We start from the raw sequence: 144,179 nt of genomic DNA on the forward strand, positions 1-144,179 counted from the left end.
CGCGATGAAGAGTGGCCCACACTTGCCGCAAATGGAGAAAGCCCTTGCACAGAAATGAAGACCCAACACAGCCATAAATAAATAAATAAATAAATAAAAATTAAAAAAAAAAAAAAGACCTCACTGAGGCTAGAGTAGCAAAAAAATTGATAAGCAAAAGTCCTTTCAAACATTTTGTTAGTGTTGTGAAATCTCTTATCTCTTAACAGTAAGTTCAATATCTGGGTCCATTGATTATGAATGGATTTAATTTCTCGAAGGAGAATAAGGACTTACACTTGCAATTGGTTGTCTTAAAATATAGCCGAGGGAATTCCCTGGCGGTCCAATGGGTAGGACTTAGTGCTTCCACTGCTGTGGGCCCGGGTTCAATCCCTGATCAGGTAACTAAGATCTCACAAGCCGCACAGCGCAGCCAGAAAAAAAAATTACACACACACACACACACACACACACACACACAGCTGACAATATACTTTCCTATCACATACAAGAAACTCCAGCCAATATACAGATAAGAAGGTATACACACCCCACACCTACACCCACACCCACGTGATGCTTTAAAACAGGAATAGCCTTACCATGGAGAGATTAGAGTTTGAATATAAAAGTACACCGAAGCCCATCACCAAAAACTGAAATTCAACATTTAATAATGCTTCCCTTTGGTTTCATTAATGCAAGTGCCATAGAAGGGATAATATAATACATTTATCAATTATTATGAAGTATTAAAATTTTCCTAACATATTGGTTTTTTTAATTTTAAAGTAATTCATGCTTATGGTAACATATCAAATAATACAGAGGTATGTGAAGAAAATTTAACAGTTCCTTCCAAACTCATTGCTCAAAAATGTACTGAGTACCTATTAGTGGGCCAAGCAAGTTCTAGGCTATGTGGCTACAGCAATAAACAAAACAAAGTCCCTGTCCTCATACACTTAGAGTCTAATGTGAGCTACAAACAAACAAGCAGTAAATAATGCCAGGTAGCAATAACTGCTGTGGAGAAATATAAGGTTAGGTAAGGGATCCAGGAAGGCCTCTCTTAAGAAGTGACTTGAGCAAAGACTTGAATGAAGTGGAGGTTAAGCCAAGTAAATATAAGGTGTTCCAAACTAAAGGAATGAAAAGTGCAGTTCTATCAGGGGAGTATGGTTGGCATGTTGCAGGAATAACACAGAGGCTGGCGTGCATAAAGCAGATGAATCTAGGAGTTACTTGTCTTTTTATCCATTTGTAGACTCTTTGTACTTACAAAAAGTAAATGTGTGGTTATGTTACCGACTAGATACAGTTAAATTCATTTGTTTCATTTACTTTCAATTTGTAGGGATTTAAATTTTTTTTTGTTTATTTATTTATTTATTTTTAATTGATTGATTGATTGCTATGTTGGGTCCCCGCCTCTGCGCTAGGGCTCTCTCCAGTTGCGGCAAGCGGGGGCCCCTCCTCATCGCGGTGCACGGGCCTCTCACCATCGTGGCCTCTCTCGTTGCGGAGCACAGGCTCCAGACGCGCAGGCTCAGCAGTTGTGACTCACGGGCCCAGCTGCTCCGCGGCATGTGGGATCCTCCCAGACCAGGGCGCGAACCCGCGTCCCCTGCATTTGCAGGCAGACCCTCAACCACTGTGCCACCAGGGAAGCCCCTAAATTTTTTTTTACTTTTATAAATGGTTTGCATGGTTCCAAATTCAAATCCAGAAAGCAAAGCATATTCAAAGAGGTTTAGCTTCTATTGTTGTTCTCTCTAATCTATTCCTTCCACCATAGGTAACCATCGATGAACCTTCTATTTTTTAAACACAGGAAATGCATTTGTAATTCTCTCCCTTTCTTAGATGCATTCACATCCCTCCCCACCTGTGGGGGAAATGGTAGCAAATTATTAAAACATGGAATACGTGATAAATTTGAGTGTCATCCTTGCACAGGTGCCATGTTAGTCTTCTCTGTATCATTATAATTTTGGTATATGCACTGCTGAAGCAAGCAATAAGTTAGATTTTACATGGATAAGAGTTCAGAAGCTGGACACTGCCTGGAAAGAGATGGCTTCAGTAGAGGCCACCATGGAAAGCCTAACATAGCCAGGAGACACCAAGAAGGTACGAGGTGCCAGCAGAGAGAGTAAGTTGCCGAAGGATGGACCAAAGGCATTGAGAAAAGAAGTGAAAGGTTAACCACAGACAGACCTTGCCTACCTCACAACCCAGCCCAGGGCCTATTCTGCTTCAGCTGATGTCCCATTCCTGCCAATATTCTATTGTATTATAGAACAGGTCAATAAAGTGCTTTATTGTTTTGTTTTTTTAATGAATTCTTTAGGCACCTGAGAATATAAATACAGAATCCTTCTTAGGCACAGAAAAAATGTTTGTTTGAACAAATTCATGCCATAAAGCAAAAAAATGTTCCTCAAGTTCTCTAAGTTTGAATTTCGCAATATGAGCAAAAAAAAGAAATTCTAGAGGTCATTCTAATTTATTCCAACAGCCTAAAATTTTTTTTTTAATTAATTAATTTATTTATTTTTGGCTGCGTTGTGTCTTCATTGTTGCGCGCGGGCTTCTTCTAGTTGCGGCGAGTGGGGGCTACTCTTTGTTGTGGTGCGCGGGCTTCTCATTGCAGTGGCTTCTCCTGTTGTGGAGCACAGGCTCTAGGCGCATGTGCTTCAGTAGTGGCACGCGGGCTTCAGTAGTTGTGGCTTGCGGGCTCTAGAGAACAGGCTCAGTAGTTGTGGCGCACAGGCTTAGTTGCTCCGCGGCATGTGGGACTTTCCCGGACCAGGGCTCGAACCCGTGTCCCCTGCATTGGCAGGCGGATTCTTAACCACTGCACCACCCGGGAAGTCCCAGCCTAAAATTTTAGTTGAAAGAGAAGAATAATAAAGTTTCTGCAAATTACTTAAAACATACTAAGTACCCTGTCTATTACTGAGCAAACTTTATTGAGTGACTACTATGTTTAATACTCTACATTAGGTGCTGTGGAAGACATAAATAAGACCTAATCCCTGCCCTTGAGAATCTTACCATCTGTGCTAGTTAGTAACTTATGACTTCTCCACTAGAAATCCATCCTTCTATGCCTTGTTTCTATTCTACAACTGGACCCAGTAGGCATTTCTGCTATGACAACTGGCAAAATGTTAGGCTTGGCCAATAGAGGGCACTGGAAAGACACTGTGAGGCCAGACAAGGAGGAAGGACTTTCCTTTCTTCTTCAGGTGGATTGGCTTGCAGCAGAGGCCTGGTTGTGTTCATCTCGGCAATCCTCATGGTTCACTTGTGGCCCGTGCCTTCAGCAAGTTTCTTTACCACAAGTGAACTGCAAGTTCCTGTGACAGCCATGTCCTCTCCTCTAAATTTCTAAGTTTTTCATTACTATTCACTCTTCCTCAGCCAAAGGTAGTAGCTATTCCTATAGTTCCTATGATTTATCTCTAGGCTTTCTATCCTGTGCCATTGATCTATATTTCTGTTTTTGTGCCAGTACCATACTGTCTTGATTACTGTAGCTTTGTAGTATAGTCTGAAGTCTGGGAGCCTGATTCCTCCAGCTCTGTTTTTCTTTCTCAAGATTGCTTTGGCTATTCACGGTCTTTTGTGTTTCCATACAAATTGTGAAATTTTTTGTTCTAATTCTGTGAAAAATGCCATTGGTAGTTTGATAGGGATTGCATTGAATCTGTAGATTGCTTTGGGTAGTATAGTCATTTTCACAATGTTGATTCTTCCAGTCCAAGAACATGGTATATCTCTCCATCTGTTTGTATCATCTTTAATTTCTTACATCAGTGTCTTACAGTTTTCTGCATACAGGTCTTTTGTCTCCTTAGGTAGATTTATTCCTAGATATTTTATTCTTTTTGTTGCAGTGATAAATGGGAGTGTTTCCTTAATTTCTCTTTCAGATTTTTCATCATTAGTGTATAGGAATGCAAGAGATTTCTGTGCATTAATTTTGTATCCTGCTACTTTACCAAATTCATTGATTAGCTCTAGTAGTTTTCTGGTAGCATCTTTAGGATTCTCTATGTATAGTATCATGTCATCTGCAAACAGTGACAGTTTTTCTTCTTCTTTTCTGATCTGGATTCCTTTTATTTCTTTTTCTTCTCTGATTGCTGTAGCTAAAACTTCCAAAACTATGTTGAATATTAGTGGTGAGAGTGGACAACCTTGTCTTATTCCTGATCTTAGAGGAAATGCTTTCAGTTTTTCACCATTGAGAACGATGTTGGCTGTGGGTTTGTCATATATGGCCTTTATTATGTTGAGGTAAGTTCCCTCTATGCCTACTTTCCGGAGGGTTTTTATCATAAATGGGTGTTGAATTTTGTCGAAAGCTTTTTCTGCATCTATTGAGATGGTCGTATGGTTTTTCTCCTTCAGTTTGTTAATATGGTGTATCACATTGATTGACTTGTGTATATTGAAGAATCCTTGCATTCCTGGGATAAACCCCACTTGATCATGGTGTATGATCCTTTTAATGTGCTGTTGGATTCTGTTTGCTAGTACTTTGTTGAGGATTTTTGCATCTATGTTCATCAGTGATATTGGCCTGTAGTTTTCTTTTTTTGTGACATCTTTGTCTGGCTTTGGTATGGGACATTCCATCTTATCTTCTCAGACTGGGATTTATATCATTGGCCTCCTTGGTTCTCAGGCCTTCAGATTCCAATTGAATTATACCACCAGCTTTCCTGAGTCTCCAGCTTGGAGACATCAGCTCATGGGACTTCTCAGCTTCTATAACCACATAAGCCCATTCCTCATGGTCATCCGTTCAGTCTGTCTGTCTCTCTCTCTATATATAAACAAAAGTGCTCTGTACTACTCAGGGTTCTCCACAGAAACAGAACCTGTAGGATCCTACTAAGTGAGGCCAGTTTTTTTTCCAGCTGGTTCTGTTTCTCTGGAGAACTCTGACTAATACAGAGTATTATTGTTTATTCTCCTTTAAGCATCACAGGACATCTTACCACATACTTCAGGCAAGAACTGAGTACTTGAGAAAATATACTAATAATTTCTCTTTGAACTGCACGTATGAATTATCTCTATTTTATGGGCTAAAGATTGAACCTGGGGACTTCCCTGGTGGTCCAGTGGTTAAGAATCTGCCTTCCAATGCAGGGGATATGGGTTTAATCCCTGGTCCGGGAAGATCCCACATGCTACGGGGCAACTAAGCCCACGCGCCTCAACTAGAGAGCCAGCGCGCTGCAACTGGAGAGAAGCCTGCGTGCTGCAACGAAGATCCCGCGTGCTGCAACTAAGACCCGACACAGCCAAAAATAAAACTTTAATTAATTTTTAAAAAGAGATTGAAACTAAAATGATAAGCTCGCATGTGATTTTGAAGCATTTGCCTGTGAAGTTAGATCAGTGACAAAGTCTTATTCATTCTTCAAATTTTAGTTCTGAGGGCTTCTCCCCAGGATTACTGCTAGATGATATTGCACCTTTGTGCCAACTAGGAAAAGAAGTGATCCTCTGGGTCCATGTCGTACCAGGGCTCTAGGCCAAGTGGGTGGGATTTCAGCCCCCAGCCATCCCATCAGCTGGGCATACTAGATATTTAATCTTTTATGTTGACTTGTATCACCTCTGATAGCCACTTGTTAGAACTATTAAGTCAGATTTACAGAATTCAAGGACTTAACAGAAGTCCAGAAAGAGCCATTTTTCTGAGACGTTTCTGTATTCATCTGAAGTCCAAAGTTACCGAAAACAAGTGTTAAAGTTGGGTCAGTTTTGAAAATACTCAGACTTTATTTAGTCCCTGGCCCTACATGAAAAAACATTGACAACCCTTAATTCTCCCAACCATGGGGCTGGAAGAAAAACCGACCTGCCTCACTTTACCAAGAGGCAATTTTGTGCCCAAGTCACGAAGCTCTTAGATCTATTCATTTGCTTATTCCTTTGTCCCAGTAGGTCAGGCCCACTTTCACCCAAAAGATTATTCCAGACTCTGGAACCCTTTTCCAGATTCCTTTAAAGAAATGCATTTTCACTTTGCTGGTAACCCTAATTGCTTCTGCCAAGCAGAGAATGACCCGTTCCCCCCCACACAGAGTCCCATTTCACAGAGGAGAATGACCAGGAAGGGAGCTCCTCTATGAAAGAGACCTAGCAACTGATAAAAGGCCAAATCTCATTAAGCATCAACTGAAAGACAAAGTCCCACTATCCTCCGACGAGCCTAGATCAAAGGCGAAACAACTTGTTCGGTTCTCTCTGCCTGGGCTGGTCTTTATTTCTTCTTTTTGTCTCTCCGCCACCCTCTGCTCGTCAGTCCGTCTCCGGGCGGCTGTAGCTGCCTTTCCCGACTGGTTACCAATAAAGTTGTTACAAAGTGACCTTGAGCGTCTTCCCAGCTGCACCCGATTCCCCGCCTTCTGCATCCGGGTGCCGCGGCGCGGATAAGAGCCGGACCGCGCCTGCGCGCCCAGCCCCATTCCTTCGACCTTTGCTGAGTCGGCCGCTGCCACCTCCTGGGAAGGTAAGCGGAGGGCGCGGGAGCCGGACCTGGCTGAGGTGGAGCCGCGCCCAGGAGGGACCCATTCATTCTGCTGTCGCCTCGCTTGGCGCGGGGCCCGAGCTGACCGCGTGCACGGGAACCCGCGGGACCTGGGTGGAAGGACGGGCCCTCGGAGGACACTTGACCTTAAGCCTCTTTGCCTCCGCAGAGAGGAAGCGGGAGAGGAGCCCTAGTCGCCTGTCACCCAAGTCCTCCAGCCGCGCCGCCCCGAAGAGTGCAAGATGTTCGCCTGCGCCAAGCTCGCCTGCACCCCAGCTCTGGTGCGTAGCCCAGGCTGGGCCGGGGGCTCGAGGCCCCGACCACTTGGCCCGGGCGTCCACGTTGTTGAACGGGTCACCTCGGGGCAGGACACACCGCCCTCTCGGGACAGCTCTCCCTAGCCCCTTAACCTCTGTGTCCTTTTCTCCCTTTCCTCCTCTTCCTGGGGCTTCTCACTCGCCTCCTCCCCTCCACTCGGGGGGTGGAGAGCCGCCGAGGCCTACCTGTCAGGCCCAGCTCGGTGTAGGTCAAACCCTCCTTGCCCCTCGTTCCGGAGCGGCCCCCCACCCCACCTCCTCCGACACCCCGTTGGATCGCGGCCACGCGAGGGTTGGGGGGCAGTGGAGGGTGGAGGGGGCCTCCGAGGCCTAGCGTCGCGGCTGCACTCTCACTTGCTGATCTGTAGGTCAGTCTCGCTGCTGCAGAGGGAGGGACTTGCCTCACCCTGTGTGGGCGGAGGCGGCTGGTGCAAGACCCGAAAATCTCTCCTCCTGCTTCTGGGATGTTATTTCCAAAACCATTTTGGACACTTTTGGTGAAGTGAAGATCTCGGGGGTTTGTCTTAGAGAATCAGGTCTTGGTTGTGAAGGGATTTTCTGTGACCTTAATTTAGTGGACACTCAAGGGCGGAGAAGGTTGACTGGAACGTGCCCTTATGGTCAGAGTATTTCAACAGTTGTTCTTCCACTGATGTGGAGTTGCTTAAACTGCTTTTTAATTCTATGATTAATGGACATATAGGAATATCCTAGAAATAGCGGGAGCTCATGTTAACTAATGGGCTATTTAAAATGACACGCTGTTTATAGTGCTGTTGTACCTACTTGTTGATCCACTTAAACTTACCAAAGAATGTGGGGTCTTTATTGCTGGTTTTCTGATCTGAATTGTGGCGCTACAATAATTGAAATTTTAAAAGCAATACTTATTCTTTTTAACTAATTGTTCTCAGAAGTTTTGTTCAGAATATCACAAATACGTTATGAAGTAAGCTTTAAAATTGCATTAACAACTTTATTAAAATAGCTTCGTGCCTTGAAAAATGACCAAACAGACAAGATAAGAATCAATAGAGAAAAGTCATAATTTTTCTTACTCATTTTTGCAGCTTGCCTTTTTAGAATTCATGGTGCAAAAGGGTCCTTGAAGTCTTATCTGTATTTTTACTTAATACATGGAATCTTTTTTCATTAACAGATCCGAGCTGGATCCAGAGTTGCATACAGACCAATTTCTGCATCAGTGTTATCTCGACCGGAGGCTAGGACTGGAGAGGTAAATGTAGTAATAATAGAAATTAAGTAACACTACCAGATAAGCCTTATGGTTTCGATTAAAGTGAAGGGGAAAAACCTCATTAATGAGTGGTTTGAGGCAGTCCTTTCCACCCTTTCATCCAAAAAATTTGCAGAGAATGAGCCAATGAAAGAAACTTCTGTATCCAAAACTTACCCACCTGAATTGGCTAAGAAATATAGTCAATATATATATACTTAAGTATATGGTTTTGAGTTGCCTGTATTTAAGATTATGATAGCAACAGTTACTGAACAGCCTACTCTATTAAAAAGCACATGCAGGGCTTCCCTGGTGGCGCAGTGGTTAAGAATCCGCCTGCCAATGCAGGGGACACGGGTTCGAGCCCTGATCCCACATGCCGCGGAGCAACTAAGCCCATGCGCCACAACTACTGAGCCTGCACTCTAGAGCCCACAAGCCATAACTACTGACCCCACGTGCCACAACTACTGAAGCCCGCGCACCTAGAGCCCGTGCTCTGCAACAAGAGAAGCCACTGCAATGAGAAGCCCGCTCACTGCAACGAAGAGTAGCCCCTGCTACTCTTCCCTGCTAGTTTCTCGCCGCAACTAGAGAAAGGCTGCGTGCAGCAACGAAGACCCAATGCAGCCAAAAATAAATTAATTAATTAATTAAAAATAAAAAGCATATGCACGTACACTGTTTCTTAATTTTCAAAAACCTTATGTGGTGTAGATGTTGCTGTTCCTATTCTGCAAGATGGGAATTATTCTAAGCCCCAGATTTTTCTGTTGTGCCACACCACCTCCTATTCAAACTCAGCTACAAAAATAGAGAAGTGGTTATCATTTTGACAGTATGGTAATTAAAATAGCTAACTATGATTGCTGATTTGACCTTTGCCTTTATTTCCTGTTCTCTAGAGCTCTGCGGTATTTAATGGGGCCCAGAATGGTGTGTCTCAGTTAATCCAAAGGGAGTTCCAGACCAGTGCAGTCAGCAGAGACATTGATACTGCGGCCAAATTTATAGGTGCAGGTGCTGCAACAGTAGGAGTGGCCGGTTCTGGTGCTGGTATTGGCACAGTCTTCGGCAGCCTCATCATTGGTTACGCCAGGTAATTCCTGTTGCCGAATAAACTAGTTTAAAAACATGCTTGAAATAATTGGAAACTTAGAAAACTAGTGAAATAATCATAGCTACTTTGTATTAAGTGCTTGTCTGTGTCTTGCATTATATTTTGAGGTCTTTGCATGCAATTATCTCACTGCTCCCAACACGCCTTGGAGAAACACTCGTTTACCTGTGAAGGACTAGGGACACAGAGGTTATACTGCTTGCCCAAAGTCAAAGCCAGTGTCAGAAAATAAATTTTAACTCACTTTGACTTCAGAGTCTGCACTCTTTAATTTTTAAGTTGTAGTGGGAATATAATTAAGAGAGCTCATGCTTTAAAAATATCAGCTTCCATTTTATTATTTAAGACCTTATTTTTAAACTATCAAATCTTAAAAAGTATAGAACATACTTTCACGGGGATGAGAAGAATGTCAGAATCCCTCAAAATGGATGAAGACTATTTATATTGATATAAGACTATTTATATTGATATAAGACTATTTATATTGATATAGAGAGACAGCGCCTCCCTCTCCCCATATGATTAGGAATGAGGAGAAAGGAATGTCAAAGGCAGAACCAAAAGAGATCTAGGCAAAACACTGTTCCGGTACTTTCCAATTTACAAAGATCCTCACGCTAGTAATCTGGTTCTTGAACATTTACCAACCATGTTAAAATTCAAATAATATTTCAAAGTAACAATGATATGTGTTGTCTCTTTTAGAAACCCTTCGCTGAAACAGCAGCTGTTCTCATATGCTATCCTGGGATTTGCCTTGTCTGAAGCTATGGGTCTCTTTTGTTTGATGGTTGCTTTCTTGATTTTGTTTGCCATGTAACAGAAATTACTGCTTGAAATGTTGGCATTCATGTTAATTACGGATGTAATTCTGTGTATCTTACTGTGACTCCAAAAACTGTAGCATTGGTGTCATGAAAATGTACGTTATTTCCAAAGTCATTTCATTAAAGATGAAAACTTTAATTTTTGCTGTGATTTGTACTTACCTAAATTTAAATTTAGATCATCACAAAGAAGAACATGTATTCAGGCAGAGGCTGTACAAGTCAGAGGAAACTACTGCAGTTGCCCTGGTGATGGAAAAGATCCTAATGTAATTTTTATGAGAATTCTTTTATACAGTGTTCTGAACATTGTAAATTATAGGGCTTTTGTTTATTCATGTAAAGGGGGAATGTTTGAGTGCTTTGAGCTTCTATGAAATATGATTAATTAAATCAAGAGATTAATTACTCAAGATGGTTTTGTGTTTTTAAGGGCTAATGTGAATTACAATACTTGGAAGCAGAATCACCTTCCAGGACTAACCTGGCTGGTCTTACACAGCTGGATCAAAAAATAAATCATGTTGGGTTTTTAGGAATTGAAGCCTTATTAAATGGGTGTTGGGCTTAGGGAGGTGATTTTTACTTTTCAGTAGGTCTCACGTTAAGCAGTTGTGTGTCTATAGTGAATCTTATCTGTCTTCTAAGAAGAAACTCAATCTAACTAGCAGCTAGTTTCTTGCTTAAACAAGGCTCTCATTAAAAACCAAATATCAAAAAGTAAACTGAATTTAAATTTAAAACCAAAAGTTGCTAAAGCAGTGCTTATCTTTGATACCAACAAATGTTTATAATAGCAGTCTTGGGAATGACAATTGGTTCAATAGTATTCTGTTTATAATACTACGTGTTGCTTATTGGTCAAATTTTGCCTATTAAAATGAAGAAAGGGGTGCTACTATAGAAAGACTGAGCTTTACCCCTAGCAAATATATTGTACCATTACATCATTTGTCATCACAGTTTCAGGGTTTCTATAAAAGGTTAGGATGACTGTTGGAAAGCTTCATTTTACTCCTTTAATCCCTTCTGCCTAATTTGATTTCAGTTGAGAAAGAGCCATCAGCTACAAGTGTTTGTCAAAGTGCAGTGGGAAGACCCATCTCCATCAGAATCACCTAGGATGTCTAAAGTACAAATCCCTAGGCTCCAGACCTACTGAATTAGAGTCTTTGGCCTTGAAACTCAGCCATCTGCATTTTTAAAAAGGTTTCTCAGGTAATTTTTGTGCACATTATTTGAGAATCACTAACTTATCTGTATCCTTCCCACTCTCTATAAAAGTGTCAAAAACACTGAAGAGCTAGAGCTACTACCACTTTCTGGTTGGTTAATCACCTAGTCTGTGTTACATAATGTCCTGGAACCTTCACTATTTTCTTAAATAGTACTACTCAGTATTTGAATTTAGCAATGTAAAGAAGTACTACATGTATTATACGACCCAGCAATTCCACAGCTTGGTATATACCCAAAAGAATTACAGGCATTCAAACAAAAACTATATACAGATGTTCATAGCAGCACTATTCACAATAGCCAAAAGGTAAAGACAACCAAATTGATGTTTGGATAAACTGATGATAAAATGTGGTATATCCATATAATGGAATATTATTCAGCCATAGAAAAGAAATGAGGCACTGATGAGCATTACAACATGAGTGAACCTTGAAAACATGCTAAGTGAAAGAAGCCAAGCACAAAAGGCTGAATATTTACATGAAATATTCAGAATACGCAAATCCGTAGAAACAGGGGAATTCCTTGGTGGTCCAGTGGTTAGGACTGCGTGCTCTCACCGCCGAGGACCCAGGTTCAATCGCTGGTTGGGAAACTAAAATCCCACAAGCTGCGCAGTGCCACCGAAAAAAGAAAAAAAGTCCATAGAGACAGCAGATTAGTGGTTACTAAAGGCTAGTGGGAGTAGAGATTGGGAAGTAACTGCTTAATAGGTGTGGGAGTTCTTTTTGGGGTAACCGGTGTTCTGGTGATGGTTGTACAACATTGTGAATGTACTGAATGCCACTGAATTGTACACTTTAAAATGGTTAAAAGAAAATACATATCTTACTACAGTTTACAAAGAAGTACTGTACAATTAACACAAAGTCCATAGTGTAAAATCATATGAAATTTTTTAAGTCCTAGGGAAATACTTAGATTAACCAGTCCTCTGTTACAAGTTCATTTTAGGCCAAACAAAAAACCTGCTTAGTGCTGGTTTGGTGTTTAAAGAGGCCTGAAATGTTGATTCTGGAACAGGTTTCTTATAAGACGTGCCCTTAGCTGAGGAAATCCCCTGAGAATGAAAAGGAAATTGTGCTGTGGCTGCCTGGCTTCCAAGTTACTGAGGAAAAAAAATTCTTTAGAAAATCAATATAACTTAGAAGTATAACCACAGGCAATTTTACCTTACTTGGAGTAACAAGTTTCTGACATTGAAAGTACATCACTAGAATACATCTATTTGACAGCAGAAATGTTTATTGTATGCCATTTTTGCAGCAAGTACTACCAGCCTTATAAGCAAATATTAATGGTGTATGCTTTTCACTAACTTCTTAGTTCCTGAACAGAGGCCAATAAAGATGTTTTCGCATTGAAGACCAAATGAGTTTTCCATTTTGCTAAGTTTGGCCTGTTTAAAAACTCCAAGAGACAAGAGCACCCAAGAGTGGTAGAGTGCTAATTCATCCGTATTTATTTTAGAATACCTAAAGGTATTTCAGATTTCCAGGCATACTTCTTATTTGGTAACATGTTACCTTTCTTCATTGCAGGAATGTGGTATTTTAATGCCTTTGGGATTAAACCAAAATACAGATTTGAGTATGAAGTGTATTTTTGAACTAAAGAAAAACTTGTCGTCTAGCCCCAAACACTAGACATGTATGGAAATAACTAAAACTCAGAATGCTGAGTTCCAGAAGAGTGGCAGTAAGTACTAAGATGTTCAGGGGAGTAGAAAGAGTTTTCTAACGATGGAATCACATGAAGAAGAGTTATTTTTCTACAAATTAATATAAACCTTGAACTGGTGGAATGAAGAAAGGCCAGAATAAGAGGGTGTCTTAGCTAGTGAATAGCATGTGGTAAGGTTCATGAGAAACAGAGCTGCCTGGGTATGGTAGGGAAATAGTGTAAGATAAGGCTGCAAAGGTAAACTGGGGCCAAATTATGTAATTTGTTAGATGTAAAAGTGTGGGTTTTATTCATTTGACCACAGCCAGCCATTGAAGGTCTAGAGCCAAGAAAGTTTAATACAAGAACAGTGTAGGATAGACCGGAGCCAGTAATGGTCAGTGGTTGCTATAGTAGCTTTGCTGAGAGGCAACGAGGGTCCAGTCTAGGATGGTGGCAGTGAGTATTTTTTTTAAAAGAGTCTACAAAAGTTGTATCCGTTGGATTTGATGGGAACCAGTTGGAGGAGGAGAGGGTATGTGCATCAAATAAGTGCCATTCCCTATCCTAGGGACTTCATATACTATGTCATTTAACTTTCATGACAACCATGCAAAATTGGGATTGGTTTCCAAGATGCAGAGAAAAAAAGCTCAGAGGAGTTAAACAGTTCCCCAAATTACGTAGCCTTTAAGTGGCAAAGTCAGGATCCAAATTCAGGTCATCTTTGATTCCAAAGCCCATGCTTTGATTTTTAGTATGATTATCTTAGGAATGACAAGGAAAAAGTTGATTTGGGCGAAGTTAGTATGTTGTTTTGTTAGAGAATTTTAATACAAGATTGAAGCATACTCCTGAAGAGAGACTTGTGGGCTTGAAAAGGGGAAAGGCATGGTATATGATATGGAGTACATGTGAATAAAAGAAGTGCAGAGCAGGAGTAAGGACAGTGACCACTTGTGCCCAAGGGAAGTCATGGCTCAGAAAAGACCTGAGAAGACCTTATGCTTACACATCAGGTTGATTCTTGGCACAGAGACAGCCTACAACAATAAATAAAAATAATAAAAAGTTCAAATCTTGGGGAAGGAGGAGAATCTGATTTCCAGGAATCCCACATTATTAGATTCAAATGTCCAGTTTTCAACAAAAAATATCACAAAATATTCAAAGAAACAGGAAAGTGTGGTTCATTAAAAGGAAAAAAAGATCAACAGAATCTGCCCCTGAAGAAGACCTGATGGCAGATCTACTAGGCAAAGACTTTTAAACAACTGTCTTAAAGATCAAAGAACTAAAGGAAGATGTGGAGAAAGTCAAAAAAAGAAAAGTGAACTTTCTGATTTCAAAACTTACAAAAGCTACAGTAATCAAAACGGTGGTGCTGGCATAAAGATAGACATAATAGACCAATGGAATAGAATAGAGAGCCCAGAAATAAACCCTTGCATATATGGCCAAATAATTTTTTTACTCTTTTTTTTTTTTAGTATAGTATAGTTGATTTACAATATTGTGTTAGTTTCAGGTGTACGGCAAAGTGATTCAATTATTTTTTTCAGATTATATTCCATTATAGGTTATTACAAGGTATTGAATATAATTCCACATGCTATAGAGTAAATCCTTGTTGCTTATCTGTTTTATGTTCAGTAATTTGTATCTGTTAATCCCGTACTCCTAATATGTCCCTTCTTCCCTCCCTCTCCCCTTTGGTAACCATAAGTTTGTTTTCTATGTGAGTCTGTTTCTGTTTTGTATGTAGATTCATTTGTATTGTTTTTTAGATTCCACATATAAGTGATATCATATAGTACTTGTCTTTCTCTGTCTGACTTCACTACGTATAATATTGTCTAGGTCCATCAATGTTGCTACAAAAGGCAATATTTCATGCTTTTTTATGTCTGAGTAATATTTTTTTGTAAAATAATTTTTGACAAAAATGCTAAGACCATTCAATGGAGAAAGGACAGTCTTTTCAGCAAATGATACTGGGAAAACTGGCTATCCACATGCAAAAGAAAAAAGCTGGACCCTTATTTAACACTGTATACAAAAATTAACTCCAAGTGGATTAAAGACTTAAATGTAAGACCTAAAATTATAAAACTCTTGGAAGAAAACAGGGCAAAGTTTGCAGGACATTGGATTTGGCAATGATTTCTTGGATATGACACCAAAGGCACAGGCAACAAAAGAAAAAAATAGATAAATTGGACATCATGAAAATTTTTTAAAATTTGTGCAATAAAAAAACCATCAACAGAGTAAAAAGGCAATCCACAGAATGGGAGAGAATATTTGTAAATCATATATCTGATAAGGGATTAATATCCAGACATATAGAGTACTCCTAAAACTCAACAACAACAAAAAAAACCCAATTTAAAAATGACCGAAGGACTTGAATAGACGTTTCTCCAAAAAAGATAGTCAAATGGCTAACAAGCACATGAAAAGATGCTCAACATCACTAATCATTAGGGAAATGCAAATCAAAACTACAGTGAGATACCATGAAGCACCCACTAGAATAGCTACTATCAAAGAAAAATGGAAAATAACAAATGTTGGCATTGATATGGAGAAAATGGAACCCTTGTGCACAGTAAGTAGGAATGTAATATGGTATGGCTGCTGTAGAAAACAGTATGGTGTTCCTCAAAAAATTAGAAATAAAATTACCATATGACCCAGCAATTGCACTTCTGGGTATATACTCAAAAGAATCGAAAGCAAGGTCTTGAAGAGATATTTGTACACCCATAGTCATAGCAACGTTATTCACAATAGCTAAAATGGCAACCCAAGTGTCATCAATGGATGAATGGATAAACAAAATGTGGTATATACATACAGTGGAATATTTTTCAGCCTTAAAAAGAAGGAAATTCTGACACATGCTACACTGTGGATGAACCCTGAGGACATTATGCTAAGTGAAGTAAGCCTGTCACAAAAAGACAAACACTGTATGATTTCATTTATATGAGGTACTTAAGAGTAGTCAAAATCATGGAGACAAAAGGTAGAATTGTGGTTGCTAGGGCCTGAGGTGGGGGAAATGAGGGGGGCAGGCGGCTATAGTTTAATGGGTATAGAGTTTTCGTTTACTAGATGAGAAGAGTTATGGAGATGGATGGTGGTGATGGTTGCACAACATTATGAATGTATTTATTATAATATGACTGAAATGTACACTTAAAATGGTTAAGATGGTAAATTTTGTGTGTATTTTATCAAAATTTTTTTAAAAGAGGGAGGGATCAAGGGCTCAGAGGTTGCAATAAGGTTGAAGATCCATTTCAGTAAGCGCCAAAAACCAGACAAGAAATTTTTTAAATTTCAGAGTTCAGATCTTAGAAGTAAGGTAGGTCCAAGGAATGACCAAATTTTGTGGTCAAGTTGTTAAGCGGCTAAAGTTGGGTAGAAATTAATGTCCTTGAAGTTAAGTTTAAGGAAAGATTGTAGAGAAATAGGAAATAACAATAACCAAATAAACTATCTCATGCTTCTACTGCAAGTTTTAAATTCTGTTTGATAATTTTAGCCAATATGGTTTGTTTTGCATGTTAAGTAAGGGAAAGTTTGTATTGTTGCAGTACTATCCTCTGCAAAGCCTTTTAAAATATGTGATTTCTACACATGAAATTATAAATGAGTTGTTGAATTCTCCACATGCTGAGCATATATAAATTGCATAATTTCATGCTATCGCTCTACTGCTAATACTATGGACTTAAAGACTCTAACACATAGTCCATCAATTAGTTGCCCAATCCTTTACATTATTAGGGGCAAAAATTACTTTTTTTCAGATCTAATACCATTCTCCTCTGCCTCAACAAACATAGCAACATTATGCCTTAGCTTGCTTTGCTAGTTGACAAGTAGTAGTGAAAATTTGTCATAGTATAGGATTTATAAGAAACAATAGCATCTTTTAAATAGTTTTTTAAAAAGTATTGGTAGATGGCATGCATTTATTTATACTTCTCTCTTTCCTCCACCTATCCCTATCCTACACTTCCCTCACACACACACTCACACACACACACACGCAAGCTTACTCGTGCATTCTCCTATAGGTTTTCTGGTGATGTGTATATATAATTTACTAGAGCATTGCTACTCAAAGTGATGTCCATGGATCAGCACCATTGGCATCACCTGGGAGCTTGTTAGAACTATAGGTTCTGTAGCCTCGCATCAGATCTTTTGAATCAGAATCTGAATTTTAACAAGGAACCCAGATGATCTGTATATACATAAAACTCAAAGTTTACAGTGCTTCTCAAAGAAGTACTACCAGAATACTATGATTTCCAGCACGTCATGACTCAGACTCCTTATCTTTAAAAAAGCTGTCAACTCGTTCATTGGAAGACTTGTTTCCTCCTCCCTATTGCAATGTACTGCTAATCTGTGATTCTTAAAGTGTGGTCTGAGAATTCTGAGGGCCCCAAGAGCCTTTCAGGGAGTTCACGAGGTCCCCCCTTTTCCATTTACATAGCTCTGTGAGGCTAGATTTTCATCATACACTTCAACCAAAACAACATGTTGCAGCAGATCAAATGCAGAAGCAGATACAATAATGCAACTATCTTCTACTAAGGCATGACATAATGATTTGCAAAAACAAAAACAATGTCATTCTTCTATTTTTGTTTTAGAAAATATAATTATTTTTCCCCGAAGTGTTACTTATGTTAAGATGTTGTTATGAGGTGTAGGGTCCCAAAGTCAAAAAGTTTGAGAACCAGTGGTCTAAATCTGTCAGTGAGAAAACAGGCTGCAATACACATCTCACTTACAAATCTATAGAAATGTCAATTTTGTAAATTGAGGGTAACCTGTCTCCCTAGGTCATATCCTTTCGGCTATCAATCTGTTTATAATCTCTAAAAATTGGCACAGGTTCCTGGCAAGAATCTGTACTTCTTTCTCCCAAATGATGTAAGTACTCTGTCTCCTCTTATATGTTTTGTAACTTAGAGCTTCTTTCTCAAAGGAGCTTAAATTTTGAAGAGAGGAATTGACCTAAGATCAACAGGGACTTGTAAATCCAAGGGCTCCTGATTGTTCCGCCTGGTAGCATGAGCTAGCATCCTACAACTGATCTTGGCAGAAACTCCTAAGAGGACTCGTGGTTGTTGTCAGTGGCTGCTTTTTTAAAAAATCATTTAGTCAGCACTTCCCAGCCCTGGAAATTCCAGGATCTGCTCCTCTTATAGAAGAGTCCCAGGATTTGCTTCCTCAAAGCATAGGCTGCATAGGTTGGCTGAGTCTCTCAGATGCTGGACCGCTCAGTATTATTCCCTTAAGACTTGTATCTAAAGGGCAGTTCAAAGCATTTACCTACTTCTCTAGAGATATCTAAAATGTCTGTAGCTCTGAAGTCCTCTAAAGTTGTATCAAAGGAGTACGCTTATAATACTGCATGTTATCACACTCCTGCTCTATTTTCTCCATAGCACTTACCACTATTTAAATTATCTTAGTATTTATATATGTATTGTGTCATGCCCTCCTCCCACCATGAGGATCTCCTTAGAGGACTTTGTCTTTATTGTTGTAGTCACAGGGCCAGGAACAGTGCCTGGCATGTTCATGCTCAATAAATACTGACACTATGAATAATGAACTATAGAGACAGAGCATTTGGTTGACAGTTAACCTATGAGGCTGTGTCTAAGGTTAGAAGGTAACTGGAAAGAGCTAGGTATTAGTCTAAGGGCCCAGGAGGGTCCATATGACTAGACATTCCTTGGTTTCTGGCAGATAAGGAATTCACGGCTTTGGTATTATTTGGGCCTTAGGTTGACAAATAAACTAGTTGTGGGGAGTCATGAAGGGTAGACACAAATGACAGATAAAAGTCTATTCTGGGAGTGGTTCTATCTACTTTTACTGATAATTTAATAGTGTGTGGAAAGCCGACTAGAATGATGACAAGCCCTCTTTATAAGGAGTGGGATGAGAGAGAGATAAGAGAAGGCATTGAGATGAGGGACAAAAACAAGGCCCTTAAATTCCATTCTCTCTCTTTGGGCTGGTGTCATTGAAGCTGGCGTAAGCTTACTGGTGTAATTTGAAGATAAATACAGCCCTCTAGTTTTTCCCCACAATGCCACACACAGTTAACTATAAATTCTTTTGAGAAACCAAAGATTGGGGGTAGGAGGTGGACAGTGGTCTTCCTTGCACTTGAAATGTTCAGAATGGAAATTTCCATAGTGAGGACGGGTACTGAGAAGTAACTTATTACAGGTCATTTCATCAATATGCAAGAAAACCCTGGCTGTCATAGGGAGGGAGAGAAGATCTGCCATGAAACAGAAGCTACCAAAAAGTCAACTAAAATGTCTGCGGCCATGCTGTCCTCATCTCAGATATCAGGTGGGTGGATAATCATGTCCTGCTTCCTCCACCCCCTTCACACCACACAGACACACATACACACACCCTTCCTGATCCCACTGGGAAAATCCCAGCTGTACTGAGCTGCATCTTGAGGATACCTGTGAAAATATAATCCAAGGAAGACATAAGGGAGGCCCTGGACTATGCTATGTTTTGTTTAGCTACAGACAAACAGAAACTATGTCTTATAAATTAAATCTTCCCTTTGCACTCTCTTTTCCTATATATATATATATTTAGCAGAGTTTTAGTAGCATCCTTATGAGCAATAACAGATTGATCGACAACCACATAATACTTCTAAACAAGGTGGAAATACCCCATTCTGTGGCATTGGGAAGGCTTTGAGAGCATTTAGAGGCCACCACTGTTTCTTGTGGTATTTAGTAATGGACATTTTTTTTGACAGAAATGAGGTTTTTTAAAAATTTATTTATTTTTGGCTGCGTTGGGTCTTCGTTGCTGCACGCGGGCTTTCTCTCTAGTTGCGGCGAGCCAGGGCTTCTCTTCGACGCGGTGCGTGGGCTTCTCTTTGTTGCAAAGCATGGGCTTCAGTAGCTGTGGCACGCAGGCTCAGTAGTTGTGGCGTATGGGCTTAGTTGCTCTGCAGCATGTGGGATCTTCCCGGACCAGGGCTCAAACCCATGTCCCCTGCATTGGCAGGCGGATTCCCAACCACTGCGCCATGAGGGAAGTCCTGAGTTTTCTTAAAATAGCTTGTCTTTGTATCTAAGGAATACCAGTTTTATTCAGAATTCATGATGGGTTCTTAAAGGTGGTTCACCAGATCCTCACTAATTTTCTTAGGAGTAAGTTGGGTAGATACATGTGTGGAACAATAAGACAGGCAAAGAAGCAGTCCAGAATTTTCCTGCATTTGTAAAAAGAAGATTGTAGAGAACTTTAGGGCTGTTGGGGACATGGAGGAATGAGGAAGTGAGAAAAAAATTGAAAAGCAAAGCCTTTTATGAGGATATGCATAAACAGTGAGCTTATAATTACGTTCACAGGATCAGAACTGAAAATATTGACTACATTCATTTTGTCTACACTGAATGTTTTCTCCATTTGTAGAAGAAAAGCTATAGTGAAGGAACTGTTGTGGAACTAGAAGTATGTAGATAAAGTGAGTCACTTTGCTATGCCAGCCTGCCTACATGTATATATAACAGATCTGCATCCATTTCACCTATTTTTCCCTCTGACCTCCTTTATATTTTTTCATCCTTGGTATACTTTCTCTTTAGAAAATTAGCAAAACTATATTCTCACAACCGATCAGAGCACCATTTGTATTACTAAATGATTGTTCTCTTGTCTAAAAGGACTCCCAAAAGACTTTTTTAAAAATAACATGTTCTAGCTCATTATGTAGATAATTATCTGCTTGTCAATGGACTGGAGAAGTAGGGATGAGGAGGAGAAATTTAAAACCAAACCTACTGCCAATTGAAAATGAATCAAACTGGAGAAGAGAATTTCAATTTTTTGATATAAGTGAATGGAAAATAATTGTTTTAAAAAGTCTATCTGGGGCTTCCCTGGTGGCGCAGTGGTTAAGAATCCGCCTGCCAACGCAGGGGACATGGGTTCGAGCCCTGGTCCCGGAAGATCCCACATGCCACGGAGCAGCTGGGCCCGTGAGCCACAATTACTGAGCCTGCGCGTCTGGAGCATGTGCTCCGCAACAAGAGAGGCCGCGATAGTGAGAGGCCCGTGCACTGCGATGAAGAGTGGCCCCCACTTGCCACAACTGGAGAAAGCCCTCGCACAGAAACGAAGACCGAACACAGCCATAAATAAATATAAATAAATTAAAAAAAAAAAAAAAAAGTCTATCTACTTTGAAATGCCATAACATTTATAACTCACTTGCTCACATTAGACATTTTGGGGGACGGAGAGAAGTGTCATTTTAGTGAATATATTCTAGACCTAACAATTTGTGATCTGTCAGTCGCACATTTTGTCCATCACCACATTCATCATCAGTAATCTGAACTGCTGAGGTTTTAATAATCAGTGCTACACTACACTAACACTACTACAATGTTACTAATGTAGAGATGGTACTTTCATTTTAACTTGAGACATAAACAGCGTCAATAATTTGGCTTCTTTCAGGTCTCTTGAGTAATGAAATTAGTTTTAAAAGAGGGGTGAGTTGGCTCACATACATGTATAGAGGCCAGAAACCTGCTAAAAGGTCCAGTGCCATTACAATGTCACTTTTACGCCAGACACCATTATTGAACTGCAGGTTCATTAACTCTCAAATACTATGCCCCACAATCTTCCAACAATTTCAGTTTCATTTGAGTTTGGAGATAATGTTTGAGTGCATTTAATGTTCATATGTAAACTTAATACATAATTTTGCTATAGACTAGAAATCATCACTTAATAAGTGAAAAACAAGGCACTGAAAAAAACGTGCTTTCTAAAAAAATAATTAATGCAAATTTCCGCAGGGTCCCCATCATACTTTTCAAGGGTGCTAGGGTGTATTTATTGAAAAATCAATATCCCTACCTTTAACATTTGAAACATTTAAGTTGTAAAGAGAATCATAGAGCAACATTAAGAAATATTTTCAGCACTTCTCTTTGTTTGTAGGAATGTATCTGTGTCAACTGAAGAGCAATAGTCTTTTTTGTCCTTTATGTTAATCAAATGATTACCTCCCTCCCCCTTCTTTTTAAACAGCTACTTTCAAAGCTTGACAGATATTTCCTAGGCATTGCATCGGCCTATTAAGCAGTAGGATAGCATTATGGAAAGAGTGCTATTTCTACGCCGTATTAATTTGGTGTCCTTTGGTCCTCTCTTAAGTGATAATACGGAGTTGTTGATGTTTTAAAGGTTTGGAATTATCTCTACTAAAATTGATATATTTTTATCTATAACTACTAAGTAAAGGAAAATTGATAAAATAGGATACACCATAATATGGAGGATTTTTCTCTTGCACTATTTTAAGTTAGGGAGATATAGTGGAAGGCACTGTATTTTCTTTTAGTAAGTTACTTAGAACATAATTATATGCTAACATCATACACTGTACTGGGCGCTAAGAGCCTGAGGAATCAGTTCCAGCTACAGCTTAGTAAAATTCGAACAAACGCCATTCATGGTAAAGGCTTTTTCATTTATTTCGGAACTGACATCTTGCTTCCCCGTTTCAGGCGCGTAGGGGGCTTAGGGGGTAATTTCCAGCAAACTCCGCGTCTTCTAAACCGAAGCTCTCCTTCTCAGGCTTCAGTGCAGCCGGAAGGTGGGTTTCGGTGCGCGCCTCCCTGCGCTTTACCCTCCTTCCTACCAAGGGCCGGGAAGTGACAGCAACGGAAATACCAGGTTACCGGAGCTGGGCTCAGAGGATTCCTCCTGCTTTCTCTCCCGCCACCCGCAGCCTTCCCAGAGTTCACCTTTCCTCCCTGCCCACCATCAACCTCCTCACGCGACCTCAACATCCACCTGCTCCAGCGCCCTACACTCGCGCCCACCTCCAGCCGGCTGCCAATCACAGCCTTCCGCAGCTCCCGGGTACAGAGACTCCACTCTTCTAACTCTCTGGTCCCGCCCCCTCCAGAACTGCTTCCCGCCCTTCGGGTTCTGTATCCAATAACCAGCGCCCGAGTATTCTTTGGTTCCCGCCCGCTTCCTTAAGCCTGACTGAACCACCTGATCCGGAGGCGCTCTGTCTGAAGGAAGGCAAGAAGGGGCGTGTGCGTGGAGGGGAGGGGCGCGAGAAGAAAGGAGGGATGCCGGGAGTGGGGCGGAGAGAAGGGTTGTCAGTCCGATCTCGCGAGAGAGGACGGAAGCCTGTGGGAGCCCGTGGCCTTTAAAGTGCGGTTCAGTCCTTTCCTCCAGGGGTGGTTTGTAAACACCGCTGAGCTCGGGTCTCCCCAGCGACCGAAAGAAGCATGAACTAGTGACCTGGAAAGGTGAGTAGTGATGAGGAGAGGGCCGCAGGACTGAAGACTGTAGGGATACGGAGAAAGAAGGCACTAACATGGCGACGTCGCTCACCATAGTCCCCACCCCCCGCTTCCCATCACCTCGGGCGCTCCTGCCCGTGCCTAGCCCTGGGGGCGGCTGTGGCTGTGCCGCAGCTTTAGCGGCCCGCGCGGCGTCGGCTTACGGAGCCCGGCCGGCCAGGCCGGACCGTTAGGTAACTGGCATTTGTTGTTCCGGCCCCTCCCCGCTCGCGCGCTTTCCTGAAGAGGAGGAAAGAGGAATAACGGCTCCTCTTAGACCCCTCCCCCTGATATATCGTCCCCTTGTCTGGTCAGTTCGGAGATCCCTGGGGCACACGTCGGATTTGCCGAGGGGGCAGGGAGAGCCCCCTTCAGTCCTTGGGTTGAACAGGAAGAGGGCCGGCTCTGGTCTCCCCACTCAGTGGTTGGAGACTGTATGTGATGGTGGCGAGGGAGAGGATCAGGAGGCGCGGCTGAAAACAGGGTCAGGGTCTCTGGCCGCGGTGGGAGCTGATGGAACAAATGGTATGCAGAACCTGGGAGCTGGAAGTCTCGGCCTTTTCTGTCCTTTCTGCCCCTTCACACTCCCGCCACCCCCCTCTTTTTCCAGATGGGGCGGGGCTGAGGTGCGGGTGCAGATAGATTCTGGTATTTCCCCCCCCCCCTTTTTTTTTTTTTAACCTTTCTGGGTGGACTGCAAACGTTCTGTAGGGAAATCACCTGTGCTTTTTTTTTTAATTGATGTCCTGGGGACCAGGGCCGAGAGTGTGTTTTCTGTGTTCGCTGGTTGAACTGACGCTAGAAGGAGGCAGAGGACGGAAGAGATGGGGACTATTTTTGTGTCTTTAGGTAGTATAAAATTGTCTTTGCTTAATGAAGAGTTTTAAAACTGGTCAGGCCAAGAGCAAAACTACTGTGAATATGATGGAGTAAAAGGGGTTACTCCTGATGGACCTTAGGCCTATTGACTAATCCGTAAATTATTATGTGAAAGTTAGAATTTCTTAGGAATTTAAAATTTTGGAGACAGTAACAGTAAATAAATTTAATGTATATATTTGAAATCAGAACAAAAACTGTTCCTCTGAGCACGTTTTTTGTCCTATCTGAAGAAATTTATAACCACTGTCAGTAATAGTCTTTCTAGGCATAATCTGAAAGACTATATCCTTGGTCTGTTGTACCAAAACTGTGAAGGTGAGAAACTTGTTAAAAAGTCACCCCAGTAGGGTTAAGTGCCCTGAACGACAAGTGCAATAGCAATGATATTTTGTAATTAAATTTGTTACAGTGACTTGAAAAATCCACTGTAAAAACTGTTTTCAAAACTGCAGGAACAAAGTGTGTTCAAAAATAGAGATGCCCTTCTTCAGATCAAGAAACAAAAAAGTTAATGGAACTTTAAGGTCATTGATAATTGAATCCTAATCTTTGTAAAATAGTTTGTAAGAATATTCCAAATTTACAGTGCTGTGTATGCTGCTTTCCTAAGACATGTTTAATCTTGTTCTGAGAGGATGCTACTGCCATTAAGTTTTTAATTATTTAAACTATAATATTGTGGTAATTTAGAACATAGGTGTTTGTTTTTTATTTGTTTGTTTGTTTATTTATTTATTTATTTTTGGCTGCGTTGGGTCTTCGTTGCTGCACGCGGGCTTTCTCTAGTTGCTGCGAGCCGGGGCTACTCTTCGTTGCGGGGCGCGGGCTTCTCATTGCGGTGGCTTCTCTTGTTGCGGAGCGTGGGCTCTAGGCGCGCGGGCTTCAGTAGTTGTGGCACGTGGGCTCAGTAGTTGTGGCACATGGGCTTAGTTGCTCCGCGGCGTGTGGGATCTTCTCAGACCAGGGCTTGAACCCGTGTCCCCTGCATTGGCAGGCAGATTCTTAACCACTGCGCCACCAGGGAAGTCCCTAAAATTGCCTCAATTTTAAATGTCCAACAGGAAAATAACTTTAAGTTTCTGCCTGTTTTAACATTGAATTAAGCGTCTCTGTGCATAGATCTTTTATTTTGAATTGTTTCTGTAGATACCAATCTCAAATGAGATTCTAGGTCAAAGGATATAAATGTTTCTACAGTTGCCAAATTTTTGCCTCCCCAAAGAGTTGAGCAAGTTTACACTGTCATCAGAATGTTACTGCATCAACTTTGTCATAATTTTACCAACTTTGGAGTTGCGCTTATTAAAAAAAGTAGGATTACTTAGCTAGGAATTATTAATGTGAGTAAGTGACATTATTTAGAAGTTTTATTTAGTTGACTATATCAGTCTGTAGTTATTTGTCTGCCAGTGATCTGTGTGCTGGGACAGATATTGTATATTTCATATTTTCTGTCATTTCCCTGATTTTATTTCTCTTAAAGATTACTGAAACTTTTGACATCCTAGTAACAATAATCCTTAAATTTTCTGCAGTTTTACATAGTTTACACATTGGATGTCTTATGCTAGTTTGTTTTAATGTAAGAGCTTCTTTCTGAACTATACGTTTGTGAATTATTAAACTTAATAATGACATTCCATATAGGTAACCCTTCAAATAAAGAATATGTATGTTACAGCCAAATTGACTGTGTTTTTGTTTCCTCAGTATTATGTTCTGGCTCATTGTAAGTATATAAGCAATGTTTTAGGGTAGTTACTAATCAGGTTGTCATGAGTCTACCACTTATTATCTGTGTCACCTTGGGCAAGTAATATAACTTCTCTGTGCCTCAGTTTCCTTATCTTTAAAGATAATACTTAACTCATAGCCTTGTTGTGAACATTCAAATATTTAATGTATATACAATGCTTGAAACAGTGTCAGGAACTTAATGAGTACTCAGTATATGGTATGGTAATTATAATTGTTAAAGTTCATTCAAAAATAATAATAATCCATCACAACCCCAACAGGCATGCATGTGGTGTGGCTTGAAGGCAGTACAGCAGCCATCTATTTGGTAGCTTTGGCAATAATGTTGAGTTTTCCCTAGGAACTTACAGTTTGTGGTGGAACTTATAATACTACCTTAGAATTTTCATAAATCCATGTGAGACAATAGCTTGTATTTTTTGTTCCATATACATCCCTTCTTCCCAAGTGGGACTTTTTCTATATAAAACTCATGCAGTATAGCATATCCACATTTTGAGATGATAAAGTCATGATACTATGATTTGCAGGCAATCCAGTTGTCATTTTCTTCTGCTCCACCAATCCCACTATAAACATTTCTGTGAGACCTTTCATTTCTTCCTCTCTATAGTGGAAGAGATGATTAAATTACAACATCATACTTCTAATGTTTGTTCTTTTGATTTCTTTACTAATTATTTAATATAAGTACAGCATCATTTCTCAATCATGGTGTTGAGAGTCACTAGTATCTTTTATCATTGTAAGATAGGTTTTAATGATTGTTGAAGTGTGGATGTTGGATTGAGGGTTACTTCTGAGGTAATATCTCTTTCATTAACCTGAATTTTGATGTACTTTGCATGGTGTGGGGGGAGGTAAGCTTACTAGTGTTGTAATGGGAATTGTACATAATCTGTATCTTATTTGTGCCCTCTTCATAATGCGAAATTATTATTGATGTACTCCTAAGAGGTGATTATGAATTATTGTTATTCTTGGTGAGCTGTGAGTTTCTATTTCTATTTATTCTTTTTACTTTTACAAAGATAAGTTTTTAGTGAGGAAAAGCAATGATCAATAGGTACATTTTATACATCTACCTTGAGCAAAAATAATGCTATGGACATTATTTTGTATAACTGATATGATTACCAAATCTAAAATGATGTTATTAGTAAAAACTTTCATTAACACTGTTCATATTCATAACCATTAATCTGTAAATTCTTTGTATTTATATATTTCTAATGTTGTTCTGTTGTAATTTTAAACTATAAAACAAGAAGTTGCTTACCTTAATTCACCTAGGAGTTAAAGGTCTGGGAATAATCAAGACTCACTTGAAAAAATGAAGTTTGACTTAAAAATTGGACTACTGATATTATTAAATAATATTTTGAGATACTGGGCTGATTTCACTATTCACATACAGTCATCCCTTGGCATCTGTGGGGTTCGGTTCCAGGATCCTCTGCAGATACCAAAATCTGTTGATGCTCAAGTCCCTTATATAAAATGGCATTGTATTTGCATATAAACTAAGTACATCCTCCCGTATTCTTTAAACCGTCTCTACATTACTTATGATACCTAATACAATGTAAATGCTATGTAAATAGTTGCCAGTCAGGAGGCAAATACAAGATTTGCTTTTTGGAACTTTCTGGAATTTCTTCCCCCCAAATATTTTTGATCTGAGGTTTGTTGAATCCGGAGGGCCAACTGCACTCATAATGTACTTTCATGAATACAGTATTGAGAAAAGTCTGTGGTGCTCTTCATGTATCCCATCAACTTTGAGGAATTTCATCAAAACTTTGGTATATTCTTGGGAGTTGTGATATGTATGAAGAACATCTGTCATGTCTCCTGTGAGTGGGGAACAATTAAAAACTGCTGCTTTCCTCATGAAAGCTGAACTTATATTTTTCTCACTTCCTTACATTGATGAAGTAAAACATTATGTACCAAATAACCTTATGGGATAACATCAAATTCATGGGTTAAAGATTAATGTAAAAATCTTCTGTCTAAAAGTTAAACTATGTAGTTCTCAGCTTCTGGCTTTAACAGTAAAGACGGTAGTAAGATTTAGATTAAGTATTAGGAAAATGTACATTTAAAGTCAAAATACAGTAAAACTTCTAATAAACTGAACAGATAGTATATGAGTGCCATGCACTGTACTTGATATATTTTACATATACAGTATTATTTTCAATTATTATTTTTGACAGTCCTGAAACTAGTATATTTTTTCTTCCTGGAGAGGATAGTAGTGAAATCATACCATTTAAATTTTTCCTAATTTAGAAACTCAAAGGGGAATGAATTCCTACTAGCTGATAGCTACAGGTTTTCAACTTCTTAGGTTTAAGTTCGTTATTATGACCATATTGCTGTTCCTAGTGAGAGCTCTAGGATCATTTCTTGGCATTTTGTGGCACTTACCAAGATATGAGAAGGAAATTAGAGCACAGAGAAAACTCTGAATCTGTGTGGTTCCTTGGGCTACAAGCCTATCCTCCTGAGTACATTAGCATTTTTGCTTACTTTATTTTCTATTCCTGTTTCACAAATCACTGCATACTTTGCATCATAAAACAACCCAAATTTATCTCATAGTTTTTGTTTGTCAGAAGTCCAGGTGGGCTCAGCTGGGCCCACTACATAGGGTCTTACAAAGCCAAAATCAGTATGTTAGCAGAGCTGCATTCTTTCTTTTTGGAGTCTCTGAGGAAGAATCCACTTCCCAGTTCATTTGGATTGTTGACTACATGCAGTTTTAAGACTGAGGTCCCTCTTTCCTTGCTGTCAGCCAGGGCTAGTCTTCACTCATAGAAGTTGAAATGATTTCAGTGCTGCCCCCTCCAGTAATGGCAGGTAAAGTCTCTCTCATGCTTATCTCTGACTTCTGCTACTGCCAAAATCTCTCTGACAGAGAAAGTTCTTCACTGTTACTGGCTCATGTGATTAGATTGGGCCATCTGGATAACCCAGGATAATCTCCCTATTTTAGAATCTGATGATTTTTACATCTGCAAAGTCCATTTTGCTATGTAACATAACCTATTCGTAAGTTCCAGGGATTGGGGTGTGGACATCTTTGGGGGGCCATTCTGCCTAGTACACTCATATATATACTCTTGAAAAGGAATTTGATAAACTGTGTACTCTTGCACATTTCTAAGTTGATTCCTAAAATATTTCTTCATGAGTTTAGATAGTTGAAAGAAGTATAATTTCTGGCTTTTCAAGATATTGACACCATTCTTCTATAAGTACAGTTGATCCTTGAACAACATGGGTTTGAACTGCGTGGATCCACTTATATGTGGATTATTTTCAGTAGTAAGTACAGTTATCCCACAGAGCCATTTGTCTTTTGAATTGCTGCTCCATTCATAGTCCCAAATTTACATTTGTCTAGCTAAATACCCTGTTCTGGTCCCTTTTCCTTTAAGGAACAGTCTGTATATAAAACAATTTTGTTGCCGATTTTGAAATGAGAGTCCTTATAGCTTTTGGTATTTGCATCAAAAGTTTTAAACATATTAAGGCTGTTTTGGCCAACCTTATTCAAGGTAAAGTGCAACCCTTCTTTTCAACAGTCTGTTCAATAAGGAAATCTCCAAGTTCATACTTGGCCCTCATGCATGGGAGCTCAGCCCTCAGGTAAGGGAAGGTCAACTTTCCCTTTAACATCTCGTTCCTGGGATCGCTGCCTTTTCCTAATGCAATTGGCAACTGAACTTTCTGCCAAGTTCTTGCCCAATCTCACCTTAGGCACTCCATTACTTACCTAACGGTCCCATGTAATCATTCCTAAGTTTTGTGGACTGCCTAGTGAGTTTATCTTCCTAAACTACAACTATTTAGGTTGTTGCTTTACTCTTGTATTGTTATTCTGATCTTCAGATAGTTTTCCTTCTTACTCTGTCACCTACGGATTGGTCTTGCATATTTAGAGAAGTCCTTATTAACATTGGTCTTGCTTCTTGGCCACTGGCAGGAGTTTCTGCCTTTGAAAGCTCCCTTCAGTGGACTGATAAGACATCTCTACAAGGTATCCAACAATCTTACCTTTTAGAATGAGCTGCATATGATGACAGAAACAATTAATTGTCCACCAATATTCATTCTCTTCTTTTTCCTTATTGTAGATGCTCCAGTTTTTTTTTTCTAAGCATATGGTGAAATAAAGAATGTATTTCTCAGCTTCCTGGCTAGCTATGGCCATGTGATTTAAGTTCTGGCCAGAATAGAAGTTTCCTGTAAGATTTCTGAAAAGTGTCCTTAAAGGGAGGCTATCTCTCATCTCCCCATTTTCCTTCCTGCCATTTGATGTGATGGCTAGACCTTGAGCAGTTATTTTAAACCGTGAAGAGGACGCCACATGTTGAGGATGGCAGAACAACAAAACAGAAGGAGCCTGGGTTCCCAGTGATCATGGTTCTCGACTGCCTGTGTTCTTGTGAGAGAAATAAACTTCTGACTCATTTAAGCCATTGTTATTTTGAGTTTTCTCACTCACAGCTGAACCTAATCCTAACTGATACAGGCATAAAAAAGTCATTTCCAAATAAGAAGCACATAAACAGTTGTGTGAAACACACTGACACAAGAAGAACCATTAACCTCCACTCTTAAGAATTTTGACGCTCAAGATTCAGCACTGCCGTTTTGCGGATCAGCTGTGACTACCTCTTCCTTCTGTTATATTAAAAAGTTTTACTTTTCTCTTTTCACCAAGATTCCATTGCCATGCTTCCATCCTTGAAACTGTTACACATCTGATAGGTGGCAGTGTGCCAGGAATTATGGGAGGCCACATGGTAAACATCTTCCTGGAGCATTAAAGATTTTGCAGGGAACCTTAATTTTTATACTAAAAAATAATGGAATGGAAGGCAAAATACACATGCATTTTAAAATATAAAATAAACATTTACAAATTTTTGTAGTGGAGTTATTTATTTATTTATTTAAATTTATTTATTTTTGGCTGTGTTGGGTCTTCGTTGCTGCGTGCGGGCTTTCTCTGGTTGTGTTCATTGTGGTGCGTGGGCTTCTCGCTGTGGCTTCTCTCGTTGCAGAGCACGGGCTCTAGGCGCACAGGTTTCAGTAGTTGTGGCAGGCGGGCTCAGTAGTTGTGGCGCCCGGGCTTAGTTGCTCCACCGCATGTGGGATCTTACCGGACCAGGGATCGAACCCGTGTCCCCTGCATTGGCTGGCGGATTCTTAACCACTGTGCCACCAGGGAAGTCCCTGGAGTTATTTAGATTTTGCAGAGTAATGAGTTTGCTCTTTTCTGCCTCTCCTTTGCCCTAGGGATACTTAGATGGAAACTTGAGAAGCACTGCTTACATGATTAGAGTTGAGGGATTCCTGGCAGAAGAGTAAATAAAGCTCATGGCCCACCAGCTAGAAAGGTAAGAAATTTTAAGCTTTTACTGCAAAAGTGGTCTTTTATTTTGTGATTGTCTCTCAAATATTATTAAGTTCAAGAGGTGTTTCCAGACGTTAGTCCTCAGAATGCTAGTTGTCCTACCATGTTGATAGTGTTTAGTAAAAAAAATTCCTAAGGTTCAGCAAATTTGGAAATATCCTTTTGGAGCTACAGTGCATATCAGCATATAAAAGCACACTGAAGACTTTACATAAAAATACATAATTTTGTTTAACCCAGAGGGTCCTAAACTTGTCTGACTAGGGAGCCCTCTGTAGCAAAGAGTTCCAATATTAAAGTCCCAACTCTCCTAGGATTTTGTAAGGATAGTAACAGGAGTTAATCCTTGAGATATTTTCTATATTTCAAAAATATTTTGGACAGAAAGTCCTACCCTCTTGCATGTGCTCGATAAATATTTATTGGCTGAATAAGTAAATGAGACATCCGAATTTCAGGGTAGGGGGATAGTGGATGGAGGAAGATCAGAGGTGAGTGGTATTAACTAAGAAAGGAACAGATGAGTGGGAAGTAAGAGCACGCTAGGCTGAGAGAGGGAGCTGATTAAAAGTCTGCCTAACTAGAGCCAAGAGATCAAGGTATCATAAGACTGGGGTGGGTGGCAGAGGTGAGTCCACGCAAGGGTCTGCAGACAGTGTTAAGGATTAGAGGCCTTATCATAAGAACATTTTTTTCCGTAACTTGTCCTTTCCTCTCATTTTGACTGGCACTGCTTGAGTATAAACCATCATTCTCTTTCCTGAATCTAGTAGTAACGTGTACTGGTTTTCTTATGCATAGTGTTACTCTCACCAGTCCATCCTCCACACTTCCATTTGAGATGTTGCAGAAATGCCCCTTTGATTATCTAATTCACCTATTTAAAATCTTTCCATTTTTTACAGCAGGATTAAGCAAACTTTTTCTTTAAAGAGGCAGATAGTAAGATTTTTAGGCTTTATGGGGGTCACATAATAGTCTCTGTTGCTTCTTCTTCCCTACCCACTTACATTTAAAAAACGGAAAAACTTTATTAGCTCAACATTTTGGTGCAGGGCCATAGTTTATAACCTCAGGGTGTGGGTGGGATGGGGGAGTGAGGTTGGACTCCAAACTCCTTACTGGGGTATTAAAGGCCCTTTGAGATTTGCTTCCCTCTCGCCTCACCTCTCTTCCCTTCAATCATATATATCCCATGCTTTAGCCATCAGAAGTTCTTAGAGATCCTTCAGTGTACTCTGCTTTACTGTGCTTCTACATGCTGTCTCCTCTGCCCAAAATATCATCTCTTATTTCTTTGAGAAGACTAAGCCCAGGCATTACTTCCTTCAGTACCCCCTCTCTTCAGGGTTGGCTAGGTACTAGTCTTAGTTAGGGGGTAGAAAATCAGATAAATTCAACCTTAAAAAAAAAAAAAAAAAAAAGCTATACTCAGGATACAGAAGATTCTCACATGACCCAGTCACAGAAAGCATAGTCAGGCATTGCAGAAACGTCTTTCCTTCATCTTGGCTACATGGTTTTTCATCCCTGTTTTTCTGTGCCTACTCCATTCGGGCTTTCATTAATTTTTTTTAATTAATTAATGTGTTTACTTTTGGCTGCATTGGTTCTTCATTGCTGGGAGCGAGCTTTCTCTAGTTGTGTCGAGCAGGGGCTACTCTTCGTTGCGATGCGTGGGCTTCTCATTGCGGTGGCTTCTCTTGTTGCGGAGCATGGGCTCTAGGTTTGCGGGCTTCAGTTGTGGCTCACGGGCTCTAGAGTGCAGGCTCAGTAGATGTGGTGCACGGGCTTAGTTGCTCCGCAGCAGTCAGATCTTCCTGGACCAGGGATCGAACCCGTGTCCCCTGCATTGGCAGGCAGATTTTTAACCACTGCGCCACCAGCGAAGTCCCTCATTAATTTCTTATCAGTATGAACATGGCAGAAAATGTCTACCAGTCCTGAGTATGATTTTGAATGTCTAGTGTATACCTCTGGCTGATTTATTATTATTATTTTTTCTTTTTACACGTTTCCTGAAGAGGTAATCTGATTGGCTTGACTGTTCAGGTGTCTCCTCTGGTTCACCTGAAACAGGTATGTCAGGCCATGGAAATACAGGATTGCCCTTTGCTGGCAGTCTGGCTCTAAGAGGGGATTATGGGTGTGGAGGAGAGATGACCAGCTCCAGTATACCCTTTATTCCCCTATGTTCCCACAGTGCTTGTGTATATCTATTATTATATATATATCACTGAATTAGTATTACTATTTTCACTTATTTGTTTTCCTTACTAATCTGATTTTGAGGTCAGGGACCATCTTTCTTATTCTTAATGTAGTATCGGGTACAAAATAGTCAAATATCTTCCAAATAAATTACATAAAATAAATGATTTGTATTAGAAATGTTTGGGAAATCTGTACATTGTGTGTAACATTTAGTAATATCCATATTTTAGAAATCTGCTTTGAAACTTGAGTACACGCTTTAAATGTAAAAGGTTACATACAGCATTTGTAGTTCTATAAGTAACTAGAAGATCAGTCAAATTCACATTTTAGACTCTAGTGATTTCTGAAATTAGTCACCAGAAATTGTTTCATTTCCCCCCACCCCTATTTTCAAAGATTCATTTACTCACACTATTTTCTTTTTTTTGGTGGATGGGGGGATTAAAATACCAGCTGTAATATATTGTTAAATGAAAAAGCAGAATTCATAACAGCATGTATAGTATGCCACAATTTGTATAAAAATTTGATATACACGTATATAATATACTTGTAAATACATGGATTATGTCTGGAAAAATACATAGTAACTGGTAAGAGTGGTTATCTTTGGAAATTGGGACTGAGGTCAGGGGTGGGAAAAAAGGAAGGAGACTTACGTTATACTGTATATCCTTTTGTACTGTTTGATTTTTACCAGGGGCGTGTGTTTTTGTCCAAAAATGATTTATATGTTAAAAATTTTAAAAGAATAAAAATAGATACCAGCTTTATTGCTGATAGGTCTGGACTGGAGAACATGTTTTGGACCTAAGCCTGAAATGAACTTTTACCTCAAGTGTAAAGACAGTGGATGCCCCACCCCAGAGGGTTAGGGAGGTCTACAGATTAAGATGTTTACCCAGCCATGTAGTGAAGGACTGTAGTAGTCTTTCCCATATCTTTCTGTGAGAAATGAACTCAGGAGCCAAGAGGGCCCTAAGTTACATATCCATAATAACCCTTTTCTCAAGTTCACCAAGTTATTTCTCCTCCTATTTGGGAGACTGAATGAGTGGATAGTGGAGACGGGTAGAAATTTTCTTCCAAATATTTTTGAGAGTCACAAGTCCTTTGTTTCTTGGTCAGGAACATGGAGAGAGGCAGAGGATAGATCCTATCATACCTTTGGCATTTTTGTCCACGTTGTCAACACCCAAGACAGACAGGGCTTGGCTGTCCCCTTCCGGGGAGACCACCAGTATCTTAGGAATGTCCTGCTCCCACTTGACTCACACTATTTTCTGTGAAGTGAATTGGTTTCCTTCTTACTTGTTTTTGATGAGATGTAAGAAAAGCAGAAATTTTTATCAGCTGCATCATTTGAATGATATAATTCAAAATGGCATGGGAATAGTGATACTACAGCCTAAAGGATTGTCTATTTTGCTTAATAGGTTTAACTCACATTTCAGATTTTAAACAAGGGAGTTACCTATAGGACAAATAATTGTCTAACACTACCCTTTGAGTCTTTATTCAGATACAGAAATTGTTCTACTAAGTTTGCTCTTAACTTTTCAGTACAGAACATAGTTTTTCTGTTCTTTGACATCTCTCTCTCTCTTTTTTTTTTTTTTTTGGCCGCGTGGTGAGTTATACAGGATCCTAGTTCCCCGACCAGGGATTGAACCCATGCCCCCTGCGTTGGGAGCACAGAGTCTTAACCACTGGACCACCAGGGAAGTCCCTGTTCTTTGACATCTCATAACATGAAGGTTATAAACCGGAAGCAAGCAGAGAATTGTTAGAGAATCTGTGTATTTTAGTATTTTTCTCATAACTACTGCTAAAAACTACATGATACTTATTATATAATGGTTATATAGTGAATTATTACAGTGCATGTTATTTATATATAATTTAAACTCCTGTAAGTTTTTTTTTAAATTAATTAATTTTATTTTTTGGCTGCATTGGGTCTTCATTGCTGCGCACAGGCTTTCTCTAGTTGTGGCGAGCGGGGGCTACTCTTTGTTGCGGTGCACGGACTTCTCACTATGGTGGCTTCTCTTGTTGCGGAGCACGGGCTCTAGGCACGCGGGCTCCAGTAGTTGTGGCACACAAGCTCAGTAGTTGTGGCTCGCGGGCTCTAGAGTGCAGGCTCAGTAGTTGTGGTGCACGGGCTTAGTTGCTCTGTGGCATGTGGGATCTTCCCAGACCAGGGCTCGAACCTGTGTCCCCTGTATTGGCAGGCGGATTCTTAACCACTGCGCCACCAGGGAAGTCCCTCCTTCTGTAAGTTTTTCCTTTTTTATTTTTAAGCTTTTTAGTCCAGAACCTTTTAAGAGTAAGTTGCTAGCATGATGTCCCATTCGCCCAAATACTTTACTTTCTACAATAAGACACTCTCCTCCAAAACCATAATACAACCATGAAAATCAAGAAATTAACTTTGAAATATTGCTATCATCTAATCTGTAGATTACATTTAAGTTTTGCCAGTTATTCCAATAATGTCTGTCCTTTATAGCAAAAGGATTCAGTCTAGAATCTCATGTTGCAGTTAGTTATCATGTCTCATTGGTCTTTTTCAGTCTGAAGCAGTTCCTTGATCTTTCCTTGACTTGATGACTTGGACACTTTTGAAGATTATGGCCCAGTTATTTGAGGAGTTTACCTCAATTTGGTGTTGTGTAATATTTCTTCATGATTAGACTCAGGTTATGTATCTTTGGCATGACTATTATGAAAGTGATGCTGTATCCTCCTTATTGCAACCGAAGGGTTGCAATGATATTGATATTGAGTTTCCTTATGTTGAGTGTTGTTAACTTGGATCACTTGAGTAAAGTGATATTTGCCAGGCTTTTGTACTGTATATTACTCTTTTGCCTTTAGTAATTAAAATGTATTTTATAGGGAGATACTTTGAGAGGATGTAAACATCTTGTCTTATCAAATTTTCATTTCTACATTGGTATGTATCTTTTATATCAGATTAATGGAATCCTATTTTATTCACAGTATGATCTATTACTATCATTTATTTTGAATCTCAAATTGTCTGAGATTTGGCCACTTTCTGGCTAAATCCATAAGTCCTTCTTTACTTTCTTGCACAAGGTATTCACGTCCCATCATGTATTATTCCTGCTTTAGCCTCGGAATCAGCTAATTCTTCAAGGATCCCAGGTTCCTTTTGGTGGAGAATAGTATTTTGACATCAAGGTCTGGAGGGCTTATTGCTATTGGGGTATCAGTGCTCCCAGGCCCTCTCAGTGACACAGCTAGGGAAGTATGTGAATATATATGCATATATATACACATATTACCATCTATATTTCTATATCTGTATATTTATATTGAAAGTCATGAGTACACATGAATATTTCCAAATCTTATCCAGTACCAGGGTTCATTCTGTGTAATTACCTTCACCTGTAGTGTGAATTTACCTTCATCTACTATATCCTTGATAAATTCACTTATTCAATTAATACCTGCATGTATTTGTAATGAATTGCCTGTTGCCACCAGACCCACTCCTCCTCCTCAAGTAGACATCCTCCTGCTTGGGCCCTGATATCCTATTCTGGGCTGGTGCCATTCCTATTCTTTATTTCATGTGGATGTTACACAAAGATTTGTCCTCAAAGATATTCACTGATGATAAAAATCCAGTAGTAGAGAATTAGTTATAAATATGTCATATCTGTATGGTGGAATACTATATAGCCATTAAAAATGACATCTAATATTTGATGATGTGGCAGAATTTAGATAATTGTGTTTTAAAGGAAGTTGTAATGCTCTTTTTACAATTAAAAAATTTTTATTTATCGTTATACATTAATAAGACTGAATATGTACTCTGGAATGTTAGACAGTAGTTATCTCTGAATGATAGTACTTTGGGTGACTTTTTTTTTCTTCTGTATTTTTCTGGGAGCAAATTTAAAGTTCCTTACAACATCTTGATTCAGTAAGCATAATTTAGTTCATATTATCCAGAAATAACAATGAACTCTTTCTGAACCCCAATTAAACTTGAGCTTTAAAGGTTTTTTAGAATTATGTAAGATTGATCATTTATGTGGGATACCTAGTGGTGGATATTTCTATGGCTGTGTTATAACAAACAATTTAAAATATACCTTTAACCAAGTTTGGAGTTCTAAAATAAAATGCCTATAGCAATGAAATAGAGAAAATATGAGGAACATACATGTGTTTATATGTGGAATTGTCTTAGAAACTGGAAAGAGGAGTCTGAGCTGGATGCTTGATTAGCTAGCATAAGCTCCTTCACTATCCTGGAAGCTTCTTGAGAGCAGGATCTATCTTAGTTCACCACTGCATCCCTAGCATGTAGCATAGTGCAGAGCACAAAGTAGATACTCAAATATTTGTTGGTTGAAAGACAAAAGGGGGAACTTTGGCACTAAATCATTAGGGTAGGGAAGATGAAGGAGTGTTAGAAGAAGAGTTAAGAGAGAGATTAGAGAAACCAAAGAAACTGGCTTCTTTTAAATCTTGCCTAGAACCCTCCTGTGTATTCTTCGTGACAGTGATTTTCCTACCAGTATAGGTTGTGGATGCTTGCCAGAGAGTGGTGTGGTATAGTAACAGTTCACTATCTGCAGTCTGTCTTTTCTGACAATTTATAGTTGAACAAAGCCTCCTTCCCATGCTTTCCTAGGAGCATATTTCCGCCCTTGATGTAAAAGGGAGATAAACCTCGATTTAGAGGCTTGAGATTCAGTTAGATTAACAAAGAGATAGCATTTTTAAGCCTCCCAGAAGAACTCTCATCATTTATGTGTCAAGGTGCTTTGACTTATATTTACAGACCTCAGCTAGGTATTAGGAAATAGTATAAGGAATGGGAATTTTTATTGGTTGGCTAGGAAATAGTCTAGTTCCTAGACTGTAGGAAAGGAACTATAGAATATAGAAGTTCCCTACTGCAGGTAAGGAACACCTTTTGTAGAAGAATGGGACAATAGTAGTCATGGGGGTGTGGAAAAGATCAGAGAGGAGGATACGAAGGGTTAATTCCCTCAAAGCTTTTCTAGAACTATCGGATTGGTCCCTGCACTACCTGTATATTTTTAATATTTTAACTGTTATTCTTACCAAATTGAATTGAAATTATATTTCTGTATTCTTTCTTCTGCTTGACTGAAAGTTTCTCAAAGTGGAGGGACTGTTTGTTTTGTTTCGGTTTTTTTTGGACTGTTTGTTTTTTCACCTTTGTGTCTTGGCATGAGTTTGGTGTTTAAATGTTTCTTGAACTTAACTGAGTTTAAATATTGCTTTGATTTTTCAAAGCAATATGAACTGCATTTATTAGTTTTAGAAGTTTTTTGAGTTAGATAAAGTAAATTTATCTGACTTTTTCATATCATATGGCTGTTTATTCATTCCTTAATATTTAATGAGTAAATGCTACTGTAAGCTAGGCACTGTTTCAGGTAGTTAACCCAAGGATAAGTTCCTTGTCTTCATTGAGTTCACATTCTATTGGTAATGACTGAAGCATAACTTTTATAGGTTTCCTTTGGATTATTCTGGTGTTTTTTCCCCTCTTCTCACAGGCAGCATGGTAAAGTTGAATGTGAATGATGAAATGTAACCTTACCAGATAGATACAAGTTTTGCCTGGGACCAGGAAAAGAACTTTCTTCTTCCTGTCTCCTATATCAGACCATCTTTGACTCCAGGACTCAGAACTGTAGCTATTTACACATTTCCCCACAGGAATTACCCAATTTTCTTGAGCAGGACATTCTTGACACCACATTTATAAGCAAAATTATGTAAAATAAAAATTTTCTCTGTGTACCATTGGCTTATTTGGATAAGCATATAGTTAACTCTGTTTGCCACTACATGGGGTTTCAGTGAATGTAACGGAGGATTAGCAGAGTTTAAAGATGAGCCACTGACCCTGGGTAGTTTAAGTATGTTGTACTTGTCCTTAAGCTAATGTCAAATAAGTAAGCTACAAAGTTAGGGAAGAGGGAGCTCCTTATATAGATCAGCTATCAGTATAGATCAACTATGTTGTACTTGTCTTTAAGCTAATGTCAAATAAGTAAGCTACAAAGTTAGGGAAGAGGGAGCTTCTTATAAAGATCAACTATCATTACATTATGGGACAAAATAGTGATGAATTAGGCTGAGAACCAGACCATCACTGACTACATTTTTTAAAACTTAAAGCTTTCTGAATAGATATTTTGAAATACTAGATCTCGTCTTTTCATCAGACGTCAAAAGTCAGGATTTTCACTCTTTTAATTACTGCTTTTCAACCACAGTCCTAAGGGCTAAGTTAAATGTTTCTCTTTTAGCCTCTTTATGGTGGAGTTGGATATATTAATACCTATGTTTAAGGCATTTATATGGGTGTTCATATTTTAGGAGCAGTGCTCTATTATAAAGATTCTTAATAGTGAGTGGGTTTTTGGATGACAGTAGTGTTACAAAGAGTGTAATTATTTGAGTGCTTTTATTGTTTTACTATGTTTCAAGAAATGTTTCAAAACTATATTTAACAGTGTGAAACCACTTCATTTTTCAGTATCCTTGCCATGAAAAAGAGGACGTGATAAGTTGTACAACTTATGAAATTCAAGTTACATGTGAATTCTGCCAGGTGTGTATGCAATATTTGGTATTTTGCGCTTTTTTCATATTTTAGATTATAAAAATTCTCATAGGTTATTTCTAGATAAATATTTCAAGTGTTTTTCATAAATAAGAAAATACTTATCTAGTATGTAGTTTACCTACTACTTCTATTGTATTTTAAAATTATCAAATAGAGCATCAAAATACACTTAACTATGACAAGCATAAACATATTTTAGGGTTTTGATTTCTCCTAAAATGAGTTCCAAATAATACTAGTCCCATGAGATGTTCTATGAAGAAGGTTCAAATAGAAAATGGATGTGGCAAAAATGCTGTATTCTAGGTGCTCTTCTGGTCATTTCTCTTGAACATATAAAGTCTGAAAAGTCCTGCCCCCAAAAAACAGTATTCTAGCATTTCCCAAATTTGGCCATAATAGTGATTGTCATCTCTGTTCCTGAAGGGAAACTTATTTCCGAAAGGTTAACAAACTAGTGTTGAAAAAGAAACAATGTTACAGAATTTTCAGTTGTCAAATATAGTTGTTACATGTAATTTCTATGAAGAAAGCAAAAACAAAAACCTACAAGTTAAGGGAAGGAATAATTGGAAACTTTAAGTCTATATCAAAAAGTAGGAAAATAATCGTGACTCAAAAATGTCTTTTTGTAGTTGTTTGGTTCAAATCAGGATCCAAGAAAGTCCCCATATTGCATTTTGTTTAGTATGTTTATTAGACCTCTTTTAATCTAAGACAGTTCCCCTCTACCTCCTCTTTTCTTTAGTTCCCCATGACATTTATTTCTTGAAGAAACCAGGTCTTTTGTCCTGTAGAATTTGGCTAATTCCAGCTTGCTGATATTGTTTGACATGTTTTTCTTTTTTTCTTTTTTTTTTTTTTTTTAGGTTAGAAGAGTCTTTTTAAATTTTATTTATTTTTTATACAGCAGGTTCTTATTAGTTATCTGTTTTATACATATTAGTGTATACATGTCAATCCCAGTCTCCCAGTTCATCCCACCCCCACCCCCACTTTCCCCCCTTGGTGTCCATATGTTTGTTCTCTACATCTGTGTCTCTGTTTTTGCCTTGCAAACTGGTTCATCTGTACCATTTTTTCTAGATTCTACATATATGCGTTAATATACAATATTTGTTTTTCTCTTTCTGACTTACTTCACTCTGTATGACAGTCTCTAGGTCTGTCCACGTCTCTACAAATGACCCAGTTTTGTTACTTTTTATGGCTAAGTAATACTCCACTGTATATATGTACCACATCTTCTTTATCCATTTGTCTGTCAGTGGGCATTTAGGTTGCTTCCATGACCTGGCTATTGTAAATAGTGCTGCAGTGAACATTGGGGTGCATGTGTCTTTTTGAATTGCGGTTTTCTCTGGTTATATGCCCAGTAGTGGGATTGCTGGGTCACATGGTAATTCTATTTTTAGTTTTTTAAGGAATCTCCATACTGTTCTCCATAGTGGCTGTATCAATTTACATTCCCACCAGCAGTGCAAGAGGGTTCCCTTTTCTCCACACCCTCTCCAGCATTTGTTGTTTGTAGATTTCCTGGTGATGCCCATTCTAACTGGTGTGAGGTGATAACCTCATTGTAGTTTTGATTTGCATTTCTCTAATAATTAGTGATGTTGAGCAGCTTTTCATGTGCCTCTTGGCTATCTGTATGTCTTCTTTGGAGAGATGTCTATTTAGGTCTTCTGCCCATTTTTGGATTGGGTTGTTTGTTTTTTTAATATTGAGCTGCATGAGCTGTTTATATATTTTGGAGATTAATCCTTTGTCCATTGATTCGTTTGCAAATATTTTTCCCATTCTGAGTGTTGTCTTTTCGTTTCGTTTATAGTTTCCTTTGCTGTGCAGAAGCTTCTAAGTTTCATTAGGTCCCATTTGTTTATTTTTGTTGTTATTTCCATTACTCTAGGAGGTGGGTCAAAAAAGATCTTGCTGTGATTTATGTCAAAGAGTGTTCTTCCTATGTTTTCCTCTAAGAGTTTTATAGTGTCCGGTCTTACATTTAGGTCTTGAATCCATTTTGAGTTTATTTTGGTGTTTGGTGTTAGGGAGTGTTCTAATTTCATTCTTTTACATGTAGCTGTCCAGTTTTCCCAGCACCACTTATTGAAGAGACTGTCTTTTCTCTATTGTATATCCTTACCTCCTTTGTCGTAGATTAGTTGATCATAGGTGCATGGGTTTATCTCTGGGCTTTCTATCCTATTCCATTGATGTATATTTCTGTTTTTGTGCCAGTACCATATTGTCTTCATTACTGTAGCTTTGTGGTATAGTCTGAAGTCAGGGAGCCTGATTCCTTCAGCTCCATTTTTTTCCCTCAAGACTGCTTTGGCTATTCGGGGTCTTTTGTGTCTGCACACAAATTTTAAGATTTTTTGTTCTAATTCTGTAAAAAAATGCCACTGGTAATTTGATAGGGATTGCATTGAATCTGTAGATTGCTTTGGGTAGTATACTCATTTTCACAATGTTGATTCTTCCAATCCAAGAACATGGTATATCTCTCCATCTGTTGGTATCATCTTTAATTTCTTTCATCAGTGTCTTATAGTTTTCTGCATACAGGTCTTTTGTCTCCCTAGGTAGGTTTATTCCTAGGTATTTTATTCTGTTTGTTGCAATGGTAAATGGGAGTGTTTCCTTAATTTCTCTTTCAGAATTTTCATCATTAGTGTATAGGAACGCAAGAGATTTCTGTGCATTAATTTTGTATCCTGCAACTTTACCAAATTTGTTGATTAGCTCTAGTAGTTTTCTGGTGGCATCTTTAGGATTCTCTATGTATAGTATCATGTCATCTTCAAACAGTGACAGTTTTACTTCTTCTTTTCCAATTTGTATTCCTTTTATTTATTTTTCTTCTCTGATTGCTGTGGCTAGGACTTCCAAAGCTATGTTGAATAATAGTGGCGAGAGTGGACATTGTTGTCTTGTTCCTGACCTTAGAGGAAATGCTTTCAGTTTTTCACCATTGAGAATGATGTTTGCTGTGGGTTTGTCATATATGGCCTTTATTATGTTGAGGTAGGTTCCCTCTATGCCCACTTTCTGGAGAGTTTTTATCATAAATGGGTGTTGAATTTTGTCAAAAGCTTTTTCTGCATCTATTGAGATGATCATATGGTTTTTCTTCTTCAATTTGTTAATATGGTATATCACACACATTGATTGATTTGCATATATTGAAGAATCCTTGCATCCCTGGGATAAATCCCACTTGATCGTGGTGTATGATCCTTTTAATGTGTTGTTGGATTCTGTTTCCTAGTATTTTATTGAGGATTTTTGCATCTATATTCATCAGTGATATTGGTCTGTAATTTTCTTTTTTTGTAGTATCTCTGTTTGGTTTTGGTATCAGGGTGATGGTGGCCTCTTAGAATGAGTTGAGAGTGTTCCTTCCTTGCAAGTTTTTGGAAGAGTTTGAGAAGGATGAGTGTTAGCTCTTCTCCAAATGTTTGATAGAATTCACCTGTGAAGCCATCTGGTCCTGGACTTTTGTTTGTTGGAAGATTTTAAATCACAGTTTCAATTTTATTACTTGTGATTGGTCTGTTCATATTTTCTATTTCCTCCTGGTTCAGTCTTGGAAGGTTATACCTTTCTAAGAATTTGTCCATTTCTTCCAGGTTGTCCATTTTACTGGCATAGAGTTGCTTGTAGTAGTCTCTTATGGTGCTTTGTATTTCTGTGGTGTCCATTGTAAGTTCTCCTCTTTCATTTCTAATTTTATTGATTTGAGTCCTCTCCCTCTTTTTTCTTGATGAGTCTGGCTAAAGGTTTATCAATTTTGTTTATCTTCTCAAAGAACCAGCTTTTAGTTTTATTGATCTTTGCTATTGTTTTCTTTGTTTCTATTTCATTTATTTCTGATCTGATCTTTGTGATTTCCTTCCTTCTGCTAACTTTGGGGTATTTTTGTTCTTTCTCTAGTTCCTTTAGGTGTAAGGTTAGATTGTTTGAGATTTTTCTTGTTTCTTGAGGTAGGATTATATTGCTATAAACTTCCCTCTTACAACTGCTTTTGTTGCATCCCATAGGTTTTGGATCGTCGTGTTTTCATTGTCATTTGTCTCTAGGTATTTTTTGATTTCCTCTTTGATTTCTTCAGTGATCTCTTGGTTATTTAGTAACGTTTAGCCTCCATGTGTTTGTGTTTTTTACGTTGTTTTCCCTGTAACTGATTTCTAATTTCATAGCGTTGTGGTCAGAAAAGATGCTTGATATGGTTTCAATTGTCTTAAATTTACTGAGGCTTGATTTGTGACCCAAGATGTGATCTATCCTGGAGAATGTTCCGTGTGCACTTGAGAAGAACGTGTAATCTGCTGTTTTTGGATGGAATGTCCTGTAGATGTCATTTAAATCTATCTGGTCTATTGTGTCATTTAAAGCTTGTGTTTCCTTATCAATTTTCTGTCTGGATGATCTGTCCATTAATGTAAGTGAAGTGTTAAAGCCCACCACTATTGTGTTACTGTCAATTTCCTCTTTTGTAGCTGTTAGCAGTTGCCTTATGTATTGAGGTGCTCCTATGTTGGGTGCATATATATTTATAATTGTTATATCTTCTTCTTAGATTGATCCCTTGATCATTATGTAGTGTCCTTCCTTGTCTCTTACAACATTCTTTATTTTAAAGTCTATTTTATCTGGCATGAGTATTGCTATTCCAGCTTTCTTTTGATTTCCATTTGTATGGAGTATCTTTTTCCATCCCCTCACTTTCAGTCTGTATGTGTCCCTAGGTCTGAAGTGGGTCTCTTGTAGACAGCATACATATGGGTCTTATGTTTGTATCCATTCAGTGAGCCTGTGTCTTCTGCTTGGGGCATTTAATACATTCACGTTTAAGGTAATTATCGGTATGTATGTTCCTATTACCATTTTCTTAATTGTTATGGGTTTTTTTCCTAGGCCCTTTTCTTTTGTGTTTCCCTCTTAGAGAAGTTCCTTTAACATTTGTTGTGGAGCTGGTTTGGTGGTGCTGAATTCTGTTAGCTTTTGCTTGTCTGTAAAGCTTTTGATTTCTCTGTCGAAGCTGAATGAGATCCTGCCGGGTAGAGTAATCTTGGTTGTAGGTTCTTCCCTTTCATCACTTTAAATATATCTTGCCACTCCCTTCTGCCTTGTAGAGTTTCTGCTGAAAAATCAGCTGTTAACCTTGTGGGAGTTCCCTTGTATGTTATTTGTCGTTTTTCCCTTGTTGCTTTCCATAATTTTTCTTTGTCTTTAATTTTTGTCAATTTGATTACTATGTGTCTCGGCATGTTTCTCCTTGGGTTTATCCTGCCTGGACTCTCTGCGCTTCCTGGACTTGGGTGGCTGTTTCCTTTCCCACGTTAGGGAAGTTTTTGACTATAATCTCTTCAGATATTTTCTCGGATCCTTTCTCTCTCTCTTTTCCTTCTGGGACCCCTATAATGTGAATGTTGGTGCGTTTAATGTTGTTCTAGAGGTCTCTTAGGCTGTCTTCATTTCTTTTCATTCTTTTTTCTTTATTCTGTTCCTCAGCAGTGAATTCCACCATTCTGTCTTCCAGGTCACTTATCCGTTCTTCTGCCTCAGTTATTCTGCTATTGATTCCTTCTAGTGTAGTTTTCATTTCACTTATTGTATTGTTCATCTCTGTTTGTTTGTTCTTTAATTCTTCTAGGTCTTTGTTCAACATTTCTTGCACCTTCTTGATCTTTTCCTCCATTCTTTTTCCGAGTTCCTGGATCATCTTCACTATCATTATTCTGATTTCTTTTTCTGGGAGGTTGCCTATCTCCACTTCATTTAATTGTTTTTCTGGGTTTTTATCTTGTTCCTTCATCTGGTACATAGTCCTCTGCCTTTTCATTTTGTCTGTCTCTCTGTGAATGTGGTTTTCGATCCACAGGCTGCAGAATTGTAGTTCTTCTTGCTTCTGCTGTCTCCCCTTTCGACATGTTTTTCTATCTCCTACATTTCCTGTAGTTGGATCTAGAGAGGCTTGATTAGATTCAGGCTTGACTTTTTTTCCCCCCAAGAATCCTTTGTGTGCTTTCTATTGCATATCAGGGGGCACATAATGTTTGTCTCACTTTTAGTGATGTTAATTTAAGACTGACCTGTGAGTTCAGATGCTGTCAACCTGACCCAGCCATTATAAAGTTCTTGTCACCTTTGTTCCTGATTGTTTTATCAGACATTGATGATAGTTACCTAGTCCATTATTTCATTGGGGTTTAAAGTGGTTATCTTATAATTATTTCATTCTTTCTGCACTTATGCTACTGAACAGGAAAGATTTAGCCTGATAGATCAGGGTTCCTAATATTTTTTTCTGTAGTGTAAAATCTGCACGTTACATGTCTCTATTCATAATAAGAAAATGGAAGGTGGGGTTAAAATGTCAGTAAAAGTGTTTTACTTCACATTCAGATAGAAGGTAATAAGCTTAGTGAAAATCAAATAATATTACATTTTAAGTTGTTCTTTATTTAAAAATCTGTGCTGTGAAACATTTAGCCATTTCTTAATGTTTTATTATAGGCAATACAAGGACCTGTGGAATATGAGTGATGACAAACCCTTTCTATGTACTGCCCCTGGATGTGGCCAGGTAATATATAAATTGTTTTGTATATTCATGTTTAGTAAAACACTTATGACAGTATATGTTGTCATTAAAAGGAGTCTTTTACAATGTTTTGTACAATTTTGGAGTTAGAATGAAAATAACCCAGAAAAATTTGGGGAAGAAATTTTCCTCAATAGCACATCTGAGTTTTAAAGAATACAATCTAATATGGAAAAAAAAAAATTAAGTCTTGAAAGGGAAAGATGGAAAACCTGGAGAAAATCCAGGACTTAAAAGTATATTCATTTGACCATTATTGGTTGAAAATCATTGTGAGTTGCCTAATTGGAAATCAGATATACATTATCTTTTATGAAAATTAGTTTACTTGCTGAACTCTTGTGAAAATAACTAATGTTTACCTCTGAGCATATCACTAATATATTAATGTTCTTAAGTATAACATCTTTAATATAGAGCATGTGTGGAAGCATTTTTAGAAAATAATATTTTAGTGTTGTTAACAGAAAATAATATTTCAGTGTTTTTTAATAGGCCATTAAATTATTAATCTATTACTGTTATAATAATCTTAAAATAACTATAGACACTAAGGAATGAAAGAATAAATTTAATGTGTAGTAAAATTACAGAGTACTTAAATATACAGACTATAAATCATAAATAAGTATTAAAGTGTTTCTTTGGTTCTCATTGTTTTCTTTAGCTGATATTTTAAATGGAGGTATAATTTATATACAATAAACTGCACATACTTATAGTGTACAGTTTGATACATTTTAACATATGTATGTACCCATAAAACCATCACCACAATTAAGATAGTGAACATATTCATCATCCCCAAAAGTTTCCTCATGTTTATTTGTTATACCTCCCTCCCATCCCTGTCAACCATTTATCTGCCTTCTGTCACTATAGGTTAGCTTGTATTTTCCAGAATTTTATATAAATGGAATCATACAGTATGTACTTTTGACTGGATTCTTTCCTTCCACATAGTTAATTTACAATTTCTCCATGCTATGTGATTAGTAGTTAATTCCTTTTCATTGAGGAACAGTATTTCCTTATTTCACCATTAGTTTATTTATTCACTTGTTTATGGACATTTGTCTTATTTCCAGTTTTTAGTTGTTACAAATAAAGCTGTTGTGAATATTTATGTATAAGTCTTTGAATGAATGCATGCTTTCTTTTCTCTTGGGTGAGTACCTAGGAGAGTAGTGGTGGGATCATATGTAATATATAATAGGAAATTGCCAAACTGCTTTCCAAAACAGAGGTATCACTTTGCATTTCCACCAACAGTCTATGAGAGGTCCTGTTGTATCATATCTTTGCCAACATTTGGTGTCAGTCTTTTAATTTTAGCCATTTTCATTGTGTGTATACTGATATATAAAGTGTTACTTTGCATTTCTTTGTTGACTGATGAAAAAATGAGCACTTTTTCATGTGCTTATTGGCCATTCGTGTACTTTACTTTTTGTGAAAAAATATCTTTTCAAATCTTCTACTTGTTTTTAAAAATTAGGTTGCCTGTCTTTTAATTATTGAGTTGTATGAGTTCTTTAAATATCCTGGGTACCAGTCTATCATCAAATATTTCTCCAGGTCTGTGGTTTCCAACTTGATTTTCATAAGAGTATCTTTTGATGAACAGATGTTTCTAATTTTAATGAAGTCTAATGTATTAATTTTTTCTCTTCTTTGGTTGTTGGTTTTTGTGACTTATCTAAGAAACTTTTGCTTAACCTTAAGTCACAAAGATATTCTCCATTGCTTTCCTCTGAAAGCTTGGTTTTTCATTTCGGTCTCTTTTGCATCTTGAATTAATTTTTGTGTATAGTGTGAGGTAGGAGTTGAAGCTCACTTTTTTTTCCATATGGTTTCTCAGATATTCCAGTGTCGTTTGTTGAAAAGATTTTCCTTTCTCCATTAAATTGCTTCCTCCCCTTTATTGAAAATCAAATGATTTGTGTAAGTGTGGATCTATTTCTTAGCTTTCTATTCCGTTCCTTTCATCAATCTGTCAACTTTTATGCCAGTACCATACTGTCTTGATTGCTCTAGCTTTACAGTAAGCCTTCCAGTCAGTTAGGGTAAGTTCTCCAATTTAGTTCTCCTTTTTCAGGATTGTTTTGGATAGTCTTTTAATTTTAATCATTCTGGTGAGGGTATAGTGGTATCTGAAGATTTTAATTTACATGGTGTCCAATGATGTTGAGCAGGGTAAAGGTAGGAGTTACCAGGGTTGGTGATATTTTAGATAGGTTGGTCAGGGAATGCCTCTGTAATAAGGTGACATTTGAATAAAGATGTGGGAGCAAACCCTGCACATACCTGGGGGAAGAGATTTCCAGACTGAAGGAACAGCAAATATAAAGGCTGGTAGGGAAGAAATGGATTTGGTGTGTTTAAAAACAGAAAGATGACTGTTGTGGCTGGAGCATATAGTGATTAATGAGAATAAGGGTAGGAGATAAGGTCAGAAATGTAGGGGAATAAAAAGAGTCCATAACCTGTAGGGCTTTTGTTGACTATGATAAGGTATTTGGATTTTATTCACAGAGCAGTGAAAAGCCATTGCTGAGCTAATAATGAAAGTAGAGACTGGCAGCAGTCAGAGAGATAGTGGTGGCTTTGACTAGGTGGTAATAATGGACAAATAGAGAAATAGACTGATTTGACATATATTTTGGAGATATATTTTGTATACATTTTTCTATAAATTCAGGAAAGCTAAAAATTGCAATTTCTAAAATCCTTTTCAGCTAGAATTCTGGGTATGATTTTAGGTTCCACCAACCAGATTTACTCATTCTGGTAAATTACATTTACTTCTTGGATTTGGGACCGAGTTGAATGGAAAGGTGGTATTACTCAAGTCCTCCATTTTGCTGGAATGGATTGGACAGACACAGCATGATTCTTTAATCCCTGGATTACAGCTAATACAGTATGTTTTTAGAGCCAGCCTTTGGACCATGACCAGTTTTGCCGTGTTGTTCTAGGAATCATTCGTGGAAACTCAGTCTCAAACCAGTCCCTAATTCCTTGTCCTATCCTTTTCTGCTTAAAATAGTTGGAATTGTTACTTTGTGATTGAGTCTTTAGTAATATACATGCCATTTTAAATAAAAAGAATTACATTTAAATTTACTTAAGAGAGCTTCCAAATGAAGCCAACAAAAGATCAGGGAGGATTTGACTTCAGGATGAACCCAAGAAGTCGAATTAGTACCATCTAACCTTCTCCGTTTTTGGTGCCTCTGTGCCGAAACTATCCCTTCCATCTTCTGCCTCCACCCCAACTCCCAAGGCTAGGCTGTCGTTTCTCCCTGTCTGGGAGATAGAACCAGGGAAAGAATGACTCAGTAAAATTAGGGGAAATAAGGCAAATGGAAATGAGATAGTCTTCAGGTCAAGAAGATATTTTAAAATTGCTGAGAAAAATTACACAATCTGTTCAAGCATATCCAGACTGTTTATAGACACTATTAATGCTTTGCTTCCTTACCTGATGGGATGAGGCAAATGGAACATTACACAGCACATCCCCAGGGTAAAGTAAGAGTTTATTCACCTCAACACCAGATCCAGAAAGTCTGGGAACCTTTTAATATTCATTGTTTAAGTTCTCACAGCAGACTGCCTTGCACATGCCCAGTCTGTTTCTATGGCACAAATGGCCAAGAGACGGAGAGGTAGACTACCTCTTAGCCCGCCAAGAAGAGACCCTTCGTAGGGCTAAGGTCTTCTTAGAAGGCCTTATGAACACTATGAACATAACAAGGGTGTTCCAGCACTTTATCAGGCCCAAAAGTCGCCCATTGTTCTTCCTCATAATATATATCAGCAACATTTCCATCTAATGATCCTGCCTATAAATCAATCTATGATTATTTTGACATTTTCTACCATAAGAATGTTTATACTTTTGGCAAAGCAGCAACCATTTTACTTCAGTGATATTAAAAGTACTCCTGCACTCTCATTCATTGCTGGTAAAAGTGCAAGATGGCACACCCCCTAGAGGGAGTTTGGCAATATCTAGCAAAATTACACATGCATTTACCCTTTGACCCAACAGTCCTACTTCTGGGACTCTATCCCAAAGATGCACTGTCAAAACTATGAAAAGACATATGCCCAAGGTTATTAGATATATGTTCAATATATTTTGTTACCTGTCAGTCTCTGGACAGTAGTATTCCAGGAGAATAGAAGCAAAAGCTATAAAGCTTCTTGAAGCTTCAGTTTGGAAGTGACAGGTCACCACTTCTGCAGCATTCTGTTGATCAGTGCAAGTCACCAGACCAGCCCAGACTCAAGGGGTGGGGAAATAGATACCCTCCTCTGGATGGGAGAACCAGCCTTACCACGTTGCAAAGGAAGGAGGGTACATATCATAATGGAAGGAATTTGTGGCCATATTTTACAATCTGTCACAGACAAATACTGTAATACTTACAGGTAAAATAATTTCTGGGGTTGGCCTCAAAAAAATCCATTGGGTGAATGGTGAGTAGAGATGAAATGAGATGGATCATAGGTTGATAATTGCTAAAGCTGGGTGAATGTGCAAAGAGGTTTATTACACTATTTCTTTTTAATTTACTAAAATGCAACAGAAGAAAAAGAAACCTATTGCTGAATGTAAGAACATATGTATATATGTGTATCAGAGATTGTTTAAAAGACCTAATATTTTTTAAAAATATGAAAAACATTAAGAAGTTAGAATTGTTTTTTAGACTCCGTGTTATGAAAGGAGTTAACATTCATTTTTCCTCCTACTTCTTTCCTCTCCCTTGATGTCTGATAATAATTTTTCCATTGTCAGGGTTTGTAATACATTTTGTCTGATAATCTATAATCCCCATATTTCTTTAGTTTTACTTCTGTATTTAAATAGTATAGATAGAGAGGAAGGGTGAGAACTAAGCTTCAAGGCATTCCAGTGTTCAGAAGTCAGAAAGAGGGGGAGGCTGTAGCAGAGGAGACTGAGAAGCAAGCAGACAGTGAAGAAAATTGTGTTCTGGAAGTCAAGTAGAAGAAGTATTTCAAAGTGTAGGGGAACAATGTAGTCATATAGTTGATAGGGTAGGGTGAGAATTCAGTATTTATAATCGGATTTAGAAAAATGGGGATTATTAGACACCTTGATAAGAGTAGCTTCAGTGAAGCAGCAGTGACAACAGTGAGATTGGAGTTAGCCTGACGAGTAAATGTGGAGAACCAGAAGTGGAGACATTATAAGATACCTTTTTCTTGGTATTTAGCTTAAAGGGAACAGTAAAATACTGCTGGAGGAGAATTGAAGATGGAGTTTTTTTGTTTGTTTTGAATTTTAAGGTGGGACTATCACAGCATATTTGACACTGCAGAGAGAGAGGGACTGTTGCAGGAATGGGGTCCTTAAGAGAGGATGGGATCCGGTGTTCAAGTGGAGAGACTGGCCTTAGAAAGGACCATAGACAATTTATCCATAGTAACTGAAAGTGAAAAGGCGGGAAGAGGTGTGGAAGGTTTGAATAGAGAAAAGGAAGCATATCAAAACTTAGACATACAAACATTTCTTCGACATGGTCACCATAAAAAACTACATTTCTGTTCATTCCATTACACAAAAGAAATCACCTTTAGAAGCTCTGGCACATTGTTTTAAAGAGACTTGTATTACTTAGCATGCTGGCTGAAACAAAGACTCAACCTTAATAGATTGAGCAGTTTGTTCTTTATGTAATAACCGGGAAGTAGGGGTCCCAGGGCTGGCTGGTTCTGTAGCCCTCAACATGCTACTTCCATTTCTAGCTCCAAGATGGCTGTTCCAGCTCCTGACATCAAGTCCATATTCCAGCAATAAGGGAGGGAGAAGGGGAAGCAAAACACAGCATGTATACACCCATCATTTCAGGAGCGTTAACTGGAAGTAATGCATATAATTTTCACTCATTCTTTTGGTCCCAGCCCAATCATATGGCCACCTAACTGCAAAGAAAGCTAGAAAATGTGGTCTTTGTCCTGGGCAGCCAAGTGCTCACCTAAAATGCAGAAGTTCTTTTATTGAAGGAAAAAGGGTAATAGATATTGAGGGACAGCTGGCGGTCCTTGTCTTAGTTTTCAGAGATGATTTTGAATTTGGTAACCTAACAAAAAGTCATTTGGGGCCTGAGTCTGGTTAAGCTGGGTAATACTGAAATTACCAAAGTCTTAAGTTTAGTTAATAGTAATATATCAATGTTGGTTTCTTAGTTTTGATAAACGTACCACAGTAATGTAAGATGAGAACATTGGGGAAACAAACTGAGTAATGAGTGTGTTGCAACTTTTCTGTAAACTTAAAGGTTTTCCAAAATAAAAAGTTTATTCAAAACAATAACAACAAAAAAGCTCTACCTGAGAAACACGAAAAAGTTGCTTATGAACCACAGAATAGAGCTTTCAGATATTTATCAAGTGTATATATACCATGTATATTTATTTGTGCTCCAACTTGTTTCAAAAAGGATTTGAGGAATTAAAGTTTCATATAATAGTTGTCATAGTAATAAAAACAGTTATAACAGTAGTAACATTTTTTAACTTAGCCTGTCACTGTGCTAAGAAGCTTATGTGGGTTATGTCATTTAATCCTGCAACAGCCCTATAAAATGGGTGCTAGTGGCCTCATTTTACAAGTGAGCAGTCGAACTTAAATATATTACTGAATGTCTCTGTCACAGAACCTGCAAATATGGAAGATAAGTTTGAACCCAAGCCTACTCTTGTGTTAACATTTATAGCGAAACATCCCTAAATAGAATGTTCAGGCTTCAAGGTATATTTGAATACAGGTCTTTGTATATGTATTTTTTTTTCAATTAACATTAAAGGTTTTAATTTTCTCATAATTACAAAAGCATCACTGATAATGTTGACAAAAGGAAAAAATAAAATCCAGAGAGGACTTCTGTTAACATTTGGTATATTTCCTATAGCCTTCCCCCCTTTTATTTATTCAAACAAAATTGGGATCATACTGCACATATAGTTTTGTATTCTGTTTGTATGCAGATGACATTATATGTATCGTGGGCATTTTGTGTGTTAATTGAAAACATGGGTTTGAGATCCTGTGTAGTATTCTATTGCCAGAATGTGTCCCATAATCTATTTACCCATTCTTCTTTTATGACCTAAAAATTAATTATTATGGCCTTAAAAAATCACAACATTGTGATGAGTATTCTTCTGTATTACCCTTTATATGCATCTCTAATTAATTCCTCAAAATACATTTTTAGAAATCAATTTATTGGGTGAAAATGTATACACATTTTTAAGGTTCTTCATACATTTTGCCATATTGTTTTTAAAAGCTAAAACAATTTATTTTCGCTAGTAATTTATCTAAGCACCATTCTCATCATGAACACTCCAATCCTAGGTATTATTAACTATTTTTTTGCCTATATTTGTTCCCTAAGATACTTAAAATAGTCTAATCTCTATGTTATAATAATACCTTGTAACTGTTACTGGCCAAAATGATAATCCGGCTACGGTCAGCATCATCCATTTGTTAAATCTTGCTTAGAACAGAAATGGTATAGTCTCTCTCTAGATTCAAATAGTATTTCCTAGGAAATCAGAAATTCTAATAAGAATTGATTTTAGAAACACCAATTTGATGGTATTACAAATTATTTTTTGTCACTAGTAGGTGATAACATTATTCCAAATTTGAATTTCAGCTTTAAAAAACTAAATGGGCTTAAATTTTCAAGTAGGTTTTTTAAATTTTCAATACATTTTGTTGATAATGTCATTTCAGAAAGAGACTTATAGAATTCAATGCAGAGGATTTTAACTTTTGACTCTTTCTATTACAATTCTTTTTATATGCTCAGTCACTATTAGGTATTTCACAAAAAGAGTCCTGTTCACTTCATTTGTTTTAACAGGATGTTCCATTGAATTCAGTAAAAGAGACAAAGTTGAGATAATTTAGTGAAAGATTCATTTAACATTGAAACTCATATTTTATTGATAGTATCTTTGCTTTTGGTGATTTATTGAAAATTCTTTCTTTGGTAGAATGTTAATACATTATAAGCTGTTTTACAAAGGAGATAATCATTTTATTTAATCTAAAGTTTCAGTGAAGGTGTGGGAGTGGGAGTGTGTGTGTGTGTGTGTGTGTGTGTTTAATTAGTAACTTCCTGATGTTGAATAAAATAATTCAGCTAGTGAAAGAGGTAGTAAAATGGGCTATTGGCCTGATGGCTTTATAACTTAGTACTTATTTAATCTATTTTAAATAGGAATAATAATCTATGTCATGGATATGAATGCATGTATTAAATGCAGAATGACTGATTTCTTAGGAAGTTAATTCTGGTAAGAGTGTTCAAGCCTTGGAAACACAGATTTCTCAGATACCAGAGCTTAAATTAATTTATTATGGAAGCAACTATTTCACCTCCCTCCTATCTGTCAGGTTACCCATCCTTTTTAACCTTTTAAGAGAGATGATTGGCCTATATCCTACCTTTCTTGACTGCCTTTCCCATTGTTTATTCAGCTATATGCTCAAAGTCTTCTTGTTTAACAAAACACTGCACATCAATAACATTTTGCATTGGAGTTGTGCTCTCAATTGCCTGGAAGAAAGAAATTGTATGAATTCAATATGTTATCACTAGCAGTATCATTATAATTTTTCTACGAAGCTTAGTTTTAGAATAAAATTCTTAATTTGTCTGGGAAAGCAGTTCAAAGAGATTCTGCAAAAATGTTAGCTTGTAATAGCTACTTTATAAGTGTTTGTTGAAGAAAGAATGTGTTTTACATATATATATATATATCTGTTCCTGGTGACTGCCTTTTGACACTGTCTTTTTAAGTTTCTTGTTAGAAATAAATAAGTTTTCTCAGATGATAGCCAAGGTTAAACTCACCTGTATCAAGTGTCAATTTCAGTGTATTTTACCCGTGTATATAAATAATATCATTATATGATCAACAATTCCTTTATAAATAGCATTCAGGTAAATTTGATCTGTACATTCTCCATGAGACTTTGTAAATTCATATTCCTCGCATTTCTCCTCTTCCTATTCATATGATCCTAAATGTTTTTTAGGATCCTTTTAGCTGTTTCTTTTCACTTAGAATCAATCTTGGTGCTGTTTTCGCATGTTTTGTATAAAGCATAATGTTATTTATTCTATATGTAGTTGCTGTTTGATTTGGATATTTGTGTTCAAACCAGTATCTAAACAGAGGATACTGTTAGGATAAAAAATTCTTAGCACATAACTATCTGTTAATTATGCTGACTGCTGTTTTAAAATCTAAGACCTCTACCAAAATGCATTCATTTGCAAATGTTTAATGATTGCCCTCAATGGAGAAGCCACGTTGTTAGGTTCTTTGGAACGTAAAGTGAATCTTGCTTTAAGATACCTGTAAACATTCAAGCAAAAAAAAAAAAAGATACTTTTAAGACATTCAAAACTGTAATGCAAAGTAAAAAGCAATGAAGTAACTAACACAAGTAAATGCTATAGCTATGTTCATTCTCCAAGAGCTTTGTTATTCGGTCTATCAAAGGATGACTATTTATTATTTCTCCAATTTTTTTTTTTAATAAATTTGTTTATTTATTTTTGGCTGTGTTGGGTCTTCGTTGCTGCGTGCGGGCTTCTTATTGCAGTGGCTTCTCCTGATGCGGAGCACGGGCTCTAGGTGCGTGGGCTTCAGTAGTTGTGGCTCGCGGACTGAGTAGTTGTGGCTCACAGGCTCTGGAGCACAGGCTCAGCAGTTGTGACGCATGGGCTTAGTTGCTCCGCGGCATGTGGGATCTTCCTGGACCAGGGCTCAAATCTGTGTCCGCTGCGTTGGCAGGCGGATTCTTAACCACTGCGCCACCAGGGAAGCCCTTATTTCTCCAATTTGGAAAGGATTCTTACAATGATGAAGCAATGGGAAAATAGCACTTGAGTGGGGAGGAGCTGGATTATGATCCCAGTGCCTATAGTTCGTACTCAATAAATGTTTGAAGAGTAAATGAATGTCAAGGGATAGAGGTACTGTTTGCATCTGGACACTCACCTACAATGGGAATACAAGCAGGTTTTGAAGAGGGGTCATATAATAATAATTTTCCACTGGTGTACAGTAACTTAAAGACTTAGTGGTAAGCATACTTACATGAGAGCACTATACAGCCAAATTAAATTAAAGGCTTAATTCATCTTAAGGAGCAGTCTGTGGTTTGGTGGGTTTTTTGTTTTTCCTTTAGACTGGGCTTGAAGATTCAATCCTTTAATTGTAAGGAGTTCTTTCTTTCAGTTGGCATTTATTGACTACTTACTATATGCTAAATTTGGGGGAGCTCAAATAGTAGGAGCTCAGCCTACTTAAAAGGAAATACAAAAATATCAATATAATATTGATAGGTGCTATAACCAGGCACTGTGCAGAGCAAGATGGGATATAAATGAGAGGGATTAACTTTTACAGTGGGCTTGTGGCCTGGCCTAAGTATGATATAGGTCATACTTTTAATATTTAGAATAAAAACCATAATGGAAAGAAATATTTCATTCTTTTACGTTGTTTTAAGGTTACCCTAAAGCTATTATCATTTGTTGCATGAAAGGATGTAGTGAGTTGGATAGTGGGGTGGTGAGACCAAAGAGAAGGAATCCATTTTTGGTGGTTCAGAGGAACCAAGTTCAAATATATATAATTTTACATCCCATTTGTAAGGATATAGACTAGAGAGTGAGTTTAGATCTCTTAATTTGGCATTTTATAATTACTGCTCTGAAATAACAAAAAGTAAGTGCTCTCTATTTTCAGTTATAAATGTTGCTAAAGATAAGCATCTTCATAAAGACTGATGTCCAGACACAGTCAGGAGGTATTTAAACAATGCATTTATTATATTGTAATCATAAATGTCACCTTTGGCATGCAGGACGTATCCAAGTTAAGTGTAGTTTTAAAAGTAATTTTGCTTCATTTTTTTAATATAAGAATGTGATAAAAAAATGAAAAATCACTTTATTCTAAGTTAAAATTTTAATTTAATTTTATTTTACTTTTTAAAAATTTATTTATTTATTTACTTTTGGCTGTGTTGGTCTTCCTTGGTGCGTGCAGGCTTTCTCTAGTTGCGGCCAGTGGGGGCTACTCTTCGTTGCGGTGCACGGGCTTCTCATTGCGGAGCATGGGCTCTAGGTGCATGGGCTTCAGTAGTTGCAGTGCGTGGGCTCAGTAGTTGCAGTGCGCAGGCTTCAGTAGTTGTGGATCTTGGGCTCTAGAGCGCAGGCTCAGTAGTTGTGGCGCACGGGCTTAGGCTTAGTTGCTCCGCGGCATGTGGGATCTTCCCGGACCAGGGCTAGAACCCGTTTCCCCTGCATTGGCAGGCCGAATCTTAACCACTGCGCCACCAGGGAAGTCCTTAATTTTATTTTAAAAGTAATTGCTTCATTATTGTACTGGCCACTATTTCTTTGCTGGATTATAATCGAGGCATTCTTTTTTTTATGTGATAACATAAAGAACCTGATTTACCTCTTAATTTGTCCAGGAATAATATTTTTATAAGAAAGTTTTCGTTTTAAAAGTGGTAAGTAACCTGAAATCTAAGTAAAATACAATGCTTTCTTCAAAAGTCATTATACCATGGAGTATATATTTCTACTATGATATGGCAAAAATTAATAGTGGTCTATTTTTAGTGTCCAAATGAAATTTATATAAAGTTTCTTTGCCTCAGGTTTTGTTTTTAAATGCTCTAAAATGAGTTATGTGACCTAGTATTATATGAGAATTGCTTGTTCTTGGGTAATGTGTTTCTCTATGATTGTTTGAGATCTAGTATGTTTATCTATACTAACAGTAGGTTCTTTATAGTTAACAAACTGCTATTTCTTTTTTAATGGTGGTTTTACATGTTGTGGAAATGAATTTCCTTATCATTTAACTTATTTGATCAAATTGAAAATCTTAACTATATTTTAAAACTTTTTGCCACAGCGTTTTACCAACGAGGATCATTTGGCTGTCCATAAACATAAACATGAGATGACACTGAAATTTGGTCCAGCACGTAATGACAGTGTCATTGTGGCTGGTTAGTATATGCTTTTATTAATAGCTTATATACATATTTCACCTGGAATGTGCACAATTTTTTGTGTATTCTCTGTAAATAATATAGTCTGGTGATATTCCAATGACTTCATTTACAATAAATGTTGGCAACATGTATTTTACCCATTACATTTTTATGTTTCCTTCTGACCATTCATTTCACTCTTTTTGTGTGGTTTTCAAATGTAGATTTTAATGTCATTTTTTGTGGAAGTTAATTAGAAACCTGGGAGCATTCATACCATTTCTAAAATTTACATTTAACTGATAGTTGAACTGTGATGTTTAGTCAATGTTTCTTTTAGCTGTTTACACCTGCTTTACAATGATATGCGAAGCTAGAAGATGATCAAGCTCCTCCTGTTGGAGAAAGAGCAATTAGCAGACTTGTTCATTAGGATTTTGTTTATGTTTCTTTTTGGACTAAACATCTGTGTTAGTAGAATACTCTCAATAAAGGGGGCTTAAATTCAGTCAGTGCTTTTATTTTTGTATGTTGCTCCTATGAACATGCAGTATCACCTAAGCAGATGATTATCTTACAGTATGCAAAAAGAGAAACCCAATTCATGCATTGGTTTATTGTCCTTCCATGCTATATCAGCTACCCCTTTTTTGGTATTTGAATATATATATATGTACATATCTCTGTATATGTACACACACATAACATTTAATTTCATTGCATTTTGTATATTTTATAAGTAGTGTGGTAAGAAAACAATTTTATATAAAATTTACTTATATAAATTTCAGTCCTTTTTGTGTCATAAGCACAGATTCACATAAATATTCAAATTAACTTAATTTTTTTCTCTTGTAAAGCTTAGGTTATACTATTTGTAAGTCTAGAATTATATACCTGTATACTGAATATTATTAATACTTTTAAATTATTACCCAACATAGAGATCAAATTGTCATATGCAATGCTTTGGAGAACTAATGAGGAAAAAAGACGGTTCTTGTCATTTGGTATCAAGATTTTTGTATTGAAAAAACTGGAGGTAAAAATGTTGATAATTTACCAAAAAACAATTTGTTTAGGAAAAATGTAGGGTAACATTCAACATATCTTCATTTCTGTAAGTAAAAGGAAGCAGACAAAACATTATACATCACATACTAAGAGAGAGAACCAAAAACACAAACAAAATAACAACAGCCTGAAGGTTCACTCTCCTAGGCACGAAGGTCTTTGCTTCTCTGGAATTTCTTGCCTTAGAGCCATATCTCTCTCTGTAACATTTAACTCAAAAATATTTTGAGATTGGTTTCTAGAACTTACTTTCCTATCTGTTTACATTTAATGCAATAGAAAAGTAGAACACATTCAAACATAGCACTTGACCATTTTTTTACTAATATATATTGAGATGAGAAGTTTAGCATTACCGTATACATATAATGCATGATGTGTGTGGTATATATTTGATGATCAATAGCCATAAGCCATGTGCATGTTTAAACAATTGTGCCTGTGTTGACTTATCTCTTTTCAAGCCTGATCATTATAGTAATCACTGATAAAAGTGATTTTTCCATATGTATTTTATTTTTAAGACTTCTCTCCCTTTAATACAAAATAGCCTTCTCTTGGGCTTAGATAGACAAACCCTTTGGGCATGAACAGAAGAGTCAAATTTATGTTGTTTACTAATTCAGTCATGATGGACCTAGGTTGATACAAGTATGCTGGGCCCTTACTATAATACCATTTTGAAGTCTTTTTGCGGGTAGAGGTTATATATGTTGCAGACTAACTATTAGGTAAAATGAAGACAAAATAAAAGTCCTTCAGTAATTTTGATAATACTAATAGTGTCTGAGGTAGGCCTACATTATATCTAATGTGTATGACAAGTAGGTCATTTTAGTGTTAAATCTATTTATATGTAGTAAACATATTAATACTCTGGGAATATGTTGGGGCGAGGGTGAAGATAAAACAGTAAGTAATGCCCACTCTGGGGACCCAATAGTTAACAGAAATATATGAATTTTAATTTCACAGAAGGTTTTATGAGTATTTTATCTTAAACCAGGAGTCATCCTTATACTTTTATTTAGTTTAAGCTTGATCCCTGATATAACCTATAAAATTGATGCCCTAAAATATATAAAATGTGAATAGAATTTGAATGTGCTACCAACTCTAATCAATCTGAGTAAATAGCCTTGAAAATAATAAGACTAAACAGGCAAAATTCATAAATTTGCTCTTTTTCAGTTCAACGTGGACCTTAAGTGGCATTTGTTCTGTAACTAATACATGCTCACGTGTACATTCAGTACATGTTTTAATGCACCTAGTGTGAGTACATATTCAAATGTAGTTAAAATGTTTCAAGTTTTGAGAAAGCAGAGTTTGACTAATTCTCTGCTGTCTAGGAATTAAGCTAGAACATTAGACATATAACTCTTACATAGCCCCTCATACCAAGCTTGAAAAATGCTTTAAAATAGAAAATTAGCTTTAAAAAGGAGGGTTTTAGTTTTCGTTTGTGGGGGGCTCTTGTTTTAACCTTCTATTTCTTGTAGTATTTTGATCTACCTACTAAAGACTGTTTTATCTTAAGCTTGCTTTCATAATAGATTATGAACACTAGTGGAAGGGCCAAGATATACATGCTGTTGTCCTAGTTTTCCCCAAATTGCATGTATTTTATGCATTTGTAAGTTTTAATAGTGTAAATTTTTTTTAAATTTTGTGTTAGATAACGACAGTAGTTGATCTCTGAGTAGCGGATGTTTATGTCACTCTACTCAGAGAGAACGTGTGGACTAAGGAACAAGACGTACTTCTTTTCATACTTTTATGGATCATAGAGTTGGAGGAAATACCTTAAACTGCAACAAAAACTTAACCAGATTTTGTTTGCTTTAAAGGAAGAGGTCTTTCCAAAGAGAATTAACAGCTGACTGAACCAGCCCTGCTAATTTGTTAATTTACTAGCTATATTTTAGGGTCCTGTATGATATTTAAATCTATGTGTTTACTTCTTGACATTTATTTCAGATCAGACCCCAACACCAACAAGATTCTTGAAAAACTGTGAAGAAGTGGGTTTGTTTAATGAGTTGGCAAGTCCATTTGAGAATGAATTCAAGAAAGCCTCAGAAGACGACGTTAAAAAAGTATGTTGTTAACCATGAAATTAAAACAGTGCTTCTGACAGAACAGTAATCATAGTTTTCACTCCCTGCTTTCTTATTTTAGATATACTGATTGGCTATTTTTAAACTCCTAACATTTTCTTTAATGTTTGTGTTTTAGATGCCTCTAGATTTATCTCCTCTTGCAACACCCATCGTAAGAAGCAAAATTGAGGAGCCCTCTGTTGTAGAAACAACTCACCAGGATAGTCCTTTACCTCACCCAGAGTCTACTACCAGTGATGAGAAGGTTAGAAATTTGTATTTATGGTAGAAACACAAACTAAGTGGAAAAAAGTCAGCATTCTAAGTAAAGTCTAATATTTGATCTACATAAAATGTTAACGTAATAAATTATACATAAATCAGTGTCAGGTTGTAATAGTCTTATTATATGTGAAAGCCTGTGAATACTCAGAAATTTCAGGGAAAGAAGACTCTACCTTTATAGATAATTCGTTTTTTATTACACACAGAAAAATTATTGGGGAGAATAGAATAGCCATGGCAGAGGAGCTAGAAGTAAGGCAGAAAAAGTAACTATTTACCTAGGAATAAATGCTTTGACTTAGGTGTTTTGTGTTTTTTTCATTTCCTTGTTATAAAAGTACATTCTCATTATAAAAAGTTTAAGAATATAGAAAAATACAAGAAAGAAAAATAAAAACTACCTTTTAGCCCATAATTGAGTGATAAGAATTACTAGTATTTTGAAACATTTTTCCTAGATATATGCATGCATTTATACATAAAATATACATATATAAGTGAATAGTTATAGGATACAAAGAGGAATCTTAGTTTATTTTTTATCTTTTGGCTGCTTTGGGTCTCCCTTGCTGCGTGCGGGCTTTCTCTAGTTGTGGTGAGCAGGGGCTACTCTTCATTGCGGTGCACAGGCTTCTCATTGCACAGGCTCTAGGCGCGCATGCTTCAGTAGTTACGGTGTGTGGGCTCAGTAGTTGTGGTGTGTGGGCTCAGTAGTTTTGGTGCGCGGGCTTCAGTAGTTGTGGCTCTCAGACTCTAGAGCGTAGGCTCAGTAGTTGTGGTGCATGGGCTTAGTTGCTCTGCAGCATGAGGGATCTTCCCGGATCAGGGATTGAACCTGTGTCTCCTGCATTGGCAGGTGGATTCTTAACCATTGTGCCACCAGGGAAGTCCCAGTTTACTTTTTTATATCATGCTTTAGACATTCAGCATTAATGTACATTTTCCCATGTCATTAGAAAATTTTCCAAAGTCATAATTTTTAATGGTTGCACTTTATTTTATCATTACCTTAATGTATTTACTTATCTTGTTCTTGTTGGACATAAAGGTAGTTTCCACATTATCACAGTTATAAGAAATGCTGTTAAATTTTTGATATAAATATCTTTTTTCCTAGAGAGTATTTCAGTCCCTTCACACTCAGCAGTTTTTTCCTGTTGATTGCTGCTTTAGCCTCTTTTAGGGGTATTTCTTCTTCCTGCATTCCTCAGTCATTAGTTCCCCCTGGGCATGGCATAGTCATTCCAAGTTGTAAAATGTAAGTTCTGGGCCCCCTTCTCTTTTCTTTCTCAGTTTTTTTCTTAAGTGCTCTCATCCAGACTCGTAACTTTAAAAACCGTCTACGTGGTTTTCAAATTTATATCAACCCAGATATTTCCCAGATTTCCGTATTCATATCCAACTCCATCTTGACATTTCCTTTTCTGTGTCTAACAGACATCTTAAACATAGTATATCTAAATTAGAGCCCTGTGATTTTTTCCCCCAGTTTTCCCTGTCTCTGTAAAACAGGGAAAACTTCTTTCCATCCATCTAGTTGCTCAGGCCAAGAATAAAGAATACTTAATTCCCTCTTTTCCTTCACACTGAAACCAGTAACAAATCTTACTAGACCTACTTCCTGAATATATCCTTAATTTATCTCTTTTATCTTCAGTGTCACCACTTTAGTCCAATCCATCATCATCTTTTACTTGGATTGTTAACAATTACCTTCTAATAATTGTTAACAATTATTATTTGTTAATATACAAATTATATTAATAATGTTAATATAATTTTTAACAATTACCTGGACTTTCTACTTCCATCTCCAACCTATTTTCCATAGGCTGTTTTATTTTTAATACATTATGTCACTTCCCTGCTTAAAATCCTTCAATGGTTTGCCATTGCATTTAAGGTAACACACTCCTTCCATAAGCCCTCATTGATCTGGACTTACCTACCCATCCAGCCTCACCTCATGCCATTCTCTGGTGTGTTCATCAGGTATTCTAAGCTTTTTCCTACCTCAAAGACATTGCTCTTGGTATTGCTTCTTTTTCCCTAGAATGCTCTCCTCCTTATCTTTTCAGTACCTGTTCAAATGCTGTTTTGCAAAGAAGCTCACCTTACCTCACTATGCTATCAAAGGAGCCAACTCCAACCTTCCCTCAGTTAATCTTTCATGATTTCTTATGTTTTGCTGTTAGTCTGTAACACATTACAGTCTGAAATTTTCTTGTTTGTTTTACTTGTTTATTGTCTCTCTTCCCACTAGTCCTTGAGGGCATGTTGTAAATTCTCAAACTTGTCAAATAAATGAAGTCCCAGTAGTGCTAGTTTATTTTTCTTCCTGTGTAGCTTAATAAGGTTTTGATAATAAATGGCAGTATAAAGGCCAATTCAAAGAACACAGTAGACCCAATTTTTACAGTAACTAGTTACAGAGTCCTGGATAATCTCTATTTTCTAATCTGTAAAATTGGGGAAAAGACCATCTATAAGGGTCTGTGTTTTCCTTTACTTTGGAAAGATGTTACTCCAATAGTTATTTATTTTTACATTCAAGGTATCAATATTACTCGGCCTTTTGATACTGAGAAATTATTGATAATGTAGAGATAGTTACCTGAAATTAGCAAATATTTGTATTACTTTAAAAAATTTTTAACATTTTTGGGCCCTTACTATAATATCAGTTTGTAAGTATTCTATTATTGAATTTGTATCAACTATAAAACAGTCTCCTGGACCTATTTCTTCTTTATATAGTATAATGATGGAGTAGGACTAGGCAATCCCTTCTGGATTTTAAGTTCTGTGCTTCCATGAGAATGGAATTGTATTTCCATTTTTTAACTTAAATTCTCATGGAGTTATATAGCCAAGTTGCCCAGCCTAACTTATTTCTAGATTGATGGTAAAACAAATTGTACTGAAAAAACCACTCAAGATGTTTTTAAATTAAAATATGAACATTGCATCTGAAACTCTACAGTGGCTTCTACAATTTTCTTTTAATTAACTTTAAATATTAATATACTTTGGGGGTATATTAAGTATTATGTTTGTGGTTGTTTTTAAAAATGTGTTATATTCTGTTGACTTGCATTTTTAAATTACATTCTTTCTCTATCTCATTATTAAATAGGAAGTACCATTGACACAAACTGCACAGCCCACATCAGCTATCGTTCGTCCAGCATCATTACAGGTTCCCAATGTGCTGCTTACAAGTTCTGACTCAAGTGTAATTATTCAGCAGGCAGTACCTTCACCAACCTCAAGTACTGTAATCACACAGGCACCGTCCTCCAACAGGCCAATCGTGTAAGTGATTTGGGCCAATCATTGAATTATATGAATTGTTAAGTTTTTCTTGTTATGATTTGTCCTAAGATATTTAATTTTTCTAATTGTGGCCTTAGCTTGTGTGTGTGTGTGTGTGTGTGTGTGTGTGTGTGTGTGTGTGTTCATAGTATTTTGCATGCTTTGATTTTTGGAAAAAATGCTTGGGTAGTCTTTTTTTAATAAATATAAATAGTATCTAATAAATTAGAAAATAAATATCTAAAACTTAATTTGAAAAACAAATCAACATAGAATGTGATTTTAAGATGGTCTCTTATTTTCATGCTATTTCACACATAATCTTAAAACACATAAGATTATTTTTATCACCAGGTAACATTTCTTTCAGTTCTTACAGGTAGTTGATAAGAATTTTTCTCAACTAACATGTTGGAGATTGTCCTAAGTAAATTCATAACTTTTTCCATTTTTTTCCTCTTTTTTTCTACACTGCTTACATACATTGTGCATTTAAGATGCAATTAAAAACAATTAAATTTTACGATATGCTTTGCAGTGATTGGAAGATGTTTGTTTTGTTTTTAATTACTTGAGTGGTATATATATACCATGTATAATTTTTTGTGGGTATTTTATTCATGTTATGAGAAAGATGGTATCAAGTTTCCATCTGTCACATAGGCATTTTCTTGGGCTGGAGCTGCAGTTCTTTTTTCTTTTTTTTCCAGTTTTATTGAGATATACAGTGGACCCTTGAACAATACCAGTTTGAACTGCGTGAGTCCAGTTACACACAGATTTTTTCAACAAATACATACTACCACACTACACAATCCACAGTTGGTTGAATCTGCAGATACAGAGGCCGACCATAAACTACACTGGGATTTTCGGCTGTGCATAGTGTCAGTGCATCTAACCCTCTTGTTGTTCAAGGGTTAACTGCAATTGACCTACAGCACTGTATACATTTAAGGTGTACAGCATAATGATCTGACTTACATACATCATGAAATGATCACCACAATAAGTTTAGTGAACATCCATCATCTTGTACAGATACAAAATAAAAGAAAAAAATATTTTTTCCTTGTGATGAGAACTCTTAGGATTTACTCTGGTAATAGCTTTCATATGTAACATACAACAGTGTTAACTATATTAATCATGTTGTACATTACATCCCTAGTACTTATTGATCTTATAACTGTAAGTTTGTACCTTTTGACCACCTTTGTTACTGTACAAAGATATGACATTATTAATGACTGTATTCCTCACACTGTGAATTTCATCCCTGTGACTCCTTTATTTTGTAACTGGAAGTTTGCACCTCTTAATTTCTCTCATCCCTCCAACACCCTTCCCTCTGGAAACCACCTGTCTATTTTCCATTTCTGTTTTGTTATGTTTGTTCGTCTGTTTTGTTTTTTAGATTCCACATATAAGTGAAATCATTCAGTGTTTATCTTTCTCTGGAAAATTTATTTTTAAATGATATAATAATAGGAGTAAAAATACTCTTGTATTTTTAGAGATTATTGGTAGGGATTTCTTTTCTCTAATTGCCCTTCTTTTGTTTTCCTTAGTCCTGTACCAGGCCCATTTCCTCTTCTGTTACATCTTCCTAATGGACAAACCATGCCTGTTGCTATTCCTGCATCAATTACAAGTTCGAATGTGCATGTTCCAGCTGCAGTCCCAGTAAGTTTGAAATTTAGACTATTTAAATTTTTTCTTTATAGTAAAACCGATCTTTGTAATCAGAAAATACAGCCCAAGGGGGGCTGCTTGATTAGTTTATGAAACTGAATTCAACAAAATACTTAGTGGTGAGCAATATTTACTCACTGACATTTATTGTGATAGCGTTTACCTTTCAAGGCAAACATAATTGGATAGAAAACATTTTTCCATCCTCAAAATCTTGTTTTCCTTTTATTTTTAGTATTAAGAACTTTATTCCATATTCAACCCATTTCAATTTGCTAGATTTGTAGAATTCAAATATTAACATAGATTTCTATTCTTTATAAGAAGACATTTATACTGGAACACTTATCAGGTAACTCCATGTTATTTTGATTATTATAGAAATTGTTTATAAAGCACTCTCTGTGAAATATTATGGTCAGGTTGGGTTTACAAAATTCCTTTGCTGTCCCAAGCATGTGAAAATCTAAATGGTCTAGTAGAATGGGCAATAGATAGTCCCCACTTCCTAATGAGAAGATCCATAAGAAAAGTTTTTTTAGGGCATGTTAAATATATAAATTTTGAAAGACATAGACAGTAGTTAAATATCTACTTATAATATTTAATAATATAGTGAATATTTAGAAGCACATTCTTTGGAATAATATAAGTTAGAAATAATCCTTTTTTCCTGTTCTCACATTTCATAAAATAAGTTTATTCAGACTCTTCAAATGTGTCTTCAGCATTCAAGTTTTCATTGTTAGAACCACTTTTTAAGAAATCTCACACAATTTTCCAAAACACATTGTTTTCATCCTCACCCAAGTAGTTTCAGTATAACACTTTTTGAATCTATTATTGTAATCCTGGGACTCTTACACCAAGTCCTAATATTCATTCATGTAATAAAAAGACAGTTTCTTCTTTTACCTTGTAGATAGTTGTTTCTGATCAGTACAATATAATCACTTACTGTATAGCTTTTAAAAATTAGTTTTAAAAGCCTCCTCACAGTAACATCTAACACTTTGGTGAGATTATATCCTCAGAAATAATACTAAAATTAATGTTAAATATTTACTTTTGTTATTAACTAGTTCTTCCAAGTGACCTTTCTAAGTATCCAAAATTAGCACTGATTGAAATAATTTCAAGATAATATGTTGTCTTCAAACAGAACTTTGTTGTTCAGAAAGAGATTTTATAAGGACTCAAATATAAGGTGACTACCTCCTCTTTTCTGAGGATATTTTCGAGGGGGGAACATCCTTGTCCTGTATCTGGGATTGTATGGTTATCCTGTTAAATGTAACTGTGATGAGAGAAACTGAAATGAAAAAGAGATATACTTTAGGTACATAATAATTAATCATTCAGTGTTGATATTAGGTTTTTTTAAAAAGGCAAAAACCAGAAAAATCTGTTACATATTATTATTATTATTAGAGGAGTTATTAGAGGTCATCAGGTTCTTCTTTGTCATGCTTTATATTAATATATCAAAGAACTTTCATTGTATATTTTAGAAATTTTATATGTATATATTTTAGAAAAGCAAAGTTCATTGTTGAAATTACTTTTTATGCCTAGTTATACAAGTTTTAACATTCTTTCCTTTCATATTCAAAATGGAAATGTGACAGATCTGTGAGAAATTTTGCATCAATCACTTTAAACATTATTTTCTATAAGAAGGAATCATTTAAAAAAAGGAATTATGAAAATTGAAGATTAGGAAAGTGAGTGTCTCAGAAAAATTGACAACTTTTGAGGGATAAATCAGGATTAAGATCAATAAGGGTTCAGATAGAGATACAGTTTTCTAATTCTGAAGTCCCAGATAATTATATCAATTATATTTATATTAATAATATAAATATTAATATACATTTTCTATTAATGTATAATATAGTCATGTAAATATTAATACATTATATATTGATTATAATATGTAAATTATTATAGCAGCCATTGTGCAAATAAAAGTACAAATCTCATTTTGAATATATTCTCTAGCAATTATTTTTCAATATCTTCTGCATAGCTTGTTCGACCAGTCACCATGGTGCCTAGTGTTCCGGGAATTCCAGGTCCTTCCTCTCCTCAGCCAGTACAGTCAGAAGCAAAAATGGTAAGCAAGATTTTATTTGTTCTATACATTTCTTGAGCCTGTTTTGAATTAGTTTTTTCCATTAAAGCCCACTTCAAATGCACAATTTAGATCAAATTTTATAAAATCGTGGACTGTATTACATTACAGAAGAACCAGAAAATTTGGAAAAGGAAAGCTTTCATTAGCTTAGTGACAAGCTACTGATACTTTAAAGCAAATGAATGGATTGGAAGTAAAGTTCTAGTTCTTGTCATTGGTTTGTCTGATTTTTGGGGTGGCTTTTTAGATAAATTCTCCTCCTGCTGGAGGCTAGAGATATTGCAGCTGAAACTAGAAGTAATCATCTGAAGGCAGTGCTGATATAATGAGTGGTTGTAAACAGTCATACAAATGAGTAGAACAGAATTAACTAGAATTCTGAAATAGTATATGAGTTAGTAAACATTACACATAATATAAAGGAAAACCATATTTTTGAGTTATGTTTCAGACACTAAGAAATTGGTGGTAAGGAATGAACTATAGAGTAGGAATCAAGAGACGTATTTTCATTTTAATCCTGATTCTGCTCTTCAGTACCCCTAATCAAGCCACTTTAACTTTGCTGAGACTCATTTTCCTCATCTGTGAAATAAAGGGGTTAAACTTTGATTTCTGGGGTCTCTCTTAGCCCCAAATCCTACTAACTTGCTTATTTTCTTGGTAGAAGATCTGAAGCTGCTGCTGTGGGATGGGGAGTGCGGGGGGTTGGTTTAGTGTAATTCTCCCTTCTATAGTCTAACACACTTTAAAGCTAATTCTTCTTAACTACAACCAATGAATCGATAGATAGTTTTTAGACACCTATTATTTGTTTCAGTTCTATGCTAGGCACTATACTAATAATATAAATCTGTACACATGAAAGCCATTATGTATCAATATTATCACAAGGCTTTAAATTTTTTACTGCTATTCTCCATTAGTGCAAATAATCAATCTGAAATTGGCATGGGATAACTTTTTTTTTAACAGCCAAAACTTATATACCATCTGAATGAATAATAGTTGGTTGAAGAGTATTAAAATTAGCTGGTTATTGATTGTGGTGAGGGAACTTGAAAACCCAAGAGGGGAATTTTTCACATAACAGCATGTTTAGGTCAAAGGCATGGAAATAACTAAGATGAATCTTTTCCACTTGATAGCAGAAGAGCTTCACTGGGTGTTTTACACTTCCTACTTTAAACATAACTGTTCTAATGAAAAATTCAATTAGTGAAACTGAGTAGAGTAGAAATAGAAGTTAAAGAGATCCTGTTGTTGTACACTGTATCTAAAAATATTTTTACATATTCAGTGGACTTTTTTTCCCACAAATTAATTCCAATGGAACAAATCAGATTTAAAGAAATACTTTTGGCTATAAAAGATTAGGCCATATTTGTAGAAACTAGTAAACTTCCCTGAATAACTTTTTCTTTTAATCACTAAGAAATTTAATAAGAATAAAAGTGTTTTGTATGCTTGTATATTAAAAAATACCAAAGCTACATTTCACAAATTTATATATGAGAAACAGTTATTGGTTGAAAGCCCCAAAATAGCATGGGGAAGTCACAGATTGCCCCACTTAAATTTAACAGTCCAATTAAATTTCTTATTAGAATATTGTTAACATATAAAATAGCCATATTTAGGTGATTGCCTATTTTAATTGGGATAGTAAATAAGATTGTCCTGTTTTTAATTAAATAAAAAGACTCAAATTAGTCCATTTCCTTTTTTTTTTTTAAGCTTTTTGTTATGGAACAATTCAAACACATACAAAATAAATAGGTTTCTATAATGGACCCCCATGTACCCATCATCCAGCTTCACTTATTAGCGATATAACTGCCATTCTTGTTTTGTCTGTACCTCAGACCACTCCCTACCCTCACTCAATTATTTTTTAATAAGGCTTTCTTAATGTAAAATTTACATAGATTGAAATGGACTGATTTTATCTGTACAGTTTAAGTGCATTCATGTAACTCACACCCGTTATGGTATAGAACATTAACACCTACCCATCATGTTTCTTTATTTCCCTTCCCAATCAGTCCACTGCCCCCAACTGTTCTTATATTTGTCACCAGCAATGTAAATGGAATCAATATATACTCGTGTTCAGCTAAGCATATGTCTATGAGATTTATCCATGTTGTTGCGTGTATCAAACTTTGTTTCTTTTTATTGCTGAGTAGTTTTCCATTGTGTGAGTATACCACAATTTCTTTATCCATTCTCCTGTTGGTGGACACTTGAATGGTTTTTAGTATTTAGCTGTTGTGAATAAAGCTCGTACGCACATTCTTGTATAACTCTCTTTGTGGATGTATATTTTCATTTAGTTTATCTACTTAAGAGTGGAATTGCTGAGTCAGAGAGTAGGTATACATATAACTTTATAATAAATTGCCAGACCTTTTGCCAAAGGTTTACATTCCTACCAGCAGTGTATGGGAATTCCAGTTGTTCCCACATTTTTGCGGACATTTGGTTTTGTCTATTGTTTTCATTGTAGACATTCTAGGAGATTGTGGCAGCATCTCTTGGTTTCAGTTTACATTTCCAATTAGCCAGACATTATTTGTGATATTTTTTGCTCATTCTTTAAATTTGGTTACTTGTCTTTTACTATTGTGTTATAGGAATTCTTTATATATATTCTAGATACAAATTTATATGTAGATATGTATATATACATATCTCACAAATATTTTCTCAGTCTGTAGCTTGCCTTTATTTTTCTTAGTGGTATACTGTATTATCATTGATTGCTACTTTTATCTTTAATATTTGCTTTCGTCTACTTAATTGGGTTTAATTTGCTTATCTTTTTTTAGCTTCTTAAAGTAGAAGCTTAGATTATTGATTTAAATCTTTTTACCTTTCTCATATAGGCATTTTAAGCTATAAATTTGCCTCTGTGCACAAATTTTGATATGCTGTATTTTTATTATTTATTTTCTAATTTCCCTTGTGATTTCTTCCTTGAACTGTGGGTTATTTAAAAGTGTAGCATATAATTTCCAAATATTTCAGGGCTTTTTATCTGTTTCTTATTGATTTCTATATTAATTAAATTACATTGTGGTTTGGTAACGTACCACCTTTAGTATATTTGATTGTCCAGTGAATCAGTTTGATTGAAGAATTTTCAGTGCTTGACTATCATTATCATCATTATCAAGTATACTTATATATTGGTATAAGTACAAAACAAATCTACCAACCTTTGGGAATAACCCGGAAATAGTTTGGGTTTTGTAGTTTAATTCGTGTTCATTTATTTTGCGTCAGCCTCATTTAACAGTTATTTCTTTTTTTTTTTTTTTTTTTTTTTATAAAGCTCTTTTTTTTTTAAAATTTTTTAAATGTATTTATGGCTGTGCTGGGTCTTCGTTTCTGTGTGAGGGCTTTCTCTAGTTGTGGCAAGCGGGGGCCACTCCTCATCACAGCGCGCGGGCCTCTCACCATCGCGGCCTCTCCTGCTGCGGAGCGCAGGCTCCAGACGCGCAGGCTCAGCAATTGCGGCTCACGGGCCCAGCCGCTCCGCGGCATGTGGGATCTTCCCAGACCAGGGCTCGAACCCGTGTCCCCTGCATTGGCAGGCGGACTCCCAACCACTGCACCACCAGGGAAGCCCCCAACAGTTATTTCTAATGATTGTTATTTATTTAACAAACATTTCTTGGGTACTAAGAAATTCAGCAGATGTGATCTTAAGTTTTGAGATTTTTCTTGCAAATGTTTCCAATGATCATCAAGAGAGTAAAAAAAAAAAAAAGTCTTCTTATCTTTTTAATATGCCATTATTGATTTTTTTTTTTCCAACAGGTATGGCAGTTAGGATTATATTGTATCAATGAGGTGTTTGGCTCTTGTTTTCAGTTTTTTGATACCCTTGATGGTGACTTTTGTGCACAAAAACCATTATTGAGAGTCTGCTTTTTAAAAATAAAGTTACAAATTCAAAAACTTATTTCTTCCCTAAGTTCTCAAAGCCAATTTATAAATCCAGTTGTATAGCGATCACTTTTAAAGGGCTTAAAATAAAATTAAACATGCTAAACTTCATTTTAAACTTAATATATCCTGTTTTCTCTATAGGTACCTCACTGTCTAACATACTTTCCCAAGTACTTCAATAACTCTTAAATATAGATATAATGAGGGTTGGTTTTCTTAAATATTCCTGTATTATTAAGAGGCTTAGTAAGATTATCTTAATTCTTCCAACTAAAATCACAGGACTAAATCAATCTCAAACATTTAAAACTGAAATCCAAGGGCAGTCTCTTACTCTATGTGGCAAGTTATTTTAGATACATTTGTAACATAAAATACAAAATAGTTACAGATTGTTTCTAAATTTAGATTAAAATGTCAGTGTCATTGATTACTTACTTTATTAAGCATCAAAGGGCTAAAAAAAAAAAGATTTACTAAATAAAGAAATAATTGTATAATTCTAACTGGAGAAAGTTGAGACTAGGTTCATATCCCATTGCACAGAGGTTTCTTAATGATCAGATAAACGATCATGGGACTTAATTCTTTCTCTATCAGTGATAGAATTCCAGTTCCATGCTCTCCAAATGAGTGGTCCCCAGCTCACATCCCCTAGATTCACGTTACACATTAAATAATTTTTCTGACTGTTTACCAGTCTGTAGCACCCCAGCAAAACTTATAATTTCTTCTTTCACTGCTTCAATTGGATTTTGCTTTGTTGTTTTCAACTCTTTGATAATATTTAAATATCCTCCCTGCTTGATTCTGCATCTCTGTTAAGGATTTGTTTGACCTTTGTGGTCACAATCTGTTAATGACATGCTAAATAGTGCAGCAATGGTGACTGTGCTAAAATGTGGTTAAAAAATAATGTTTGAGAAATGGCAGCATTGGAACACATAAGAATGAGGAGCACACTACAGCTGAAGAGAAACTTATTTGTATCCTAAGATAGCCAAGGATGCTTTTGTGGTGCCCTGATTTTCAGATGCCCAGTGCTTACAGGAAGATTTATATGCATTGTGTTTGTGTCTACTATAAATATTTAAATAAGATCCTTCTTTTTTGCTAAAGAAATTTCTTCAGGACAAGTTGTGTTATGTTTTGTTTTTTAAAAACTTTAAGTGTTTGGAAAAGTAAGCACATAGTTTTAAAAAATATATGTGGGGGTCCACAAATACAAGATTACCTAGTATATTTTAATACTCTAGGAAAATTCCTTTTATCTACTATTTTCACAAAATTTCACTGGATCTCACCAGATTTAGGTTTAGGGGTTTTGTTGGTCATTAAGCACATTAAACCACAGATATTTGCTATCTGTGTTACTCTTATAATAAAACAAATTTCCTATGTAATATTTGTAATCAGAAAGTAACTTCTGAATAAGAAAATGTTAACCATCCAGGAGTTTTGTTTAAGAAGATTTAGTAAAGTATTTAAGTAGTATTCCCCAGAATCATTCCTTTAAGACTTGTGTAACAAACTGAGAGATATCTTTGCACACAGCAGGTAGCCGGTAGGTTTTCTGCAGGGGGTTTCTACTGAGAGCTGACAGAGGGCATCTTGGCAAATGTTCAGAAACCTACATTATCTTAGTTGGGCCCTGCATGGAACCTCATGTTCAGCAGAATTCTTCTGACCTGCCTCTGCACGCCAAGCTAATCAGCAAACACCTAATGAGCCCGCTCCAAAGAAACAGACTCTCTCCCAATGTACTTCATTTTCGTATGTTCTCTGGGGGTGGGGAGACAAGATTTCATGAGGACTGATGATGCTGCAAAGACTACAATAATGATAATTAACTTGCTGAATTTAGAAGATTATGCTGTTAATTAGTTGCAAAATAAAGATAAGTAATAGAGCAGCAGATGGTAGGATAACACCCCGGAGAAGGAGGGTTATTACTCTGATGAGCTTTTGTGGCACATATGAAATATGGATCTGACTTTTTCATAAATTGTTTCTAGAGAACATTGTGTTTTTTCTTTGAACTATGATCGAGTAGTTTCTTCCTACCAAGTTCTGACAGATGTGATAAAATTTGTTTTCAGGGGTACAACATATAACATAGAAGTTGAATAACGGATTATTTTTAGTAGATAACCTCTTAAGATGAATGTCAGATTGGTCAGCACAACAGACTATTTACTCTTTAATTGACACAATCTCTAAGAAAAAAGTTTTCAACACAGTAGTTGAATTTTACAACACTAAAATTTAACTCAACATTAAAGCACTAAGTCTGCTTAGAAATATAGTAATAAAGATTTTAGTTTTCTTTCAGTGTATACCTTTAGTTTAAAATTAAAATTATGCCTAGCTTTTATTGTACATGTTAGAGAATATAGACTTGTTAAATCTTATTTACTTTCTCTGAGTATTCAATCTTTATTTACTTAACTAGATTTCTGTATTGATAGAAATTTTGATCTTAGTAATGGACTGACCAATGTCTGATACTCTTCTTAATGATTACTAAAATATACTTAGAATACTTAATATTAGACAAAAGCTCTAGTTTGGAAAAACTTTTGTTTAAAATATGTTTGTTCAGTGAAGTAAGAGTCAACAGACAGAATTTCTGGTCCTAGCTCTGTTTCTCTTATAACTTGCTCTGTGATTCTGGGAAGTAACTTCACTATTTGGGCCTTAGTTTCTTTATCTGTAAGATGGTAATTGGACTAATTGATTAGCTCCAAATTTCTACTGTAAAATAAATATTATATTTATATGTTTTCATTAATTTGGGGGGGACCAAATAGTTGCCCTTCTTTAAAATATCTCTAACATATATGTGGGTGGATTCTAGATATCCTTATATTAGTTGTAAAATGTATATGAATCACTATTTAATGACAACTTTCTTCACCTAACCCAGTGTAATTTTTTTTAGTGTACGTGTGTTTTGTTGCCGTTTAAAAAAAAAAAAATCTGCAGTTCAGAGCAGTGTTAATTAACCCTTGAAAATCTTTTTCTTACATTTTGTACCCAGTGGCACACTTTTCCAAGTTAGACCCATCGTAATCAATGTAACAGCATGGAGTAAACATTAGAGCTTCCTCCCTGGATGAGTACTGTATACCCTAGGGCAGTCAAGAGAGGATAATGAATGCTGCTTTTAAGTGCTCTATAAGGTAGTAACTTGCCCTACTAAAGATTATTCAAGAGAGTGATGTTTATGTACTTCAGACTCCCCTATGTGCAGTTACTGTATTTCATTAATTCTAAGAGTTAAGCTTTTCACTATAAAACTTCAAATGCTCTTCTGTGTTTTCTACCTAAGGACTTAAAAATGTTTTACCAACACATAATTTACCAAGCTTCACATCTCAACCAATACGTATATTTATGTACATTTTATATCCAGAAATGAAAGCCCTAACCTAACGCTGTAGACTGGTTTTTAAAAGATATAAGTATGCACACTCAGATCCTCCCCCTTCTGTTTATGTGACCCACACTTTCAGACTCCAGTCTTTTTACTTTCAGTTCTTTGACCATTTAGCCTAAGTATTCCTACCTGATTACAGCCAACTACTGCTTTGGTCACCTACCTAATTAATTTTAATCCATCCACTTCCACATTAGCCCATCAGTTATGAGTGTCCCAGTTTCCTGGATCTTAGCTGCTAATGTGGTCATTTCTGCTTGTTTAAAAAAGAAGGAAGAAAAAAAAGGAACCAGGAATCTGACTTGGATTCTGAAAGATGCAGTGTATCACATGGTCTTGAGAATATATTTTCCGTAATAAAATATGTCTGAAGCTAAACCAGTCCTTAAGATGAACCCCTAAGTACTTTTTTCCCTCTAAGTATATTTTGAAAATACAAAAGTATAGGAACTTTCCTGATTCTTTGGTGTCCTCACCCTGACACCTGTGCTAAAAAAATAGAGGCCTCAATAGCTGTTTTTGAAAAAAGTAAGGAAGGGACTTCCCTGGTGGTCCAGTGGTAAAGAATCCGCCTTACAATGCAGGGGACGTGGGTTCGATCCCTGGTCAGGGAACTAAGATCCCACATCATGCCTCAGGGAAACTAAGCCCGTGCGCCACAACTACTGAGCTCGCGTGCCTCAATTAGAGCCCGCATGCCACAAACTACAGAGCCCACGCACTCTGGAACCCACACACCACTACAGAGCCCACGCACCCTGGAGCCTGTGTGCCACAACTAGAGAAGAGAAAACCCGCATGCCACAACTAGAGAGAAGCCCGCACACGACAACAAAAGATCCTGTGCGCCACAACAAAGACCCAGTGCAGCCAAAAATAAATAATTTTTTAAAAAAGAAAAAAGTAAGGAAGTTGATATTTAAGAAATACTTTGGACTGCGCGTCTGGAGCCTGTGCTCCGCAACGGGAGAGGCCGCGACAGTGAGAGGCCCGCGCACCGCGATGAGGAGTGGCCCCCACTCGCCGCAACTGGAGAAAGCCCTCGCACAGAAACGAAGACCCAACACAGCCATAAATAAATAAATTAATTAATTAATTAATTTAAAAAAAAAAGAAATCCTTTGGGGGCTTCCCTGATGGCGCAGTGGTTGAGAGTCTGCCTGCCAATGCAGGAGACACGGGTTTGAGCCCTGGTCTGGGAAGATCCCACATGCCGCGGAGCACCTGGGCCCGTGAGCCACAATTGCTGAGCCTGCGCGTCTGGAGCCTGTGGTCTGCAACAGGAGAGGCCGCGATAGTGAGAGGCCCACGCGCCGCGATGAAGAGTGGCCCCCGCTTGCCACAACTAGAGAGGGCCCTCGCACAGAAACGAAGACTCAACACAGCCATAAGTAAATAAAAATAATTTAAAAAAAAGAAATCCTTTTATGAGTCAGGTAATTTTGCATATTATATTTAATCTTTACCTCAGCCCTGCAAGGAAATTATCATTGTTCCCAATTTTACAGACAAGGAAACAGACTCAGAGGTTGAAATGATTTGTTCAGAGTCACACAGATTGTTTGAGGCAGAGTTAAATTCTAAACAGTAAAGTGTCTTCTCAGCTGTATACATTATGTATGCTAATATGTATACGGTATACATTACATATACTAACCTGTGAAGATACTAGGACTTTACATATTGTGGTGCTATTTGCAATTCATAAAGAAGTATTCAGTCAGAAAAGATGGAAAAAACATACCTGATCCTAGAGTGACATGACTTTAGCAGTTGCAGTATCAGACTTGGCATTCCTAATCCTTTGTGGTTGTCTTTCATGCCGCGTGGCTTGCAAGATCTTAGTTCCCCAACCAGGGATTGAACCCGGGCCCATGGCAATGAAAGCGTGGAGTCCTAGCCACTGGACTGCCAGGGAATTCCCTTGTGGTTGTCTTCTGAATCATCAAGCCATCCAGCCTCAGATTATCTTCCTTAATTTTTTCCTTTTTCTTTTTTCTTTCTTAATTTTTCCTTTTTTCTTTCTTTTTTTTTCGGTAGGATAACATATGTAACATGATGCCATGGAAAAACTGTGCACTTTGAAATTAAGGAGATCCACGTTCAAATCTAGGATTTTAACTAGCTTAATGGCTGTGTGACCTTGGGCAAATGATCTCTAGTGTCCTAATCTGTAAAATCAGAATACTGTTTATTAGAAACTCATTGAAAAACTACTGATAATGCAACAACAGGGATGGATCTCAAGTGCATTATGCTAAAGGAAAGAAGCCAGATTCAAAAGGCTATACACTGTATGATTCCATTTATATGACATTCTGGAAAAGGCAAAACTTCGGGGATCAGAAAACAGACTAGTGGTTTCCAGGGGCTGTGGGTGGGAGGAGAGTGTGACAGGAAAGAAGCATGAGGAAAGTTTGGGAGGGTAATAGAACTGTTCTGTATCCTGATTGTAGGGGGTGGTTGCACGACTGTATGTGCTTGTTGAAACTCACAGAACTGTACACTAAAAAGAGGTCATTTTACTGTATGTAACTTATACCTCAACAGAACATTTTTTACACTACTGACTTTGTTTTTAAAATCATACCCAGAATCTACAATGATTAGCAGTAGAAAATGTCCATTAACACTTGTCTAGTTAGAATTACTGCTTCAGTGGAAATTTTGATCTTCTCATATATGCTTCAGTTTTTTTTTAATTATTATTTTTTGGCTGTGTTGGGTCTTCATTGCTGTGCGTTGCTTTCTCTATTTGCGGCAAGCGGGGGCCTTGCCTGTTGCGGAGCACAGGCTCTAGGCACGCGGGCTTCAGTGGTTGCAGCACGTGGGCTCGGTAGTTGCGGTGCGAGGGCTCTAGGGCACGTGGGCTTCGATAGTTGTGGCTTGTGGGCTCAGTAGTTGTGGCTTGCGGGTTCTAGAGCACAGGCTCAGTAGTTGTGGTGCACAGGCTTAGTTGCTCTGCGGCATGTGGGATCTTCCCGGACGAGGGGTTGAACCCGTCTCCCCTGCATTGGCAGGGGGATTCTTAACCACTGTGCCACCAGGGAAGTCCTGTGCTTCAGTTTTTAAGGGATCTGGATCAATTATAGATGGTAAGAAGATATGTACAGGTGAAAATAAAGAAATTACAAATTTTTTAAATTGTTCTTAGTTGGAATAAATGAAAACAATTGTATTAGAATCATTTGGGAGACTTTTTCTAAAGCTCTTCTCTATTATCTACTCCTTTATGCTATTTCCAGGGAAAGAAAAGAGGAAAGGTTGCCAAGAATCTGTTTTTAGCATGTGATGCCAAGGCAGTTAATTGACTTCTAGGAAGTGTGGGTAGCACTGGGTAGACTGCAGCATAGTTCTTGTATCAGTATTTGTGACCTCCCTCCCCACCACATATGCACCTGAGTGTGGATCTTAGGAAAATGTAATGACATATCTCTTCACCAGATTTTGTTATAAAACTATATTTTGAGCTCAAGGGCTACTTCTGAGTTATTAAGAACAATATCATCAATAATAGTCCCAGGTCTCTCAGATCCCTGAGATCCCTTTCATTGCTAAGATACTATAATATGACTATTTTGTGCTAATTATTTCATATTTATAGATCATAACAATAAAACCACCCCAAAGATCCCATGTGCCATTTTCAAAGAAACCAATTTCTGTCCATTAGCAAATATATTTGTAGCAAATCAATGTACCAGTTGCTAAAAGGGATGCAAAGAAATAAAAGGCAATCTCTGCTCTTAAAGAGCTTACTGTCTGGTTGGGGAGATAAGACACTCATATATTTTTGCTGATAGAATAATAAGCTTTACTCAAATGGTGTTTTCTTTGTTTTGTTTTGTTTTGTCTTAAAGAAGTAGCCATAAATGTCTAGAGCTTCATTATAACGCTAGATCTGCCATACTCTGACAGTGAGTTGGGTACAGTTCACTGGCAAAATGGAACATAGTAGAAGGGATAGATTGGAGCTAGGTCTGCTTACTGGTGACAGGGAAGACCTAAGGGAGGCAAACCCAGCTGTGGGTTCTAGGAGGAGGTTCAGTCTGACAGTCAGTACAGGGGCCTAAAAAATGCAACAGCAGGTCATTGTCCAAGTAAGCAGTGACATCAGACCTGCAAGCAGAGATCAAATGGACTCAAATCTGAAAAAGAAGATATTTAGGTCTAAGAATCTAGGCAGAGCCTGAAAAGACTGGGATATGGGATATAGGAATGGGATAGGAGAAAATAGGTGAAACATACATTATTAACTTGTTTTGCTTGAACAAATCTAGTTATTTTCAGTCAACAGTGTTTTTAGTTTTCACTCTTTTCTCAAAATTGATTAGGAATAGCAAAGTACAGAACCCTCTAGTAGTACTACACAAAAAAGACTCAGGCAAACTTTCCAAAGGTCCTGTTTGTCTTACTGATATTTAGGAATGCAGTGGAATATGATAAATCAAAACTAATATTAAAGCCGAATGTATTTATGTATTCCTTAACAAGTAATTTCTTTTGGTTAACCAAAGAGTATGCTGGGAGTTGGATTTGGGTGGAAAGCAGGAAACTTTTTTTTAAATTGGTGTTTGCATTTCAGAGATTAAAAGCTGCTTTGACCCAGCAACATCCTCCAGTTACCAATGGCGATACTGTCAAAGGTCATGGTAGCGGACTGGTTAGGACTCAGTCAGAGGAATCTCGACCACAGTCATTACAACAGCCAGCCACATCCACTACAGAAACTCCGGTATGTGTGTTGTTTTTATCATTCAGTGCTCAGTTATCCTTAAAAAAAAAAAAAAAAAAACACAGTGTAACTTAAATGACTATATGCTTTGAAAAAACTTTTCTGGTAAAATTTTTATTCCAAAAGTGTATAAAAAGCCTTTGGAAAAGGTAGTTCAATGTAAAAGTATTGATACAACAAATAAATAAGTAAAAATAATCAAGCAATTGTTACTGCTCATGGCGCCCTGTAAATGTTTCTGTGAGTGTCTGTATGTTGGTTTGACATGGCATAATGTCCATCAATACTTTTTAAAGAAAACTTTTTTCTGTTGATTGTATTCAACAAGTAATGTATATAGGTATTATATTACTAATATAAGTCAAACGATTCTTGAATTAACATTTGTGAAATACACCAAAGGAGCAGATAGGCTTAATGGCAGCTATTTATACCAGAGGCCCTTTTCACTTACCTTTAATTTGTTACTGCCCATTAAATGATTGATATTTCTATATATCTGCAGTATATTTCTACAGTAAGCATTACTATATTTCTGTTAAATGTTTGAGCTCTATTTAGACCTTTTATCTTCTCTACTTAAAGAATATTCACATTTAAAAGTAACACTTTCCAATTAAACACAGTTACACAGCAAGTTTTAGACTGCCTACTAAGTATGGGTATTCAGATTACTGTATTTTATCTTTGTGAAACTTAAGATAAAGTGGAATGTAGTTGTGGTTGTCGTCCACTAAGCAACTTTACTTAGGGGCCAAGAGAGAGAGGAAAAGTGAGTATGTTCTCATGTCATAATTCAGGGGTTAGCAAACTAGCTCATGAGCCGAATGCAGCTTATGGCTATTTCTTTGTACAGCCTGTAAGCTTAGTATGGCTTTTACATCTTTAAAAGTTTATTTAAAAGAAAATAAATGAATATAATTTATTTTCTTATACTAACTGTAGTTTTCCTGGATCTAGTTTTCATTTATAGCTTTATATTTTATTGTATTGGAATGAAGCTCCACGAAGGCAGGACTTTTATCTGTTTGTTCACTGCTGTATCACTAGCATAGTTCCTGTATTTTTTTCAATGAAGTGGAATGAATGAATCACTGGAAGGAGGGAGAGAAGGAGGAATATATGCTTCTACGTAGCCTCAAATCCTTGTTAGGGGTAATGATATACAAATATAACTCTGTAATAGTTTCTGCTTACAATACTTGTGATTAGCCTTTGCTGTAGTAACCAAGTTGTCAATTAAAAACAAAAAACAAAAACTGTTCTCTCCTATTCAGTAAAATTTTAAAACCTGCTATTATCAGTAAGTTAAGAGGATAAAGAAAAGAAAATATTTCAAAGTTACCATTCTTGCAGCCAGCCATAGAAAGATTTTTCTAAAAGATTAAATTGCAATTATGTAGGTAAAAGAATCTGATTTAATACTTGATCTTAATTACAATTAAAATACAGTATAAACGAAATAACCCTCACAATATTTAATGCTAGTTACTTGGAAAAGGAATGATAACTCTGATTTTTTGGAGTTTGCAGAGTGAGAACTAATTCAGGTTATTTCCCTGCAGAACTTATCTTAAGTTTTTAAGATTTTTGCTTATTGTATAGATTAAGAGAAGATAGAAGTTTTTGTTCACATCATTTTAAAATACCATTAAGTAGAGGTAAAAGACTGGTTTTTCAGGCTGCTTCTTTGGATCATGTGTCTGTGGCCACAAAGTGCTGTTTCTTTTGCACTATTTCTAAGGGTTCATATACTGTCTCCTGTATTCAACTGTTGTGTGGCACAATTTTGGGATTTGTGAGAGGCTGGACTGTATCACTAGTGACTGAAGATTTCTGTCTCTGGCTGATCCGGCAGGGCAGGGGGACCAATTAAAATGAAAATCTAGACTCTGTGGGATTCTACCCACCAGGAAAATGAGCATTAATAATTATAGGAACCTGACCCTTAGAAAAAGACTGACCCCAAATTTCAAAAACTTGAAGAGCTGAATACACTAAAATATGTATGTACTTTCAACTCCTTAATTTTAGAGAAACCAATTTTTAAAGAAAATTTACAGATTTAATGCTATTTTTTTATTTCAAAAATAGCATAGAAAACATGGTTTCTCATAATGAATTTAAATAGGAAGTTATTTTTTATTTTAGTACCTTAATAATTATCAAAGGATTGAATAATACCACAATGTTTGCTTAAAAGTACACTTGGAAAAATACAAGATGGAAAACTACAAGATCTGTACATGATCATTTATATTGCATTTTTAATTTCTTTGTATTATTTCTATAAAAATGAAAATACTATACAAACTTTAAAGAATACATTCACTGTGATAGTTAGTGAGAATCTTGTTTTAGCAATGGTCATTTATTTCAAGGAATTTATTAAACCACAGGGTGATTTTCACATTGCTCCACAATATTGATGTATACAGTGAGACTTAGAAAATAAAATTAGTGGCTCTCACCTTTGCCACCCTTTACTGCCTGTGTTAATTTAATCACTAGGTACAAATATAAAAAACTTTCATTTGTGTCTATTATAGGCTTCTCCAGCTCACACAACTCCACAGACCCAAAATACAACTGGTCGTCGAAGAAGAGCAGCTAATGAAGATCCTGATGAAAAAAGGAGGAAGTTTCTGGAAAGAAATAGAGCAGCAGCTTCAAGATGTAGACAAAAAAGAAAAGTCTGGGTTCAATCTTTAGAAAAGAAAGCAGAAGACTTGAGTTCATTAAATGGTCAACTGCAGGTATGGTGCATATATGTAAATTGTTTTATTTATTTATTTATTTATTTATTTTTAATAATTGTGAACACACATTTTCCCTATTTTTTCCTAGTTAGCCATCCAGACATTTTAGGACACAATATTGGGTGTGTATGGAATCTGTAGTAAAGCGCAGTTTTATAAACCTATTTGAATACCGAGATGAAGTAATATAAAACTTTCAACACTGATACAGTGAAGAAATTTTTAAATATAAGTGTTTACTTGTATAGTACAAAAGTACCTAAACTATCTGGCTTAAACTTTATAAAGTTGTGATATAGAGTTCAAACAAAGAATCTCAAAATGTAAGTTATTACTGGTATTTTACTTTTCTTATTTGTTGGTTTATATCACAACTATAAAGTTGCTGCAATTTGTAGTTTCTGTTTTTAGTTCTTTTGTTCTTTGAATTATAAATTTTGTTTTGTTTTGTTTGTTTTATTTAAAGTGAATATAGTGCTCGTGAAAGGTGCCAGATTGACAGCTTTGGAAACTGAAGGACTCTAATTATCCACAGAACAGGTACAATATGGCCAGTGGCAGTAAAAATCATTTCATACTGCCCTGCCAGTGTGCCTCAGATACATTTCTTAGGAACCTTATGGGGTATAAAGGTTTAAGGCTCCTTCCTGTTCAGTCTTTGGTAAGATTTGCAATGATGGTATTGGGCAGCACTAAGTCTGTTTCCTTCCTTCTGTTTTTTCTTCCTTGTTTATTGTTGTTGTTGTTGTTAATGTTGTGAATATTCACAAGTAAAATCTTCTAAAATACCAATTGATGAGCATCAACTAGAAAACTGATGTTAATGGAATTGTCGTTGTTATTGGTCAGCCTTCTGAGCTATCCATTCCTAGTTAAAAATGAATCTTCTGTGTAATCAGAATTGATGATGAGACCTGCTCTCTTCTTATATCTTTAAAGATGTCACCAATATAAGTGTCTTGTTAAATGCTTAGGAAGAAGCTTTTTCACACCAGGCGTAGCATTTAATCTAATGTAAATTTTAAAGCAAAATTTTTTCATACGTGAGGCTGACATCTTTTAAACTCTTTGTTGGGGGCTTCCCTGGTGGCTCAGTGGTTAAGAATCCGCCTGCCAATGCAGGGGACATGGGTTCAAGCCCTGGTCTGGGAAGATCCCACATGCCGCGGAGCAGCTAAGCCCATGCGCCATGACTACCGAGCCTGCGCTCTAGAGCCTGCGTGCCACAGCTACTGAAGCCTGAGCGCCTAGAGCCCGTGCTCTGCAACAAGAGAAGCCACCGCAATGAGAAGCCCGTGCACCGCAACAAAGAGTAGCCCCCACTCGACGCAACTAAAGTAGCCCACGTGCAGCAACGAAGACCTAATGCAGCCAAAAATAAATTAAAAAAAAAACTCTGTTGTGCTTTGAATATTGACATGTTAGCTTTAGGACAAATATAATTATCTCACAAAATTTACTTTTAACCATTTCATTTTAACCATTTAGAACAAAATTAAACATGATTTACCATATCACAGAGACTTCAACTATGTACTTGTATACTAGGATATGTTAAGAAATAATATATTATCTGACAAATGAATTCTTATTCAAGAACTATTTTCGTAATGTTTAAGAAAAAAACTTGAATTTTTTCTTCTTAAAGTGAAACAGATTATAGATACCTATTTATTTATATACTATAAATGTCTATTATTTACCAGATTTCTCTGTTAGAATATTAACTATCATCATTTAAATTTTTAAATGTCCATATTACATTAACAAAGTGATTTAGGAGTACCTATTTTTTTCTTTTCTGTTCTTAACAAAATCATTCTTCTGAATGACTCGGCTATTTTAACAGTTATGTGATTTAAAGATAGCATTCTTTGTTAGCCTCAGTTGTCTTACCCATAGAATAGAGATAATAATACTTGCTGGTCCTACTGCTGTGGGTTGTTACATACATCAGTCGAATTAGAATGTTTGCAGATATTTTTAAATATATTAATTTTAATAGGATAAATTTATCAATATTTTTCTTTGTAATTTGGCTTATTGTGCCTTTTTAGAAGTAAAAATGTTTGAAAACTATAAAGCATTATATAAGTATATGGTATTATTTTCATGGTATTGGACTTTATTTAGGTTGGGCCAGTTTTCTGTTTTGACCCAAGGCATAGCAGTGTTAACAGCTTTTAATGAGACATTGCTATTTCTTTAATTATACTGCAGCACTGGTCACCATTATGAATAGCGGCAGTGCTTTATTATTTCAGAAAACCTTGGAAAATTCAGCATTCAAAATAAATGTAAAATTTACTTCGTTGATCTCTTGCTTTTTCTACCATCCAAACTGATTAAAATATCATTATTGTAAATTGTGTTACATTTTTATATTTCCTAATTTGGTTAGAAATTTCTTGATTGAAGGAATAAAGGCAAGATTTATCACCTAGGTAAAAGTTAGTTAACACTTTAGTTTTGAAGCAAGTGTGAAACTTTTACTTTTTTTTTTTTTTTTAAAGACTATTTATTTATTTGGCTGTGTCGGGTCTTAGTTGTGGCATGTGGGATCTTCGTTGCGGTATGCGGGATCTTTCCTTGCGGCACACGGGCTTATCTAGTCGTGGCACGTGGGCTCCAGAGCGTGCAGGCTCAGTAGTTGCAGCACACGGGCTCTCTAGTTGTGGCACGCAGGCTCTAGAGCTTAGTTGCTCCGTGGCATGTGGGATTTTAGTTACCTGAACAGGGATTGAACTTGCGTCCCCTGCATTGGAAGGCGGATTCTTAACCACTGGACCACCAGGAAAGTCCCAAAACTTTTAAATGGAAGTCAAATTCAAGAAATCACTAAGTTAAACTCTACAGCTGAACATAACTTTAGTTAATACCTCAAATTACAAACAGAACCAGTAAAGTCAGTATATTTTTTAAATTGAGGTATAGTTGATGTATAATATACACTTATATAAGTTTTGATGTACACATCGTGATTCACAATTGTTAAAGGTTATACTCCATTTACACTTATATAAAATATTGGCTATATTCCTTGTGCTGTACAATATATCCTTGTAGCTTATTTATTTTATATATAGTAGTTTTTACCTCTCAATCCCCTGCCCCTATCTCGCCCCTCCCGTCTTCTCTCCCCCCACTGGTAAGTTCTGTTTTTCTCAATATCTGTTTCTTTTTTGTTATATTTACTAGTTTTGTTTTTTAGATTCCAGATAGAGGTGATATCGTACAGTATTTGTCTTTCTATAATTTATGTCACTAAGCATAAAAATCAGTATTTTTAATCATTAATAATTGAGTGATGGTGGCATCATGGTTAGATAAGAAAGTGTTCTAATTTTAGAGATGCATACCAAAATATGAAGATAGGTGAAATGATGTGTTATCAGGGATTTTTTTTTAAATACTTTTGCAAAAAAGAAAGAAAATAAGGTCCTTCTGCATGTGTTAACCTGGAAAAATGTCTGTAATATATTATTATGGGCAAAAAGAAAGTTGCTGGAAACAGCCCAGTGTCCATCAATAGATAAATTGTGGCATATACATCCAATGGAATATTTTTCAGCCATAAAAAGGAGTGAAAGTACATGCTACAATGTGGATGAACCTCAAAACATTATGCTTAAGTGAAAGAAGCCACACACAGTCACGAATTATATGACTCCATTTATATGAAATATCTAGAACCAATGAATCCATAGACACAAAATGCAAACGTAGTTTCCAGGGACTGGGGGGAGGAGGATAAAGGGAGAAACTGGTTAATGGATAAGGGGTTTTACTTTGAATGGACAGATGGAGGGTGGTGGTAACCCAACATTGCAGATGTACTAAATGCTACTGAACTGTTCACTTTAAAATGGTTAATTCTATATTATGGAAATTTCACCTCAATAAATTAAAGTTGCATACTAAAATGTGTAACATAATTCTTTCTCATTAATGAAAGGTTTATAGTTAGATGGATAAATGTGTAGGTATGGAAGTCAGTATAGAAATGATTCTTTAAATAGAAGTAAAATTTTAAGAATGACATGTACCAGCTTGTAACAGTGATGAAGAGGCGGTTGGAAAGCATGGATGGTTTGGGAAGAAAGGGTACTTCAATTATGACTTTATTGTTTCAAGTGGATATATGATTTTTTTGGTTGTTTTTTAGTTATTTGTCATATAAAATAAAAACAGTTCTTAAAAAGTAAGTGACACATTCTAGTTTTCAGAGTATGAAGAGTTAATGTGCTTATAATAGATTCTGGAGAAAAATTTCATTTGGTCTGCCAACAGCAAAACCGTTAACTGTGAAGAACAGAATGACTTGTAAAGAAAATTGAATGTCAAAGAAATAATTAAACTCTACTTTATGTGAAAACATTCATCAATTCTACATTTCCTTAATAATCCTTCACGTGACATACAGGCTTAGCTGATCAGTGTAGTGGGCAGTAATGACCCATGGTTGCTTATATATTATATATAATAAAAGGTTTAATGAGTGCTGAGGTGTGACTCTTCATATTTTTACCAAATATATATTAGGTTTCAAAGAAAATACTAATTATTCAACCTTATTGCCCCACTCACTGAATTTAATTATATTTTAGCTTTCTAGAGTCATTGCTTTAAAAGAGCAATTTTATCAAATTGTATTAGATACATTTGTGGTCATCTAGACCAAGAATTGGATACTGTTGGTTATAAACTATTATATTTTTAAAGGTAATATATGATTTTGTCTTTTACTTGAAATGGTTTTAACCTCGTTATGTCTTTGTCTTTCAGCTATACTCATCTTGGGGGTTAGTTTTCAGTTTAGAATTTCAGCGTTTCCTTTATGAACAAAAGGCTGACTCTTCTCTTTACTAATAGGAGCTCCTTAACCATCTGTGGACAAAACTTGGAGAGTTTGTTGTGGATTTTGCTTTTAAAACTTAGGTATTGCAAAATGTGTGTGGAGTGGAAGCTCAGTAAATTAATGGAAGCATTCTTTGATAGCAGGATATGTGAGGAGTTTTCACTCATAAGTTAATAATATGGAAAAGGTTTTGCTTATTGGTCCATTGACTTAAGGGGAATGGGATCAAATCTTTTATTCCTGGTACCTAAACGATATTTTACTTTAGTATTTATCACCCGAAATAGAAAGGAATGGCAGCAGTTGGGAGATGGTATACAACATCTGTTTAATTCCTGAAAAAAAATAGAACTGTTTTCCTTTTCCCCCCTGAGTTTTTCACTATATTCTAGAGGGGGAAAGGGTAATAGTGATGCCACCTCTACCTCATGCATTTTATTCTGAGTACTTCTTTTTACTAGCCTTTACTAAAATCTTCCCAAGCCTTTACTTCCCCATCTGTCAAACTCATAGAATAAGTACTATTTTGAAGATCAAATGAGAGAGGTAATAGAAAAGTATGTTGTAACTACACTGTGCAAATGCTACTTTTTATTCATTCTGTCGTTAAGCATCTATTGTGTGCAGGGCATGTTATTAGGCACAGGGTAGAACAGTGAAAAAAGACATTGTCCTTAACACTTGCAGAATTTGTGGTCTGGCAGAGAAGACAGATGTGAAACAAGTAATTAAAGTATGAGAATAGGAAAAGAGTCATTCCCATTCATTTTGCAGAATATTTGCAAAATATTATGAACTCTGTCACCTTTTTTTCTATTGTTGAAGATAAAAATTAAAGAACTATTTTGTTTTCAGGTATAAGGTTTTGCATCCATGACAGCCCTTAAAACTTGTGGTGGGAAGTTAAGATGCTTAATCATTGATTTTTGTGAAGACTGGCTTATCTTTAGCAATGAGAAATTCCCCAAAGAAGAAACTATCCAATATTATTTATTTAATTTGGGGGGTAGTAGCTGAACTAGGAAGTCAAAGATCATGAATTTATGGAGTACCTGGTCATCAATCTGTGGCCAGATATCAGTGAAAAATTTTGACTGATTAATCAATTGGCTATCCTGTCATTATTTCATCAGGCTGATCTGCTTCAGACAGACTTAAAAAAAATCTATTATTTGTTCATCAGTATGTAAGTAACCTTTGAATAGATACAAATAGAGTAGAGCAATGGTATAGACAGTGCCAAAATAATTACATTTTCTTTTAGACCATAATAATAATTTTCTTCAGCATCTACTTTATCTTACCAAATACACTTTACTTTGACAAAAATATCAGTAATTGCTCACATTTGAATGGGACTTCAATGTTTTCCAAATGTTTCCATGTCTCTTATTTCACTTCATCCTCAGAATGATCCAGGAAGACAGTTAACATATTCTGCAAATATACTAAATAACAAACTAACCAGAAAGGCTTTGGAGGCTAAATCCAATTATAATCCAATCTAAAATAATCCACAGATAGTAGAGGTATAAATATTTCTTTTTTCATTTAATATTAAATCTGTTTATGGCTTAACATGTATCCCCTCCAGATTCACTTTGGCTTAAGCAAACTGGTTTTATATATTTATATAAATACAAATATATAGATAGGTAGATAGATAGATAGATAGATAGATAGATGTGGTCTGTTACGGCTTTCTTTTTTTTTTTTTCATTCTGAGGTCTCTCCATAGGATCTTCAGGGCTCTTCTCATTATATGTATGTAGGCTTTTGTCTCTGATTCTACCTGTCTTCTGATCTTTCTTTGTCAAAACATTTCAGAATTAAAGTCATGATTTATGCAACTACCTTATCTAAATATTGTCTATCTTTATGTTTAAGTCCTTTCCTTTATACATATGGGTATGAGACTATAATTCTTGAATGTTTGGATTAATTTGTTGAATTTTGCTACATTTATCAAATGATTTTAAAAACGCTGACCGGGCTTTGGCAAACTCTTATAATTCTGCCTGATGTAAATGTTATATACCATAATGAGCCTCCTATTTTCAGCCTCTGCTTGACCTGATCTTGACCACAAGCTTATGCTCACACTTAGGGCTCTACAGCTCAACTAAATCCACTTCCTTCAAGGTTTGGCCTTCTCTTATTCCTAATCAGCACTCCACCTGTGTGCTTTGCAGTATTTCTCACAGTCCCAGTTCTTTGCTAGCAACCATGTCCCATTTGCTGCTTTCAGTCTAGTGCTTGATACCAGTTTTTAAAGAAATTGAATATTAGGATACAATAATAATACAAACTATTGATTTAATTTAACCTTTCAATCGAAAATCACTTGAGCTTCAGGATTACCATTAGGAGAATCTCTTACCATTGTAAAACATTTTAGATCAGGATGATGTAAAAAATTAGACTAAATCTGTATTGAGCATAGCTTGAGTTTGTTGGGGGTTTTTTTCTTACAATTTCTGTCATTTAAAAGGTGTAGGGGGAAAATCGGGTTATTTGAATTTTGGATGAAGAATAGCATACTTGTGTACTGTTATCACTTAGGTATATATAAATTACAATGTTCAAACGGTTTTATTTTTAATTTCCTCCTCTCTTCCAGTTTTTTTCTTTCCCCAAGTTGTTTGCTCTGTTAAGTGTGACTCCAATTAAATTCAGTTAACACAAATATTAGTAAGTTGTTGTAACAGGAATCAAATACCTTACCTCTGAAGTCCTTAATGTTCATTACCCATTGTTAGCTAGTGGCATCTTTAGTTTCTTCACTTGTCAATGGACCAGGTCGTCTAATTAGATGAACAACCAAAATACCACCAACTGTTAAGTTTGAATATAGAAACTGATATTCCATCCATCAGTTTCAAACCTGTCATTTAAAGAGAGATTTTGAATGTATATATTTAATTTGGAGTGCATAGGAATGTTGTTTTATTGGTTAATCCCCAGAATTATTTAAATCAACTATTTTGTATCAGATTATCAACTTGTAACTGCTCAGGAATTTTATCTAATACAGCATTTTGTTTCATAATATGGTTTATGATGAATGTCCATATAGAGTATTTAGTTGAGAAGGCATTTGTGATTTTTAAAATTCTGTAATTGAGGTGATGCTGTTAAACATGCCAGTTTTCATTTTCTGACTGAGAAAACTAACAGTGTGACTATGTTGGTGAGGTTGTTGGGAATAAATAATGAAATTAGGACCCCTGACCAGTTTTATATTATTTAAGCTATTTCATTTCACCTTCTTTGGTGTTTTTTACCCCCTGGAAATAGATTTTAGAGAAGACCATGGTAATTCTGTGTACTCAGTCTATGCCAGGCTGTGGGCTATGCTCTGGGGATACAAAAAGCAAGATAATCCCTGCCCTTGAGAAACCTCAATCTGGCAGAGGTGCCAAATAAGTAAACTAAAAATTACAATCCAGTGTGATAAGTACTATGTAAATACACACATACAAACACACATACATACATACATGTATATATGGCTGTGGGAGCACAGAAATTGACACCTAACTTTTCCTATGCATATTTATATCGTACTGAGTTGATGCTTAAAGATGAGTGAAATAATTAGCAAGGCAAAAAGAAAAGGTTTTCTAGATGGAAGCAACAGTATATATTTAGTTAGCCATATGAAATTTCTATTTTTAGAGGTCAAAATGATTAAATATTATTTAATAGGTTCAAACTAATGAGAAGGGTGGTCACAGGTACCTGATTATAAAAGATTGTGTATTCTTGACTAAAAATACACATCCAGCCCTATTTCATATTATAAAAATTAATGAGAGAAACGTGTAGACGTGAGTCTCAAAATCAAGCTGACACAGCAGAGAGAGAAAGAAACTTTTTTTTAGATAATACATGTTGGATTATTCATAATATGGGTTCCCATAAATAGTGTCATTAATAAAGAGCTATAATTAGTGGTATTGACACTAATGACTTCAGTATTCCATAGAAATTAGTTTTCTAAATAACAGCTTGTTTTTTAAAGCAAACTTTTAACCTTTTCTTTTTGTACTTTAATCACTATACACCCATTTTTGTCTCAAATACAATATTCTAAACATAATTTAACCTTTTTATGAATGGTTCAGAGTTCTTGTAAGCATCAAGAACAAGCATTTGTTCTGTGCTTTAATACAGTGTTACAGTTTATTGTTATTGGGGTGTGAGGAACTATTTGACCGGACAGACTTGCCTTTGGATTGCTTAACTTTTATTCTTTTGATTTGTATGTTTCTGTCATTGATCACTTAAGGAGGCATAATGAGTCTAATCTACAAAAGTATTTTACCTTCAGCTTTCTGGTTAAGAGACTGAGGGATGGAAAAAGAAGTGCTTGAGTTTTTATGTATACCTTTTTGCTGTATTTCTTCATTTAAGTTTTGGGTTCATGGATAAAATGTGAATGGTTAATGTAAGTCCAAATAAGTAGAGGTGTTTGTAAGTTAAGATTTTTTAATGTTACCAATTTATTAAATTCATATTATTTCTAACTCTTGAGTATTGGTAATTATCACTAATTTATGTGTTAATATTTGGGGGTGACCTAAAGGAATTAATTGGACTCTCTCAATTTGGAACTTTTATATAGAATCTATCAGATTAATGCATCCAAAACAAAGACTGAACTGCTCATTCTGTAATAAGGAGTGGGACAGATCACCATTGATTTATCAGATTTAAATTTAGATGTGTACAAATGGCCTAGGTCAAAGGCAATTAAGCCATTTCGACATTACATCTGCTTTCACTGGTTCCGTGTCCAACACAATGCCTTGCGATGCATTTTAGGTATCCATGATTCTTTGGTTATTTGTGTTTTCCCCTATGGAGCTTTTCCTAGTTTCTAGAAAACTGCTTAATTTAGTTTCCAGGACAAATTTTTTTACTTCCAAGTGAATAGAGTCAGTGAAATTTTATCCTGACTCCCCTGATACTTCTAATTGTTCAAATAATCAAAAAGAGCATGTAACATGTAAAAAATACCTTTGATAGGTAACCTGTAGTATATAAGCAGTCACAAGGCAAATGATAATGTAAAAAATAACTTTGAAATATGCTATCCAGTTGTGGTGTTATTTAAATTTTTATGTAAGTTGCAGGTTCTACATAAATACTAAAATATAAAAGCTAATGTGTAATGATTAAACATATTTAAGCAGCATATTTTGTTTATTCCTTGGTGTTCTTTTAAAGATTTTCATATCTTAATCTTCACTTGTTTTAAACAGTAAAAAATGTTTAGTCTGATGCTGGTAAGGTACATAAGTTGTTTCTTCCCCAGAGTGAAGTCACCCTGCTGAGAAATGAAGTGGCACAGCTGAAACAGCTTCTTCTGGCTCATAAAGATTGCCCTGTAACCGCCATGCAGAAGAAATCTGGCTATCATAGTGAGTAATGTTCCATTACCTATAGCCTTAGGCTACATCAGTGAAATACTGCCAGAGTGAACCAAGCTACCATTAAAAAAGTGGAGACTGCAGTTCTGATATGTAATGTTAAATATCAGAAGTTCTGCAAGTTTATTATGGAATGGGGGATATACTTCTTAGAATATAGAGTTTTTTAATTTTCCTACTTCTAGCTTTTTTCTAGAGATTACTATAAATAAAATGGGTTGGTTAATAATTTATAGTGTAAGTACTAATGATATTTTATTTATATTCTCAGAGTAATACTTTTCTTGGACTGACATAGTGAAACACTACTTCTTTTCTAGCCTCCGTTTAGTAATTTTTTTTGTCTTCACTTAATCTGTAGCAGATCCTATTGTTACGTATGTGATCTTATTGTTCTTTCTTAGATATCAGCATTGTGCAGTTTTATTGTTCTGAATCTTTAGATTGAGTCTTCTAGTTAGTCATAAAAATGCTAAAATAGAACAGTATTTAAATTATCTGCTTGTAAGTTTCCTTTTAAATATTTACCTTCAAAATGAGATTCTTCTGTTTTCAGCATTTTAGAAGTTAATTGTGCTTTTCCTTCTTGTAATGTCCTTTTTTGATAAGGTGCACAATGTTGGAACCAGCTGTTACTCTTGAATAAATGGCCAATTTTGTCCATCGTACACAAATTTGTAACAAATAACAGAGCTGGGAATGCATTAGGCAACATTCATAATATATAACCCACAGCTTTCATTTTTATGATTTAGTGATATTTCAGGATATTTGTAAATGTGAAAATTGTTTCAACCATATGTATCCACTTCGTTTTAATTTGCCAGTGTCAGTAATTCAAAAGAAACATTTTGTATTGGATGCAAACAGTTCCTCAGGTGCTCACGATAAAACTTAATGGCCACCATCTTTACTTGTAGTCATTGTAAGCAGTTTCATCAGAATGGGCAATATTTTTTAATTTAAAAGATTCAGTAGATTTAGCAACTCTCTGTTGCCATATATATTTAGAACATTGATTTTTGTCAGTTTTGAGCAAATAAATCTCAGTCCTTTGGTATCTAGTCATTTTGACAGGATTGTGAAACACATTGTGGAGTAAATTGGAACCATACAGAAATATGTTTGGGGTTTGTATTAACAATGATTGCTGCAGGGATGAGGCCATTATGGCTCCCATCTGACTTAACAACATAATTTCCTTTAGAAGTTATTGAGTTCAGCATTATGCATACATGATTTTCTTAACAAGAGAGTTCTCTTGAATTTTGATAGTTCAGAAGGAAATATACAAGTGATTCTATAAAATTAGAAGGAAAATTAACTCTTAAATTGCATTCAGTTCAAAATTATCTTCAATTTTTTAATCTTAGTTAATTTATTGGATAACCCCAACAGTTTTATCCCCGTTATCCAGGCAGTATATGCTCAGCAAATGCAAGCCAATTTTTTATTTTAAGCAATAAAGATATTTTTAAGTGTATATATGTATGGTTTTATATGCTATATCCTCAAATTGACTGAAAACCTAGATTAATAAGTTTTTAGTGAAGGTATATGAGGTTGTGAAAATGTAAGAAATGAATAAGACATTTTTGGGTTTGGGAACAGTTCCTATCTTTTATCCTGTCCAGTTATCTAGATAATCAAATTGACTGAGGTAAGTATAGTTCTTGCATAAAATTAGTTCTCTTCAGCTCTTGGGAGATAATTGGATTTTGTAGAAATTTCAAATTTTCTATTTTTAAATTTGAAGTCTTTGGGAAAAAATCTGACTTCTCTGTTGTTTTAATAGTCAAGGTAAATACAAAGATTGTTTAAGTAAATGTTTAAATCTTGGAGAAAATGTGGAGAAATTCACAAATACCTAACACTATTCATCACATTGTAGCACATAGCAGTTGCTAATAGTGGTGAGCTATAATACTAGTTAACTCAAAACATTGTATATAGAAAACTAAGGTTTAGTAGAAATTAAGGAATATTACAAAATCTTGCAGGTAAAGGTGACAGTATAAAGTCACACAGTCATAGGGTCTCTTTTTTAACACTGGGAAGTCCCACATCCTAGGAAACCCCTCAGTCATGGGAAAATTGTGACAGTTGTTGACCTTAAGGGTCAAATAGTATATAAAATGAGAATGAAAATATGAAAACATTTTTAATGTTTGGGTTCCTTGAAGAATAAAACATAAGAGTAATCTTATTGCCATTAATTCATATTCTGTAGATCTCTGGGCATAATTAACATTGTATTATAGTTGGTTCTGTAATCATAAGTGGGAAGAAAAGCTTATTGGGCCCTAAATTGTGAGCTTATATTTTCATTAATGAAAATATGTATAAACATTGGTGGAACTTCAGAGAGAGTGAATTGTCAAACAGCTGGTTTCTTTTAAGTAGGGCCAAAAATGACTCTGTGAGTGCAGTAAGATCTCTTGTATCTTTCTAGAGCTTGTGATTATATTAGTAATTTTTCTCCCCTTACCATCTAGAACTTGACATAGGTGCAGCTGTATCACATTATAAAGGTATTTTATACATAAAATTTATAATTACATAATTTATAAGTGAGTACCTGCTTCTTTGTACAGCCTAAAGATTTGTTTTACCGAATTCTGAAAGCCTGGAGGTAGATAAGCGCTTGTGCCTTACAACTTACTGTTTCATTTTGAGTCATCGCCTCCACAATATATTTACATTTCCTTATACCACTCATCACAGATCAGCCTCTTTATTTCTGAAAGCTGTTATATCCCTAGAACGTAACATTGAGAGAAAGGACATTTTGTTGTCATGTTGAATAGTGGTGAAATAGAGGGCTTTTTACTGTTCTCTCTAGTTAAACTGTCATTTGCCAGTGTTTTCTGTGAATGCATAACAATTGTATTGGCTATATAACTGAATTGTAAATAGTTTATAACATTTAATATTGCTTGATCAGAACAGTATCCTTTCTGCTTTATATAATTTTAAAAAGGATTACTGATTGTGCTTTTTTTTTTCTTTTTTTTTTTACTGTATCTTGAGGTCAGATTTTTAATCCAGTGGTGTAGTTTTGCATTTAAAGCAGATTTATAGAGAGGGTGAGATTCCATCACATTAAAATTCTTTAAGAGCTACTATATTTCAGAAAACCCTCAAAATGAAGAATTTTATTTGAACTAAAGTTGTACTTGCCAGATTCCTCCCCCTCTATCTTCTACATTACAAATCATGGGGTAAGTCCTACTTCATGGGGTCCACAGTCTTTTAATAATTGACTTTCAGAATGAGCACCTGGCCATCAGTAAGCAGGCCAGTATGTATTGTCAGATTTGATAGAAAGCCAGCTTATTATCACTTCTAAACACTAAATAAAAATTATTTTAGAGTGTTCAGAAAGAAACAAAGCTAAACAGTACTGTTTAGGGATATATACCTATTTGGTAAAACTTCAAAGAAAAAACAAGGGAATGGTAAAAGAAATACATATCAGAATGGTGACTGCCTTTGGTGAAGAGAGGAGCCTCCAAGAAGCACGAGTGTTATAGCAATTTTCTCTTTAAGTTGGGGGCTGGGTTCACAGGTGTTCATGCTATCATTGTGTCTCATAACTTGCATACTCCATAATTATTTGTGTGTTGTACTTATCAGATTTTTCACTAAATGAAATTATTGGATTCTCTTCCATTAAAATAAGAAAGTTGTAGAAGATTTGTTGTTAAAGCCTAAAAAATGGTAGATATATTTTCATAAATATTTAGAATGCCCTTTCCTGAATATCTTTTCAATTACAGTATCTTGAGTTTTATATGGATTTTTATTTGAATCTCAATTAATTCATGCAACTATAACAGCTGGTGGCATTTAGATTCTAAATATTGCTTATTCTCATGTGTATGCATCATTAGAATCAGGTGTTATAATCATCCACTGCTGCCTTAGATGGAAAGTCAGCCAGAATAAAAATAGTTCTGCAGAGGGAATTATTTGAAGATATAATTTGTATGTTAGAATTCATTTTGTTTATGCATATGGTTATAAATTTTTTAATCTTTTAATAAGAATGGCATGTAGGCAGACAGACTGGTTTTGTTAAATGTGTTGCTGGGGTAAGTATTTGACTATATCTATAAGAGACCTATCTCCCAAATTCCTACCCAATTTTCTTCCTTAACACTATTTAGCAAATAATTCTTCAGCTCTCTTTTATGTGGCACTGGGCATTGAGGTGTTTCCATGTGCATGCTTGTGCCTTGTTAAGCCTGTTACAGGCAAAATTGCCTACCTCATGACTTATAGCCACCTTTCAATTACTCAATTTCAGTCATACCAACTTCTCTAAGCTGATTCCGTAAAATGCCGTCTAACTTTTTATTCTGTGCATTGACTCAACCTGATAAATTCTTACAACTATTTTAAGAAACTGAGTAGTTTCCTTTTTTCCACTCAGCTGCTGATAAAGATGATAGTTCAGAAGACCTGTCAGTGCCGAGTAGTCCACATACTGAAGCTATACAGCATAGTTCTGTCAGCACATCCAATGGAGTCAGTTCAACTTCCAAGGCAGAAGCTGTAGCCACTTCAGTCCTCACGCAGATGGCGGACCAGAGTACAGAGCCTGCGCTTTCACAGATTGTCATGGCTCCTTCCTCCCAGTCACAGCCCTCAGGAAGTTGATTAAAAACCTCAGTGCAGCAGTTTTAGATACTCATTAGTGACTTCAAAGGGAAATCAAGGAAAGACCAGTTTCCATTTATGCGAAGTCTGTGGTTGTAAATTTTTTTTTTTACTTGAAATTAAATTTGGCTCTAAAGTTGGTGTAGCAGGAGTTGATGATCAGACTGAACAACAGCAGTTTTTAGTCTCTGGAAAAAGACTGATTTTGCTTTTTTTATAAATATTGTTAGATTTATTAATTTTTCTGTGCTCAATGTGTAAATTGTATTATAATTCATTGTGGTTTATTTCACTTTTAATTTTGTGGTGTTTTAATAAATGGGGGTGTTACTGAATCTCTCTTCCCACTTCCATTTCTTTTGACCACCTCTTAACCCTCACCTGTGATGGTAGTATTGTTATATCATTTATACCAAAGTTCTGCATAGTCCCTATTGACTTTGTAGTGTTAACAAGGTCATAAAGCACTAGCAAGAGAAATATAGAAATTTGCTTTTAATCTTTTTCCCTTTTATTTTGCACATTATGCAAAAGGAAGAACATTATCGAACACTTTTTAAGTGAGTGAAACATGGTAAAAGACATACAGTGCTTTTATGCACACTTAAACTAAATGAAGATCAGTAACAGTGCGTTTTCTTTTTTTTTTAAGATTTTAAGTAGGCATGAATTTTGGAATCCTTTATCATTTCAAAAATGACTATTTTTTACGGCTTAAATTCAGTATTTTAAACCCTACGTTTTGAGACTAACAAAATATGAAATTATATAATGTACAATACAGGGTTATCAGGTATCTAATAATTTTTTGAAATTAGTTTTTGGTTTTGTTTTGTTTTGTTTTGTTTTGCAGATTTCAGGTTTCAAACTGAGAAGTTTATGCATAATCAAGTAAGGTATGGTTGCCAGAAAAGCCTAAAAATTACTACTTAGAAAATTTAAGACTGTTTACCCCCATTGTCTTGTACTTGCAAGCTAACTTGTACTTATTCTTGTGAAAGCACTGTCATCTTTTAGTAGCGAATTTTGATAACGTTTCTCGTGGGAAAAAAATCAGTATCTATCTTTAGAACAATGTAATTATAATATGGGAAACAAGAGTGAGTGAGAGTGAGAGAGAGAGAGTGTGTGTGTGTTGTGTGTGTATGTGTGTGTGTGTGTGTGTGTGTCTTTCAATAGTTTATGCCAGCAATCTTTGCTTGAATGTTTAACGATGCCTTCAGTGTGATGCTGGCCAATAGATGATTGCAATTTAAGATGTCGTTACTGTGCAGGCTTGGATAACTAACTAACATTCCATGATGTAGTTTGTTTCTGATGAGATGATTGTAGGTACACTTTTCTCATTATCCAGTCATCTGTGGGATACTGAGTTTTCTAATGTGCCATTATCTATTTTTATTCTACAGTTATGTTCAAAATACAGTACAATATTTTAAAATAGACAAAATTGTTAAAAAATAAAAATGTAGTAGACGTGTGTAAGAAAACTTTGTAAAATAGTTATGAGTCCTCCCCAGTAGCAACTTCTGGCATTCGAGCAGGATTCCATTATGTAAATATCTGTAATGCATTTATAATAAGTTGTGTAGTTCGTTCTGCATCCATACTACACTGTTTGCTAAAGTCTCAGTGCCATCTCCTAATGAGACTGACATTTTAAAAACCGGTACGGAATATCCTTGGTAATTCAAGGAAATATTCCACCTGCCTAAGTTCCAAACTGGGAAACATTCAGATTATACAAATGACATTTCAGGACTTTTAAGTATGAAGATAATAGGAATTTTATTGTTTGGCTTATTAAAAATGATACCATTTTTGGTTGATAATTCTACTTCTAAAATTTTTTTTATTTTTAACTGATTTTATAATTTTCCAGTAATCAATTTCTAATCATGATTTTGCCATAGTTATGCTAAGGAGTTGATCTCAAAGGCACAAAATATGAATTCTGCAAGAAGGCTGTTTTTTATTGTAGTTTGAATGGGTTAGGAAAAGCCCCCATTTTTCACTCTCCTGGGTCATTCAGTGCATTTTTCTTAAATTTTATCATTTATGCAAGTTAAAAGTTCTTTGGTAACAGGAATTCTTGCAACTGTAAAATAAAACTACATAGATGTAAGAAGTCATGTAAACAGTTAATGAGCTTATTACCAAGGTTAGCAAAACTTTCATTGTAAATCAATCAATCAGTCTGTACTCAGCAAATAAAAATCATTATTAGTTGTATAAACACAAATTCCATTTTGACTTTCAGGATGTCACACTACTTCTGTACCTAGCATTTTGAGTCCTTATATTTGCAATGTTACACAAACTGTACTATTTTCTTTTATGTGCAGTTTGCATGAGTAAACCATCAGAGAATAAATTCTATCTTTAAATTATGTTCATAATTTGCTTGTTCTTACCTATCCTTCATAAGGTAACATCACCTGATAATGATGTTTTTCTCCTTCAGGGTGTTTATTACCTGAGAAGAACCTGATATTCTTTCTATTTCTGTGATAAAATTCATTCCTTCTCAAAGAAGAAAGACCTTTCAGCTGCAAGGGTGTTCAGGCCTCTTTCCTCTTCTCTGAATTCACTTTAAGCCTCATTCATACAAAATGAACCTTTAATTTATGTCTCCAGCCCAGAAGATTGCCTGAGCCACACACAGAGCCACATACGGAGGCACCCGCCTTCGGTTTATCTTAGTGACTGCCTGACAAAACATAAACAGAGTATCTTCAATACTGAACTCTAATCTTCCCTCACCCTACCTTCAAACACATTGCTCCCATAATGTTTCATAAATCAGTTGATTAAAACTCTATCCCTTCCAGTTGCTTAAATCAACAACCTTGATTCCTCTCTTTTCTCACAACCTGCATCCAACACATCGGGAAATACTGTTTGCTTTACCTTCAGAGTAATACAGAATTCAACCACTCCTCACCATTTCCAGTGCTGTCACCCTGATCTGTGCCCTCAACGTTCCTCACCCAGATCCATCTCCTTTCTTCCACCCTGCCTACTACAGCCCATCCTCAACACAGCAGCTAGAGTGAAGCTTTTCAAACACGTATCAGGTTATGGCACTCCTCTGCTCCGAATTCTAGAGTGGCTCCTCATTGCATTCAGAGCTGGAGTCATTACAGTGGCCTACAGGATGATCTGTTCCCCCATCCACATCTCTGGCCTCATCTTCTATCAATCACGTTGTTTTATGCAGTGAATATTTGAGCACTACTAGGTGTCAGTTTTTGTTCTAGGCACTTGGAATATACCAATAGCCAAAACACAAAAACCCCTGCCTTTGTGAAGCTTACATTCTAAGTGGGGAAAGGGGGGCGGTGCTGGGAAACACAATTATCACAGTAAATAAGTACATCTTACTATGTTAGAAGCGATAAGTGCTAAGTAAAGAAACAGACATACCAGTTGTGCTGGAGAGCACTGGAGTGACGTCTCAGTCTTCTCTCTCAGATAGAACCAAACTGAAAAGATGTAAAGAATCACATGGCTATTTTTTATTTTAAGGTATACATTTCAACAAATGTGCTTAATCTAACTTACATGATATTAGATAAAAGATTTCATGAAGACAAACTGATGTGTTTCTGTAACAAAGTTTGACTAACGATACACTGAAAGACCACGTCTGCTTTGACTTATTGCAGAGGACAGGAAAGATAAACTCGTTTGTGGCATGTACTTACCGTTAAGTGTAGTTTTGCTAATTCTCCATCTCTGAAACTATAGAGTTTGATGCTTGACATTAATAACTTACTTGTGAGACTCTAATTATGGGAGAATCCTATTAACTCCTGGGACTTCATCTTATAAAAATATACACATGTACAATCACACAGACAGACACACACAAAATACCTGAAGAACACAGAGTTATCAAAGCAATTAGTTCTAAAATAAAGACATTTAGAAGAAAATTTTAATCTGACATTTCTAAATAGATTACCTTGACCACAAGATAATACTTTTGAAGCAATTAAAATTTTATTACCATTTTATGTCTGATGATATAATTATGAAAAATCATTTCTTTAAACTATCAATAAATACAAATAAATTTTTTCTGTAATTCTCATACTTTTTTTTTTTTTTAAGTGCAGGTCTTTCTGGCTATCTGTAACTGTAGATTGAGACTTGGGTTTTCATTGAAGCAAAGTATTAAGATCCTTCTGTGTGGGGAAAAAAAAAATCACAAAATATAGAATAAAGATTTTTCTGGAGAAATAAATAGCCCTACCATTTAAGTAAATGGTGAGTTGCCAATTATACATTGCCATAGAAAAAGTACAATCAGTGAAAATGTTTCTAAAACTAAAGGATTTATTAGTTCTGAAATAACCAAGGCCATGTGACATTGGAACCTACAATAAAAACTATGCATAGTTTCATTCTACTATAGCAGTCCAAAGCACCAAATGTTAATTGTAAAATTATCAAATATGTCATAGTACTCAAACTAGAAGGATTCTGTTATTCAACAATGGGCCAGTGAGTTGTATCTTTTTCCTCAAATGCACATGCAAATTTTTCCAATGGCTTTATGAGAAGAGGATGTCATTAGTACACTCTTGTCATGGTCACAGTGCCTTCCTTGCCTCATTTTGTATTAGATTTTACATTTAAGAAATAATTCATTGAGCTAGAATTTTTTGAACCATGGTTTTATCATGTGTTACCTCAATTATTTGAGAAAGTATTTCTGATTATGAATTTCATTTTTAACTATCAGTTAAGTCAAATAAAGGTAGGTTTACTTTATTCACTTAGTTTTACAGTAGATTTTGCTTTCTATGAAAGTAGACAGGAGAGAGTGTTCCCTCAAAAGAGCTCTTTTAAAATTATTTTTGCTTTAATAATTTTTTAAAAGCATGTAAATTAAGAAGAAATGCTGTTTTCTATAACTTGACAGACACAAAAAATATTTAATGGCATTTACTTAGCAGAATTTAAGATGACAGAGTTGTCTATAATGAGTTTCTCATAACTGGGAAGAAATGCATTATGTATTTTTGAGGAAATGAGAAAATGTGAATACCATTAGCCTCAAAAATAAACCCTTTTGCACAATACAGTATTAAATGGATAATCAATTTTATTTTTTTCTCAACAATAACTTTTTTTTATCTCTGTGTAATTAAACATGTAGCTAAGTTCCTCTATTTTGGGGAGGTGTGCTTGTTAAAATTCTTTGTTATAGGGTCTAATAACATCGGTGAAAAATAAAATGAGTTCGGTAATACAACTATCCTAGCATAATTAATTTGAGCATTTAAAAATTATTCAACAGATAATTATTGACTTTCCCCAGTTATTAAATTTTTAGAAAAATACTTCCAATATTACATCTTAATTTATTTGGCTCAGCTAATGGTTTCTGAGGTAACTGACTTCCAGCACTGTGAGGCAATCTGCTAAATTATGAACAATCATGTTAATAGCCTACATTAACATATTGCAAGCAAAGATCTTCAGATCTTTTTCATGACACTGAAGACCAATTCAAATAAAACTGATTGCAGTTCTTTTCTATGGACTAGAGTTTGTGACAAGGTAACACTAGATAACAATTTTGAAAATAAGATTTGCTTCCACTGTCATTTTCATTAATGTGTCCTGTTCATCTGTAGAAGCTGTTATAAGTGCCTCAAAAGTAGTGAGCTATTGAAAATATTATCTATAATTTAAGAACTTGCATAAAAGATATTTGTTGCTGTAACTAGTAGTGCATAAAATTATGTATAATTTTAAATTATATATAATTTAAAAATACTTTAATCTCGTGCTTAAAGTTTTCCCCCAATTTTTTATCAGAATTCCAAACATAGAATTAATTTAGGTGTCTCTTGCTGGTGAAAGTACTTAGGAGTATTGGCCCACTAAATGACAGGCCATGGATGAGAATTTGGTTAGTAAGTACCTAGTAAGCACCTACTTTGTGCTGAGGTGTTGGACTGTAGGGACCACAGTAAAAATAAAAAGACCAGGATCTTACCCTCAAGTAGGATCCATTTGGAAAGACAAAATACTTGTTACACCTGTGACAGGAAATAATCACAATCTACAACTTCTGAAACAGGTTTTATAAGTTCACCAAAGGAGACGAACCACATATTTGAACTTTACCTTAAATTATGAATGAGACTGGGATAGAAAGGAAACAAAGATAAAGACAACAGATTAGATAAACAAATGTATTATGTTCATAAGACAGTGGAAAGACGGGAAGAAGAGGGTTAGGAATGAGAAAAATTGCATAGCTAGAATAGGGCTAGATTATACAGGGTCCTAAAAGTTGATTTAGACTAGGAAACGGGAAACTATTGACTTTCACAAGGGGGACATGAAAGTGGCTTTAAAAATGTGCAACAATAGGAAGGCTGGCCCACATGGAAACCAGCCTACAAATTGCACTAATCCAAGCATGAGTTGTAACCAGCACTAAGGAAGGAGAGCCAATTAGGAGCAAAAGGAATAGGTGGAAGGAATGTCTTGCAAGAAATATCTATAGAATTTATAGACTAGTAAGGGAGATGATGAAAAGCAAAAAGGTCAGAAGACTCCATTTTTCAGGCTTGACAGACTGGGGAATGGTGGTTATCACTTGTAAGAACAAGGAAGCTGGGAAAGGAAGCCAGTTTGGGAAGGAAAGATGATCCGTATTTTGAAGATAAATGCAAATGTCCAGGAAGCACATAAAAATGTAATAATAGCCTCTATTGACTATGTATTATTTACTAAGTTGCCTGCATTTATTTCATTTAATAATCATCACAACCCTATGATAGTAGTAGCATTGTTTTAGTAAGAAGAAAGAGCTGATGAAAGATTTAGACGTTGGTTATTAAAGTCCTGAGGCTGAATTATTTGAAAGGAGATGTAATGGGAGACAGGCAGAAAATCACATCTTGAATCATACCAAATGATTATAATAAAGAAAAAAGGCATAATGGTCAGAAGAGAACCAAGATAGTATGATAATTTCTATAGTGGTCTATAATTTATTAAGTGCTTTTATAGATATTAACTTATTAGAACCTCTGAATGCTATGAAGGTGGTATTATCCCTATTTTAGATAAGAAATCAAACTCAAAAGTTATTTGACCAAAGTCACACAACCAGTAAGTGGCAGCAACATGCACACCCATCTCCTAACCCCAAATGAATGTGTTGTGTACACCACAAACAAGAAAAGCAAAATTTAAAAGAGAAGTGGTTTACATGCAACAAAAACGTCAAGGGGTGTGAAGATTTAAAATGCCACTTAATTTGGCAATATAAAGGTCTTTCATGACCTGTGGGAACATTTTCAGTACAATGATTGAGATAAGTGACAATAACCTGTATAGGCACTTGGATTTTATTTCTCATCTGGGGATAGGAGGAAAGTCTTGGGCTCTCTGATTTCTGGAGCTAGACCCCTACATTAAAGTGGGATTATACCCACAAAGAAATACAAAAGGAAGCTTGTTTGTTTCTGCCTAAGTTCTGAGTTAAAAAAAAAAAATCTCCCCTGAAAAATGGAACCCTCCTGGGACTTCCGTGGTGGTCCAGTGGGTAAGACCCCATGCTCCCAATGCAGGGGGTGCCCAGGTTTGATCCCTGGTCGGGGAAACTAGATCCCGCATGCATGCTGCAACTAAGAAGTCCTCATGCTGCAACTAAAAAAAAAGATCCCACATGCCACAAGTAAAAGATGCCACATGCCACAACAAAGAGCCCGTGTGTCACAACTAAGACCTGGTGCAGCCTGAATGAATGAATGAATGAATGAATGAATAAATAAAAAAATATAAATATACACACACACACACACACATATATATACACACACATATATATATGAAACAAAAAATGGAACCCTCCTGCCCTGTGCAGTTCAGTTGCAATGTGTTGGGGTTTTTTTATAATTTATTTATCTTTTTATATTTGGCTGCATTGGGTCTTCGTTACTGCACACAAGCTTTCTCTAGTTGCAGCAAGCAGGGGCTGGTGGCTTCTCTTGTTGCCGAGCATGGGCTCTAGGCGCGCAGGCTTCATTAGTTGTGGCATGTGGGCTCAGTAGTTGTGGCTCGTGGGCTCTAGAGCGCAGGCTCAGTAGTTGTGGTGCACGGGCTTAGTCGCTCCACAGCATGTGGGATCTTCCCAAACCAGGGCTCGAACCCATGTCCCTTGCATTGGCAGGAGGATTCTTAACCACTGTGCCACCAGAGAAGTCCCTGGTTGCAATGTTTTAATGTGCATTATCCACATGATCTAGGAATCCAAGCTGAAAAATGAATGGGATAGCTTTGGGGCACAAATGCAGAGTCTCTACAAGTGAACATTCTCACAATCCAGGTCATACTTAAATGTCACAGGAAAAAAGTTTATCCCACTAAAAATGAGTATGTTTAAAAAAAAAAAAAACTATCATAAACCAGGATTAACAAACAACAAACAGGATAATTAGAGCACCAGGAACTTGAGCTAATAAAACAGTCAGAAAAAACGTATAAGTATGTTGAAATGATTAACAAATAAAAGAAGAAATCAAAACCCTAAGGAAAGAATAAGATACAGTAGGCCCTTCATATTTGCAGGTTCTGCATTTGTGGATACAGAGGCCTGGCTATGCTATGGCATTTTATTTAAGGGACTTGAGCATCCATGGATTTTGGTATTCAAGGGGGGCCCTAGAACCAATACTGTGGACTGGACTCCAAGGGATGACTGTACTATGAAATATGAACAGGGAGATTTGAAAAATAATCAACAGAACTTTTACAAGTGAAAAATACACACATTGAAATGGAAAGGTCAATTAATATGTTAATTGTAGACTAGAACCATAGAGAATAGTAAACTCAAATTAGACCTGAAGAAATTACACAGAATGTAGGAAGGAGAGACAAAGAAGGAAATATAAGAGAAAACTTAAGAGACAGTAGAATAAGAAGCTCCTACATGTGTTTAACAGGAATTCCAGAAGGAAGGACTTTTTAAAATGGGAGAGATTGTATTAAAAAATAATGATTGAAAATTATCTAAAATAAATGAAAAACATGAATTCTCAGATTCAAGAAACAGTTTACATAAAACTAAATCTCTACCTGAACACATGTGGATACTTTAGAACTTCAAAGACAGAGAAAATCTCAAAAGCAGAGAAAAGATACTATTACACAAAGGACTAAGAACCCTCCATCCCCCCCCCCCGCAAAAAAAAACAAACAATGCTAAAGAAATATTGATAATTGTTAACCCTGCACTATTTTCTCTACTTAGTGTTTTTTGAAGATTTCCCCCGAAAGAGTCTATGTTCAAAACCTTTAAAATCACTCAGGGAAAAATGACAGTCAACCCAGAATTCTATTATTTAACTGTTGTTTAACAGTGAGACAAAGACAAGAGATTAAAAACCTGACATGTCACGGGACTTCCCAGGTGGTCCAGTGGTAAAGAATACGCCTTACAATGCAGGGGACGCAGGTTCAATCCCTGGTCAGGGAACTAAGATCCCATATGCCGCGGGGCAACTAAGCCCAAGCACCACAACTACTGAGCTCGTGCATCTCAACTAGAGAGCCTGCATGCTACAAACTGCAGAGCCCACGTGCTCTGGAACCTGCGTGCCACAACTACAGAGCCCATGTGCCCTGGAGCCTGCACACCACAGCTAGAGAAAACCCGCATGCCACAACTAGAGAGAAGCCCGTGTGCCACAACAAAAGATCCAGTGTGCTGCAACTAAGATCCGATGCAGCCAAAATTTTTAAAAATAAATAAATAATAAATAAACCTTAAAAAATAAAATAAAAACCTGACGTGTCAAAACATGTACAGAGAGGGAATTTCATAAACTTAAATAGGAAAGGAAGAAAGGCTGAAAATGAGCTAAGTAACTCAAAAAGTTATAAAAACAATAACAAAAAAAAAGATAATAGAAGGAAAGATTAGAAAAAGGAAAATACAAGTAGAAATTAATATTTAAAAAGGACAGGAGAGAGGAGCAGTTAACACCCCAAATTTGGTTTTGAGGAAGGAAGGGAGGGAGGAAGAGAGGGACAGAGGAAAAGACAAGCTCCTGAGGGACAAATGATTTAAAAATTAGAAGGGATATGGTCAGCATGATTTTCTGTATATAATGTTATATTTCAATAAAGTTTTAAAATTATAACCAAAAAAGCACAAATAAACAGGAAGGGGGATTAAATTCAACAGAGACATAAAACACTGTAGAATACCAACTTCACAGGACTAACTTAAAACTTGATAAAAAGAGAATTTTTTAGAGAATGTAACTTACCAAAATTCACAAATATGTGGAGATTAAACAACAGGCTACAGAACAAATAGTGGGTCAAAGAAGAAATCTAAAGGAAATGAACAAACAACAACAACAAAAACCTTGAGACAAAATGGTAATACAGCATACCAAAATTTATGAGATACAGCAAAAGCAGTTCTAAGAAGGAAGATCACAGTAATAAATGCCTACATCAAGAAACAAGAAAAATCTCAAACAACCTAACTTTATACCTCAAGGAACTAGAAAAAAAAGAACAAAAGAAGCCCAACATTAGTAGAAGAAAGGAAATAACAAAGATCAGAACAACATACATACTAAAAATAAAATAAATCAGTGAAAGAAAGAGCTGGCTCTCTGATAAGATAAACAAAATTGAAAAACCTTTAACTAGACTCACCAAGGAAAAAGGACCCAAAATCAGAAATGAAAGAGGATATGTTAATACTGATACCACAGTAATACAAAGGATCATAAGAGACTATATGAACAATTATATGCCAACAAATTTCACAATCTATAAGGAATGGATACGTTCCTAGAAACATACAACCTACCAAGACTGAATCATGAAGAACCATAAAATCTGAAGAGACTGATTACTAGTAAGGAGATTGAATCAGTAATCAAAAACCTCCTAACAAACAAAAATTTACGACCAGATGGCTTCACTGGTAGATTCAACCAAGTATTTAAAGAAGAATTAATACCAATCTTTCTCAAACTCTTCCAAAAAATAGAGGAGGAGGGACTACTTCCAAACTCATTTTACAAGGCCAACATTACCCTGATACCAAAACCAGACAAGGACGCCACAAGAAAAAAAAAAATTACAGTCTAATATCCCTGATGAGTGCCGCTGCAAAAATCCGCAACAAAATACTAGCAAACTGAATTCAACACTGCATTAAAAGGATCCTATATCTTGATCAAGTGAGACTTATTCCAGGGATGCATGGATGGTTCAACATCTGCAAATCAATAAATATATTATGCCACATTAACAAAATGATGGATAAAAATCATATGATTATCTCAATAGCTGCAGAAAAAATATTTAACAAAATTCGACATCCATTTATAATTAAAACTGTCAACAAAGGTGGGTATAGGGCTCCCCTGGTGGCGCAGTGGTTGAGAATCTGCCTGCCAATGCAGGGGACACAGGTTCGAGCCCTGGTCTGGGAAGATCCCACGTGCCGCGGAGCAACTGGGCCCGTGAGCCACAACTACTGAGCCTGCGTGTCTGGAGCCTGTGCTTCACAACAAGAGAGGCCACGATAGTGAGAGGCCCACGCACCGCGATGAAGAGTGGCCCCCGCTTGCCGCAACTAGAGAAAGCCCTCGCACAGAAATGAAGAGCCAACACAGCCAAAACTAAATTAATTAATTAATTAATTAATAAAAATAAAAAATAAAAAAGGTGGGTATAGAAGGAACATACCTCAACATAATGAAGGCCATATATGATAAGCTCACAGCTAACATCATATTCAATGGTGAAAAACTGAAAGCTTTTCCTTTAAGATCAGGAACAAAACAGTGATGCCCACTCCTGCCACTTTTATTCAATATAGTATTGGAAGTCCTAGCCAGAGCAATTAGGCCAGAAAAAGAAATAAAAGGCCTCCCAATTGGAAAGGAAAAAGTAATCTGTCACTATTTGCAGATAGCATGATATTATATATAGAAAACCCTGAAGACTCCACCAAAAAACTGTTAGAATAAATGAACTCAGTAAAGTTGCAGGATACAAAACCAATATCTGTTGCATTTCTATATACTAATTATATACTATCAGAAAGAGAACTTAAGAAAACAATTCCATTTACAGTTGCATCAAAAAGAATAAAATACCTAGAAATAAACTTAACCAAGGAGGTGAAAGACTTGTATACTGGAAACTATAAGACACTTATGAAAGAAATTGAAGATACAAATAAATGGAAAGAAATTTCATGCTCATGAATTAGAAAAATTAAAATGTACATACTACCCAAAGAAATCTACAGTCATTGCAATTCCAATCAAAATTCCAATGGCATTTTTCACAGAAATGGAACAAACAATCCTAAAATTTGTATGGAACCACAAAAGGCACCAGATAGCCAAGGCACTCTTGAGAAACAAGAACAAAGCTGGAGGCCATCACAATCCCTGATTTCAAACTACAGTTGACTCTTGAACAACACGAACTTGAACTTCGTGGGTCCACTTATACACGGATTTTTTTCAGTAGTAAAAACTGTGGTACAAAATGATCTGCAGTTGGTTGAATCCACAGGTGCAGAACTGTGGATATGAGGGACCCTGGATACATATGGCCGACTGTAAGTTATATGTGAATTTTCGACTGCACAGAGGGTCACTGCCCCTAACCCCAGTTTGATCAAGGGTCAACCATATACTACAAAGCTAAAGTAATCAAAAGAGTATGGTATTGGCATAAAAATAGACATACAGATCAATGGAACAGAATAAGGAACCCAGAAATAGACTCATGCATATGTGATCAACTAATTTACAACAAAGGAGTCAAGAACATATAATGGAGGGGGAGGAGTCAAGATGGCAGAGTAGGAGGACGTGGAGTTCACCTCTCCCCACAAATACATCAAGAATACATCTACAGGGATTTCCCTGGTGGCTCAGTGGTTAAGAATCCGCCTGAAAATGCAGGGGACACGGGTTCAAGCCCTGGTCCAGGAAGATCCCACATGCCGTGGAGCAACTAAGCCCGTGCACCACAACTACTGAGCCTGCGTGTCTGGAGCCCACGAGCCACAACTACTGAGCCTGTCTGCCACAACTATGAAGCCTGCAAGCCTAGAGCCCATGCTCCGCAACAAGAGAAGCCACCACGATGAGAAGCCCACGCATTGCAACAAAGAGTAGTCCCCACTCGCCGCAACTAGAGAAAGCTTGTGCGCAGCAACGAAGATCCAATGCAGCCACAAATAAATAAATAAATAAAAATTTTTTAAAAAGAATACATCTATAAATGGAACAATTCTCACAGAGCACCTGCTGAACAATAGCAGAGGACCTCAGACACCTAAAAGGACAAGAAAGATCGCCACGTAACTGGGTAGGATGAAAGAAAGGAAAAAAAAGAAAGGAGGAAGCAGGATGGGACCTGTGCCCCTGGGGGTGGGGAGGTAAAGGAGAGGAGAGGTTCCTGCATCCAGGGAAGCCCCCTCACCAGCAGGAGCTCAGCTGGGACAGAAGGGGAGCTTCGGGGGCTCAAAGGAGAGCTCAGCAACAAGTCTGTGGCGGGCAGCACAGAGTGACACCTACACAGATAGTCCATGCCACAGCCCTGCACGCCCCAGCCTGAGACATGTGTCCACTGGTGTGCATGAGGGCTGGGTGCTGGAACATGAGGTTTGGAGAGTAGACCTGGGAAAAGCACTGCTGTTGGCTGTGAGGAGACAGCCTGAAGGGACGGGAATGAGGAGCTCCGCAACCAGAAATGTTCGTTGCAGAAGCACGGGGCGCCATAGAAGTGAAGCGCCATTGTTGAGTGACACGTGAAAAGTGGGGCTGCCATTGCAGCCTCTTTCCCCATGCACTGTCCCCTGCCTCTGTGGGCCCTATGAGGGGCTCCCACCAGAGAGGGTTCACACGCCCTAGTAGGCCACCACATCTGCCCCCTCCTGCTTGGGCAGGCTCATGTGCTCTGGGACAGCATCAGGAGCAGATGCCAGTGGGTGGCCCACATGCACATGGAGGCTAAACAATATGTTACTAAACAACCAATGGATCACTGAAGAAATCAAAGAGGAAATCAAAAAATACCTAGAGAGAAATAACAATGAAAACACGATGATCCAATACCTATGAGATGCAGCAAAAGCAGTTCTAAGAGGGAAGTTATAGCAGTACAATCCTATCTCAGGAAACAAGAAAAATCTCAAACAACCTAACCTTACACCTAAAGCAGCTAGAGAAAGAACAAACAAAACCCAAAGTTAGTAGAAGGAAAAAGAATCATAAAGGCTTCCCTGGTGGCGCAGTGGTTAAGAATCTGCCTGCCAATGCAGGGGACATGGGTTCGAGCCCTGGTCTGGGAGGATCCCACATGCCGCGGAGCGACTAAGCCCGTGAGCCACAACTACTGAGCCTGCGCGTCTGGAGCCTGTGCTCCACAACGGGAGAGGCCGTGATAGTGAGAGGCCCGCGCACCACGATGAAGAGTGGCCCCTGCTCGCCACAACTGGAGAAAGCCCTCGCACAGAAACAAAGACCCAACACAGCCATAAATAAATAAATAAATAAATTTATTTATTTAAAAAAAAAAAAGAATCATAAAGATCAGAGCAGAAATAAATGATACAGAGATGAAGAAAACAATAGAAAAGACCAATGAAACTAAAAGTTGGTTCTTTGAAAAGATAAGCAAATTTGAAATACCTTTAGCCAGGCTCATCAAGAAAAAAGGGAAAGGGCTCAAATCAATAAAATCAGAAACGAAAAAGAAGTTACAAGTGACACCACAGAAATACAAAGGATCATAAGAGATGACTACAAGCAACTATACACCAATAAACTGCACAATGTAGAAGAAATGGACAAATTCTTAGAAAGGTACAACCTTCCATGACTGAACCAGGAAGAAACAGAAAATATGAACAGACCAATCACAAGTATTGAAATTGAAACTGTGATTTTAAAACTTCCAACAAACAAAAGTTCAGGACCAGATGGCTTCACAGGCGAATTATATCAAACATTTTGAATTATATCAAACCTATCCTCTGAAACTATTCCAAAAAATTACATAGGAACGAACACTCCCAAGCTTATCCTACAAGGCCACCATCACCCTGATACCAAAACCAGACAAAGATACCACAAAAAAAAAGAAAATTACAGGTCAATATCACTGATGAACATAGATGCAAAAATCCTCAACAAAATGCTAGCAAACCAAATCCAACAGCACATTAAAAGGATCATCCACTATGATCCAGTGGGATTTATGCCAGGGATGCAAGGATTCTTCAATATCTGCAAATCAATCAATGTGATACACTACATTAACAAACTGAAGAGTAAAAACCACATGATCATCTCAATAGATGCAGGGACTTCCCTGGTGGCACAGTGGTTAAGAGTCCGCCTGCCAATGCAGGGGACACGGATTCAAGCCCTGGTCCGGGAAGATCCCACATGCTGCAGAGCAACTAAGCCCGTGCACCATAACTACTGATCCTGCGCTCTGGAGCCCACGAGCCACAACTACTGAGCCCACGTGCTGCAACTACTGAAGCCCGTGCACGTACAGCCCATGCTCCGCAACAAGAGAAGACACCGCAATGAGAAGCCCGCGCACTGCAATGAAGAGTAGCCCCCGCTCACTGCAACTAGAGAAACCCCACATGCAGCAACAAAGACTCAACACATCCAAAAATAAAACAAATAAATAAATTTATTTTTTTAAAAACCCAAGCAGTATGGTACTGGCACTGGCACAAAAACAGAAATATAGCTCAATGGAACAAGATAGAAAGTCCAGAGATAAACCCACACACCTATGGTCACCTAATCTATGACAAAGGAGGCAAAAATATATGATGGAGAAAAGACAGTCTCTTCAATAAGTGGTGCTGGGAAAACTGGACAGCTACATGTGAACAAATGAAATTAGAACACTCCCTAACACTATACACACAAAAAAAAACCCTCAAAATGGATTAAAGACCTAAATGTAAGGCTGGATACTATAAAACTCTTAGAGGAAAACATAGGCAGAACGTTCTTTGACATAAATCGCAGCAAGATCTTTTTCAATCCACCCCCTAGAGTAATGAAAAAAGAAACAAAAATAAACAAATGGGACCTAATTAAACTTAAAAGCTCTCGCACAGCAAAGGAAACCATAAACAAAATGAAAAGACAACCCTCAGAATGGGAGAAAAATTTGCAAACGAAGCAACTGACAAGGGATTAATCTCCAAAATATACAAACAGCTCATGCAGCTTAATACCAAAAAAATAAACAACCCAATCTAAAAATGGGCGGAAGATCTAAACAGACATTTTTCCAAAGAAGACATACAGATGGTTAAAAAGCACATGAAAAGATGCTCAACATGACTAATTATTAGAGAAATGCAAATCAAGACTAGAATGAGTTATCACCTCACACCGGTCAGAATGGGCATCATCAAAAAATCTACAAACAGTAAATGCTGAAGAGGGTGTGGAGAAATGAGAACCCTCCTACACTGTTGGTGGGAATGCAAACTGGTACAGCCAGTATGGAGAACAGTATGGAGGTTCCTTAAAAAACTGAAAATAGAGCTACCATATGATCCAGCAATCCCACTCCTGGGCATATATTCAGAAAAAGAACATAATCTGAAAAAATACGTGCACCCCAATGTTCATTGAAGCACTATTCACAATAGCCAGAACATGGAAGCAGCCTAAATGTCCATCAACAAAGGAATGGATAAAGAAGATGTGGTACATATATACAATGGAGTATTACCCAGCCATAAAAAAGAACAAAATAATGCATTTGCAGCAACATGGATGGACCCAGAGATTCTCATACTGAGTGAAGTAAGTCAGACAGAGAAAGACAAATACCATACATCACTTATATGTGGAATCTAAAAAAAAAGCCTACAAATGAACTTATCTACACGAAATACAGTTACAGATGTAGAAAATAAACTTATGGTTACCAGGGAGTAAAGTGGGGAGGGATAAATTGGAAGATTGGGATTGACACACACTACTATATATAAAATAGATAACTAATAAGGACCTACTGTATAGCACAGGGAACTTTACTCAATACTCTGTAATGGCCTATATGGGAAAAGAGTCTAAAAAAGAGTGGATATATGTATTTCTATAACAGATTCACTTTGCTGTACACTTGAAACTAACACAACATTGTAAATGAATTATACTCCAATAAAATTAAAAAAAAAAAAACTACAGTGAGGTATCTCCTCACACTGGTCAGAATGGCCATCATCAAAAAATCTATAGACAATAAATGCTGGAGAGAGTGTGGAGAAAAGGGAAACCTCCTACACTGTTGGTGGGAATGTAAATTGGTACAGCCACTATGGAGAACAGTATGGAGGGTCCTTAAAAAAACTAAAAATAGAGCTACCATATGATCCAGCAATCCCACTCCTGGGCATATATCCAGAGAAAGCCATAATTCGAAAAGATACATGCACCCCTATGTTCATTGCAGCACTGTTTACAAAAGAGAGGGCATGGAAGCAACCTAAATGTCCATCAACAGAGGAGTAGATAAAGAAAATGTGGTACATATATACAATGGAACTTACTTAGCCATAAAAAGAATGAAATAATGCCAATTGCAACAACATGGATGGACCTAGAGATTATCATACTAAGTCAGACAAAGACAAATATTATATGGTATCACTTACATGTGGAATCTAAAATAATGGTACAAATGAACTTATTTACAAAACAAAAATAGAGTCACAGATGTAGAAAACAAACTTATGATTACCAAAGGGGAAGGGAGGGGGGAGGGATAAATTAGGAGATTGGGATTAACTGTAAATAAAATAGATAAGGACCTACTGTATAGCACAGGGAACTCTACTCAATATTCTGTAATAACCTATATGGGAAAAGAATCTAAAAAAGAACAGATACATGCATGTGTATAACTGATTCACTTTACTGTACACCTGAAACTAACACAACATTGTAAATCAACCATATGCCAATAAAAATTTTTTTAAAAAAGAACATATAATGGAGAAAGGATAGTCTCTTCAATAAACAGCGTTGGAAAACTAGATAGCCACAGGCGAAAGAATGAAACTGGACCACCATCTTATACCATACACAAAAATTAACTCAAAATGGATTAAAGACTTGAACATAAGACCTGAAACCATAAAACTCCTAGAAGAAAACATAGGTGGTAAACTCCTTGAAATTGGTCTTGCCAACAATTTTTTGAATTTGATACCAAAAGTAAAGGCAACAAAAGCAAAAATAAACAAGTGAGACTACATCAAACTACAAAGGTTCTGCACAACAAAATGAAAAGGCAACATACCAAGTGGGAGAAGATATTTGCAAATCATATATCTGATAGGAGATTAATATTCAAACTATATAAAGAACTCGTGCAATTCAACAGCAAAAAACAAGCAAACAAATTCAATTGAAAAACTTCATACAGAGGAAAATGATAAGAATCACAGCAGACTTCTTGTCCACAACTAAGCAAGCCTCCTTAGTGTCTCCTTAACCTGCTTCAGAGAAAACTGATGAATCTAGATTTCTATATTCAACGAAAATATTTTTCAAAGTTGGAGGAAACATAAAGGCTTTTTTAGACAAGCAAGTACTGAGAGAATTTATTAACTTCAGAATTGCACTGCAAGAAATGTCAAAGGAAGTCCTTCCAGAAGAAGAAATACGATGACAGACAGAAACTTGTATTGACAAAAAGAAACAAAGTTTTCCAGAAATGGTTAAAATGAAGGTAAATATAAAAGACATTTTTTCTTATGTCTAATCACTCTAAAAGATCATTGACTGTCTAAAGCAAAAATAATAGCAATGTACTGTAGGTTTATAGCATATGCAAAAATAATATATATGACTGCAACAGCACAAAAGATGGAAGGAGAAATTGAAATAATATGTTGTAAGGTTCTTATACTGTATATGAAGTAGGATGATACTGTTTAAAGATACAGTGTGATTACGTAAAGACAAATGTTGTAAATCCTAGGGCAACTACTAAAAAAAATGTGTAAAATCCTCTTTAAATAACTTCTATAAACTATAAATTAATAGGAAAAAACAAATGTTACAACAAAAAGTAGACAAGGACAAAAAAAGACAAAAGGAAATCCAAACAGCAAACAAATACAGTATGTTTTAAAAGATTCAACCCAATAATAACCAGGGAAATGTAAATGAAAACAATGATATAAAAATTTCTCATCAGATTGGAAAAATAAATCAGATGTGACCAAGTATTGAGGGAGCATGTGAGAACACTGGAACCCCCACACATTGCTGGTGGAAGCATAATTGGTACCATGACTTTGGAGAGCAATTTGATAACACTTTATAAAGCTGACATCCTACTGCTCAGCAATTTCACTTCTCTTGTCTGATTTTCTATAAATGTTTCATAATGTAAAATAAAATATTACATAAAAACAAATAATTTTACTAAAATTGCACTGAATTTTTTGGAGTAGCTCATTGCCAGTTTTTCTCATAACAACCTGCTTTTTAAAACACCATGATCAAATCCCAGTCCCTGTGTGTTACTTCTCTTGAGGCTATTCAGAATCTTAAATATAGGCAAATATTTACACCAAGAGCAGATTTAGTTCACCATTATTTGAAACAAGTAGCCAGTGATTTATACCCTAAAATGCCACTGCTGACCAGTTTTTCACATATCCATTATGCTTCTGAGATTCTAGGTCATACATTTGCGTGAAATACTCTTTTGGATAGAGAAAAGATATTGATATACTCCTTCAAGACAAACCAAAATGGACCCAATTTAAGCAATTCATCTTCAATATATACCAGAACCTCTTTCTGAAACTAAAAGAACAAATATTATATCTTCCCAAACGGAAAGTCTATTAAGAAAACTGTATTTAGAAGAAAAGTCATAGTTAAGAATTAAAAAAAATTTTTTTAAGATCTTACCATCAGATGTATCTGACGGTAAATTAGTGTATTATATTTATGTTCTACTTGATGAATAGCAAGCAGAGGCCACTAAGAAATTCACTACAAAAATATTGTATGGAACCTAATGAATGTTATGCAAACATTAAAATCATGATTTATATGGTAATTACAACAATGTAAAGAGATGCATAGGATAAGATGAAATAAATATATTTCAAAGGAAAATAAATAAAATTAATGCTTCTGCTTCCTCAATGATTTAATTCAACATTTTTGGAATTTTGGAATTTATTTTTTGGATGTTTGCTGTTGTTTGGGAGAACTTCAGGAAGGCAGACAAAGCTAATGTGGAAAGCAACCCTACTTCCTCCAAACACATAAAAATGCTATATATAATATTTGAAATATTTTAATATATAGCTGAGGTATAAAGCAAGAGGAGTGCCATAAATAAAGAGGACGCCCACAGCAGAGTTGGATTTGAAGTTAGATTTCCTTGGCAGTGAGAGGCTGCCCTGGGCTTCCATTATAAAGCCAGAGCCAGGAAAGCATAACCCCAGTAAAACTCATCCCTGGCAGAAGAACTGATTTTATGTCTTTCCAGCAATATCTCTACACTATGGAGATAGAGCACAGTTTTCAATGGGAGGTGGCCATCTCTACAGCAGTCCACCCCTTTGGCTACCAGATATTGGGCACACTCTCCTTCCCACACTGAACATGCTGTCATCTCCCAAAGGAAGAAAAACCAAAGGCCCATCAAGTTACTGCATCCAGTTCAAAGTCCAGGGCTGATGAGGCACAGACCTCTTTAGATCTGGATGTGCCTCTGTGGGACCTCACAACACATGAACTAATGGACATGCTATCTTCCCTCAGACCCCTAACTCCCACTGTACCACTGCAGATCAAGGAGAGGATAATTATGACAGAAACTTCCCTCCAGAAGAAGGCCTGATGGAGGACACACAGCAATCATTGGTCTGTAGCAATTATGAAATCTGATGGGACAGGCATTGTGAGGATTCTCTTTTCTGGTAGTTGGGGAATTTCCTTGATTAGACCTGATTCCACTTGTTGATGAATTTCTCGATTCTTTGTGGCCCCTGGATCACCCTTCTGGAGGTTCTTCCATGTCCATTATCCTCCTTGCCCACATTATGGTGTGTGTTAGAGATTATGTCCTCCTTGGGAGCCTCAAGATTTCACAGCCTACTTCCTGCCTATGAAAGTTTGGGGGCCAGAGATTGTTTCAACCTGTTAAAAGCATTTTAGTCTAGGCTCACAGATTCTTCTGCAGTATAACTTTCTCAAAATCTCAATTGGTTTATGATCTATTTGCTTCTTTAGTGTCATGAGCCAGTAGGCACACTCAACTTTCATTCCTATTCGTATCTTTCCAAAGACATCAAGTATAGTTTACTACATTAATGTCTCATTCCCAGGCCTCTCTCTCTCTCTCTAATCACTGGCAGTTTGAAGCCATCAGACTTAAATGAGAAGACTCAATCCTTTATTGCTGGGTTTATTACTGATTGGCCTTTGATATTCAAACCTTTTCTTAATGTCTCTTATTCTTTAAAGTTTAGGAGCAGGTGGTTTCTCCAACTCTGCCACTCTAGTTCCCCCAGAGCTAGACAGGAGGAGCTACTGCCCTTAGCTCCATATTTTAGAGTCTCTGTGTCACTCAAGATCTGATACTCAGCCCTGGCACAATACAAACAGCTGCTCTCATATCTTACACCATTCAGGCCCCAGGAATACACTTCTCTATATCTCTTTCATATGTCATCAAAACAAAATAACTAGGGAACTCCCCGGCAGTCCAGTGGTTAGGACTCCACATTTTCACTGCCGAGGGCCTGGGTTCAATTCCTGGCCAGGGAACTAAGATCCCGCAGCTGTGCAGCACAGCCAAAACAAACAAACCAACAAAAAAACAAAGTAACTACATTGGAGTGTAATGTACCTTCATAGCCCACGGGCTGTCACTACTGATGTCAGAGATGAACACTAATTTGTAGTGGATGGAAGACTGGAGTAATTGAAGTGAAAGAAAAAAGACTAACTTGTCAAATCTTTTCTCTCAACATGAATGCAGTAGATTCTTGCACAACAAAGTATCATTTCCCAGTAATGTCAAATGCCCATTTTCTTTTCCTGTTCCAATTTGTAGTATTGTCAAAAGTTGCACATACTGTCAGAGAAACATTTTACAATATTAATAATTCATATTACTCTTGAATTTGTATATATCAGGTCTAGATGCATGCATGAAGTGATACCAATATCCTTTATATTGGCAACTAGATGGACACTGAACACTAAAATTGCAATAAAAATTATAAAGTATCAATAATATTAAAGTTTTGAAATATTAAATTTATGCTTACTTAATTTTGATGTATAAGTTTGATATTCATTATTCAAAATTATAATTAAAATAAAATTATAATATTATTTTACCTTTTCATAGATAATTTTACTATTATGGGAGAAAATGTTTTTTGAAAATAAAATAATTTTAATTTTTGATTTTGCATCTATAAAATTTTCTATTTTGATAAAATTCTATTTAAATTTTGTATACTTTGAATAATTACTTTGCTTTTAACACTTAATATCACTAATGTCAAGAGAACAGAAATAATGTAAATTCTTATATTCACATAATTAGTGATTTCATTAAAATAAAATTATATCAAATGTCATAAATTTTGCTTCTTAATTTTCTTACTCATGTAAATATTATTGACCCACCAAAGACCACCTAAAATATGTGCAGTAATTATTAATACAGTTATCTGTGATATTTTGTAGATTCTCAGTCATAAAAATAGCTTTACATTATTTTTAATTTTTTTATCATGTAAATATATTTGTCAAGGCAGGAGGATAGAACAGATTTTATTTAATATTTTATCTCAGTTTATAACATTCAAATATCTAGACAACTGTATACACACCTCCTTTGTGCTCTGGCTCCAGACCTCAGAAATGTTATGGGCAGGCCTACCCACAAGGCCTCAAATTTCAGATGCTTTTTATTCCCTTTCATTTGTGTGTGCAAACTGGACAATTCTTTTTTTTTTTTTAATGCCATCTTGGCTGTGAGTTTTTATTTATTTATTTATTTATTTATTTATGTCTGTGTTGGGTCTTCGTTTCTGCACGAGGGCTTTCTCTAGTTGCGGCAAGTGGGGGCCACTCCTCATTGTGGTGCACGGGCCTCTCACCATCGCGGCCTCTCCTGCTGCGGAGCACAGGCTCCAGACGCGCAGGCTCAGCAATTGTGGCTCACGGGCCCAGCTGCTCTGCGGCACGTGGGATCCTCCCAGATCAGGGCTCGAACCCGTGTCCCCTGCATTGGCAGGCGGATTCTCAACCACTGCGCAACCAGGGAAGCCCCAAACTGGACAATTCTTATCATCTTAAACATTGCTTATCACCATGCCAAAGTGGGGAGGTGGGGGGAGAGAACTCTTGAGGGTCTCAAACCAGCAATTCCAGAGATCACAAATGTCATTTCTACTCACAACCAAGAACTAGTCACCTAGCTTAACCCAGGCACAAGGGGACCAAAGCTGGAGAACTGGAAAGATTTGGTCAGCACAACTGATGTGTTACTTTCCCATTTTACAGATGAGGCAATGAAAGTTTAAGAAACCAAGGTCACATGGTTACACAAGCAACAGAGTCAGAATTTAAACACAGGCAGTTTAGGTCGTGAGCCTGTTCTCTTAAACACTACATGAATCCCCTGGGAATCTGAAGAAATCTTGGGTACTGCTCTGGACATGCACAAGATGTGAAATCAGGGTTCAAGTTGATCTCAAGGACACAGGAAACCCTAGCTGATATCTAAGAGTAATTTTTATACAGTGTTCTCACCCTAGAACTGCACATCCAGCCAAATTATCTTTTATAGGTGTTAGTGCCAACATTACCAAGAAGATAAACATCCAAGGGCTCTGGAGGTTCATTCCCTCACCTCTCTCAGTAGCTTAACAAGAAGTCCATTCAAATGGTAATCACATCTACAAAACACCTTCACAGCAGCAACATCTAGACTGGTGTTTGACCAAACAACTGGGCACCATAGCCTAGCCAAATTTACCATAAAAAACTCACCATTACATTGGTTCAAGATGGTGGAGTAGAAGGACGTGCTCTCACTCCCTCCTACGAGAGCACCAGAATCACAACTAACTGCTGAACAATCATCGGCAGGAAGACACTGGAACTCACCAAAAAAGATACCCCACATCCAAAGGCAAAGGAGAAGCCACAATGAGACAGTAGGAGGGCACAATCACAATAAAATCAAATCCCATAACTGCTGGGCAGGTGACTCACAAACTGGAGAACACTCATACCGCACAAGTCCACCCACTGGAGTGAAGGTTCTGAGCCCCATGTCAGGCTTCCCAACCTGGGGGTCCGGCAACAGGAGGAGGAATTCCTAGAGAATCAGACTTTGAAGGCTAGCAGGATTTGATTGCAGGACTTTGACAGGACTGGGGGAAACAGAGACTCCACTCTTGGAGGGCACACACAAAGTAGTGTCCGCATCAGGACCCAGGGGAAAGAGCAGTGACCCCACAGGAGACTGAGCCACACCTACCTGCTAGTGTTGGAGGGTCTCCTGCAGAGGCGGGGGTGGCTCTGTTTCACCGTGGGGACAAGAACACTGGCAGCAGAAGTTCCGGGAAATACTCCTTGGTGTGAGCCCTCCCAGAGTCTGCCATTAGCCCCACCAAAGAGCCCAGGTAGGCTCCAGTGTTGGGTCGCCTCAGGCCAAACAACCAACAGGGAGGGAACCCAGCCCCACCCATCAGCAGACAGGCGGATTAAAGTTTTACTGAGCTCTGCCCACCAGAGCAACAGCCAGCTCTACCCAGCACCAGTCCCTCCCATCAGGAAACTTTGTTATAGGCATAAACTACAAAAAAAATTAATCATCTGGAACAAAAGCTCAACATGGTTTCAACAAATCTTGAAAGCTACGGTGGGGTTATGCACCCACAAGAATGAAATTGTACTAAAATTCTTGTTTTGTTCTGAAGACTGATAGTTCTCCCCAATATCCATTCTCCCCAACTTAAATAGCATTAGAATTTTTAGTGGCTTTGGCCATTAAGCTACAGATTAATATATCAGGCAGGGTCCATTCAGGAAAGCTGAAACCATACTAGGTATTTAAACAAAGAGAATTTAATATAGGGAATTAGTTTAACAGATGTTGGAAGACTGAAAAGTCAAAGAGGGAATGTGGCAGTAAAACAGAGGTAATAACTCCAGGAAGCAGCTACAGTTCCTTGGGCTGCAGAAACAAAGAGAAGGAATTGAAGTTATAGAACCTAAAGGTTCAGAGAAAGGGTCCCCCGGAGCTGTGACTCAGACCTCTGAGGTGAGGGCGATGAGGCTGGTTCTGGGAGTGCCGAAAGAAGTTGGAGATTAGAACCAATTGGTGCTACTGGGGTGCATGACCATTCCCAGCGTGACATGAAAAGGATAGTCAGCAAATAAGGAAGAAACACTCCCCTCTCCCCTTCTCCTACCTTCCAGCGTCCCTGCACGGCATCCTCTTGGTGGAACTTATCACAAAGTCAGCTGACAAAGAAGAAACGTAGTGTGCAGAGTCCCAATCCCAGCATCAAAAACCAGAATTTAGAAGGGTGGAAATGGATCTGAGAGACAAGCATTCAGTAGCCGCAGATTGCTTTTCCCAGCCTCCCTTGCTACTGGGGCGGGCAGGTGAAGACATTCTGGTTCACTGAATGAATGGAAATCACATGTGCACTTGTTTGGTCACGCCCTTCCTTTTTTCCCTTTTCCCTGGCTGCGATGTCCACGTGGAGGTGAGCCACGATGACCATGCAGATGAGGTTAACAACCTACAGGTGGTGGAGTAATAAATTAAAAGGGGCTGAGTCCCTGAAGTCACAGAGCCATCGTACATTAATGCAGAAACATGTTAATTCAGCAGAAATCGTGAAATTGAGTGAAAAGGGGAAAAAACAATACTACATAATAGAAAGTTGGGTGAAATAGCAACCAACCTCCAACTTTATTCTCTGTACAAGAGATGCACATAAAACAAAAAGAGAGAAGGTTGACAATAAAGACATGAAAAAAAAGGTATGCTAGGGAAAAGCAAACTAATAAAATTGGGGGTTGAGGAATGTTCAAAGTCTAAAGTATTAAATGAGACAAAAACATTTAAAATGGTAAAAATTTATCAAAAATATAAATACGCCTTCTATTCTGAACAACACATCACCAAAATATGTTGTAGCAAAGTGAACCATGGATAAACTGGATCCCAAGAATTTTTAATTCTTGAAGAGAGACTGCAGAGGAATTGGATTTAGGTTGTCACACAACCCAAATTCAATTCAGCTTTTGATGTTCCAAACATACTCTTATATTAGATACAACAGTCCAGAATTTGAGAAATGTATTCATAATGATCGGGTAATTATTCATTTGAGTCTATGAAGCCTTTGTGAGGAGACTAGGTTTTCCCTTGATGGGGTGGATACTTTCACTGTCAGTCATTCTGGGACCAGCTCAGCCCATGCAGAGACAAGGCTTTGGGTTGGAGAGAGAGGTGTCCCAGGAAACAGGAGGCCGCGATCTGGGGTGTGGAGATTCCTGGTGTGAGCTCCTCCTTGCTCAGGTGGTCTGAGAGTGAGGCAGGTTAGGGACCCTGGGAAGGTCTGGCCTGTTTAGAAGTTTTTGTTGTTGTTCCTTTGCGCTTCTTTATTTCTGTATGGTACTTTTTCCATGATCCCTGTGGGCCTTCGGGAACGTCTGGAGTCTTTTTAAATGTTCCCCCTGACCTCAGCTTTCACTGTGGGTGACTGAGGCAAAGCTGGTGCAGGGAGATCAGCGGCCTGAGAGCACAGTCCAGCACAGCAGGCTGGTGGCCGGCGACCATCAGAGTGTCTGTTCGGCCTCTCGGCTCCCACACCACCTCAGCCCTCTTTGGGCTCCTTAACCAGATGTGGTTGCCACTGGCAGCTGGCTGGGCCTGTGTACACTAGGTCTGCGGTCGCCTGCCATCACCCTGGCCAACGAGGCTCCAGGCCCAGGACCTCATCACCAGCCCACGTCCTACTCCAAGAGGAAGGGCCCCCAGGCTAAGTGCCCACAGTCCTGGGCTGGGGCTCCTCCTATAGCCAGATTTTGTTCTTTGCTTATTTTGCTGGGGGGGAAGGGGGGAGGGTAATCTTTAATCATTGATTTGGAGGAGCTCTTTAAACTGTGTAAAAGTGGCTACTGGGTTCACAGGAGGGAAAGCCCCAAGACCACCAAGCTGTGGTCATCAAGTAGAGTCCTAGGGTAAACACTTCGTTCCCAAGGTTCTTTGGTTTGTTTCTTGCCAACCGATCCCAAATTGCCCCCTGCTCCAATGTCTGCTGTGAGATCTTAGGGGGATAACCATCAGTGGGGTTAGGTAAGGAGTTGGCCTAAATGTGGAGCCCACTGGGTGATTTCAGGACTTTGCTGAGCCTGTTTGTTTCCCCACGGGTCAAAAGATGAGATGATTTTGAGCTGTGATGGGTGCTTCAATCAGAGAAACACTGGGAGCAGGTGAGGTCGATGACGAGAGATGAGAGATAACGGGGGCTCGTTTGGGAGCAGGACAGGTGTTGGAAGGCAGTACAGATGGCTGAAATCTGGGTGGCATGCTACGGGGTCCCTGCTGTGTCACCCTCACTCTTCAGCAAAGTCAAAGAGCATCACACAATATTGAACGTTTTTGGAGTTCTTAGGACAATGCAGAGGGCTGGAGCTTCACGTCTGGGTCTGATCCACACCTGAACCAAGGAGATCTGGACTCACGAGCACAGAAAGCAGCAGGAGAACATAGTGGAAGTAGTGGGGAGGCTTTCAAGTACACATAGATTCTCGAATTGGGGTTCAGTCCAAGTTTCATCAAGACTTCTGGAGAAACACAGAGGCCTCAAGCAATGAAGAGTCTAAGGATATTTCTTGTAGTGGCCTCCGAATTAGCAGAGGTCCTGGATCACAGAGACCCAGCAGGAAAAAGACGGCACACTTAAACTACGTAATGTGAGGAGCATTTAATAAAGGAATTATGTACAAAGAGCAGGGCATGGAGGTTCTGCAAGTTCAGTGACTGGGGCTAGTCACTGTGAGGGCAAAGACAGTGAGTAGTTACTGAAACCCAGAGAAAGAGAGAGAGCTGTGTGGGGAGGGCTGCCTGACAGATCCTGGGAAATTCAGTTGAGAGCTGCAGCCAGCCCCCAGTGACCCCACAGGAAGGAACCTGGATGAACAAAGATCCCAACCTCTTTTTCCAACCTCCCTCCAATCTCCTGTCCACTGGCCAGACTCAAACGGAAGCCAGAGGACAAAGGAAACTGTTCATCCAATCTACACAAGTCAACCCCCCGGGGCACAAAACAAGATGGAGATGGGTGGACATTGGGCCTGGGCTGGGGGAGGGAGAGCCAACAGCAGATGTGCTGCACAACTCCTGTATGTTATTTAGTTTTCAAACAGAAATAGCAATGAACCTGAAAGAATGCACTTGTACTTAATCTCTGCTATTTATCAAGCATTCTGTACCAAAAACTTCACAACATTAAAAAAAAAAGTTCTGTTCGCCATAACAACCCTGGGGGTAGGGGTGGGGGGCAGATACTGGTATTACAGGTGAGAAAGCCAAGGTTCAGAGAGGTCAAGAGGCGTGCCCAAGGTCATAGAGGTGATAAGTAGCAGGATTAGTGTTCAAACCCAGGATGGATATAGAGGGAAAGGAAGGCTTTGGGTTGATACATAAAATCCTATTTTACCACTTCTAATGAGAAAGAAAAAATGTATTTATTTTACTTAAGTAGTTGTTCTACTAGCTTGGAGTATCATAAGAGATTGATAATTTCGGTTGTTAACAGAGTGTTTTTAGTAATGAATTTGCAGAAGACCTGGTATGTCTAGCATAGGAGTGATAGGCACTATTAAATGGGACTAAAAAAGGCTAGTAAGCACCTTTAGTTTAAAGGGGAATTCGATTATTTTTTAAACATGAAATTTTAATTTTTTTAAAAAAAGGTGCAAGAATTGCAAGTACAAAGTGACTTCTCAATCAGGCAAACATTCATACTTCTCTCTCGCATAGGACCTGCTTCCTGCATCACTACCTTCCCCGGGTCCTTCTGAGGGGAAGAAAAGAAAGACCTACTCATCTCCATTTCCCTTCAGGACAAGCAGGACAGTGTGTAACACTCCAGAAAAGCAAAGTTTTCATTTTATACCATAGCTGGTCTAGAGAACTGGAATGAGTTGGAAAGCAAATATTAGGACTGAACTGCAGCTGGTAGCATGTTTACCTTACAGTACATTTCCTTCTGAAAAGGTGAATCAAAAGAATTTCACTTTTGAATGAATTGAACAAAACACCACCTAGGAGCAGTCGAAATATTATAAAAGTGAAGAAAACATAAGTTCCTTGTAGAAAATTTGGAATCAATTCACTATCAGTTTATTTTACCAGGTAACTTTAGTTAAATATTAAAATATTAAAGGGCTTACATGATTCGGGTTTTGGGGAGCTATAACTGTAAAATGTTGGGCAGATAAATTCCTGTTGCACCAAATATCCCTGAATACTCCTTTCTTAATGCATGTGTTCCAGTGCAGTATACACAGCCAATGGGACACAGTCTCTACTTGGAAGCCCAGAAAAATACCCTCCCCACATTTCAAATTTTTCATTTTCAAAACTAGCAGGCGATGATAATTTGCTTCACTGGATGTACCAATGAGCCCTGCAGTGTCCCTTCTCTGTGTAGCCCCAAGAGTCACCTCCACTCTTCTCAAACTTTTATCCATGTGCCCACCTCTCTGAAAGAGATTCTCTGCCTACGACTTCACAGAGAAAAGGGGAGCTGTCACGTGGGAACTCGCTCAACTTCCTGCCACTGAAGCTACACACTTCCCTCCTGTGAGGACAGAAGAGGCGTCCTCTCCCTGTCTGAGCTTGAGCCTAATGCTCCCATCTGAATTCGGGCATCTTTCCTCAGGCTTCCTCGGATGTTCCTCTCTCTGCCGTGTCCAGGTCCCTCCCTGCTGACTCATTCCCAGCTTCGTTAAAATGGGATGTCTCTCCCATCCTACAAGCAGACAAACCTCAAACGTATTCAGTGACTGCCTCTACCTTTAGTCCTATTTTCCTTCTTTACAGGTTATCTGCCTTGGCTGTCCCCAATTCTTTATCTGCCATTTGTTCCTTAACCAAATGGAATCTGGGCACTTAAGGTTTCTCTGCAGCATTGACCTCCAGTGGTCATTCCTTCCTCACTGAAGTGATTTTTGTCCCTTGGCTTCTATGGCACTCTCCTGGTTTCCCCTCCACCCTCACCTCCAACTCTCCTCTTCATCTGCTTGCCCTTCAAACGTTGGTGTGCCCTGGAGATTGCCTTCAGCTCTGGGTGTTTAACCCACTCCCTTGGCTTAATTTTCTGGTGTACTGAAGGAGTCTGCCACTCAAACACCTACATCATTGTTGTTCAAAGTATTTAGTACATTCTTTTAATTGTTCATTTATACTCTGCCTTGTTGCAAAATGGAACTGAAGTGTAACTATGTGTCTACAAAAGCAAGAACTATGTGCTATGTATTATGCCCAACAACTTTAAATGATTTATCTCATCTAATTCTCACAGCAAACTCATGAATCAGGTTCTACTTCTTTCATCTATTTTGCAAATTAAAACACCAAGGCTCTGAGCAGATAAATAATTTTTCCAAGGTCATACAGTTAGGAAGTAACAGAACTAGGATTCTACAATGGGGAAACGTTTTATATTAAATTATACAATTTTTATTTCTTTACCCTACTCCTCTCACCCCAACCATTACGCAGTAATTGTTTTCTAGGTGCATGACCTACAGAGGAATAATGGAAACAGTCTAGAACAGAGAAGTTATAGCTCAATTTTACCTATCAAAACAGACATTTCTAAAGCCTGTGGTAGAAAAAAAAAGTAATGAGAGGCCTGGCTTTCTACTGTAAGAACTAAGCATTTGAACGAGACAAGGATTCTTGCTATACCTCCAAACACTGAGAATTAAGCTTGGAAATTTACAGAATGTACCAAGAACCACCGAGAAGAGAAACTGCAGAATGTGACATACAGGTCATGCTTCCTGAGTTGGGGAGGAACTTGGGAAGATTTGGGGGGATGAGTACTTAAGACATGTGAGAGCCTGTTCCTTGAACCCCACTTTGGGGCCAACATTCTGATATAAGGGAGTGATGATGTCCAGGAGACAGGTGTGGGGAAATTCAAAGCAGATGGGCTTGCTTCCTGCTTTTTAGTACATGGCAAAGAAAGTTTGCAATTCTCCCAGAGATGTCCTGTGTTGGAATGGTGCCAGAACACCATGACCCCAGGAGCTGCATTAGCAGTGGATGTGAGAGCTGTTTAGATGGATGTGTCCCAGGATAGCTTCACAGAGGCCTGGACCCTCCAGAATGGGACAGGGAATGCAGCTAAGAGATCCTGGACTCCAAAGGAGGGGCACAGAAGTGCTGAGAGACTTGGGAGCCTGGAAGAGATATAGGGTCAGGACAATGAGGTCTCAAAAAAGCTGGAGGCAAGACTCACCAACATCAGCAGCAAAGCCTGTGTACAGCGATCAAAATCCAGGTGGCTCTAGCCCACTAGAGGGACAAGACTTCAAGAGATACCAGCAAAGACAGGATGACAGCTTGGGGTCTGGGCCACCCTTCCTCATTGCTATTATGTAATTTGAGGTTCCCTCTGAGCCAAAATGTCACTTGGGAAGAACAGAATGGAAGCAGGCACATGCCCTGAAAGATGGAATACTCACACCAAAGAAACCTAGTAAACTTAGCGGAGACTGGGGCTTAGGAGAGAGGAATTTAGGAAAGAGTGAGGTGAGAGTCTAGGCACAGAACTGTCAAGTCATGGAAAAGTTCCCCATGTCACATGTCCCCTGGAGTTGTCTTTGTTTTTCTGCTTTGTCCCTTGGAGTGACTGGTCACAGCAAGCCTGGTGGCCAACCAGCCTGGACATAGTTGGAATGGGACTCTCATCACTGCTGCTCATATTATTTTTGCTTTTTCCTCATTTTATTTGTTTGGCAGATTGGGGGTCAAAAATACTTTGGGGAGTAGTAAGAAATAAAGTTTAAAAGCTAATTAATTTGAAACCGTGGTTGTGAGAGTTTGTCTTTGCTGAATATTTCTGGATATAATCAAACAACTCAGGATAAAGTAGAAGGGACAGGCCCCTTCTCTCAGTGCCCATTGAGTTCTTCCCTAAAACACGAAGTTTCTCTTCTAGTTATGTTCTGGGGTACCCTCACCAAATTTTTCATTAATGTGTGTAATCTGTGTGTGTGTGCATTCCTCAAGACCCAGTGGAACCTGAGTGATGAGAACAACACAGAAACCAGCATACTGAGCAAGTCATAAGGAACAAGACCCCTCAGGTGGTGCAGCAGATGCTGAGGTTGTCTACCCACTCACATTCCAACCCTCTTCTTGGTCCCTTCAGTCCTGACTTTGTTCAGGAATCACACATAGGTGTGCTTCAGGGAACTCTGGTCCCTAGCTAAATCAATCCCTGTAATCCCAGGCCTCTTGCCAGTGATTAGTTTAGTGATGGGCTAAATTCTTTCCAATAATACAGAAAGCAATGGCTGCTGAGTAGGTCCTGGGAGAGTTTGGGAAGGGCATCTGTATTCATTTGCCAGGGCTGGTGTAACAAATGACCACAAACTGGGTGGCTTAAGTAACAAAATATATTGTCTCACAGTTCTGGAGGCTGGAAGTCTGAAATCAAGATGTCAGCAGGTCTGGTTCCTTCCTACGGCTATGAGGGAGAATCTGTTCCAGGCTTCTCTCCTTGGCTTGTAGATGGCCGTCTTCATGTTCACATGGCTTTCTCCCTGTGTCTTCACATTGTCTTCCCTCTGTGTGTTTCTGTGTCCAAATGTTCCCTTTTTATAAGTGACAGAAAAGGAGAAGACACAGAGACACAGAGAGGGAGGCCATGTGAAGCCGAGCCAGAGTGGAGTGATGCAGCTACAAGTCAAGGAATGCCAAAGATTGCAGCAACCCCAGCAGGCAGGAGAAAGGCATGGAACAGATTTCCCCCTCAGAGCCTCCAGAAGGAACCAACTCTGCTCATACCTTGTTTCAGTTCTGGCCACCAGAACTGTGAAAGAAGACATTTCTGTGTTTTAAACCACCCAGTCTGTAGTAATTTGTTATGCCAGCCCTATCGCACAACCTGTGTGGCCAAAAGTGCTGCATTCACACAAACAGAAGCTCCTCTGAATTGGCTGAAAACTGTCATACCTGGAATAAAATCTCCAAAAGGTAAGCTGAACGCTGGCTCTCAGCAGACAAGTAGCAGACATGCAGGAGTCACCGGGAAAGCCAGCCCCTGCACAACCAGGATCAGCCACCCACAGCAGGATCGACGTGCTGGGTGCAGAGCCTGCTGTAGTAGTGATGACTGCTGTCCCTGGGATCTGGGGAAAGGAGCCCAAGTCTCACAAAAGGGGAAAGCGGACAGAAAGCACTAAAGTGGCCAGAGGAGACCAAGAACAGAAACTAGCCCTGGCTAGTTAGCTGACAAGATCACACTTTAGGACAATGGGGCTAGGAAGCTGCCACTGGTTCTGCTACCCCTGGACACTTAACACTGCACTGTTGTCCCAGTAAATAATTTCTCAGTGGTCCCTTCATCTTTGAATTATTGCACAAGAGTTAAAGCCGCAGGTGGCAGCATCTGACTGGCTGAGCCCAGTTCCCCAGATGCCCATGCTAACTCCTGAGGGATGGAGAGAGAGAGAGGTTACCTGTCGGCTCCCGGTTCTGTCGTGGGAGGGAGGCCTTTTCCCACCCAGCCTTATGCAGTGGAAGACTCACCCAACATAGAAATAAAGTTTGGATGCTGAGTAGGCAAAGGAACTAACAAGCATCCCCCACAGTGAAACTATGCAATGGAAGCATCAGAAACAAAACCGAGTAGGAGCTGGCACCAGAAACGCGGAGGCCTGCTTCTCAGCTGAAATGGTCTGGGAAATGAAGGGAAACTTCATTGATTTAGATAGGAATGACTGTAAATTTGTTTCTATTTCACTGGGCAAGGGCGGACTGAACAATACCTTGTAGGGAGCACTTGAATGAAAAAATTCAGGTTTGGCAAAGCTCCCGAGGCCCCGGACAGCAGACGCAGCTCTCAGAACTCGCGCGGCCGAGAAAGGGGCAAGCGGCAAGCGGCTGTGCGCATGCGTACCGCGAGGCGTGGACTCGGGGTCCCCCTGCTGGCGCGAATTTTCTCCAACTTCCCTTTCGCTGAGCCTTTAGTGCGCGGGGCTCGCAGTGCCCAGCAGCCTGGGGATTAGTGAAAGTGGGCCCAGCTGCAAAGTCTAGCGTGGATTCCCCAAATAAGAGTGGAGAAGGGGCGGTTAATCAAGAACGCAGTTCTTGGTGGGTCGGGATGGGGACTGGAAGCTGGGTGTTTTTTCATTGCAGGATGCACAAGACACCTCAGGGCTGAAGCAGAGAATTTCTGTGGTCCTGAGACTGGGTGCAGAGCTGACACTGTGGCTCTCAGGATTCTGTCCCTTACCCTGATGGCCAGGACAGGGGACAGACGCCTGCTAGATGCTGTGGCCCTGCAGGGCCCTTCCTGGCCCATCTTCTTCCTCCCCCTTTCTCACGCTCCTCCAGCATCTGTCAGCAGAAGAGAGGCTGTTCTCAGCAGGTCGGTTCTCGCCGCTTGTGTGACTCATGGCTTTTTGGCCGTGCCTTCTCTCTTGCCCAAGACTTGTATATACATATAGCCCGGATCAGCTGAGTTTTATCACTGCTTCCTAGATTTCCCCTGCTTCCCTTCTCCAGCTTGAAAGACCAGAACTTCCTCCCACGTGCTGCCAGGTGTCACGTTAGGGCTTCCTGTGTCTGTGCCACACATCTCGGAGACATACACAGGATGATATGGAACAAGTTTAGATTGTTGCCTGGGGACTAATTCACTTCTAAGCAATGTCAATAAGTCCCTTTGGGGTTGCTGTGAACAGGCCTCCTTGGCTGTGGGTACCATCTAGGGATCACTGGTTAGAGAACAGTGCTTCTGTGGCCACGGTCCCTGGGTCTGACACCCTCATTCATAGGGACAAGCCCAGCCCCAACCAGCCTTCTTAGAAATACAGTTTGGCTGTGAGTTTAAAAAAAAAAAAAAAAAAAATCTAGGCCTAATTAAATCCACAAATCTTAAGTGTACAGGAGAGTTTTTATGAATTTATGTCCCTGTGTAACTGCCACCCAGATCCAGATACACACATGATTGGACTTGAGAGGGTGAGTCAGTCAGAGCCAATTCCCCATTGGGGGATGGGGCTACCTAAGGCAGTGGTTCTTAAACTTTAACGTGCATCAGAATCACCTGGAGGACTTGTTATAACATGGATTGCTGGGCCCCACCCCAGAGTTCCTGATTCAGCAGGTGTGAGGTGGGCCGAGAATCTGCATCTCTAACAAGTTCCCAGAAGATGCTGATGCTGTTCTTCAAGGCCACACTTAGAGAACACCACCCCAAGCCAGGCGCAGGGATTGCCAGTAAGTGTTAGTTAACCATACAAAGAAGGAAAGTCCATTAGCGGAATAATTTTGATTAAAATGAATCAACCAGGTGCTTAGCAGGTGGTCTTTAAATTCTGGCATTCAGCTGTCTCGCCCAGAACACTTTGATCCAATCTTTGTTTCCAGCAAAGGGGTCACCAAAGTTATAAGCATAGATTGCATCAGCACATTACCTCTTTTTTTTTTTTTTTAACATCTTTATTGAAGTATAATTGCCTTACAATGGTGTGTTAGCTTCTGCTTTATAACAAAGTGAATCAGTTATACATATACAATATGTTCCCATTTCTCTTCCCTCTTGCATCTCCCTCCCTCCCACCCTCCCCATCCCACCCCTCTAGGTGGTCACAAAGCACCAAGCTGATCTCCCTGTGCTATGCGGCTGCTTCCCACTAGCTATCTATTTTACATTTGGTAGTGTATATATGTCCATGACACTCTCTTACCCTGTCACATCTCACCCCACCCCCTCCCCATATCCTCAAGTCCATTCTCTGGAAGGTCTGTGTCTTTATTCCCGTCTTGCCACTAGGTTCTTCATGGCTTTTTTTTTTTTTTCCTTAGATTCCGTATATATGTGTTAGCATACTGTATTTGTTTTTCTCTTTCTGACTTACTTCACTCTGTATGACAGACTCTAACTCCATCCACCTCATTACAAATACCTCCATTTCATTTCTTTTTATGGCTGAGTAATATTCCATTGTATATAAGCACATTACCTCTTGAGACTACTTACTAGGGAATTAATCAGTCCAAAGAGCTCCAAAGGATCATATGCTTTTTTTCTTTTAATTTATTTTATTTATTTATTTTTGGCTGCATTGGGTCTTTGTTGCTGCACACAGGCTTTCTCTAGTTGCGGCGAGCAGGGGCTATTCTTCTTTGTGGTGCAGAGGCTTCTCATTGTGGTGGTTTCTCTTGTTGTGGAGCACAGGCTCTAGGCACGTGGGCTTCAGTAGTTGTGGCACATGGGCTCAGTAGTTGTGGCTCACGGGCTCTAGAGCGCAGGCTCAGTAGTGGTGGCGCATGGGCTTAGTTGCTCCGCAGCATGTGGGATCTTCCCGGACCAGGGCTCGAACCCGTGTTCCCTGCATTGGCAGGCGGATTCTTAACCACTGCACCACCAGGGAAGCGCGGATCACATGCTTTTAAAGTCTAGAAGATTCACTATACTCTTTTACAGTCAGAGAAGGGGTATTGACAAATTGTTCTGAGATCCTCAGAAGGAGATTAACCAGTCAGTACCTACTGTTAGGGCATTTAAAACATTTTTTAAAGGAGCACTGTGGCATAATAAGAAATATATATCAATATTTGATCTTCATCACCATTTCGTGACACACAGTTCCTAAAACCCTTGGAAACTCTGGAGAGGGATAAGTATCTTTTGTATGCCCATGAGATGACTGGTACCTGGAGGCCCGTAGATGGCTTCTGGATGGAACTCCAAGGCATGAGTAGAGGGTTGGAACTTTTAGTTCCACCAACCTCCCCACCCATGACTGGAGAGGGGCTGGAGATGGAATTCAATCACCAGTGGCCAGTGATTTCACCAATCATGCCTACATAGTTAAACTTCCATAAAAATCCCTAAACCAGGGGTTTGGAGAGCTTCTTGGTTGATGAGAACATTGAGGTGCTGGGAGGGGGACCTAAAGAGAAGGCGTGGAAGCTCTGTGTAAGATCTTGCCCTATGCATCTCTTCCATTTGGCTGTCCTTGAGTTGTATCCTTATAATAAACCAATAATAGCAAGTAACGTGCTTTCCTGAGTTCTGTGAGCCATTCTGCCAAATTATTGAACCTGAGGAGGGGGGATCATGAGAATCCCCTATTAATAGCCAGATGGTTAGTCAAAAGTACAGGTGACAGATAGTCTGGGATTTTGCCTGGGCAGTCCTATAGGGTCTGCATGCTAACTCTGAATAGTTAGGGTCAGAACTGAATTGAATTGTAGGACACCCAGTTGGTGTCTGGAGAGCAGAAGAATAGATCAGTGTAGAGAAACATCTAACACATCTGGTGTCGGAACTGTTGTGATTGGGCTTCCCTGGTGGCACCGTGGTTAAGAGTCCACCTGCCAGTGCAGGGGACACGGGTTCGAGCCCTGGTCTGGGAAGATCCCACATGACGCAGAGCAACTAAGCCCGTGCGCCACAACTACTGAGCCTGCGCTCTAGAGCCCACGAGCCACAACTCCTGAAGCCTGGGCGCCTAGAGCCCGTGCTCTGTAACGGGGGAGGCCACCGCAATGAGAAGCCCTCACACCACAGCGAGGAGTAGCCCCCGCTCACTGCAGCTGGAGAAAGCCCGCGCACAGCAACGAGGACACAACGCAGCCAAAAATAAATAAATAAAATTTTTAAAAAATCTTTAAAAAAATGTGTGATTAAGGACAGCTCAAGCACATTTAATAAATGTGACACCAACCACCTAAAATGCTCATTTTTTGTTTTCATATTCATTTTTCTGAACCTAGAAAGGTTCAGAACCTGAACCTTTTCATGGCTTTCCATATGTTCCAGGTTTTTAAACAATGATTATATATTGCTTTTATAATCAGAAAAAAAAAAACCCTGTCAACAAAAATTCAATTAACTATAAAGAAGAAAAAAGGGAATTTTATTCAAGCCAAACTGAGGATTATAACTTGTAAAACATACTCAGAAATCTCCGAAAACTGTTCCACCTGTTAGAAGTCAAAGGCATAGTCATATACATTTTTGAGACAAAGGATCGTACATCAAAATGACACACTGATATTTTACATAAGGGTCACCAAGGGTACATGGTCCAGGTAAGCTTGTAAAAAGTGAGCAGCAAGTCACCATGACCCCCCTACAGAGCTGGGAAAGAACACTATTCTTTTAAGAAGTTACATGGCTAGCCTCAGAACAAAGAAAAAAAATTGATCTTTATGGTTGAGCAGACACTCCCATCTTTGAGGAGCTCTGGTTAATGTGTAATGCAGATGCACACTGCACATTAGGGAGAGAGGAGGCCCAAACAAACACGCAGAGAGAATTTTATGTATAATTTTTTTCTTGTCCTGCCTTAAAATATAAATTTCATTTCATCACCCCCAGACAAAAAATTTCCAGGGAAAGCAACAATAGAGATCCCAGGAGTTTAAATGCTTCACTGACTGATACCTCTTGCTGCCTCTATTTGGATAAACAGCTGATTTAAGAATTTCTGTGTTACAAGACGTTTACTTTTCTTCCTACAAACATATATATCAAAGTGTCCATGGGCTGTTTCTCAGTGCTATTTGAATCTACAATGTAGCAGAAATAGATTTTTAAACAGTAGTCGTTTTTTTAAATACACCTTTACTGGAGTATAATTGCTTTACAATGTTGTGTTAGTTTCTGCTGTATAGCACAGTGAATCAGCTATATGTATACATACATCCCTATATCCCCTCCCTCTTGAGCCTCCCTCCCACTCTCCCTATCCCACCCCTCTAGGTGGTCACAAAGCACCGAGTTGATTAGTCTTTTAATATACTATCTTTCTATAGATTTTTCTTTTTGAAAAAGCAGCATGGAGGTAGAGCAGTGTTTAGAATAGAATGAAGGTTTTTGTGGGGTTTTTTTTAAAGAAAAAGTAAACCACCACTTTCACTGTGGAGTAATTCTGGTCCCCCTGATTCATTTTAATCCCCTGTGTTTACTTAGTGTGGGCTCTGCTAGCCAGTAGTTGTTCTGTGAGCAAACATTCTGGCAACTTTTTCTTTAGAAAGGAATGCACTTGCAGACAGGATCTGCACAATCAACCCTGTCTTCCGGGCCTGCAGGGCTGAAAAGGAAGTGACCAAAGTGAGAAACTACACTCAGATGGATTCGCAAGTCCTCACCTTAACATCACACTGGGGTGGGGCTTCCTGTGGGTCCTTCCGAGGCTGTGGCCACGAGCGTCAGCGGCGGGGAAAGCAGACGCCTTGCTAACCACACGTCATGGTCCTGAAGACAGGACCAGCTGGGGGCAATCTGCCGTGGCGGGCAGGCGTGGCTCTTTCAACTCCCATTAGGGCAAAAGGCAACCAATGTATGCAGCTGCTTCTACTTTTCCAAAGTCGCAACTCATTGGTCGAGTGTTTGAGCTCCTTTAAATCTAAAAAATAAACTTAAAAAAAAAGAGGCATGTTTTTTCAGAATGTGAAATGAAACAGCGTAGTTATGGATGACCCATCCCTCCTTGGGTTCTTTGTTAATATGTCCCTTAACTCATGTTCACCCAGCTCCTCTCAGGGTCAGGGGCTTGTAGCTTTGCAAGGCGGCGCTCTCCATCACTAGACAGCTCTCCTGGGTAAAAAGCACGTACTCACTCTGAGCTGGGGTCTGCCACCGGTGCGTTCCCCCGCCCCCCAGGCTTCTGGAGCACGCCAGATGAAGTCCCATCCCTCTGATCCCTCCGCTACAGGACAGCACTTCAAGTTTCTGTTATTTCATTTTCTCTGAGTCCTCTGTTATTCAGAACAAGCATTTTGAAGGCTCTCAACTGTTCTTCAAATTCTCGGTTTGCTACATGCCTCACTTCGGGCTCGCTCTCCACCAGACGCTCTCCAGCCTGTTCAAGTGCTGAATCTGTACTCTTACTTGAACGCTGAACGAAGACCCAAACATTGTAATCTTCCTGAATTGACACTGCTGCTAGCAAGGCTGTCTAATCTTTGAAAGTTTTATGACAGCCTTGGCGTTCTTCTAGCTCAAAATGAGCTTGTGGTCAGCTAACCCCATGCCACTCCCCAAACTCAGGGTCTGTATTACATGAACTTCTGTTAAACCACCTGTGTTTAATTATTTGAGCCAGAGTATGGGACTTTCTATATACCTGGTTAAATAGTAAAAAACGGATTCTCAGGGAAAGTAGCCATTTCATCTAAGATTCCAACTAGAAACTGAGGTGTTAGCATATTATTCCTTGAGAGCACATCAACATCTTTTTCATTCCTGACTCTATCATTCAAAAAACTGTCAGCATCAAAACAGAACAAAAATTTTTTAAAACACTTGCATGTATCAGGCATTGTTTAAACGCTTTTTGTAAATTAACTAATTCAATCCTCATAACCACTTTATGAGATAGGTCCTATGATCATCCACATTTTAGGGCTGAAGAAGCTGAGACACAGAGAAGTTAATAACTTGCCCAAGGTCACAGAGTTGATACGTGGCAGAGCTGGGATTCACATCCAGGCAGCCTGGCTTCAGGAGAGGTGTGCTTAACCACTGTGCCGTGCAAAGAAATATTTCCACTCCTCTGTCATCTACAGATTTATAAAAATGTCTTGGATTTTAAGAATGTAGTAATTTATTTACTCAGCACTTGCTGACTCCCAGGCTTTATGCTTGGCACTTGATACACATATACAGAACAGACAAAGGGGAGGTTGGGCACAGGGTGATTTCAGTCATAAGTGACAGAAAGCTGGCTCAGGCCAGCCAAAAAGGAGGGTCTATTGGCTCATAAATCCAAAGTGTAAGAGGAGTAGATCTTGGGTTACAGGTGATAGGATCTAGAGGCAAAGTGGTTAGAGGAGGAGTAGGATTTGTTCCCAATAGAAGATGAGAAGCAGCCAACCAGGCAGAAGTAAACAAGAGCCACCTGTAGCAGATGGAGGTCTTTGGTTACAAGCAACAGAGGCCTATTCTAGCTACCTCAAAGGCAAAGGAAGTCTTAGAAGGCATGGGGTAGCTTTTAAAATTATAAAATCAACTGAAGATCCAGGCTCACCACGAACAAGAACTAGGCCAGCTCGAGGGATCCCAGTAGCATGAGATTAACTGACAGGCATCTTCCCTAGATGAATCTGCACCAATCTTTTTTTTTTTCCCTTCATGTCTCTCCACTCAAGATTAATGAGATTAATGAGATACCTCTGCACACCAATGGCTAAAATTAAAAAGACTGTACCGCGTGTTGATAAGCATGTGGAGGAATAGGAACTCTCATACGCTATTGGTGGGAGTGTAAGATTGCACAACCACTTTGCATAAGAGTTTGGTTTTTTGTTTTTAATTTATTTATTTTTGACTGTGTTGGGTCTTCGTTGCTGCGTGCGGGCTTTCTCTAGTTGAGGCAAGTGGGGGCTGCTCTTCGTTCTGGAGTGCGGGCTTCTCACTGCGGTGGCTTCTCTTGCTGCGGAGCTCGGGCTCCAGGCCTGCGAGCTTCAGTAGTTGTGGCTCTAGAGTGCGGGCTCAGTAGTTGTGGCACATGGGCTTAGTTGCTCCCCAGCATGTGGGATCTTCCTGGATCAGGGCTTGAACCCGTGTCCCCTGCATTGGCAGGTAGAGTCTTAACCACTGCGCCACCAGGGAAGCCCTAATAGTCTGGTTATTTCTTAAAAAGTTAAACATGCATCTATCATCTGATCCAACCACTCCACTCCTAGGCATTTACCCAAGAGAAATGGAAGCATGTGTGTCTACTAAGACTTGTATACAAACGTTCCTAGCACTTTGTTCATAATCACCCCAAACTGGAAACAACCCCAAAACCCATCAAAAAGTGAATGGATAAACAAACTGGAGTATCCATACGATGGACTGCTACTCAACAATAAAAAGGATAACAACGTTCTCTACAAAGTCTCCACTAAAGATTGGAAAAGAGATGATAATTCCCCTCCTCTCCCAATCACCACTATTGGATAAATTATTAAATGTATGCTAATTTCTTAACGTGTCTTTGGAAAGTTAGTCTTTGGTGGTGTTGGTTATAGTGGATGTGAAATGCCTTGGGGGAATACAGCATTTTATTAATGGTTTCATACAGCCCAATACATTTCTACACAGGAAACTAGTAAATTAGTAAATCAGAATTTTTAGATTTGTAGGAACATTAGAAATCATCTAGTTCAACTGTGACACTTAGTAAGTGAAAAAATTCAGATTCAAAGAAAGAATTTGCCTTTAGTTATTTGTCTAGTTTAAAAAATCATGATACAATTAATTAATTTAAAATTTATCTTACTGGGCAAATGATAATCCCCCTCAAAATAAATACTAACAATAATCTTGCCCGCTGTTTTCATTTGTTTGGCTGGTTTCTGCTTCTTCAATAATCTGTGATTTATCCAATCTAGAGACACTCCTTTTCACAGAAAAAAAGCATGGGAAAGATGTGGCAGTCACTTGACTGCCTTTCTGAATTCAACTGTTTTTCCACCAAGGTCTGGAGAAGATACATGCCTTTCTGTGTACTGTGATGAAATCTCCACCATCCTGCTCCGTGCTGCTCGGTCCTGCCTGGGAGAGGAATCATCCCTTTGTCCAGCATATCCCACCTGTTAGTCACTCAGGAGCTGCCTCACTTATCAGATCAACTGTTGGGATATCGCAGTGCTTGTGTCCAGGTCTCCCTTATCTTCCTTAATAATGGTCCCAAAGTGCACAGGATGCTGGCAATTTGGATATACCAAAGAGAAGCCATAAAATGCTTCCTTTAAATGAATAGGTAGACGTTCTCAACTTAATAAAGAAAAAAAATCATATGCTGAGGTTGCTAAGATCTATGGTAAGAAGGAAAAAAAGAAATTTATGCTAGTTTTGCTGTTGCACCTCAGACTGCAAAGTTACAGCCATAGTGTGTGATCGGTGCTAAGATAAGATGGAAGAAGCATTAAATTCATACAGTAAGATATTTTAAGAGAGAGAGACTACATTCACATAACTTTTATTACAGTATATTGTTATAATTGTTCTATTTTATTATTGGTTATTGTTAATCTCTGCATGTGCGTAATTTATAAAACTTTATCCTAGGTATGTATGTATAGGAGAAAACCCAGTATTTATAGGGTTCAGTACTATCCGCAGTTTCAGGTATTCACTGCGGGTCCTGGACCATATCCCCTGAGGATGGTTGGCCGGGAAGGGGGGCCGGCGGGGGGCGGGGAACTGTAGTCTTTTCTTTACACAGCAGCCAGAGGGCGCCTTTTGAATCATAAGTTGAAATGTGTCACTCCTGTCCTCCAATCTCTCCAGTGGCTCTCCATCTTGTCTAGAGAAAGCCACAATCCCTAGGACCACATAGCAGCTCCCATTACCTTACTAACCACATCTCCTCTCACTCTCCTCTTTGCCCCTCCCACCTTCCCTGCTCCAGCCTCTGACCTGGTTGTTTGAACATACAAGTATTATCCAACCTCCAGAACTTGCTGTTCCCTCTGCCAAAAATGCTCTTCCCCCAGATATCCCCATACCTTGTTTCTTCCCCGCCTCCAAGTCTTTGCTGAAAAGTCACCATCTCAGTTGATGGCTTCTCTGACCACTGTACTTGAAATGGACACCCTTACCCCCTGTACTGTCTACCCCTTTCCCCTGTTTTCTATGTCTCTGTAGCACCTAACCACTTTCTGGTATACAATACAACTTACTCACTTATTTTGTTAATTGGCTATCTTTTCATACCTAGAATGCAAGCTTCATGAGGGATTTATCCTCAGCCCTCAGTACATAGCCAGGCACATAGCAGGCACTCAATAAACATCTGTTGAATAAATGAATAAAAAGAGAATATCAGTGTTGTGCAGAGTCTGGGAAATGATTGCTTCCATACGTTATCGATGAAAATGTAAGTGGTGCAATGTTTCTGAAGGATGATGTGGCAATAGAGATCAAAAGTCTTAAAAATGTGTATCTCTTGTGTAACATTAACTTTACTTCTAGAAATTTATCATAAGGAAATAATATATTAGTTAGACCCCTTTTGGTTGCAAAAACCAGGAAACCACTTCTAGGTCAAGTAATAATGGTGGAGTGATTTATTAGAAGGATGAAAGGGAGAATGTATTATGTGGAATGTTTAGACATCTCTGCCACACCCACTGTCTTAAGTCAGGCTCCCCAGGAAACAGATGGAGACAGGGATTTGCATGCAGAAAGTTTAGCAGACGGTGCTCTTTGAATCAATACCTGTAAGGGAGTGAGGAAAGGAGGATTGGGCAGAGGGCAAAGTTGAACTGTGAAGTTATAATCAATGCCACAGTCAATGCCGTGAGAGCTCTGGAGTTGTCCCATATTGAGGCAAGGAGCCCAGGCCTTTATACCCACATATCAACCAATCATTGGAT

General features: G+C 37.6%; 2 protein-coding genes, 1 long non-coding RNA gene and 1 other non-coding gene across 5 annotated transcripts; 3 read left to right on the forward strand and 1 right to left on the reverse strand.

Annotated features, from left to right (window-relative positions):
• Positions 1-1,896: 1,896 nt before the first annotated feature.
• LOC137765591 (U6 spliceosomal RNA) lies at positions 1,897-2,001 on the reverse strand. The gene has a single exon (XR_011074234.1). It is a non-coding gene; the product is annotated as a U6 spliceosomal RNA (small nuclear RNA).
• A 4,415-nt stretch (positions 2,002-6,416) lies between these two features.
• Positions 6,417-10,461, forward strand: ATP5MC3 (ATP synthase membrane subunit c locus 3). Its single transcript, XM_068544881.1, has 5 exons — positions 6,417-6,523; positions 6,711-6,822; positions 8,018-8,095; positions 9,004-9,197; positions 9,927-10,461. The coding sequence occupies exons 2-5, from the start codon at positions 6,784-6,786 to the stop codon at positions 10,039-10,041; spliced, it is 426 nt and encodes a 141-aa protein (XP_068400982.1). The 5' UTR covers positions 6,417-6,523; positions 6,711-6,783; the 3' UTR covers positions 10,042-10,461.
• Positions 10,462-10,868: 407 nt separating this feature from the next.
• On the forward strand, positions 10,869-19,348 carry LOC137764856 (uncharacterized). Its single transcript, XR_011074075.1, has 3 exons — positions 10,869-11,266; positions 12,832-12,988; positions 19,226-19,348. It is a non-coding gene; the product is annotated as an uncharacterized lncRNA (long non-coding RNA).
• A 3,826-nt stretch (positions 19,349-23,174) lies between these two features.
• ATF2 (activating transcription factor 2) lies at positions 23,175-101,839 on the forward strand. Of its 2 annotated transcripts, XM_068544883.1 has the most exons (14): positions 23,175-23,322; positions 31,312-31,412; positions 40,215-40,289; positions 46,827-46,896; positions 58,915-59,011; positions 62,051-62,169; positions 62,309-62,437; positions 65,594-65,772; positions 67,344-67,458; positions 69,497-69,583; positions 81,586-81,735; positions 84,285-84,491; positions 94,673-94,778; positions 99,223-101,839. In XM_068544883.1, the coding sequence occupies exons 3-14, from the start codon at positions 40,258-40,260 to the stop codon at positions 99,447-99,449; spliced, it is 1,518 nt and encodes a 505-aa protein (XP_068400984.1). In that variant the 5' UTR covers positions 23,175-23,322; positions 31,312-31,412; positions 40,215-40,257; the 3' UTR covers positions 99,450-101,839. The 2 variants fall into 2 exon arrangements, with proteins under 2 accessions (XP_068400984.1, XP_068400985.1); XM_068544884.1 differs by lacking the exons at positions 94,673-94,778; positions 99,223-101,839 and adding an exon at positions 84,961-85,197.
• Positions 101,840-144,179: the final 42,340 nt, after the last annotated feature.

Source organism: Eschrichtius robustus, chromosome 5, assembly GCF_028021215.1.
Source record: "Eschrichtius robustus isolate mEscRob2 chromosome 5, mEscRob2.pri, whole genome shotgun sequence".
In the NCBI taxonomy this organism is placed as follows: Eukaryota; Metazoa; Chordata; class Mammalia; order Artiodactyla; family Eschrichtiidae; genus Eschrichtius; species Eschrichtius robustus.

Bases quoted from the DNA above. Each gene is read 5' to 3' on its own strand.
- ATP5MC3 (XM_068544881.1), top strand. From the start codon at position 6,784: ATGTTCGCCTGCGCCAAGCTCGCCTGCACCCCAGCTCTG. The intron at 8,096-9,003 runs GTAAATGTAGTA...CCTGTTCTCTAG, and splicing joins CGGAGGCTAGGACTGGAGAG to AGCTCTGCGGTATTTAATGG. The intron at 9,198-9,926 runs GTAATTCCTGTT...TGTCTCTTTTAG, and splicing joins CTCATCATTGGTTACGCCAG to AAACCCTTCGCTGAAACAGC.
- ATF2 (XM_068544883.1), top strand. From the start codon at position 40,258: ATGAAATTCAAGTTACATGTGAATTCTGCCAG. The intron at 67,459-69,496 runs GTAAGTTTGAAA...TCTTCTGCATAG, and splicing joins ATGTTCCAGCTGCAGTCCCA to CTTGTTCGACCAGTCACCAT. The intron at 84,492-94,672 runs GTATGGTGCATA...TTTCTTCCCCAG, and splicing joins CATTAAATGGTCAACTGCAG to AGTGAAGTCACCCTGCTGAG.